The sequence below is a fragment of the Lonchura striata genome, chromosome 11 (assembly GCF_050655825.1).
Source record: "Lonchura striata isolate lonStrDom1 chromosome 11, ASM5065582v1, whole genome shotgun sequence".
NCBI classification, from domain to species: domain Eukaryota; kingdom Metazoa; phylum Chordata; class Aves; order Passeriformes; family Estrildidae; genus Lonchura; species Lonchura striata.
In genome coordinates this window covers 21968160-22090055 of record NC_140713.1, presented here as the reverse complement: position 1 = coordinate 22090055, position 121896 = coordinate 21968160, and the positions used below count along the sequence as shown (strand labels likewise).

General features: G+C 43.2%; 2 protein-coding genes and 1 long non-coding RNA gene across 3 annotated transcripts; 2 read left to right on the top strand and 1 right to left on the bottom strand.

Annotated features, from left to right (window-relative positions):
* Positions 1 to 1208: 1208 nt before the first annotated feature.
* On the bottom strand, positions 1209 to 26550 carry LOC146766444 (uncharacterized). Its single transcript, XR_014957986.1, has 3 exons — positions 8265 to 26550; positions 6266 to 6500; positions 1209 to 1745 (listed from the first exon to the last, which is right to left on the bottom strand). It is a non-coding gene; the product is annotated as an uncharacterized LOC146766444 (long non-coding RNA).
* A 6459-nt stretch (positions 26551 to 33009) lies between these two features.
* Positions 33010 to 49450, top strand: KCNG4 (potassium voltage-gated channel modifier subfamily G member 4). The gene is made up of 4 exons (XM_021541074.4): positions 33010 to 33344; positions 34193 to 34992; positions 47046 to 48102; positions 48263 to 49450. The coding sequence occupies exons 2-3, from the start codon at positions 34243 to 34245 to the stop codon at positions 47829 to 47831; spliced, it is 1536 nt and encodes a 511-aa protein (XP_021396749.1). The 5' UTR covers positions 33010 to 33344; positions 34193 to 34242; the 3' UTR covers positions 47832 to 48102; positions 48263 to 49450.
* A 25485-nt stretch (positions 49451 to 74935) lies between these two features.
* HSBP1 (heat shock factor binding protein 1) lies at positions 74936 to 79904 on the top strand. The gene is made up of 4 exons (XM_021541239.4): positions 74936 to 75050; positions 76242 to 76308; positions 77560 to 77679; positions 78548 to 79904. Exons 1-3 carry the CDS (start codon positions 75006 to 75008, stop codon positions 77676 to 77678), a joined length of 231 nt encoding a protein of 76 aa, XP_021396914.1. The 5' UTR covers positions 74936 to 75005; the 3' UTR covers position 77679; positions 78548 to 79904.
* Positions 79905 to 121896: the final 41992 nt, after the last annotated feature.

Sequence of the window (121896 nt, the reverse complement as noted above, 5' to 3'; positions counted from 1 at the left end):
TGTCCTCCTTCTCCCCTCCCAAATCCTCCCTCTGCCCTCCCAAGTTCTGCATCTCCCATCCCAAATCCTCCCTCTCCCATCCCAAATCCTCCCTCTCCCATCCCAAATCCTCCCTCTCCCATCCCAAATCCTTCTCCCCCACCAAATCCTCCCTCTGCCCTCCCAAGTTCTGCATCTCCATCCCAAATCCTCCCTCTCCCATCTCAGATTATCCTTCTCCCCTCCCCAAATCCTCCCTCTACCCTCCCAAGCTCTGCATCTCCCATCCAAAATCCTCCCTCTCCCATCCCAAATTATCCTTCTCCCATCCCAAATCCTCCCTCTGCCCTTTCAAATCATCCCTCTCTGATCTAAAATTCTCCTTCTCCCATCCCAAGTCCTCCCTCTCCCATCTCAAATTCTCTATCTCCCATCCCAAATCCTCCCTCTGCCCTCCCAAATCCTCCCTCTCCCCTGCCCAGCCACAAGCCCCTGTTTGCAGCAGCCCTGGAGGAGGTTTTTGTGCGCTCAAGTGAAGAAATATGCTGACAGACTGCTGCCCGTGTCTAATCCTGCAAATCAGCCCCAATAATCACCTTAGCTCTGCAGCAGATCTATTTTTAATGAGTGCCACCCCCGGCTGCCTCTGGCTCCCAGTTCCAGCTGTGGAGCCATTGGCTGCTGGCTAATACTGGACTTTCAGTGGGAGCTGTAATCCCTCGGGATTACTCCCCGAGATGCTTCCCTCTTCTTTTTACATAACCAAGGGGACCTTTCTTCTTTATCATCAGGATGGAGTGCTTGCTAAATTCAGGCCATGAAAGCTGTGCTCTCCACTGACCCTCTGTACACTGATATTTATCCATTTATAAATACAATTTACTGAACTCGGATAAATGGGCTCCTAATTCTAGGGCTTCCAGCTTTTCAGTTATTGTTACAATGAACAAAATATACTGTAATTAATATAATATAATAAAATAAATATGCTATACTATACTATAATATACTATACTATAATATACTATAATATTCTATACTATAATATACTACACTATAATATACTACACTATACTATACTATACTATACTATAATATAATATAATATAATGTAATATAATATAATATAATATAATATAATATAATATAATATAATATAATCACCTCAAAATATATATTTATAATAGATATTATATAATATTATATTAAATAATATAATTATATTTTATAATATTATTTATAATGTTTATAATATCATTTCTATTTCATAATATATTTTCCCCCACTAGATTCAAATTTTTTCACTAGATTCAAATTTTCCCCGGGGGAAAATAAACCCCAGCTTTTACTCATAGCCCAAACCTTACGTAAGTCTTCAGGATATGATTCATACTACAACTGCATTGGGTGACAACTTCATTTTGAAAGACACACACACAGACATTGATGTTGTCTGCCAGCATCTCAATTTTCCTTGAAACACATAAACTCTCACTGCTTTCCTTTGGCTGCAGGAAGAAATCTGTCAGTGTTTTTAAAGTTCAGCGTGAAATACCTCCGTTGCCACAGGAACTGAGTGGGAAGATTTTTCCTGTTCCCTGAAGAGCTGTAAGATTTTGGAAGTGTTTCATGTTGTGCATCAGGACAATCCATCAACACTTTGACACTCCTCGAGGAAGAGAAATTCAGATTTCTTGTCATCGGTTCTGGGTGGCCAAAAACATTTTGTTCCTGTGTGAAGCATCTCATTTTGGAGATGGAGATACCTGGAATATTGAAATGAAAAAATGACCACTTTCTAAAAACCCACCAATTTGATTATTTTGATAGTTGTTTTAAATACAATTTTAAAATGAATTTAAAAAATTTCATTTATTAAAGGCAAAATTAGATTAATTTCAGGCAAGAATTTCTCAGGGAGACTGTTTCTTTAGGAATCAGTAGGTTTGTGGACTCAGTGAGCTGGATTAGAGTGTCCAAATTAAAATGGACCTTGGAGCAGGAGCCAGAGAGAACTCCTGGACCGTGGTGTGGTGTCACCAGGGCAGGAGCTGGGGGAGGGCAGGGAGCAGTGGAGAGCAGCTGGCTGATATCTGGGAAATGAAAAACACACATTTCTGCCCAGAAACCTTAAAAATATTAAATATTTCTCATGGTTTAATTAAAGAAAATGCTGCTACATTATTTTATTTTAAGGAATTTGGAAGTTTACAGAGACAAAAGTTGTCTTAATTTTGACTGCAATGTTTTTGGCTCATCCTAATACACTTTAAAATCCCAATCCAAATAAAATGGGATCTTTGCTTTCCATTCTAGAAGAAAACATGTTCTTAAAACACTCACTGAGTGGATGGTCAGAGGTGCAAACATAGGGATTGGAAACCAGAGCATTAATGAAATATCAGTGTTTTTGACTCCTGGAATTACATTTCTGTGATTTCCTGACTACACCTGTACTACACCTTCCCATCACACGTTCCTGCCCATCCCAAATTCCTTACCATCCCAAATTCCTGCCCATCCTGCCTGCCCAGTGACTCTCACGTTGTTGCTGCCAGCCCCAGGGAAGAGCCTGACCCTGCCCTGCCCCTCCAGAGCTGCTGTGAAAGCTTCAGAGCTCAACTCACAGCAGCTGGAGCACATGGACAGGCAGGGACTGCAAAAATGGGTTTCCAAGGAAACCAGAAAATCAAAAAAACATCATATTGGTTGACGGAAATATCTAATTAAGAGATTTAACAACTTTCCCTAGATTTAATTTGGTCTCAACGACAATTTAAAAAAAAAAAAGTTGACTCTGAGTAGAAAAAACCCTTTTATCCACATTTTAAAACTATATCACAGATTGTTCATAGGACTTGGGCAAAAATACAGCAAAGGTTCTGGAGATGGACCTTTGATGTCTTGACCTTTCAGACCAAGACTGCATCTCTTTAGGTAATAAATTTAAATGTGTTTTTTATATATAAATTCTGTGGTTCAGTTTAAAGGTTCATGTTTTGCCATTAACATGTTTTAAAGACTGCAGGGCTGTCATTAAAATATGTTAATATCAGACTTATGGCCTGGATGCACCAAGTACCACAAGGCTAAATACAGTTTAACTGCTCTGTGGCTTTGTCCTTCATCATCTCCTCCTGACAGAGCTGGGGTTTTTAAGTGTTTTGTTTTTTGTTTCTTTTTTTTTTAAAGAAAATCCATGTGGTTAATTTTGAAAAGCCAAGTAAAGCATTTCCCCATGATTTGCATTCTATGTTATTTGACCGAAGGCTGGAATAAACATTTAGGAGATGCAGCAAGGGGCGATGGTGTGCAGGGGAAGGCTGGAACCACGCAGAACCTGTGAGGAGCTGTCTGAGCCAGCCAGCACACACAGCATCCTTTGCTGCTTCAGCACAATCCCCAGTGGATGATTTGCTACATTCACAGGATCACAGAATTCATGGAATCACTGGGTTGGAAGAGACCTTCAAGACCATCGAGTCCAACCCAGCCCCAACACCTGAACTCAACCCTGGCAGCCAGTGCCACATCCAGGCTTTGTTAAACACACCCAGGGATGGGGACTGCACCACCTCCCTGGGCAGCCATTCCAGAACTTTATCACCTTTCTGTAAAAAACTTTTTCCTGATATCCAACCTATATTTCCCTTGATACAGCTCGAAGCTGTGTGCTCTGGTTCTGTCAGTTCCTGGAGAAAGTTCCCAACCCCACCTGAGCACAGCCACCTTTCAGGAGTTGTAGAGAGTGATAAGATCACCCCTGAGTGTCTTTTTCTCCAGGCTGAGCACCCCCAGCTCCCTCAGCCATTCCTCATTCCATACATTGCTGTAATGTGATTTAAAATGAGAAATAGCCATAAACATCTGCTCCATCACCACCCAGCTTGGCTTTGCTGAACTCCTGGGTGTGTAGCAATGAAGGAGCCACCATCTGCTGCTGAGCTCTTGCCTTTCCCACCTTCTGTGCTCCTGCCAAAACCCAAGAAAGTCCATGGAATGGCTGGAAGGTGGAGCAGGACCCAGCAGAGCTCAGTGGAAGCTGTCCCATGGTGATACCCAGGAGTGCCTCACAGCCACCCACCTAAATAAATGAATGTGCTTGGAGAGGACATCTCTACATCTGTGCCCTTGGCCACATTTCCCCCTCCAAAGGTGGGATTTGGCCAGACTGAGAGAGAGCTGATGGACTCACTGGGCTGAAAGGGGATGAGAGAACTCTCACTGGGAACAGCAAACAGGAAGAAACACAGCCCCAGTTGTTGGAGCTATTGGTGTGTTTATGTCAACAGGCTGATCTTTAAATCACAAGAGATAAACTGTAAGAGATCGATCAGCTTCTTCTGGCTGCTTCTGGCAATGCTTTTATATTTATAATGGCTATGGAGAATGTATAATATTTCCTGGCCTTCCCAGTCAGCCTCCAACCCTGAAACTCATGGGTGAGAGCAGCAAAGAGCAACACAAACCAATTTGGGAGCTGTGGAATACCTTTGTACTGGCCAAAGATTTATCCTAGTGTTTTGGTTCAGCCTCCAATATTCCTTCTGGATCCTGGTATTTTCTTTTACCATCAACTTTTGTCAATAATAGACCACAGAATGTAATCAGGGACATTCTATTGTAAGAAGAGAAAATCAACCAAGGGGGAATCCTTGGCTAATGGCCTTTTAAAAGCCCCCTGTGTACCTATATGCCGAATTAAAAATGAAACATTTGCATGATGGAAATAGAAAGGAATTCTTTGCTTGTCTTTGCTCTTTGGCTTCCGTATATTGGCTGGGTTGTGCAGAATATTATTGCTATTCAGTCCTCCCCTCCCAATACTTCACTCTCACAGACCCAAGGGCCTCAGGATTTCAGCAGCCAATTCTCATACACTCATTTCAGCCTTAAAATCTTGCTGCTAAGTCAATGTACATAATCCAGTGACAGATTGGGCTCTTACTGTGGAGACAGAAGAAATAATCAAGTGCAGGGCAGAAAATCCCAGACACCCATTTGACTTTACTGCCAGGGAAAGCAGACGGCTCCTTAAATGACAGAGAGCATGTCAACAAACAGCAATAATGCACTGAACTATGGCCCAGAATGGCCTGAGCCAGCACAGGGCTTGGCTTGCCCTACTCTGCTCTAATCTTTCAGCTTTGTGGTCAGAGTGAGGAAATGCAAAGCTGGCACAAGGCTTGCAGGAAGGTTTGTGAGGCAGCAGAGATGTGTTTCATCTCCATTTCCTCTCCAGCTGTGCATTTCTGTGGTGGTTAAGTGGGATCAGTTGTGGAAGGAAGATTTTTTTTCTCTTCTTGTTTTTCAGAGGTTGGTTCTTTTTCAATCAGCCTGGTTCCATCTCCCTGAGCTGGGGCACATCCAGGCCAGCAGCTCCGTGCTGGGAAGGGCTGCAGTGCCCTGGCACCCAACTCTTCCTCCCCACTGAGGAAGTCATGGAGATGCTACCTGCTACAAACTTTTAATTCCAGTGAAACCCACAGGACAGTGTTTGCATGTTCCAAACGCCACCTTTCAGAAGTCCTTCCTGTGGGAAGCATAGTAAAGGTAAGAAGATTTTCAGGAAGTTGTGAATGCAGAAACAAAAAGAGCAGAAAACTTACAGCTAGCTGCAGCTGCAAAGTTTCAAAGTAGATAAAATTATATTAGTACAGCAAACAAGGACATGAAACAATAGCTTGAGTTTTAGGCTTGGCTAAGACAGACCTTAAGACTGCAGAAAAATATGCTTAGCAAGATAGTAGAAGGTTTTAAGCTTAATAATAATGGAGTATTGTGTGTTGTTAATAGAAGGCAGACAAGCAAGCATTGTGTGAAGCAGGTGTGTGTGTGTGCTTTTAGTAACTAGCTAGAATAATTGTCTGTAAGCTTTAGCAATGTGCTATTGGCTAGAAAATTTTTAAAATGCTCTGTCACAAAGAAATCTTTGGCTGCTGCTGGTTGCATGTGAGTTTTGCCATCTTCCAATTGTCTCAACCATGTAATGAGGCTGATGCTGCAATAAAAGCTCAAGGAACTTCTCCCAGCATTCCTGAACTGTTGATGAAACAAACTCCAAACACAGGAATTGATCTCAGCTGACCTGAGAGGAGCATTCCAACCCAAAGCTGAAGCTTTATAATTGCTGAAAGAGGTAACAAAGCTCTCAAGAGCTTGGTGAAGTTAAACTCCTCCCAGCTCACTGTTTCTCTGGCTGTTCCATTTGTCCCTGGAAAATGGAAACAGGAAGAGTTTCCCCAGACAGAACATTCAGCCCTCAGAGCCAACAAACTGGACTTACCCAGGGAATTTCCTTCTCTTCCAGGCCATCAAGTGAAGGAACAGATGAGCAGATCCCTCTGCTCTTCCCATTCCCAAACAAATTGGCATTTGTCACTTTGTCCACTTTAAATCACTTTTCTGACTGATAAATCATCTGTCCAGAGTGTCCAGCGTGTTTGGATGGAAGGAAGGTAAAACCACAACAAACTTGCAGTGCCAAGGTACATATGCAGATACAGGTGTGATCATTGTACCTGGAGAGAAATCAGAGGCACAGTATTGTAAATATAGTACACACAATTTTGAGTCTATAATGTAAACTCCACCTAAGGCGAGAGGCAGATTGCTGTGGCTTCTTTCTAGATGGACCTCAGCAGGTCAGAGAAAGAATGTTATAGCTAAGGAAAAATAAACAACCTTGAGAACCTGATCCTACACATTTCAGACTCCTCCTTTTTCTGCATGGGCTGGGAATCTTTCACACTCCTGGGGTCCCAACAGGCTGACCCTGAGAAAGTTAAACCTGGTGATCCTCAGACAGGCATCGTTCCCTGTGGCCATTAAGCATCCTGCTCTCTCTCCTCCTGAAGATACACCAGACCCTCTCTGTTTATTCCAAACTCACACACCAGATGGACACACAGCTCCCAAAGAGCTGCACTCCAACACTCAGCCTCCAGGCTGTTTTTTTTTTCCTATTTTTATTTTATTTTTTTTTTTTAGGCAACCCCAGTAATGAAAATAAATGCCTGGGGCCTGACAGAAAACAGGCATTTGATTGCTTTAACAGCCAGTTTTCCAGCGAAAAGTGACAACAAATTAAATAGCCATCTGAGATGGGCAGTAATAAACCCAGGAATGCTGGCACAAGTTGCCATCTGTGTGTTGTTCGCTGAGGATTCAGTCTCCAAAGGAACCTGGATGCAGCAAAGCGTGTGACTGAGTGAGGGGCTGCTTCCAAACCCATGGAGCAGCAGCAAAACCCAAAAAAACACCCATAAAATGAGCACTAAGCTTTGTACTTAACTGCTTTGCTACAATAAAGGCAGAAAACACAGTTCAACTTTTAAAATATATATGAATATTTAATATATATGTGAACATATAATTATAAATTATATATATTATATATTAATTATATGCTATATTATAATTAATACATATATATTGATTATAATACATCACATCTATCATCTAATTAATTAATATATAAATTTCTAGTTATAATATAATTTTATTTTACATATGAATAAAGTAGAACATATTATATTAATATATTATATAAAAATATTATGTTAATAGATATAATAGAATATAGTATATTGATATATTAATATATAGTAAATATAATTAATAATACCATTAGTTATAATTAATATTAACTAGTATACATATAAATATAAGCAATACAATTAATATTATATTATTAATAAATATAATTGACATATTAATATATGTGAACACACACATCCTTAATTAAAGCAGGTGATGAGTCACTTCCAATTTGCTCTGTTAGGAATAATGTCCTGCAGCAGACACAGACAGCCTGTATTACTTCACAACACTTCATAATTAATTCTGAAGCGATCAAGTGACGGTAAATCACAGAAAAGATTGGACATACATTTCTGACACGATGGTTTTAGCAGCCCTCACAAGCAACGTTTCCCCTAAAAGGTGAATTTGTGTCTCTGGAATTCACAAGCTCCTGTGTAAAATTTGCCCTGCACAGTAAAGCAGGTGTAGAAATACCAGTTCTGACACATAAAATCTCACTTTTTGAGGTCTCACAGCTCGCTGTCCAGTTGTTCAAGATCTTTGCACTAGAGGTAGATTTGTGTGAAAATATTTCACCTTGCTGCTACATAAAGGAAAAAGCCAGAACTTGCCAGGTCCACAGGTGCAGAACACCTGCCCAGGCTGTGAGCAGCATCTTCCTTGTAGGGAATATTTACTTTTGGGTTTCACAGCATAACACACAATTTAAGATTGGTAGCCAATATTTTCAATTTCATTACCCACTCTTTGGTGCTTTCCTCTCTTCCTTTAAATTGCAGGTCCAGCAGCGTTGTGGCTCCAAGAGTTTTAGCCCATAGGAAATACAAACAAATAATAAAAAATAAATTCAACATTAAGACTTCATCATTGCCGTGAAAAGATTAAAAATCTAATCTAAACATACCTTTCAGAGCCAAGCAGGAGGTATAAATGGGATAACATCTTTGGCTTTTTATAAACAAAACTTGCAAAGATTAATTTGTGATTTAGCTGCAGGTGTTGGCAGTACTGTTGTTAAGCACCTGCTCCATCCGTATGAAATCCTGTTGGTGTGTTTGACTCAAATTTAAGTACATGAAAAAACTGTGTTCCTAAACAAAAGCTGCTGGGAGGAAACTTCACAGCAAGGCTGAATTTTAAATTAATTGATCTCCAAACTTCTCCATCAAAACTCCCTGCTCTGACACAAACACCGTGTCAGAAAAATACTGACACAAATTCTGCATCAGAGAGAAAAGCAAGTCGAGAAGACTTTGGTCATTTCAGGCACTAAAGAAAGAATTGCAAAAATCTTCTGATGGTTTCACTACTGAAAAAAAAATAAATTATATTGTTAGAATGTTGATTTTACTTTTTAAACAGAGCTGTTTTTCAGGGAAATACCTCAGGAGAGCACAAAGGTGAGGTGGCATTCTACTCCTCCCGACTCCTCCTTTGGCTGCACGGGCTGGGAGAACAAGGACTTTTGCACTCTCAGGGTCATCCCAACACCCAGACCCCGAGAGGTGGATATTTCCATATTTTCCTACACATAGGTGTGTTCCAGCCAAGGGACAGCTGATCCAAGGGCTGGCAGCTGAATTATCCCTTCTCACAGCACAGGAAATGTTCCTTTGGCTCCTGGTGTGATCCAAAGTACCCTTGGATCTAAAAATCCACATGCAATCCAGGGCTGGCTTGTGCACCTTTGGGATTCCTTTGTACCAGTTAACACTGCAATGTAAAATATAATTACAGTACTTTCATTCTAAAGGCTTAGACAATATGCCCTATTTGCCTGTACATAACTGAGTTCATCCAGCTTGATTTTTCCACCTTTTTGCACTCCTGTCTTCTTCTATTTCCCCATGCGCTTTGTGGTGTCATTTAGGAAACAAACCAGTAAAACTTACTAATGATGTAATTCCCTCTGGCTTTATTACATTTTTCTGAGTAGACTTAGATGAGATATCAGGGAGAAAATCTTCACTTGTGAGAGTGGGGAGGCCTGGCACAGGTGCCCAGAGAGCTGTGGCTGCTCCTGGATCCCTGGAAATATCCAAAGCCAGGCTGGAGAGGGCTTGGAGTACCCTGGGATGGTGGAAGGTGTCCTTGCCCATGGCTGGAGTGGGATTGGATGAGCTTTAAAGTTCCTTTCCAACCCAAACCATGTGTTGAAATTGTTCTGAAATGTCTCATGATCCCATGGAGAAGGCGCTGAGGCCAATTTAATTTTTTCTGTGCTGCTGTATTTTATTTATTTTTTTTTGTTTGTTTGTGAATAGCTGGCCACCAGTTCCAGATGTCTCTAAAAATGAGAGCATCTGAGTAATTCAGCACTCCCAAGTATCAGCAGTGTGCAGGCAGAACAGATGGCCATTCCCACAGCTTTGGACTTACATTCTCCTGACGTGTGAGATGGCAACTGCAGGGCAGCAAAAAATAAGGTATTGGACTTTTTTATTAACTTTATGGGGTGAGTGACATTTTGCTGGAAGCCAGGCTATTTCTGGTTGCCACGTGTGCTGCTGGTCGTCCCTAAATTGGAGATGAAGTTGTGGAAAGATGTGGAAACTGTCATGATGCAGCAGACAGCAGGAGGATGAAGGTCTCTGGTCTAGACAGATGATGATAGAATCACATATTTTTAATTTAGTATTGAAGGACACTTCTACCAGCACCAGCTATCAGTGGACACATTCTGCTCTGTGAGAAAATAACCAATTATTACAGCAATTCTATACAAAGAAGTGGGATTATACAAGTAGAAATGAATGATAATAAATATATAAAGAGATAATATGGACTTCTTGCATTTAAATGTGGAGATGAAAAGTTGCAGATAGATTTACATAAAACGAAAAAATATCTAGATAGACAATCAGTTGTCAAGGTTTTAGTGCCTTGGTTCCTCTCATTAAATACAGCCACATTTTCTCTTAATTTTCATATTGAAATTAATCATTATTTCATTGAAGTAAAAATAACAGGAAAATAAATTCAGCCCTTCCTTAACTTTGTGATTTAGCACCTTTGAGCATCTTGAAAAGCCATAGCAGGCTTTTCACAAAACCTTTCAGCATCTCTGCAGAAAGAAAACCTGAAATCGTGTCTGCACTGGTTTGTTCCATGGCCAAGAAAAAATATCTCTGTTTCCAGCAGAGTTCTCCATTCTGTCCATTACTCAATTGGATAATTTACACATTCTAAACATTCCTCTCTGGCATGTTTTCCCAATTTCCTTTAACAATCTAGAAGAACAAAAACCTGCTAATTCACCTTGATGCTGAGTGATGTCTACACGAGTTCTTTGCACGAACTCTGGCTCCTGATTTCTGAAGCCTCCTCCTGATTTTAATTCATTCACCCTAAAAATTGGACATTTTACATGGAAAGCTTGAGAAGCTAAGTTCCTGTGCTGAAATTCCAGGCAGGAGGACCCTAAATCTTGCTGCAGGGCTCACACTGAGGTGCTACTGACACATGAACAAGTGGAAATATTCACGGATGATGTCTCCCATACATAACTTGGCAGCAATGTGCAGGGCCATGTCTTTGAGGCTGGGAGAGTGAGAGCTAAGAGCACCCCTGGGAGTGCTTCCAGATACAGCCACAATGCACATTCTCAGTTAATTTGATAAAGATCATTTTCATTTTCCTGCCAGCCATTCTGTGTTTGAGCATTATTACCTCCAATGCCAACCACAGGAGCACATTGTGCCAGGCAGCCCCTGCTCTGCAGGCTCAGCAGAATTCTGGGGTGCCTGTACTGTTCCAAATTCCTGGAGGGACTGATTCTTCCCCCAAATGACACAAAAATTTCCATTAGCCCTGACAGAGCAGGATAAGGCTCTGTTTTTTTGGCCCCAATCTGCAAGGGTCCTGCACAACCCTATGGGTTCCCATCTTTGCCATCTGAATTACTTTGGTACCTGCAGCCCAAGGGTGTAAAGAAATTATGGAGAGCCTCTTGAAACATGCAGAGAGTAAAAAAGGTGGTGGGAGAGCTGGAAAACATCACTTAGAAGGCATTCTAGACACTAAAAGCAGTTATTAAGATGTAACCACATGGGGTGATTTTCCTGACTGCTCTGCTCCTTGCAGCTCTCCACAAACACTGGACAAGGCTAGGAACAGCAGAAGGGAGTTGAAAAACTGGAAAAAAACCTGACAACTTCTTGTTGCTGTCTTGCTAGGGAGAGTTGAGCACTGGCAGCACAGGAATGGATCCATTTGTGGGCACGGGATATTCTCAATTATCCCTTGCGGCAGGAGAGAGGGGATGGGCAGCAAGGGGAGAACTTAGACAAGTCCCTGTCAGGAATGGGATAAAAGTGGTTTCATACTGCTTTGGGGGTAGGTGTGTGTGGCCTCTGGGAATTATTTCCATCCCTGTTTTTTACTGCTCTGTGTTGAATGCAGCTGGAAGGTTTCTGCAATCCCCTGGGGCTGCTCCAAGGCAGCAGAGGTCCTGCCAAAGAGAGCCTCTGCAGCCACAGGGCAGAGAGGGCTTGTGCCAGCTATTCCCATCTTCCCCAGGCAGGTCATTAATGCAAAGTCAAGCTTTAAGTACCTCCTCCCTCAGTTTCATAAAAATATTGGTGATAAATTCTCAGATACCCAGAGGTCTGTGAGAATTCTCAGATACCCAGAGGTCTGTGAGACAGTCTAAACCAAAATGCTTTGCAATTAGAATTTTCTCCTGCTTACTCCAACCCACAAATAATTTTCAGTCCCTCTGCTGTTTATAAACCCCCACAGTCACGCTGTGCTCCATCCTCATGAAAACAACCACAGCACATGCACATGGTTCCCAGCACATGCATTTTTTTGCCAGTGTGTGGCTTATGATGTGGCTATTTGCCAGGCTGCTGGCATTTCAAAATTCATCCCATTCCCCTTGTTCTGTCCCTCTGAGTGCTCACATCAGGATGAAATTAAAATCTAGGTATTTTGGTTCTGCTCCTTTATGCCATTTATTTTATAAGGATATCTAAAGAAGGAGGGAAAAAAAAATATATTTTTTTATTTGAATCACATCACCTGGGCAAACAATACACTCCTGATCTAACTGCTTTTTATTTTTTTTTTCTATTTTACAATTCCATTACTTAATATGGATAGACACAACAAAATCCAGTGGGAGCTGTAGAACAGTGAGAAAATTCATCACTGAGCAAACTCGCAGTGAGAGGGGCCATAAGACTGCTGAAATCAGGTCTGTAACCCCCTTACACAGATCAGAACAGGTGCTGTGAATCCCTTGGCTTATAAAAGGTTCTGATATTTATTTGTATTTATACACACACTGAGGACTAGAGAAGGTAATAGAACAAGGTGAAGTTTCTCAGCTGGTCTTTCAGAACTGAGAGTTTTTAAGGACAGAGCAGCACAGCTGGATAAAATATTCCTAAAACAGGGATACACCCCAGAGCCTGTACCCTAAGTGCCTAAATCCAGTTTGCTGTAAGAACACCATGTGTTGGAGAGGAAATTGCTCCTCTGGGAAGCCTGATGAGAGGGGAGAGAGTGGCATAACCAGGTACCAGGTGTAATTTTACTTCTTAGAGCAGCTGCAGTCACACAGCTCCCTTCAAAACCCACAGCAAGCATTGCCTGGGGATAAACTGAGCTGCAAAGGGGCACCTTCATCATGCCTTGGCACAGGAGCAAATGCTCTGCCATTGAATTGTGGCAGGGAGCTGGCACTGGACGTGTCAGACAAGGATCAGTTTCCTTTGGCTCAGTGAAGGAATTTCCTTTTGCTCTGTTCCAGTGTCAGGTGTGCTGGAGAGCAGCCCCACACAGCTGGGGCAGTCAGAGGTAACCTGAGAGCTCTCCCTGCCCTGCAAGCCCCTCAAATGGGCAGCCTCAGTCCTCAGCAGTGCATTTCTTGTTCCCTGTTTCCATTGCTGGAGTTTTATTTTAGAAGGACTTCTTTATTTTACAAGGAATTCTTTATTTTAGAAGGATATTTTATAGAAGAAAATCTGCTTTTCCCTGCTCCTTTACAGATGTTTCATAAGTGCACAGGAGTGGTTTCAAACATAAGCCCTTCCCCTGGTTTCAAGCAAAAGCTAGCAGTAAGAAATAAAATGTGTTTTAAAGGTACTGCACAGGCTGGGTGTAATAGGTACCATATAAATGTATTGCAGGACTGCTCAGAGCTCTCAGTTCAGCCCAGAAAATGGATTTGATTCTGGCACTTTTTGTAAAAGGGAGATGACAGTGGTACCAGCTTGCTGAACTTGTCAAAGAAATGATTTTGATGAATTTACTTCTGCCTTGCTCACTCTTCTCCCAAGGGCTGGAGGAAATGGCCTCAGGTTAAGCCAGAGGAGGTTTAGATTTGAAAAAAATTTGCAAAAAAATTATTCTTCCTAGAAAGATTTATCAAACATTGCAACAGGCTGCCCAGAGCAGTGGTGGAGTCACCATTCCTGAAAATGTTCCAAAACCCTGTGGAGGTGGCACCTGAGGACAGGGCTCAGTGGTGAGCATGGTCACAGCTTGTCAGAACTCAAAATGTCCCTCAGACATTTTTGGATGTTCCGGGTCCAGGTCAGAAGCATTTGAGACCCTGGCAGGCAGCTGCAAACAGCTGTGATTTTGGGTTTGAGCCATGGGATGAGTTACCAACCTTGCAGAAAGAACAAGAAGTCACAAAAGTTTAGATATTATAGTAGAAGTAGTCACAAAGTAGAGGGAAGAATTTTTGAGTGCTGTACAGGGGGGTTTTGGTTTTGTACATGGGGGTCAGAGATTTTAAGATGGATTTGGGATTTGGGCCAGTCCTGTCCTCCCTCTTTCTCCTTCCTCACCTCCATGTTCTTGGTGATGTTGGCACTCACAGATTGGTTTAGAGTAGAAAATCACCATTTAATATAGGTAATAGGCATTGGGGAAAAACTGTAACCATGTAACACGTAATGTACCATATAAAAGATAGAAAAGCACCATTTTATATAGGTAATAGGCATTGGGGAAAAACTGTGAACATGTCACACGTAATGTACCATATAAAAGATAGAAAAGCAGCATTTAATATAGGTAACAGGCATTGGGGAAAACTGTAACCATGTCACACGTAATGTCCCATATAAAAGAGAGCAGCAGCCCTGGGTGGGAGAGAAGAAGCAGTCGGGGTCAGAGAGGATGTCAGGGTGTGTGTGTGCCTCTGCCTGAGCTGTGAGCAAACCACAGCAGCTCAAGGAGGAAATCTTTTAGATAACTTGCAATAAACTGCCTTGAGACCGAACAACAGAAGATTTTTGAGCCTTTCTTTGAAAGCTCGGGTTGGAGGAGAGATTTTTCCACCACATGGAGCCACCCCTGACCTAGGGGTGAGCTCTGGCAACAGCTGGACTTGATGAACTTGGAGTTCTTTCCCAACCTCACCAATCTTAGGATTCTGCAATTCTACTGCTCCTGGGACTGCCAGCAGCATTAGAAAGCTCTGATTTCTGTAAGGATTTATTCTGTAAATCAGAATAAATGCACCAAGAAAGTTTCCTTCTTCTCTGGACCCTTGGAAAAGCCCACTTCAGAGGGTGGCAGCTTGACTTATATCTGTGTTTGGAATAACAGCCTGTCCCTCAGGTGTCTCATTTATTGCAGTCCTGCCAGGATTGGGCAAAATCTTCAGCTGAACAGAGGTTTTTTAAAGGACTACACAGCAATTAACTTGATTCTTGCTTTTCCAAATATCCAGGTGACCTTTTAAAAATGTTATGGTTAAATAAAGAAGTTGCTGGATTCATTATAAATTTAAAACCTGTGAACAATTTGCCCTGAGTCTTAAAGAGAGACAGCTACAAAAGCTACACAATAAAAAAATTAAAAAAACCCCAAAACACTGAGAATGTTTAAAAGTGCCTCAAAACCAAATGTTTTACTTTGTTCAGTGCTGGATCAAGCACAAGGAGCTCAGAGCTCTCCAGAGAGGTCCCTGGCAGAGGTGGAGCAGGAGGAACACACCAAAAACCTTTCTTCAACCTGGGGATGTGGCTGCTGCCAGTTGTGCTGGAAGTGGGTGGTTTTCCCAAATATTTGGAGCAAAAACACAAATGCAGAGTGAGGCTGAGCCCTGGCCAAGAAAATCTATCCAAGCAGCACCGCAAAGTCACCTCCTGCTCCTCAGTGGGTCTGAAATCAATAAAGTTTCCCATTGGTTTTAGTGGGTGTGCACATTAAAAAATACAAATACACCTTCAAAAATTGGACACAAACTTTGTCACATTGTCTTGAAAACTCCTGCCACTTACACAAACACCACCCAACAGTATAATCTCAAAATGTGATTATTTTGCTCAGGCAGTCTGTGGCTGCTGGGCCCAGGCTGCAGGCAACCTGAGAGATGGACAGAAGTACATGTTCCTTTTTCTCTCTTTTTAGGTGCAAATATAATCCTGAAGGTAATCAAATATTCATGATACTAAATATTTAAATTCTTCTACACTGCTGGCCTGGATACTTCTACATTCACAAAAAAAGAAAGAAAAAAAAAGTTAAAAAAAGAGAGGTCTAATAAAATGAAAACAGAAACACAGTGAAACAGGAAAATGTGTGTTCATCCAACACAGCTGAGTGCTTAGGAAATTGCAGCTTTATTCAAAGCATTACCACTGAAACAGTGATGAATTTATTGCAAAGAAATGACAATAAGAAATCGCAAATAACTCACAGGGTCTCAGCTGAGGGAACACTTGCTTAAGAAGGGAACTGCACCTCTGTCAAACAAAAAAAATTCTCAAATCTTTTTGGGCTGGCCTTTTAACAGGAAACACTTTATGAAATGTGTTTTAAGAACCACTAGATTGAGTTGAAAATCACTTCTACAGATATTTATTTACTGAGACATCCATATCTCCTCTCACACTTGATTTTTACCAGTTGGCACTCATGTTTTCCAGACAGAGCCAGAATTATTCACAAATCCGTGAAAAATCCATGAAAAAATGTTGATGTTGATATATGAATATAGAAAACACATGAGCAAACATCTCCCAGATACGCTATTAAAGTGATAAAGTTTATCCAACTCTGCAAACATAAAAGCAGGAAAAACCCAACAAATAACACGCCTGTAGAGCCTTGGCAATTTTACTTTTAAATGCAAACCCAAAGCATTCAGAACAAATGGAGCATTTCTTTCATTTCCAGCCACATGAGTGATGCTGAATGAATATATGGGGCACATTTGAGGGACTTTGCTCCAGTGTTAGGTCTTTAAATAAAAGGTTTTCTCCCTTATTTCTTTCTCCCATTCTCTTTTTCAAAATCCTGGGTATGTGAGGGATTTTAACTCTTTAGCTCTTCAAGATTTTATTCCTCTTGATCCAGCTGCAACCACAGCAGCAGGTCACTTCACTGCAATCCCCAAAATTGCTGTGGTTACTCACTGTACTGTGATCAGCAACAAGAATTCCGAACTCAGAGGGAAGAATCAATCATGAGTAAATTATTCTCCAGAATGGCCGAAAAATACAATTCTTGGGATCTGAAGCCACCAGCAGCAAGTCACCCCAAGCTGTGGAATTCCTGAAACGATTTCCTGCTTCAGGATTTTCTAGGAAGGTGATCTGTGGACAGCCAAAGGGGTGAGGAGCTGTGTTACACAACTCTCCTTGCTCACGTTTCAAAAATGCTTCATCTGAGCCCAATCTGCCAGTGTCACCCACACGCCAGAGCTCTGCATCTGCCTGCCCATCTGAGGGCTTAATCTGCCTGTTTCATAAGATAATTGCTGCAGGAGTCACTAATAGTGCCCAAAATCACTAGGCTTTTGTTAACACCTCTAAACCAGCCCAGTGCACACATCAGTTTGCACGGAACCTGGAATTCTGCCTTGAGGGAAGGATAAAAATTAGGACTGAGCCTGAAATTTGCTGCCTGTGAGCTCCAAGCCCACATCCAGAGCAACCCTTTGGGTTCTGTGCTGTGAATAATCCCCCAGTGAAATTGCTGCCCCCGGATTTCTCTTGTTAATAAAAGGGCATGAATTCTCTCAAAATAACTGTCTCGAAACAGAAAATAATGTGGAGCATGGGACATCCTTTTAAAGGACATTCTAACACTGAGATGTGATGCAGAAAATTATTTCTGCAGTTTGCAAATCAATGTCAAAGAGAAAACTCCCCGTTCCTGCCTAGTGAGAGCCCAAAAAATTCTTAAAGGCACCATAGCAATGATGTTTTCCCCCTCACATTTCTCAAATTCATTCCTCATTCACCATTTGTGACACATCTATATCCTAGAGTAGGTGTGCACAAGGGTATTTATTTACAAACAGTGTATTTATTTATGCACACAAAGATGTCCAACACAAGCCATAATAATTAAGAAAATGAAGTTCTGTGGTGTTACATAGTGAAGGCAAAGAAAACTTCTTATCAAACATGCATGGAAGTGATCCATACATAAATGGCAGTGAGGAAATGTTCTTTATATATCACCCTCTGCATACACACTGCACAAAAATGAAAAGCTTTTGAAATGACATAAATACGAGTATTTATCAAATTCCTCGCTCAGTATAAAAATGATCTTTGCCAGTGCAGGAAAAACACTTGAGATGTTTCCAAATAAACAAGATGTTTATTTGGGTGTGGTTTTGGGCTGTTTTTTGGCTCTGAAGCCCCAGTGCTGCTCTCCTGCAGGTGCTGGGGCTGTGATCCGACACCTGAGGAAGGGAGCCCCGTGCTGGGCTCGGGTTTCAGCTTTGCCAGGGGCACAGAGCCGGGCAGGAGGGATGCCAGGGGTGGGAGGGAGGAAAACAACACCAGCCAGGTGACTCCAAACACGACACCAGCGAGGAGATGAGCTCCTTGATGACAGACCCTGGAGCTCCTCTCCTGCCATGTCTCTTTCCACGACTCAACTTCTGGTTTTAATGATGCTCTCTCGCTGCTCGTGAGCCAGGAGAAGACATCAATCAAAGCACTGCTGCTTGATTAAAGCATTAATAATATATTTTACAGCAGCAGGGTTGTATGTTAGGGGAAGGCTAAACTGTCTTTGGGAGGAGAGGTGTTTTTCCTTCATTAAATGTCAGAGGAGAAAAGTTCCCAAAACTGAGCAAAACCAAGATTTGGCAACGAGTAGATCCATTCTTGTCATGATAATTCTGCTGCCTCCAAAGAAAAATGGGAAATGCACTAAATAGAAGGGGATTTAACAGGGATTTGTGGTGACCTCACATTTCTGACCCCTATTTTTTGGTTTTCCAAAGAGAGGAGGGGTGTCTCCTGCCAGAGAAGGTGCCAGCCATGGGTGACCAAAGTGGGGATAAGTGATTGCTCCTCCATTCCTCTGGAAACATTCCCACTTGGTTCCTGTGGGATAACTCCCTGGATTAGGATATTTGAGGAGCCCAGCGTTCCTCCTCTGACAGAGTGGGTATCTGTCATGGGTTAAAATTGCCTAGAATCAACTTGAATAACAGATAAATAAAAGCAACTTTTTCTTAAAAGTAACAAAATTAACAACAGTGGGACAAGACTGAAAAAGAATGAAGCAGTGACGAATATTAAGATTGACAGCAATGTCCTCTTCCATTCATAAATGTGATGGTTCCACTTGTTTTGCAATAATGATATTTTGCACAAGTGAATGGTTTAAAAAAAGAACATTAAATCAAAATGTGTCAATGCAATAAAAATGTTTCCAAATCCCTGGCCTGGTTTTCTACTCACTTCAATCTCTTTTTGCTGGTGTAGTCTCATGGAATATAATAGCTTTGTTCTTCAGGGGATAAAATCAGATGCAGAAATGAAGTTACAAATGGAAATGATGCCAAAAAGTCACAACTTAGTTGGACACTGCCAGAAATAATATTTTAGTCTGGGTAAAAAGAAAAATGAATAGACAAAAATTAAAGGTCAATTGTTAATGAGTATTAAACAACATCATCTGAAATAGTCCCAGACAATATGACCAAGAAATTAACATCTAAAAACCAGAAAAAAAAACCAAACAAACTCATAGAAAGCTGAGTATCCTTTAATATGTGCCTTCATTTTACCTCCAGCATGGACCAGACATTCCAGACTCTGGAATTTCAAACACTCAACTGGATTTATTTCTTACTGATGATGGTACTAAAGCACTTCTGTCCCTTAAAAAACTGAATTCTAAATATCAGAAATACAGGAATAATAAACAGCACAGCATGGGACTGCTTTAAGAAAATGGAACTATGGGAATAGTCTCATGTATTTTCAAAGCTAATCTATCCACAAATTAATTCGGATTTTTTTCTCTTGTCTTTATCTGAAACAGATGTTACAAGGAATGCTGATAAAATCACTTTGCTGTCAATTATGAACTGAGGCAGATAACAGAGCTGGTTATGGCTTCTGCATAAAAATGATTAAACAATTAAAAAATGCTAATCACAAACCAACTGGAACTTTTTAGGGCTTTCTTATGGTTTCTGCATCTTTAGTGGGTCACTCATGAGACTGTGCCTTTGAAGAATCCATGCTCATTCTAAAAAAATAACCCTTAGGAAATTCAAAGGGATGGGCAAGGTCTATTTTTGTCTTTAAGTCAGCCTAAACAAACTGAACCATAGCCAAATATATCTGGAGAAAAGAAAATTTGCTGCTATGGTGACACATCCCCCTCATCCTAAGCAGGTGATGAAGGACAAACTTGGGTTCAGGGACACGGGTGGGGCTGGCTGAGCTGCTCACAAACACTTTGCTGTGCCAATAATCACAAAAGGACCAGTAGAAAATCAGCATCCTGCATGCCTGTTTAAAACTGATATTAAAAAACCCATTGAATTTAATGGAAATAAAAGGATATGGAAGTGCTTGTAGCTCCAGATTGCATCTCCAGCTAGAGGAGCTCACCCCTCATAACAAATTCACTCCAGGTTCTGTTGACTGGCACAGAAAATCAGAACACTTATTGGACAAACAGTAAGTGTTGCACCCAGCTTTTTATTAGAGCTGTAAGTGTAATGAAATTAAAATCTTTTTTAAAACAAGGTATTTTGAATCTTTTATAAAGGCGTGTGGCTTCGGACTGCAAATCAGCAGCCTGCTCTTGCTCTGAAGGCATCCCAGGAGAGGTCCACGGTGTGAATCTGGCAGAACAAAGCCTCAGGAAAGCCAGGAATTAGCAGTGGAATTTATTATGAAAGGATGAAGTTCAAACACATAACCATTAGCCAGCTAAGTCCATTGCAAATAGCTTCTGGAAGGAATTACAATTCAAGGGACTCATTAGCTTAAGATGTGTTAATATCACTTTTAGTGCCTGGAGTGAATTCAGAGTTGAGGATGTGACTGATGCTGACACCTCCTCTTGCAGAACTTTTCTGCAGGTGATGTGCAGCTCAGCTCTGCTTCCCTGGAGCCTGGACCACCCTCCTTGGTGCCCTGAGAGCACAGGTGTCACCCTGATTCTTAAGATTTTTCTAAAGCCTTCTGAGTTTACATTCTGATAGAGAATTTTCTCACACAACTTTCTGTAAAAAACCTATTGTTGTACATTCCGTCATAGAGGTAGAGAAACTTGGTTTGTCCAATGTCTTTGGAGGGGTGGCACATTCACCCTCCAATCCACTGTCACCTTTGGAAAAGTATAAATGCTAAAGTCAGAAAATAAACGCTCTCTTTTTTCACTTTGCAATTTTCACGTGTCCTATAATGACACACGGGCCCTTCCTCTCCTCCAGCCAGTGCTGGCAGGTTCTGCTGGCCCTGCTCATCTCACCATCTTTGCTCACTCTTACAGAGCACCACCCAGGCTGCTGGAACCCAAAATGCAGGGAATACTCAGAGCTTTGGGCCTGTAAGCCAAACCTTAGAATTAAACACAGGATTTTATTGCTTGGTTCCATCCCCGTGGCCCAATACACTGAGATGATTCCTGGTGGGGAAACATGCTGGGGAACGTTCCTCTGGGAAGGACAATTGCTGCAGAAACAGTGCAAAACTATTCCAGAAAAGCCCAGCAGCAACCAGAGTGTGGAGGGTTAAGGAGACTCATCCAGGACATGGTTAGAAATCAGAGTTGTCTTGAAGGACTCCACCAAGAATGGTGTCAGGGAAAGCTCACTGCTACTTCTGCTGCCTGTATTACTTTAGGAGCTTAGGGCAATTTGGGTGATTTCATTCTAATCAAAATCTTTTCCTATTTCTAATCCCTTCAGCAGATTAAATATTACTAGAAGGAAAATCGACACCCACACACAAAGCCTGGGCTGGGCCACTGAGTGCAGTTATTTATTGGAGGTCATTAGGCATGAAAGACTGGCCCTTTTGGCCAGCTAAATACCCAGAAGGGAAGGACAAGCAACAGGAGAGATCTCTATCACCCTCTAAGAAGTTTCTTGTTCTCTGCTATCGAAATAAATAGTCTGGAAGGAATAAAATTCAAATTAGTCTCTGTTCAGTGGGATGGAGCTGCGCCAAGTGCTGCCATTTACTGAAGTCCTTCCACATCCCTGCTAAAAAGGAAAGTTCTAAACAGTGACATCTTGGAGACAGAATTTGTTCTGGGCACAGACTGCTAAAAAAATGTATGCACTAATGTAAAATTCCCAGGGACTTGGAGTCTCTGCAGCCCGTGTCTAAACACTGCTGTGGGTAAAAACAAATAACATTATCATTTCTGCTTGCTTCAAGGAAAGGGTTTCCTGGACACATTTATTGTGTTTTTCCATATGAAATGGTTAAAAGGAACTGTGAAAATTCTGGTTTGAAAGCATAAAGAAATACTGCAGACACAAGGAGTCCTTTTCTCCCTCTCTTGCTGCCACACATTTCTACGTCAGGCACTGCCTGGATATTTCCCAGGCAAGCAATAAGAGCCTGAGTGTTAATGAAGTTATTTCCCTGCAACACCAGGAGTGTTTGGAGCCATGGTCATATCTCAGCATCTCCTGTACCTTTCATGTCTTGTTATTTATCAAAGGAGCAATGAAAAGGAGCCCAGGCATGAGGTGTAGATGAATATAAATTATTGAAAGGGGCCAGGAAGAAAGCGTTGCAGAAACAGGAGGATCTGTCATTTAAGCTCCAGGTGAGAGGTTTTAAAGGCCAAATGAGAGAAGTGAATGTGAAAATGCTCTGCTGCTGTTTGTGCTGTTTAAAAGGGAGTAGGGGTGTTGCTTTTAGTTTGCAGCAGTGTGTCTTGTCCTCACTCGAGCCAAGGGGAAAAACCATCCTCTCAAACCCCATCCTCTCCTGCTTACACTCATCCAAACCAGCACTGGATGAGGACAAAACTTTTGGGGAGAAGAGCAGCTTCACTGGAAAAACTCCTTTTCCTTCAGGAGCCTACATGGCATTTTATTTAAGACATTTTCTGTTTCTAGTTCAGGCATTCAGCATGACATTTGAGGACTTTCTTGAAACATTGAGAGAAGGATTTCCTTTCCCCTCATGCTAACAGCCACTCAACAGCTGTAGATGGGTGGTGCCACTCATAATCTTCTAAGTTCTTTTACCTTTTTTTCACTAGGCAAAACTTCCATGTCTTTAAATGACTTTGTCAACCCCATTTGTTTCAAATTCTGCAAATCTCTTTCAAACAGTGAAACCCAAAGCCACAGGAGGTGAGAATTTAGCAGTACTCCCATGTAATCCATGATCCATTGCATCTTCTTTGCAAAAATCTCTACAAACATCTTTTGATTTGTTTGGTGGATAAGCTGAACAAATGGAGTCATTTTATGTTTTGCTGTATGCTAGCCTAACATGTTGTAAAACCAAACAGCATTTCTGCTTTCCTGACTCTTGCTTTTCATTGCATTCATCTCTCTTCCTACTTCATGCCTGGTTTGCTTTAGATTAATCCCCCACAGTGGACACACAATCATTTCCTCAGGTTCAGCCTGAGTTTACAAGTGCCTTCCATCTTCTCTAATCTCTCTGTCTCTGTCTCTATCCTGCCAGGCATTTCCCTTGATTTTATCGTTAATTAATGCATCTCTGTAGTGTTTACAACAAAAGCTGGTTATAAACATGACTCACAGATCCATTCCTTGCCCAGTCCCACCTTTGCTGACTCAGTGCCATCACCATTTTTAGATTATGGTGAATGAAACATTTGCTGATTATTTTTCCTCCCTGCCCTTTTAGCAGTTGCAGCTGATAAGGCCTCATGACTTTGCAGGGTAAGAGGAGGTGGGGAACACAGATGGAGAGAGCAGAATGATCACTTTGCAGGATGCAATGCCAGCTTTGGGCAGGGAAGCTCACAAGGAGCTCTTAGACCTTCCTAAAGTTCTTAATCCTTGTGCCAAGCTCTAGAGTGCCTTCAATCAGTCCAAAAGCTCCTCTGCATGAAGAGCTGATGAAGCAGCCAGGGATCAGGGAAAAGTGGGATTATTGACAGCAGGAACTTGAGCCACCCTTGGGGTCTGCAGTGCTGCAGGTTTTGCTGTTGGCAGCCCTGGGTGCTGGGAGGGATCTGTCCCCAGATGGAGAATGGGAATTCCAAACAAACACGGAAAGACTTTGGAAGGAGGAACGAGCAAAGCAGCTCTGAATTCACTTTCGAAACACAAAACTTGCAAAGCACTAGGGCTGTCAGACAGGCTGGGGTCTGACAAGGGGGATGAGGGTAGGGCTTGATTGCTCCCCTGGTGATGGGATTTTAAAAGATGTTTGGTGTCAGCATCATAAATTCATCCCCAGAGCAGATGCAGGGACTCACACGAGGAGGAAAATCTCTCTCCTTCCCTCTGCAAGGGAAAAGTGCAGCACCCTTCAGCTGGGCACCTCTCCCAGCTCTGCAGGGACTGCCCTGCAAGCACAGCTCCACACTGACATGATCACATAACATCTTTATATTTCAGCCTCTACAAGGCTAACATCTCATGGACTAAAATACAGATCCCAAGGAGAACCAGCCAAGTTATTAAGAAGAGCTCAAGAGTACTTTTTAACAACAGTGCAGTACTAAATACACAACAATGAGTTTTATGCATATTGCTTTCAACACAAGGTCTCTAGGCTTGGGAAGAAACATAATTGGAATAATTTTTTTTTTTACATTTAATGCATCATAAATGGAGAACTGGATTTGTATGGTAATTTTAAAAGTATGGTATTAAGAAAAACAAGAGGAAGAAATCAATCTCACTAGTGAAAACTGAAAAAAGAAAAAAATATTCTCAGACCTTCCTTCACTAGTTTTAAATGATTTGAGAAATAAATTAAAACAGGAGTGGGGAAAAAAATCAACAGCATTCAGTATTCAAACCCACCTCACCTGCTTAGCAATTCATGTTTTAATCTGGCAGTTTGTCACAGTAGCTAATGGAATTTTAACACTATTTCTCTTTCTGTTTGAAAGCTGAAAGCACTTCTTTGTTTTATTCTTGAGCTACATAACTTTAAATAATCGGTCTTTCTGGTAACTTACCCACCTGTTAAAAAGCTGTCTTCTCCAGCAGAATTAGATGAAGACCAACTTTTTAATACCTCCTGTCTTTCTCCCTGAATGGGAGTCTGCTGTCATATTTCAGTATTATACGAGCACAGTTCTTAGAAGACCACAGTAATTATATTTATTTGGTTTTTGACTAGGAAAGCGAGGCACAGAGATACTCAGTGATATGGCTGGGATGACAAAGAGAGAATTTTACAATGGCAGCTGGATTGTGACCACAATATTACCTTTTCCCTTTTAATTCTGCACCAGCCAATGGCAGATACTTCAGTGTGCACTATAAGTCAGGTGTGTGTCTGTGTGTACAGGGAGAGCTCAGAAAATAGCAGTACTGGTAAATAGAGATATCCATAACAGAGCACTTGCAACATCTGGTTAGAATCTCTTCAGATTTTCTTCCTAGAAAATGAAAACTTTTTTTCTGTCCATTTGCCTCTTCAAATCCTGAAATGGGTGTAATTTTCTCTAACTCATGGTGGCACAGGGACAATCTCTGTGTCACCTGGCCCTGTGCAGACACCTTTCATACAGCTTCTCTTTGAACCAAACCTTTTTCTGTCTTAATCATGTCTGCTGCTCCTGGCTGTAGAAATGCATGGAAATGGTAAAAACACCAACCTTGACCCTCAGAACAGTCAAGTATCAGGCTGTAGAGGGTCATCAGAAAGAGAAATTATTATCTATGTGGCTGTATCCTGTACTCTGTATTGGATATTTGTGGAATTTCAGTGATCCTGAGCTGCACCACTGAAATGATTGCCTTGATATCAGTCATGAAAATGGTGTGATTCAGAAATGCTCTGGAACTGAAATAAAAAGCACTTGGTAAGAAAAGCATTTATGTAATTTTTACCTCACAGTTAGTGTCGTCAAGATGTTTTCAGCTCTGAGAGAAACATCAAAATGCACAGTCCAAATGAGCCTGCAGAGTCGGAGAGAAAATGGAGGGAAAACTTCATTTATCAGCAACAGCTTCCTGCTGATTATCACCAGGCCTCTCTTTCAAACCTCTCTGTTGCTAAGCTCTCAGGGAGGTCAAAAATGCCGACCAAATTTATTTCCTGATGTGCATGTGCTCAGACAAAGCATGCCCTTTAGTTTGGACCTCCAGATGCTCAGAGAGGGCAGAAAACCTTCCTCAAACAGAATCCACAGAATCACCAGTCTGGAAGAGACCTTCAAAATCATCGAGTCCAACCCAGCCCCAACACCTGAACTCAACCCTGGCAGCCAGTGCCACATCCAGGCTTTGTTAAACACACCCAGGGATGGGGACTGCACCACCTCCCCGGGCAGCCATTCCAGAACTTTATCACCTTTCTGTGAAAAACTTTTTCCTGATATCCAACCTGCATTTCCCTTGGTGCAGCTCGAGGCTGTGTGCTCTGGTTCTGTCAGTTCCTGGAGAAAGAGCCCAACCCCAGCTGAGCACAGCCACCTTTCAGGAGTTGTAGAGTGATAAAAGCACCCCTGAGTCTCTTTTCCCCCAGGCTGAACAGCCAGCTTGTGTGTGGTGCTCAGGGTGAGAGCTGGAATCAGGAGATTTCCAATTTTCTGGATCCTGTTCTCCAGCCAGGACAGAGCTGGGACTGCCTCGTCTAAATCCTGATCCCACAGTGTGGGAGTCCAGAGCTTCCCTCTGGCTGCCCTGGCAGGTCTGGGACCCTGGCAGGGGTCAGGAACCCCCCTGTTCAGAGCCCCCAGAGACACTGGCTGTGATCTCTGTCCATGGAAAAGAGTTTTCAATCTTACAGGATCAATTACCAGCTCTGAGTGGTTGATTTAAGTGATTATTAAGTGTGGCACGGGCGCAAAAGTAAAATGTTAGGATTCTAGATGAGGGGTCCAAAGGGGACAAGCTGGAGGAAATTGGGTGTGCCTTGTCCTTTTTCTCCTTCTTCATGCCCTCCATGTCTCACTGTGGTGTTGGCATTTTTCTGTTGGTTCAGGCTGGGGACACACTGTCCAACGTAGGTGACAGATATTGGCACGTTCTTGTAAATGCAGCCCAGGGAGTTTCTGGTATTTAATGTTTGTCACATCCCACTGAGGGCAGAGCCCCACACGCTGCCCTGCAGGACAGAGCTGGGCAGGGCAGCAGAACATGTGAGAGATAAACAGAATAAACAACCTGGAAACCAGCACAGACCAATTATGGCTTCTGCTTTGGCAGTGGGGCTGACAGAGACTTTCTGCATCTCAGAATCATCAATACCTCAGATTCTGACACCACAGCACCTGGGCATTCCCCCCTGATCCATCTCCCACTGAGTGGAGAGGAAACAGCACTCAGCCCCAAGCCATGGCATTCAGCCCATGCCACTCAACATTTTAATTCCTTAAACCCTTTTAAACCTAAGTGATTCATCCCTTATGCAAAATTCATCGGGGTCCATGTAGGAATGATTATCCCTTTAGGATTCCTTTCCTCAGCTACTGTTTCTTAACAGGCATAATTTTCTTGATAGCCCAGAGGAAAAGAGCACAGAAAACTTCAGGAAACTTCAGCAAAGTCCTGTGAACACAGGTTCGTGCATGGAGAGGAGAGAAACAACACAGAAATGCCTGTGTAACATGTCATGACCATTATTTTACATTTACGTAGCAAAGAAACACCCCAAATTAATTTGCTACAGTGGTGGTTCAGATGTGACCCTTTCCAGCTTTCATCAGAGTTTTCAGAGAAAAAGATAAACTTTTACAAAAGGCAAGGAAGGAAATAAAGAATAAAACACTGCCAGTGATATGTGACCCAGTCTTCCAAGACAATTTGTGGCACCGTGGATCATGGCTGGGGTTTCCAAGGACAGGGATGAACAAGCAATATTTTATAAAATGTTTAACAAATCCTGGGTACCCACAGCCTGATTTACCACATGTTCCTGGGCCCTTGCAGCATCATTCTGCTGGAATCAATAATGCTGAAACTTGGGAAGACTTGAATAATGAAGAGGTGGATCGAGTGCTTTACTGTCAATTTAATTATTCATACAAACGAGGCATTTGGCAAGAGAGGGGATTTCTATTGCTTCATAAAAACAAATTATGAGGGAATAAACAGGAACATGAAGCAAACATTGCTGGACTGAATAAAATGTTGGCATCAATCCTTAAAGTTTACCTTGCAATTTGTAATGTCATAATTAAATGGAGAAAAGGAGGCCAAGCTATTCTTTATGGCCAGTGAGTAACAGAGGGATCTGAAAAGAGGCTGAATTTCCATGTAACAAGGCTATCTAAATCCAATTAATTCCAGTGGTGCTAACCACCAGTGAACACAATGGAAGCATTTAAATGAATTTTTGGGTGTTTAAATGCTCTTTTCAATCACATGTAATTTGTTTTTTTGTTTTTCTTTTTTTTTTCAATAACCAAAAAATTGTTTTATTTATCACCAGCATTCACATGGCACAAACATAAAGAACCTGAGAAAGGCCAGGCCTATATATTGGCTGAGGCCTAAAGGAGAATGAGAGCTCACAGACAACAGGCTGTGTACTCAACCAGTAAAAGAAACAGCATCAAAAAATTTTGTGATGAAATTGCACCCACTGAAGATGCAGCACCGGGCTGATTTCTAAGCCAATGAATGAGGAGAGTGCAGGCTTTGAAAATTAATTTCTTTTCCTCATTTTTTCACTCCTCTTTTCCAGTGAATTCATATTTCCTTAAATAATTATTTTGATTTACACTTTTGTTTTCCCCCTGACTTTAAAAGCCTGAAATGCATCTTGTGTTAGAGATGCCAGGCAAAGCAATTATCTTGGTATTATATTTAAGCATCACAAAAAGCCTGTTTGGGGAGGGAGGAGGATTGACAACAGTGCTTTTATTAAATTACAAGCTGCTCCCTGCAGAATGGTTGGGAGGCTGGAAGCACAGAGCATTTCAGAGTGAGAGTGCCCATTATAAACAGACAGCATTGGTCTGGAGTATCTATACATGCACATATGGATATAACCAGATAATTCAGATCTTTTTGGCTCTTCTGACAGAGAAATATTGTCGGGTGAATATTGCATGATCAACTCCAAGGTGCAAAACACCAACCTCAGAGAGCCCAGGCTGCCCTCAGGTGTCTCAGCACGAACACAAAGTCACATCAGCAGACCCCTGTACATCATCTACCAATAATTTTGGGGGAAAAAGGACAGAAAAAGCATCCAGGTTGTGCTAAAACACCTCCTTGGTGCCCAGGGATAGGTGAGTTGCTGACTTTCTGTGCCAGACATTGGATCTGCCTGGGGAACCTTCACTGCATAAATTTCTCAGTTCTTTTCTAAATACTTTACACTTTTGGCCACTGCAGCAGCATGTGCCCATAAATTCTACACTTTTATTATGTTCTCTGTGGAAAAAAGAAAACCATCTCAGTTTTCTGTCTGTATCTGCTCTTTATGCAGGATGCTGGCACAGCTGCAGGGAGCAGAACAGGAGAGGTGAAGCCACAGGTGAGCAAGTGACAGTGAACACCTCCAGCTTTGCCATCTCCTACAGCATCAGCTCTTACCAATCCCTGAACCCAGGTCTGGGAGGGCTTTCACTGCTGAAACCTGGGGGGAAATATGCTGCCTTCCAAGGACAGCTCTGCCAGGTTCTCCTGTGCGTGCCACAGGGTTTGAATTTGAGCTGTCAGGTTCCAACCTCGTGCCTGGGGAACCTTCATTGCATAAATTTCTCAGTTTATAAGAAATAAACCTCATAAATTTCTCAGTTTATGAGGTGCTTGCTCAGGGCAAGCACCTCCTTCTGCTCCTTCCTCAGCAGCAGCACCTTGTCCCAGCTGTACAGCAGGGGTGAGAGAGGCACTGCCAGCTCCTGGCTTCTTTTTCTACCTCTGTCAAGGCTGGGACTGAAGCTCTCCAGATGATAATTCACATTCAGACTCAGGTCTGAATCTATATTACAAGTCCTGAGTTCTACAGCATTCTACTAACAAGCTACAAAATGGCCAACTATCTTCCCATACAAGGTCTTTTAAAGCTAAACTGTCCAGTTAAGAAATGACACATGAATTATTTTTAATTTTAACCCAATAACCAATCACTCAAAGTCTGCACTGTGGACTTTTCTGCCCAATTACACAAACCCACCCAAACCCATGGAGAAGAAGGTGCAGAAGAACAACCAGCCACCACCCTAAAACCTCCATCTTGCCCCATATATATTGCTATATTCTAAAACCCCAAACTCTAAGTTTCCCACCCTGTGATATTACACACTTCTAATCAAACTCCACACCCATAATCCCAGTGCTACTAATCAATTTTGGAACTCTTCTCCTTCTCAAATATAGTATTTTCTTGTAGGTCTGTGCCCTTCAGCACAGAAAGTTTAAAATTCTCAGCATTCAGGATTCCAACAAAGGACTAAACCAAACCACAGGAGAATGACAAAGCTACCAAAGGAGGGAAACAAGGAGGAGAGAGGAATGTCATCCATGCCCACAAATCAGCCAAGCATATGGAAACTGCATTTAAGGCATAAAGGGTGTGTAAGGAGCTGATATAACCAGATGGCTAAAGAGCAAGGAGGGAGCAGTTCCAGAAATTGTGAGGGAAACAGGGAACAGAGAAAGAAATTAAGGATTATGAACTTCGTATTGAAAAGGGCATGGAGAATTTAAAAGGAAAACTACAGCAGTAGTGATGAAAATTTTTTAAAAAGTGAAAAAAGAACATAGCAGATGTTATACCTGAGCCAGGGATTTTTCTTTCTCACCTGCAGGGAGATATCAGTGCTGAGGAGGATCTCCTGCAGATGGGGCAGAAGGGTCCAGGAGGGCACAAACAGAGGCTGGCCAGGACAGGACAGCTCTGGGGTGAGGTGCATGTGTAAATCCTTCAGAGCTGGGTTCAGGGCCTGGCTTCCTCAGACACAGATATTTTTATTTTGTGTGCATTCATCTGCCATTAATCAAATCCAGAAAGAAATATTTCTATCCATTCTCTGTCTCTGATAGATATTTGTATGATTCTAGCCAGCAATGAGGTCCTGATCTAGCTACAGACACAGCTGCATGTCCCAATAAAACAAGTATTAGAGTACCCAGTCTTAGAAAAGAAAACTTAAAGTACATGTATTTCTTGATAAATAAATGTAGCACTTAAATCACTCAATTGCACACAGTATTTGCTCGTTGCTTTGGATTTATTCACCTTCTTGTCAGCTGGTTTCAGAAAAATAACCTTTAACAACACCACGTAAGGGCTTTCACAAGGTGGGAAGGAAATGCTAATTGGTTTTATCCTTTTGTGAAACAATCCATCCAAAGTTAATTAGAATAGGTTTACTTTTTCTTCGCAGAAATAATCCATGAGAAAGACTGATGGGCAGAGCAAGCTGAGTCCTGCACAAAGGGGTAGGATTTGAGTGATTCCGAGCTGTGCTCCCAGAACTCCGTAGCCTTCAGGCATCTGGCTGGTCTTTCTCTGTGGATGGCATAATTAGGGCTGGAGTGAAAACCCCAGTGGTGAAGCCTGATAAGAAGTTAATCTTGTGGACACCTTGTGGGCCCAGAGAGATGTGCCCCAAAAGCACAATTAGCAAAGGTTTCCTGTCCTAGGCTGTGCCACAGCTTGCTCAGCGCTGATAAAAGCTGAGGAGCAGCAGCTCAGGGCTTCAGCAGCTCCTCACACCTCACAGGGCTGAGGAGCACTGCACTTTGTCCCCATCTCACTTCTCCTGGTGACCTTCACACTCCCAGTGTGGCATTTTCTTGGGGGGCTGGTGGTCGAGGTGACCCCAAGATTGTAAAAAGCCTTTTTCTCCCAGTCCGTGCGGCCAAATAAGTCAGAATGTGCAGGGTCGGCTTCTCAAGGTTGTTTATTTTCTCTTGTCTATAAGATGCTTTCCCAAGAAGCTGCAGTCTATCCAGCAGGTCAGTCTGTGACACACTCCCACCCCTTGGGGTGGTGCTACCATTTTATATGTACTATTTTTACAATAACATGTCAATATCTATCATTTATGTTGGACAGTATCTCTACCTTAAACCAATAGAAAAGTGTCACCACCACACCCAGACATGGAGGGCAAGAAGATGGAGAAGAATGCCAGGACACACCCAAATCCCTTCATCTTGTCCCTTTGAACCCCTTCCTTTAAAACCCTAAAATTCTACTTTTTCACCCTGTGTTAATTCAACTACCACACTACTCAAACCCCTGTGGCTTGTAATTCCTCATACAAAGTTTTTTTCCATGGGCTAAAATGGAAGCCACGGTTGTTTTTGACTTTGTACCAAGGTCTCTGAGCCCCCTGCCAGGGTCTGGAGACAGCCAGGGCAGCCAGAGGGATGTCCTGGACTCCCACAGCATTTAAATCCCACAAATTTCACATCTCTCTGGAGACAGGATTCACCTCAGAGAATTTAGCTCAGCCACACTGGCTACAGCCACGAGTCAAGGTTTTTTGGGGAGCCCCACAGGGGATACCTGTCCACAGAACCTGAGTCCAGGTTTCTTGGACCCTCTGCCCGAGGCCAAGCAGACAGAATTTGTGTGAAAGCAAACAGAATTTGTGTGAAATCTGTGCCATCCCAACTGCAGCACCAAAAAGCATTACAGCAATCCCAGCCCCCTACAGCCATGCATGAGCAGTGAGATAATGGTAAGGTTTGATTTCCCATCATCTGTAAAGAGCAAAGGAAAAAGTTCTTGGCTGTTGGGAAAGCACTGCAGATCTGGAAAAGGACCAGGCAGTGGTAATTTAAGCATTTCCCTCATGGTTAAAGGAATGCTGGACCCTACAAATTCCCCTTGCCATCTAGGGATATTAGAGAGCAAATCCCAGTTTCAAGAGGGATGCAGGTGATGGAAACTGCTGCTGACAAACTGAAGTGGTTTCCCCAGACCAAGCGACCGTAGCATGACTATGATGGAAGGAGTTAATAGACACTGAAATTGTTTTATCAAGTAGATTTGCCAGAATTTACTGATTATCAAACCTCATTAGCCGGGGACTTGTACTCCATGTTCTTACCCAGTTGCTGCCTGCTGCCTGCTGGATACACGGAGGGATGCTGGAGAGATTATTTCTAAGCCCTTCCCCCTTCCCTCTCCCCTCCTCTTCCAGGACCACATCGACAGTCCCGGGGGAAAGAGAGGAGGGACAGGGAGAGGGCAGGATCCACCAGCTCTCCCTCAGCATCCTCCAGCAGGAAACCCAGGAGAGGAGCTGCCGCTCAGGACACCTTTGGGAGGATCCCTTAGCACAACATATGCTACATCAACACACCCGGCTGCTTTCCCCTTCCAGGAAAGAGGAGAAGGAGGGAGAGGAAAGAGCTCCAGAGTGCTCCAGGGATTTTCCATGTAACCAGAAGCGGACGATGCCCCCGGGAGCTGCTGCCGGCCCCTGCTCCGTGCGCGGCAGGTGAGCATCACCTGCGGGGCAGCCCCGCTCCGCCAGCTGCCCCTGCTCCGCTGGTAAGTCACTTCGGGAAACTTTCCTTTGCACTTTGCACTTCTCTAACTTGGGGTGAAAAAAAAAAAAAGTGCTTTTTAATCTCTAGGGACTGCGGGCAAAACTAGGGGTTTGCCCCTGAAAGGAGAATTTAAATTTCAGTTCTCCGAGATGGAAAAACACTTTCTGCGTGCTTATAACAAAGTTTTCTCCGCGGTGGGCAAAGGTCCCCCTCTAACTCCTCAGGAATTTGCAGTGGCACGAGGTCGGGTTGATGAGAACAGACATCATTTAGACAGAATTTAAGGCATTTTTAAACCTCTCCCAGTTAATCCTTGCAATCCCCCCGAGAGGCAGGGCAGAACGGGCGTGCAGCGAGAGGCAGAGGAATCACGATCTGAGCAGTCCCGTTAAAGCAATTAGAACGCGGCAGGTAATTGACCACTCTCTCTCTAATAACTATTAAGCAGCTTAGTTAAGTTAGAGTGTGGTTAGGGGTTTACAGAAATAAGAAAGCGATGCGACAACGACCGGAAAATAAGGATCTAAAATAGGATGTAAGGGTGGCCAGAGGTGCTCGGAGAAGAGCCCGAGGTGCTCCCGTTGGGATTTGCGGGCACCCCAGCCTCGGTGATAATTATGAATGAGGCTGTGGCTCTGCTCCGTGCCTGGGTTGCCAGACAACCAATGAGGCAGCAAAGCAAAGCTCATTCACGGGCTGCAGGTTCCAGGGAGAAGCACAGAGGTGACTTTTACTTACAAAACAGGCGCTCATTGATTTCCCGATTGAGGAAAGTGGCTGGAAACACCTTTTCCCTCGCAGTAACCTCTGCTATGTTTTCTCCTGCTGCCTGTACCTTCTGGCTGACAGATCCCCCTGCTCTGATGCTGCTCTGGATGTCCCGGTGAGAACTCTTAGAGATGCCTATTCTCTCCAGAGGCAGCGACCAAGACTATAGCAACATTAGCTACAACTCCTGCAATTCCTTGAGCCACTTCCTTCCCATCTGTGTGGAAACCCCTTCTGTCAAGGGGGTCCATTACCAGAGAGCCAGGAGGATTTACCACCCCGAGCAAGTGTCTGCAGCCGACCTGAAGACAGAGATCATGATCAATGTTGGAGGCATCAAGTACCTGCTGCCCTGGAGTACTTTAGACGAGTTTCCCCTGACCAGACTGAGCAAGCTAAAGCTTTGCAGCAGCTATGAAGAAATCATCCAGCTGTGCGACGATTACGATGAGGACACCCACGAGTTCTTCTTCGACAGGAACCCCAACGCTTTCGGGATGATTGTCAGCTTCCTAGCAGCGGGGAAGCTGATGCTCCTGAGAGACATGTGTGCCTTGTCTTTCCAGGAGGAGCTGAGGTACTGGGGCATTGAGGAATCCAACCTGGAGAACTGCTGCTTTCGGAAACTGTTCCAGAAGCTGCAGGAGCTGGCCGAGATCCGCAAAGAAGAGGAGCTCCGGAGGAGCAAGGAGGCTTCGTGTGTCTTGGATGAGAAAACCAGATTCGGGCAGTTCATGAACAGACTCAGAGATATGGTGGAAAATCCCCAGTCAGGACTGCCAGGCAAAGTTTTTGCTTGTCTCTCCATCCTCTTTGTGGCCACCACAGCTGTCAGCCTTTGTGTGAGCACAATGCCAGACTTAAGAGCTGAAGAAGACAGGGTAAGTCAGTCCTTCTTAACTGGTCTAACCACAGAGCTGAAGGCACAGTCTGGGACAGAAAACGCAGCTATGGCTCAAATAAATTCTATCATTTTCAAGTGATATCATGTTAAGGATAATGGGAACAAATATTATACTGATTTTTAGCTAGAATACAAGAAAGCTTTTGGACAGAGCAGATATTTCAGCTCTTCAGTATAGGATGATTTTTCCTTCTTGAGAGGCAGCTGCCAGTGTAAGATTAACTTGTTAGCACTGACTCTCAAACTGACATTGTGGAGTTTTCAAGATGCTTCACTCTCTAGTTACAGGCAAGCTCTCCTTTGGACACATCAGCTACAGAAATATTTTCCTCTGACATCTTTACTTTTAAAACAGCTGGATATCTTCCCTTGTGATAAAACTTTCAGATGCTTAAAGAGGGAGAAATATTCATTAATTTTTATATGTTACATTTCAGTAGTTGCATAAAGATTGAAGGATGAGAGGCAGATGAAGTATTTTTGCACATACTGATACATAAAAGCTGTGCCTCCAAAACATCATAATTCCATGCTAAGAGAATTCTGTATTTTCCCCATATATATGTACATATTGTAGGAGCAATACCAAGCACTATCTGAATTGCTAACTGCATTTAAACTCTTCTCAAAGATCTCATCCACATTAATTCAGGGCAAATAAAGCAAGCTTGTATCACTCACGAAGGATCTTCTCCATAACATGACCGCAAATATTTCAGCATTTAAAAGATTTATTTTTGTAATAATAGACCAGAAGAAAAGTAAAAACCCAAAGTTATTTCGGATGTGGTAACGTCCAATTTCATCAAATAACCTTGACTAATCTCTGTAATGAATCCTGCACTTCATTTGCAAATTGCCCTTCCAAAAGTGCTGAGGAAATCTGTGTCAAATAAACCCCCTGCCCCAACCCCTGCTGTAAGACAAGACACTCCTCAGAGTGTCATATATTGATGAATAAAGTAATTTTTACATTTATAGCACAGCCTGGTGTACACAAGATAAAAATCTGTATCTACCTTCCTGGTCAAAGCAGCCTTGTCATGATTAAAGTATGTCCTGATATTTGATGTCTGAGTAAAGCTGAGACCTGCACAGGAGGCTGAAATCTAAGATCATTCCCTTTTCCATTTTAACCCCTTGGATACTGACTTCAGCTTGCCCAGGAAGGCTCCAACCTGTCAGGAATAAGCCTGGTGCTCTTGCAGCCTTCCTCAGCTATTCTACTACTTTTTAGCTGAAAAAAGGAAAAACTGTGATCACAGGAAAAGCTGTTCCAATGCTTCTTCCAAGGAAGTATTTTAAATATAGAATATCTTTCTTCCAGCTCAATGTACAAACATTACAAACTCTGCTCCAGCAAGTTCTTCCTACTAACTTTGTTAATGGAAGTGGCTCGATGCTTTTTATCTTCATTTCCCAACCACTGCAGGAAAAGCTTTGATAAATAAGTCCCATGTAAAAGAACCAGCACATGAGCAGAGCTCTGCTGGATGTAAGGGGTTGTGTGTTTAAAAAATAAATTACTAAGTTAGAAAGAAAAGCATGCTGAGGGTTATAAGTGTGTCTGGGAGCTGCAGTTCCTGGATTTCTTATAAAACAAGGATGACATTACTTCTTAGAGATTTGCATATATATCAGTACTTTAAAAACAAGCAAACTGCATTGAAACAAGCTCAAAAGATGGATTGTTGAAAGTGCAGGGGAGAGGATGAAGGATGAACTTGAGGAAAGGACCACATTTGTCCAAATATTTGGAAACATTGCATAATTTACACTTACAGCACCAGCCTCATGCACTTTGTCATTGTGCCCCAGAATACAGAGTATTAAAAGTCCTGTTCCTTGAATTATGTGATGTTCTGCCACAGGGAATGTAGGGGAATATATGAGACAAAATACTCATGCCTTGTGGAAAAGCAGAGACTGAACTATCAATAAGCAGTTTTGCATCCCTAAATTTCCATCCCTAAATTCTTAGCCTGCAACAACTAAGATTTCCTTACTGAGATCTCAAAAGAACATTTTACCTAGAGCTGGACAAATAACTCCATGAAGTTAATTTATTAAAATTAGGATTTCTTGGCTACAGCTGAGTCATACTTAGCAAAATCAACTCTTCGTTGATTTGTAACTCAGAACTGACCTCGGAGAATGAATCCAAGATGGGGTCACCTTTACCAGCAACCTGAAAAAGGTGTGCAGGACCTGAAATTTTTGCTTTTAGGCTGAGCACAAAGTTGATTTGATATCTGTTTGCTCAGTGACAGAAAACAGTTGAATTCTTTCACAAAGTTTCTGAACAATCTGAAATTCCACACCTGAATTCAAAGATGCCCTATCGTGAGGTTCAGTCAATTCTGAGTTAAACCCTGGCAAAAGCTCTGAGGTAAATGTCCTCAAAAGTACTGCAAGTATCCCTTTTCCAATGTCACTAACCCTGGAAATTGAATTTATCCATACTACCCATTCTGAAAAACAGACAAAAAAGGCTTTACCTCTGCTGCATATGTACCACTCTAGGGTCCTGTTCCTCCTCCTCACCACAGCCACACTGAGAGAGTGAAAACTGGCTGGACTCCAGCTCGAGAAGGATCAGAGTCAAAAAAAAAAAAAAAAAAAAAAAAAAAAAGAGGAAAAATAAAGCAAGGTGACTTCCACTTCACTCACTTGGCTCAGAGGCTGCTGATCCCACCCTGCAGGCACAGCAGATCCCTGGTCCTGGCAGCAGCTGCTGAGCCAGGTGTGCTCAGGAAGGAGGAGAGCAGCAGAGGAGCAGCCAGGAGTCCTCAGCATGCGAGGGAAAGTGGAAACTCGGCTCTGTCTCCGGGAGAGGGGTGGCAGGGAGCCAGCAGGGAGCATCTGCATCAGGGAAACCCAGTCACCCTGGCAACCAGGGGGGAAGGCAGAGCCATCGCCAGGGCCAGCAGAGGGGATGCGAGGGGGAGCTTGGAGTCAGGGATGCAGCTGACTGCGAAATAAAACCTCCTTTATTTAGTTGTTATAACTGACACACTCCAGAATGTGCAAAATGCCATTTAGGAACCTCCCCATGAAAAAAAAAAAGAAAAAAACCCACCCGGATTTGGCCGAACATTTCTGTAAGTTTATATTATATATGGACATGATGTGAATCCCAGCCCAGAGAGAGCAGTCCCAGGTGAAGGGTGAGCAAAAAGTTCAGGAGAAATGTGGAGGAGCAAAGGAACTGCTCTGGTGAGCTCAAGTTTGAGTCTGACCGTGAAGTAAATATACAAAAGGTTTTATTATTTATGAGGCTAAGGAAAGAGGAGTCATCAGTAACAAGGTTATGTTAGTTAGGAGTAAGGCAACAGAATTATCCCATTTTCCAGTGGAAATATATCCTTGTCCATGGTATTTGCATCAGTTCTTTATGGAGTTCAAACTGTCTGGTAAAAAGGCAGATTTAATATCATCAACATGCAGTAATCAAGGCATGTAGGGATAGAAAAAAAGGCATATTTAGAGGTGAGGAAATCTGTTATTGATCTGAACAGGCAGCCTGAGAGAACTGCAAATCTGAGCTGGAGACCAAGCATACAGGATAGTAAAGCTGAAGTGACAAAATTCACCAATATTACACTCAAATGAAGAAATTCAGATCATCCCTCTAGAGACAGGACAAAAGTTCCATCAAAGCCCCCCAAAAGTCCCAGCCAGGATCTAAGAGGGGTCACTAAAACAGCCACTGCTCAGCACATCCAACCCAAAGGAAAGAAAAACATCATTACACCAGACAACTGTGGGATAAAACCACTGCAGAAGGGCCTGGAGAGGGAGAGCACTTTGAAGTACTCTTGGGACTTCCCTTGGGATGAGATATTTCATTTAATGAGTCCCTAAAATTGGCATCCTCTAGGGAAATGACTCAGCAGGATGGCTACAGCAAGGTCTGTCCTTAAGGGAGGCAGCAAATTAAGGTCAGGGAGAAGAAAACCCCCAGATATTTCCATTCCCCACCCTTGTTACTACTAATTCTTGTGTTTGCTCTTAACCGACCTTGAGAAGCTCAGAATTACTTTAGGTATTTTATAGGACCTAATGAAACAAAATCATCATAAGCTGCGACCAGTGTTGTTTCATGTGAAGGTTTTATCCCGAAACACAGAATACCCATTTTTAAAAATCTTTTCCTGAGATAATTTGATTATGTGAAAGCCAAGTTCCTTTTAAAAGAGTAAGTTTCTAGTCTCTGGTTGCACTTAGAATCCAGAAAACATGAACAGATGAGGAGAACACAGTACTTAACATATAGAACCACTTTTAAATTATTTTTTATATTCTACGCCATTATTCTGGAGGCCCCGATTAGTTTCTTAATGCTTGATGTTGCTGAAATTTTCTGTATGATGCTAAAGAATATTTGGCTTGCACACCAGGGGAAGGTGCCAAGAAACAGGCTTCCTTTAAAACTGGAATAATTTTACTTTATGGGGGAAAAACCTAATTTATTTGCCTCACAGTGAAGAGAAAGAAAATGTAATGCTCATTTAAAGTGTAATACTATAAAGGCATATGTGTAATACATGCCCATCTATAAATATACTGCAATATATGACTTGAAAATACTTGGAACAAAATAAAGCTGGATGTGCTTTGGCTTTATTGCATCTGCTCAAGCACTTTATTCTGGGTTCGTATCAGGTCACTTTCTGCAGACAATCCCTCTCTTAAATTGTCCAAGCATCCAGTGCAATTCTGATTTTTTCTGGCCATTTTCATCAGCAAGGAAAGTAGGAAAATGTGCTTCACTGGAGCACCAAAAACCTCCTGGTCTGGGTGTACCCAGGACAGTGAAACCCAGCTATTTATGTGCTTCATGGACTGAATTAGTTAAATGAATAATGCTTGAAGAAAGGTTAAATAAGAAGCCATTAAACAACAGAAAGCAGAATAGTCAGGCCTGGGACTTTGATATATATTTATGAATTATTGCTTTAAGGGTTCTGCCTTTTTTTGAGGCCAGAAACACCGGGAGCTTTGAACTTGAAATTGCACCATCACACTAAGACCCTGATTTCAGAGTTGCACAGGATCAGTGACCATTTCCCAGGCACCCACCCCCAGAACTGCACAATTCAGCACTGACTCTGTCCTGTACAGCTCTGATGAAGTTCCTGTCACTGAAGCCCTGCTCTGCACAGCCAAAAGGGCACTGCAGGGGTGGGCACTGCTGAGCATCAGCTCACCCCCCTGCCACACAAAACCAGCGTCTGCACAAACCCTGGATCCTGCCTGGCTTTCCAAAGCCAGTGCCCAGTGTTCAGAAAGCACAGATAGACATTATTTGTTTGCTTTATGTCCATCCCCTCTTGGCTGTGTCCCAGCAGTGCTGAGGCTCTGAGCTTTGCACGCCACCCTGGGGGGGACCCCCAGCTGTTCCAGCTGTTCCAGCTGTTCTGCACTGGGCACTGCACCAACAGCTGTGCAGTGTGCCAGCACGTGGCCCTCGCTGGGAATCAGGATTTCTTCCCCTCCTGCTGCTTTCAGGGCTGTAATAGTTACAAAAGCCTGTTCACTCCCCTCACCTGGCTCTCCTCGAGGGCCTCAGCACAGGTGAGTCTTTCATGACAATAATTTAATAAATGCCCGTTTTGGGAAGATGGGTGTTGCCTTTCACAGAGGCACTTCATCTCTGGGAAACTCTGTTTGAAACTAATTTCTCCTCCAAGTTCCTTCCCACAGTGGCAGCACCTCTCATTAGCGCCAGTATCTTCCCTTAAAACAGATTTGGGACCCCCTGTACTCCAGAGTTACAATATAAGTAATATAATATTTTATAATATAAAATAAAGAGGAATTTCTGCTCTGAACAATTTAAAATCCACTGAAAAAAAAAGAAACAAAGAAACAGTAACAGGCAAAATGCTTGGACCAGCAGCAAAACTGTCAGTTGAAGGTTATCCTCCCTAGTCCAGATAAATTCCTTGTCATTTTGGCTAGACTGCTCTTTACAGTTACAAACTTGTCTGTTAGATTCCTTACTAGAAAAAACAAGAAAAAGTTTGTTCTTTCACATCTTTCTGCTGACACCAACACTTTGGAGTCACCAACTGGTTTAAATCAAAATCAGATTCTTCAGGCTGACTGTCACAGTGTTTGCAGACTAAAGTTTAAAAGTTAATTGTAACATTTTATTTTAGGTACACTTCTGCCCCAGAGGGGATAGTTATTTGTTGGACACAGAGCATTGATTTCTTTCTCTGTTCTTTCCAATGTCCATATTAATACAATACCAGTATCACTATCAGTTTAGTTTAGTTGTAGTAATTCTTTTCCTAAGTCCAGGCTTCTTTTCCATCAGGTAGAACAAGTGGAAACTCACTGTGTTCTCAGAATACACAGCACTGCTTTAACAAGCTCATCATTCCCTAAATCAGGTTAGAGTCTCTTTCTCAGCAGGCTGTAACCTTCTGATTTTATTGCATCGGGCTGAAACCATAAATCCAAGTGCTGATGTGATCCATAACACAGGGTTTTCAAGCTCTCCCTCCCCATCATTTGATTCAGCAGAGCGTGGTTTAATTATTCAAATAGCAGCGTCAATGCGGCCGCAGTGATTCAGCACTACCTGCAGCACTGCAGCTGGATCCCGGAGCTCAGGTATGCAGGGAACACAGACTGGCACCACATTTCCTAACCAAGCCATCACTTCACAGCCAAAAGGGATTTATGCCCTGTATCTGCTCATTTCCTGCTGCCAACGGCATAAAAACAGCTTGGAGCCAGCTGGGTGGCTCAGTTCCCTACACCCAGGTCTTGCTCTGCCTCTGCTCCTTCCTAACCCTTCTCTAGACTTGCAGACTCCCCTGTATTCCCACTCCTTGGGTCTGTGGGAAGAACCAGAGCTTGTTTTTTCACCATCCCATTAGTTAGTATTTTTCACACAGAGGGAATTGCTCAGGGAGCAGCTCTAGACCAGGATGCATTGCCCAGGTGTCACTGAGAAATGCAAAATGCTGGAAAACAGCCCCCCACACAGGAAATGACAACCTTGGGCTTAGAGAGGGAAATTCCTGCTGGTTTTACTTCCAAATCCTGCACCTAGAGGGTGATTTGGCTGCTTTTGGCCAAAGGGCCAGGCTGCAGGAAGAGCAGTCCTGCTGGGACATGTGCTGGACAGCACAGGCTGGCAGAAGGCAGCTCGGGAGCTGCAGGACAGGCTGATCCCATCTGCTGCCACTCTGGTGGACACTGGCCTCTGTCCACAGAGCAATGTGTGCATCACAGGAAGGATCCGGGCAGCAGCTTGACTGTGCCAAACAAAACCTGCCCCTGCCAGGATAAATTTAGCAGATGTGAACCGTGACCTTGCATCAGCCACGGAGCCAAGCACGCTCCTGGTGTGAACAGTGACATTCTGGCACTCTGTCCTTCCACTGCAGAGGGATGAGAAGGTGCAGGTCCTGTTTTTGGGGAAGCTCCTCTAGGACTCCAAGAGGATGGAGCACATGCTCTCTGAGCTCCTTCCCTGCCCGGCTCTGGCTCCATTAGGTGTGGCTGGCTGAGCACAGGGCAGCCTTTCCTCGGGAGCAATCACTGCTGCAGCTCGGGCAGAGCTGGCTGGGAGCAGGGCTGGGATCCTTCAGCCCATTGCTCATCTGCCTTATGAAGATGAGCCAGCTGGTTCCCATAAACATGCTCTGGAAATAGCAGTGTTTGCATACAGGGGCTCAGTCATGACTTCTAGCTGGGTTCAAGGACTTTTATCAGCTTGGCTTCATAAATAACAGGAGATTCCTTTCTCACAAGTGTGCTGTGTAAGCAGCACATATACCTTGTGCTGAGGTACGTATTGATTTCCATGCCAAAGCTCTGGAAATATGATATGATTCTGAAATAATCCAGATACTGATCAAGCTGGGCTTATTAGCAAAGTGTTCTAGAAGCATATGAGGAACTTCTGCTATTTAATTTGGGAATAGATCATTTGACACAATAGATCATATGCTATTTAACTTGGGAATAGATCATTTGAACTTTGGCTATTTAACTTGGGAAGAGATCATCAAGGAACACTTGGAATCACTGACACCATCCTGAGCAGAGATCCCTGGCAAACACATGAAGGAGATCACAGGAAATGCTGTAGTTTTGCTTGTTTTACCTCCTAGATTCATTTTTATGCATTGTGGGAAACCCTAAATTACACACCACAGAAAACAGGCTCAGACTGCTGCCAATAAACTTCCACTTAGAGTCAATCCCACCCAGGGCAGAAGGTTGGTACCTCTCCAATTTTATCCTCACACAGCTGCAGCACTGCCCTCCCAACATGAGGGAAATAACAGGATTTCTTCCCTCACTGTACTTCAGATTAAGGGTAAATACCCACTGCAAAAGGATTTGGGGTAAATCTCTGGCAGTAGGAAACTCACTGGTGGATCAGGTAATGATTCAAAGTTTTCCACAGCATATTTTAATTGTCAGTTGTCTTGGTGGGCAGACAGGTGGGACAAAAAGGATCAGCACAGAGCAGACCCTGAAGGAGCAAGAGGAGTTCCTTGGTGGTGTCATACAGTTATTCAATAATAATAAAATTTTCCCTTGTCTACATAAAAAAAGGGAGCAGCATCTGGAAACCAGCATGGATGGATGAGAGATATAGTCTGCAGGGGAAATTCTGATTCAGTGTTTCTGGGCATAACTAAAATTATTGATGCATGTAAAGATATTATTTTCACTAGATGAGATTTATACCTGTTGTAAGTTAGGCTAGTGCTGCATAACCCTGGAATCTGATTATTTTTGTTATCCTAGATGCCATTACACTTTAATTAATGTTTCCTGGCAAACTAAGAGGCTGGGAAATTTATCTCTTTTTATCTTGTGAGTGGCACATATCTCAAGCACGTTTATCTGGAATTCACAATTAATGAATAAATTGCTTTTTTGTTGCTCCATCCCTGAAAGTATCCAAGGCCAGGTTGTACAGGGTTTGGAGCAAGCTGGTTTAAGGGTTTAAGATGGATTTAAGGTCCCTGCTACCCAAACCATTCTGGGATTCTGTGAATGGAAAACTGAAGCCAGGAGAGTTGCCTTGGGCACTTGTTTCCTCTGGCTGTTGAGGGAACTGGGTTAACTGGGCTCAGTATTGCTCTTCTATTTTATTATGAACCTTCAGGTTTTTTCCTATTTAAAGACAATTTAACAGAAATATCCTAAAATGAGCAATCTCACTGTAACATCATCAACTCCAGCACATAAGAGACCATGGAAAATAAGCCACTCTCTTACACATCAGAGGGGAATAATCAAAAGGCAGCTTGAATTTTTGACTATCTCTGGTGGTAGAGGAGTTTGAAACAATTCCTTTGCTTCTTTGAGCTAGTTTATAAATCTAAGAAACCACTCAATATTTCAGATACCAGGCTCAGTATATATATTTTTACACACAAAATATTGTTTCATTCATTGCTGAGCCAAATGCTCATTTCATACAGAAGATCAATACCAGGCACTCATTTTATTACATTTATATCATAGGGTGTAGAATTTCTGCTGGAGGCAAGTTCCATAAATCCTGACAAATTCTTGCATTGTTGAAAAGTAAATCTGCAGGATGAATAAAGTATAAAGAGTTACATACTCACTGCTGGGCCCTGTCACAGTTGTTCTCCCATCAAAGTCAGTGACAGGTTGAGTACAGATTGAAGGCAGATGGTTTGGTTGAAAAAGACCTCCCAAAATATGTTGTGGTCAGTTATGAATAAAACCTCATCTTCCCCTCTTGCTCACAGTCAGCACCACCCCAGCTTGGAGCTTTTAGAGCTCCCACTCCACCGTGAGCAGAACTGCAGCAGGAGGAGAAGGAGCTCAGTGAAAACTTGACTCAAAAATCTGGAAATAAAACCCAGAATTCTTCTCTAGTTAATGGTGAGGTCAAGGGAGGGAGTTTGTTGTGGTTTGTGTTGGCAGGTGCTGAACATAGGATTTCCAAATGTGCCTGGTTTGCTTAGAAAGAGGAATTGTACAGAAGGTGCTGTGGCACAGGGATTTCTTTATCTGATGTTTAGGCAAAAAAAAGGCTTGCATGGATCAGGGTATTTGAGCAGTACTGAAAGTAAATTAATGGGAATGTGGTGGCAAAAATAAAATTGAACTCTCCCACCGACACAGGGGCTTCAGTGTTTTGGTGAGAACAAATCTTTGAAGTCGGTGTGCTCTGCCTGTTCTTTGGACAGCAGTTCTGAAAGCAACATAAAACACTGAGATGTAAAAATGCTCAGAACTACTGGGAGAAACAGAAATTGGATTTGGTCCCTGATATTTCCTTCCCTACCCTCTCTTATTTCAATATTTGTTGCTTTTGAACAAGGTATTCAAAAGGATGAAGAATGTTTGAAGAGACTGACATTAGAGAGGGATATTCTATATAAATCAAGTCAGGTGCATTCTGTAATATATACAAATGTTCTTAATATATAAAACATTCACATGCAAACTCTTGGGATGAAATCCATCTCCCAATGTGAAGGCAATGAGCATGTTCTCATTATGCTGACAGCATAAATTGCCTTCACTAAGTAAATATAGATTTCCATAGGGAATACTGGGGTCACTGAGGGTGGCAAGAATTAAAAATCTCCCAAACAGTCTCTACATTGCTACACCTTGAAATTTCAGGCTCAGTTCAAAAGACAGCCTAGATCTTCATGGTTAAACCTTCCAGCAAACAAAATTTCTTTTCTTCTATTTTCTAAGGAAGGAATAGGGAAAACCCCATGATGATCTGAGAGAAATGCCACCTGCAAATGTCTAAAGGCAAATAAATAACAGATGTACTGGAAATTCAGCCCAGCTAACAAAAAATGAAATAAATCTTGATGGGAGCAATGAATAATTCAGAGGCCCCATCACTGGAGTGACCAGAGGCAGGTTTGTGCAGAGTCTAGGCTGCACTGTACAAATAATTCAGGGCTCAGAAGGAGTGAGCACTGCACAGCACAGCACAACTGCTGATTGCAGGCAATCTCAGCGAGCCCAGTCAGCAGCTCTGCAAACACCAATGTGCTCCAGCCCTGACTGCAAATGGAGCCACAGCCTGACCCTGCATGCAGAGCCAGGCCTTCAGCAGCTTCTGTGCTGTTTCTTTTTAGGGGTGAAATATGGACTTGGCAGCTTACTCTGCAGAAAGGAAAAATCCCCATATGGTGCTACAGAGCTAAATTGTTCTGAGGGTTGGGCAGGGTAAAACTCACTCCTGAGGGGGAACCTCTACTGGCCAATTCTATAACACAAAAAGACTTGTTACTCCCAAGTAGAAACTCTGAGTTATTCAGTGTTGTAAAAAGTCTGCCATGACTCCATTTTCTTCATGTGGGAAAAGTAAATTTTTTATTCACACAGCTCATTTAATACAGTTTTTACAGGCCTCGTGGGCAACTTTAATTTGTTGATAACTTTCTTGTCAATTACTGTATTGATTAGTAAAAGGTATTTTACTTGTCCATCAAATCTCTCTATTCTTGAATTGTTTACGTATTTTCTTCACTGATTCTCATGGGACAGATCTTATTGTTTATACAGGTACACTTGTTTTTCACCCTAGAAATAGATTGCTGTGTTAATGAACTCTCATTTTCAAGATGTTTTCACATGAGAACTTGCAAAGTACTTAGCTGCATTTAGAAGAAACAGGCCAGCCATTAATTTAATAGGGCAGGCTTGATTTTATGAGGCTTTTCATTTATAATTTTTCTACCTGTCTGCAGCATTCAGGACTTACAGCCTGCATGCCAGGACTTCATACATAGATGAGTTTCATTCTAGTAGGTTGCAAGAAGCAACACAGTGAAATGAGGGAGGAAGTTAAATCTGTTTGTTCAGCTATTTTGTGCGCTCAGTATTCTCTGTGGAACTGAAGGACAGCTGCCACACTACCTGTGAGCTGGGGTTTGTTTATTTTTGCTACCAGTGACTCAGGCAGATCCATATTGCTTCTCCCTCAGTGTTTTTGGATGCTGGTTCACAGGCTGTTCCTTTGTTTCCCTCTCTGTTTTGTGGCAGGGCGAGTGTTCCCAGAAGTGCTATTACATCTTCGTCATCGAGACCATCTGCGTGGCTTGGTTCTCCCTGGAGTTCTGCCTCCGCTTCATCCAGGCCAGGAGCAAGTGTCAGTTCTTCAAAGGACCCCTGAACATCATTGACTTCTTGGCCATTTCCCCTTACTACGCCTCCCTCATCTTCTCCGAGGACGACTCCAGCGAGGAGGAGGACAGGCCGAGCAGCAACACGTACCTGGAGAAGGTGGGCTTGGTGCTACGGGTTTTACGTGCCTTGAGGATCCTCTACGTCATGCGCCTTGCCCGGCACTCCCTGGGCCTGCAGACCCTGGGCCTCACCGTGCGCAAGTGCACGCGGGAATTCGGGCTGCTGCTGCTCTTCCTCTGCGTGGCCGTCACCCTCTTCTCCCCGCTGGTGTACCTGGCTGAGAACGAGTCGGGCAGGGTGCTGGAATTCACCAGCATCCCCGCCTCGTACTGGTGGGCCATCATCTCCATGACCACCGTGGGTTACGGGGACATGGTGCCGCGGAGCGTGCCGGGACAGATGGTGGCTCTCAGCAGCATCCTCAGCGGGATCCTCATCATGTCCTTCCCCGCAACCTCGATATTCCACACCTTCTCCCACTCCTACTCCGAGCTGCGCAAGGAGCACGAGCGGCTGCAGTCGCGGGTGAGCCGGGCGAAGAGCGCCAATCGCGCCGGGGAAAGCGACACCTTCAATGAGACCGACAGCCTGACCCTGGAGGGACAGGCCTCCCCCATCAAATACATCTACACAGGGAACTGAGAGCCTGGAAACTCCATAAACACATCTACAGGGGGAACTGAGCCTGGAGACCCTATCGAACTGATCTAGACAGGGACCTGAGCCTGGAGACCCCATCAGACACATCTACAGGGGAAACTGAGCCTGGAGACCCCCTCAAACATGTCTACAGGTGGAACTGAGCCTGGAGACCTCATCAAACACATCTACAGGGGGAACTGAGTCTGGAGACCCCATCAAACACATCTACAGGGGAAACTGAGCCTGGAGACCCCCTCAAACATGTCTATAGGTGGAACTGAGCCTGGAGACCTCATCAAACACATCTACAGGGGGAACTGAGTCTGGAGACCCCATCAAACACATCTACAGGGGAAACTGAGCCTGGAGACCCCCTCAAACATGTCTACAGGTGGAACTGAGCCTGGAGACCTCATCAAACACATCTACAGGGGGAACTGAGTCTGGAGACCACATCAGACACATCTGCAGGGGGAACTGAGTCTGGAGACCCCATCAGACACATCTACAGGGGGAAATGAGCCTGGAAACCCCACCAAATACATCTAGACAGGTAACTTAGCCTGTAGATCCCATCAAACACATCTACACAGGAAACGGAGCCTGTAGACCCCATCAAACACATCATAATAGGGACCTGAGCCTGGAGACAACATCAAACACATCTACACAGGGACCTGGACCTGGAAACCCCCATCAAATACATCTACATGGGGAACAGAGCCTGGACACCCCATCAAATACATCTATATGGGGAACAGAGCCTGGAGACTCCATCAAATACATCTACATGGGGAACAGAGCCTGGAGACCCCATCAAACACATCTACACAGGGACCTGGACCTGGCCTGGGCTGTTCCCAAAACCACTGACAGAAACATGGACATGTGTGCATCAGCAAAATACACGAAGCAAAGCAACAGCATAGGTTCCAGTGCTATCCTCTCTCCTGGCATAGGTATAAGCAGCAGCCAACACAACAGAGCCAGCTCCAAAAAATCCCCATGGAGCTGGAGGTTGGGAGAATGTAAAAAAGTCAGAGTTTATTCACTGATAAATGCTCATTCTTCTCTATGACTACTAGGAATAAACTTTGTCTCTACCACTCATGCATTTTGCTGAATACCTAACACTGAATGAGTAACAGACAAACCAGCTTCTGCTGGCGCAAACACACTTGGTATTTTATTTGCCTTTGAGTTTCCAGTGTTCTTGCAATGAATATCCTGAGCCAGGCATTAGGATGCATTCTTTCAGGGCTACACACCAGTGTGGTGTGGTACACACCACAGCTCACCCACCAGGCATGCAGACACAAATCCAAATTCTGTATTTAAAGCCAGTAACAAGCTTAAAATAAAACCGCTGTATGTGACAGCTTTCAAAGTTTGCCTGCAGCCAGATGATCAATCTGTACCTGACAAATTGCACTGCTTTGTATAAAACACATACTGTTTGCAAGAGCATTTGCTTGAAATGCAGTTGTGGTCTGCAGACTGTAAACATATCATACTAGGCAGCAAAAGTCTTCAAACTTCTTTTTCATATAATTATTTAAAATAAAAATGAGGAATAAAAAAAAAAAAAAACAAAACCCAAGCTTACTGATCATATCAAACAGCCTTGGTGTTATATTTTGTGTTGAATGGTGATGGTTTCTCTGGAAAAAAGAGAAAAAATTGAGTTCTTGAAAGTGTGACAATAGCTCAGAAGTATCCAAAGGTATAAACAGTAAAGAATGAGGGGAATGATTGCCAGAGAGGCAGTGGGAGTTATTTTCTGGTGGAAATGGGAGATGTCCCTTTTGGGATACCCATGAAGGATCATGGAGGAATCAACAAGGCTTTGCAGAGGTCACAATCTCCTTTAAGGACAGACTGGATGGTTTTGTACAACGTGACCCTTTGGATGGTGTGAAGGTGCTCAGTGAATTCCATGCCCCAGGTGTGCACAGGCACCTGTGTGTTCATGGCCCATGCCAGCCCCAGCGAGAGCGCCCTGGATCCCCACAGGGCTCTGACACGCTGAATTTCGGGAATGTATTTAAACACTGAGATTAATCAAGGCCTAAATTAGTTTTTAATCAGATTTCCAGCTTTCATTACTCCACTTCTTAAATCTGGCCAAGGTCCCCATGTCCTTGTGGTGGGGCAAAGCTCAGTGAATGAGCACTCACCAGCTTTTGGCAGGCACGCCTCCTGCCCAGCCTGGTGCCATGGGGAGCCTGGGGACACGGGTGGGCACTGCCCCATCTCCCACCTGCACATCCAGACCCAGCCACCCGCAGAGTTCTGCAGCCATTTGGGAGCTGAGCTGCTCCCCTCCCTCCTGCACAGCTGAAGTGGAGAAAAGCACAGCTGCTGGCACCACTGGGATGGCGTGACTGGAATTAATCTCTTGGGTTTATCTTGCTATTGACCTTATGATTCAAATCAGAGAATCTGCAGTGGATTATTCATGGGAATATTCCAACAAGAGGAACAAGTTGACTTTAGATGACAGGCATTTATATTTGCCCCATTAAAAGTGCAATTTCTGCTGGTTTATGCGCAGGCTCATCTGATTTTTTATTTTTCACTTTTTTTTTTTTTTTTTTTTTTTCTGGTAATTCTCTACAGTAGGCCCAGTGAGATGATAAATCAGACAAAATCTTGGTCTAGACTATGAAGCAAACCTCTCCAGAGTCCTGTGCATGGTGATGCCACCTGCATTTGTCTGGAGATTCTGCCCCTCTGGCCTGGCAGTGCTGAATTCAGTGCTTGCTTCTGATCACTGGTGGCTTCTGGGACACAAATACTGACACAGAACTGCTGCAGCTTTTAAAAAACCACTTCTCCCACTGACACACACTTTGGACATACCAACAATCAGGTAGGGCAACTGATTTGTCTTTTCCAAATAACAATTTCCCTATTAGATCAGGAGTTAGTTCAACATAGTTGCACATAAAATTAGCCAGTACATGGCTCTAAGACTGTAGATATCTGGTGAAACATTGGGGGTTTTACTGCTCAAGTGCTTGTAACAGCTCCATGTCCAACAGGTTCTGTGATATAGCTGGGACAGTGACAGAAATCCAAACCCTGACTCAATCTAGTGTTTAACCCCGTGTAAATTCCAAAACACAGCCCAAGAATGTGCTGAGTCACAGGGTTTAAACAAACAAACAAACAAACAAACAAACCACCCACCAGTGCTTAATAGGGAAATGAGTGTTTGCATGTCCAGCTGAATTTGGACCATCACTCATATTTCTGATTTCCACTTAAATCTCCTCTCCTAGCTGGGCCTGGGCTGCACCAGCTCGCACAGAAAATAAGTCCTGCATGATTCATCGTGCTACCGGGGAGGGAAAAACATGTTAGGAGGAACATTTAGTGCCAGTGTAACTCAACTGAGTAACAAATTCAGAACAAGCAGTTACAATTAGCAGATACTGTTGTTGCCAAGATCGTATCATTTCCTAAACCAGATTTAATTAAAAGAGCAGTTCAGCTGCCTGGCACCCAGCTTCTGTGACTTCAAAGCCTTTTCCCTGGATCTCCATGCTAGGAACAGGAGAGGAACATCACCCAGTGTCCATCACCCAGAGGAACCACCTTGTGCAGCCCTCACCAATGCATTGCATCTCTTTTGAAGCTTCTAATTGCTGCTCTGTCACAGCAACACCTCCTGGTCTTGTAGGAACCTGAAAGAAACCCACAGTGCTGCTTTTGGGGGGAAATCAGGAATATATCCTGCCCTGCTACCCAGCCTCTGGGAGTCCTGTGAGAACAAAACACAGGATCCTCCCACCTGGTCTGAGCTGGACCCAAAACACAGAGTGGTTTTTGATCAAGGGCAAAATGTAAATTTTCTGTGATGTTGAAATCCCACCGAGGTGTTCAGACCTTTGCTGTGGCCCAATCCATTTCCTCAGGGGTTCTGCAGACACCTCCAGGTTTCTCTGCAGCCCTGGTACCTCCCAGCTCTCCTCCAGCTCTTTCTCCTCTCTGACTCTCACCAGTTCCTCTGGTATAGAAGCACTACAAAAGATGGACATGTTATCTCAGTAATCAACTTCCTTTAATTTCACAGGTTCTCTATTTTATTATTTCAGCCTACTATTAGAACTCCTGAAATTTGCTTTTCACCTGTCTTTTCATCCAGCCACTAGCATTCATAACATAAAGTTACCAGGTTGATTAAGACACAAATTCATGGAAGAGTATTTTATTTTAGCAGCAAATTGCAAAAGAATTCAGGGAGTAGACTGCATATGCCATGCATTAATTATAGCAGAACTATTTAAAACTTGCAGTGGTCAACAATTTTATTTCAAACACACCCAAACACTGTTGTGCAGTTATTTTGATCAATTAAGCACATCTGCTGACAGAAATTACACTCAGCATGTCCCTTCTGGTTTTTTTTTTCACTATGAAAGGTTTTCTCCTTCTTTTTTTGGTTCAGAAAATTATTTTAACACATTGCAGTAACCTATAAATAATGATGAAAACCTAAAAGGTCAAAGAGAGGAAAAAGTACAGCACATTCCCAGTTTTTACTTCTACAAGTAATAAATTATTAGCCACATGTTGAAGTTAAAACTGATAAAGGGCTGATATAAAAGTCACATTTCCTAAATGCAATCCATTTTCTGCATGGTAAAATGAAGATATTCCAGCATATTTTACTGAAAGTGTTGAATTCCTTCCGGTGAACTTTTTGTTTTGGTAGCAATGGGGCTTTCCTCCCTTCCCTGAGTCCCAACCATGGCACAACATCCAGAAAAGCCCTGAGGAACAGGCTGCAGATCTGCTGGGCAGGCTCCAGTTCTTAATTTGCAACATTAGGATGAAACTTAATGTTCAGGGCTACTCTGGTTTGTTCCTGGATGATTAAAATGATGCTCACAAGAAAAAGATGAAGAGAAAGAACCAAGGTGTTTCCCCTCCTCCTGTGTTCATATCTTTATCATTTCCCTTGTGATAGAAGGCAGCTCTCAAAAACTTATTTTCCCCAAAGTTTTCTGTTTCTGCAGTTCCCTTATGCCAGGGAAATGCTCACAGAGAGAAGAGCCTAACCCAAAGCTCCTGCACTGTAATAACTGCAATCAGAAGAGCATCCCAGGAACTCACACAAAAACCCAAGCCTGGATTATCAGCACTAAAGATCATTTTAGCAGATTATTCCAGCAGAATCAGCAAGAGGGATAAAAATACAACTTGGATTTCATTATTTTCATACTCAATTCCTGCCATAAATACAGCAGCTGTAAAAATCTAGCACATATCTAAAAGGGAAGGGCTGTAGAAGACCTTTCAGGTATTTCTCCTCTGAAAGTTACAGCCTGTTATACCATTAATAATAAAATGTAATCATCCTGAAACAACACTTCAGATTTTAATGAAAAGCTCTACTGGTTCATACCTGGCAAATTTTGTTTTAAAAAGTCATTTAAGGCTTAATATACTAGCATAGAACTCCAGACATGCATATAATTAAGCCATAATGTCTTCCAAAATTTCTTTCTTTCCAGTTCTAATGTTCTGCCAGTCAGATGAGCCAACAGGTTTTGTTTCAACTTCTTCAAAGTAATTCCATCAGCTTTCAAGAGGCTGTTCTTAGGAAGAACAAATGGACCAATACAGAATTCTCCTGCTGCCTGAAGGTCGAGCAGATGAGGAACAATGAATGTTGAACTTGAGGGCAGTGAAGCCCCTGTGAGAATCCAAGGATGTTTCACTTTATTTCAGACAAATTGCAGGAGCATTTGCTGATGTTCCACCATTTGGTTTAATTCTGCATCCAGGCCCACACCCCTCCCCAGACAGACAGGACAGAATAAATTCTTCCCTGGTGCCTCTTCCCATGGCTTCTCTTGTTTTCACCTGCCCACAGCAGGAATTGTTCTTTTGCTCTACAAAATTAAAGAAATTTCTCATTAAAATTCATCACCTTAAAGGTACAGTGTGAGAAATGCTAAAGATGATTGGGTTGTACTAATGAATAATGAATATTAATAAAACAAAGAAAGTGCTTTAATGTTCTTCAACCAACAGCTCTTGTACTGCCCTTTAAGTGTGTTGCACCCTCATTTAAGAAAATAGACACTAAAATTTTCTAATTAAAATTTCATTTGCAAATCCCTGGTTTTGAACTATCTTCACCAGAGCAACAAAGCAGGGAACAACCCTAAATTTATGTCTCGAGGATCCGATTTTCCAAATAATTTCTGTTCTTATTAGTCTGATGTTTTACTTTCACCTGACTGCCACGAAGTTTTCTGAGCTCTCTTTTTCCACACCAAATTAAGTCAGAGCTCTTCTACCTCTGAGACACTCTTGTACGAGGATTTCACAGAAATCAGCTCAGCTCAAAGACAACAAACTCCAGGAAATGTCAAAGTTTCTGAGAGACAAAAAGCTATGAGCTCATGATTAAAGAAAAAAAAAAAAACCTATTACACACTTCATCAAAGAATCATGAACACATTCCTCCAGAACAATTACTATGATTTTTAGAGGATATTTTTAGGAAAGAGAGGGTGAAACCAGACATTTCATCTGTAATTCTAAGCTAGGTCCAAGGGTTCATACCTTGAATGAAGCTGGCAGGATTTGGAACAGTCATTTCCAGAACTGATCAAGATAGCACTATCAGCTCATTAGGGTGTGAGCATGCATGCTTAAACAAATTAAATTCATTTCATGCTGATAAAAAGATATCTGAGGAAAACTGAAGGTCGAAGAGATTTATCCCATAAGGGATTCAGAGTTTGAGAAATGTTCCAACAGAATTTAAAACTGCAGAAATAATGCATTTCTGAATAAAACTGTAACAAGGGTCCATTTCTCTGTGTTATTACACAAGTGGGATTAAAAAAACCCCAACCCAAAACATCAATGAAAATACACAGAAATTAATCTTTAGGGCAAGGATATTGAGGAGGACACTATGTAGAAGAAAAATAAGTTTCAAATTATCTCCCAAAAGAGCAATAATATGTCAGTAGATAAATTTGCTGGGCTTTAATCCTATTTATTGAAGTAACAGCAAATTAAAGGCCCAATTTTGCAGGTTCTGGGATAATTCCTGTGCTAAGAGCTTCCAGCTTTTTTGAAACTCTACAGAGCTTCAATCACCCGGAGCACTGCAATCTCTAAAAAGTGCAACTAAATATTATGATAAGGTAGTTAAATTTTATGTTTGACTACATTTTACCGAAGTAGCAGAGATTCCAACAGATGCTTCTCCCTGCCTGCCTCTGTCTCAGTGTGGGGCAGCAGGGACAGGGAGAAAAGCAGCCCAGATGTGGTGCAAATCTGTGTCCTCCTGAAATGCAGGGGCTCAGGCTGTGTGCTCTGCTGGCCTCAGCTGCTGCAGTGAGGTAAAAAAATCATCAGGGAAAGCTTCAGAAAATCAGAATTGCTCTGGCTGCCCTGTCATTTCATTGAAGGCAAGCTGGCACTTTGCAAGCTCCCCTGTGAAAGCAATCCTGGTGTGAGCAGTTTGTTAACATCACAATCTATTCCTGGGTAAAAATCAGCCAGCACCTGTATAAACTGGTTTTACACCATTAGATAGAAAAATGAAAACTATCTCTCAGAAACTGAGAGTTTGAGTGACCAATCAATAGAGAATAAAAATTTGTTACTGACCAATAAAGTAATTGGCAAGAAAGCTCCTGACCAACTGGAGTCCCACACCAGGTCTGTAAAACTGTATAAAAAGGAGTTGTGTGAATAAAGAATGGGCTTTTTCCACCATGAAGAAAATGGAGTCTGTGGGATTTAGTCCCATACTCATCCTCCCCTGAGGAATTCTGAAATGTAAAAAACATCAATCAGGAAGCTGAATCAAGATCAACCTTTCTTTTACCACCAAGGTCAACTCTCCAGGCTCACAAATTTTGTTGGACTGTGAGTCCTGCAAGCTGTTCACAAGATTTGCAACCTCAAGCCTTTGCATTTCATTTTTATCTTTATTTCTCCCACTGCACGGTGTAGTTTTACAAACCATACTGACTGCATATATCTAATGATGACACAGAACACTCTCAAACACTTGCATGTCCAAAAGGGAGGGAATTTCACGAGGTCTTCAGATATTTCCAGGATGGCTGATTCTGGTGGGAAAGAGGAATAAAAACCCCATGGAATTCTTGATTTGTTTTGTTTCCAACAAAAAGGGTCCACCAGCAGCAAAGAATATCTCAACCTGTAAACTATTAGGCAATAGTTGTGTCCCTGTGTATGACACAATATATTCCATTTCTAACTACAAGGAGGTGCTGAACCTGCTCCTCAAGGGCACGTTCAGCTTGAGAGAGAAATTGGCACAAACAGAGCTGTTTGCTGCCTCAGCTCTGGCTAAAAAGCACCACCAAGGACTGCCAATATTTATGTGACCCTCCTGTTTTATTCAGAGAGCAAGAAAACACAGCCAAAAAGTCCTGGACCAGCACACTGAACAAGGCAAGTACAGCACTCATTTCTCACAACTGATTTTCTGCTGAATAATCAAGCTTGTAATAGTTTGGAAAGTTTTCTTCTGTAAAATGTGGTGGGTAAATCAAGTAGCTTCTAAGCCAAACACTCTGCACAGGGCTTAACTCTGCCAAAATCTATCCAAGGAAATTGTCTCAGGGTCCTGTGCATGCATGCAGGGAAGCTGCTCTAGAGGGATGTGTACTAATGGGGGATTTTCCTCCTGAAACCTGTGAGTTTGCTTATAAGAAATGCAACAATTTCTAGCTCATGGGTTTCCACAGATACCACTTCCTTTCTTCCTTCCTCCTTCCTTTTTTTTCTTTCCTTTTTTTTTTTCCTTCCTTTTTTTTTTTCCTTTTTTTCCTTCCTTATTTTTCTTTCCTTTTTCCCCTTCCTTTTCCCCCCTCCTTTTTCTTCTCTTCGTTTTTTCCCTTCCTTTTCCCCCCCATCCTTTATTTTCCCTTCCTTTTTTTTCCCTTCCTTTTTTTCTTCCTTTTTTTTCCTTCCTTTCTTCCCTTCCATTTTTTTCCCCTTTTTTTTTTTTCTTCTTTTTTTTTTTCCCTTTCTTTATTTTTTTCCCTTCCCAGGCTGTAGGAGGATCACAATTCCAGACTCCCAGAGCTGCCACATCCCCAGCTGTGCCCTGCACTTGCACTTCTGGAAGCCTCCATAGCCTGGCCTTGGCCGCGCTCCAGCCCAGCCCCTGGTGACTTTTGCAGGGAATGACTGAGGAAACGTCTCATCACCAGATGCTCCAAATGTCCCCGTGAGCTCAGGGAATCTGCAGGAACAGTGCTCTGGGGCTGAGCCAGCAGGGACTCATCAGTGCTGAGGATTTTCTCCCACTCCCCCAACCTCTCAAGGAAGTGATGCTCACATGGATGGATGATGTGCTCCCTCCTCAGGGGTTGTGTCCCAGCTCTCTTACAGAGAGATCTGAGCCCAAAACTGTGGCCAAAAAGGACCAGTGATGGTCCCCTTCTTATTTCATATATTTCCTATTTTGTTCACATTTGAACTACCAAATCAGAGCTCACTTATGTCAGAATCTGAGGTATTGATGATTCTGAGATTGCAAAAAGTCTCTGTCTTTCTGCCCCGCTGCCAAAGCAGAAGCCAGAATTGGTTTGTGCTGGTTTCCAGGTTGTTTATTCTGTTTATCTCTCACATGTTCTGCTGCCCTGCCCAGCTCTGTCCTGCAGGGCAGCGTGTGGGGCTCTGCCCTCAGTGGGATGTGACAAACATTAAATACCAGAAACTCCCTGGGCTGGATTTACAAGAACGTGCCAATATCTGTCACCTACGTTGGACAGTGTGTCCCCAGCCTGAACCAACAGAAAAATGCCAACACCACAGTGAGACATGGAGGGCATGAAGGAGGAGAAAAAGGACAAGGCACACCCAATTTCCTCCATCTTGTCCCCTTTGGACCCCTAATCTAGAAACCTAAAATTTTACTTTTGCACCCGTGCCACACCTAATTATTACTGATATCAACCACTCAGAGCTGGTAATTGATCCTGTAAGATTGAAAACTCTTCTCCATGGCCAGAGATCACAGCCAGTGTCTCTGGGGCTCTGTCCAGGGGGTTCCTGACCCCTGCCAGGGTCCCAGACCTGCCAGGGCAGCCAGAGGGAAGATCTGGATTCTCACACAACCTGACAAAAAGATGGCTCTGGCCTGTGAAACCCCACAGCAGCTGTGAGCACCCTGCTTCTGAATCAGACTGGTTTGGCTTGGAAGGGATCTTAAAAATCATCCAGCCCACCCCAGCCCTGGCAGGGTCACCTTCTGCTGCCCCTGGGCGCTCCAAGCCCGGCCTGGCCCGGGCACTGCCGGGATCCAGGGCCTGTCCACCCCCACAGGGAAGATTTTATTCCTTAAATCAAATCTCAATCTCCTCTCTTTAAAGCCATTCCTCCTTGTCCTGTGCTGCTTTCCAACAACATTTCCAAGAAACGGAACTTGAGCTTTTCTGCTTTCCTCCTTAGGCACCAGCTGGAATCCTCTGCTAATCCAAATGCTCAGGTTTACACCAGAATCATCTCGAGACATTTGCCGTGCCTTTATCTTCAGTTCTCCCCTCCTGTAATCTCCTTTCACCTGAGCTTTGCTCTGCATGGTCCCCAGCAGAAGCCAGAAGAAATCTCTGAGCTCCTTTGCATGACAAATTGGCAGGAGCCACGGAAACCTGAGCACATTTCCAAACTCAGCAGAGCATTGCAATCATTCCTAACTAGAGACATCGTTCACCAGCCTCGAGATTTTGCAGGTGCTGAGGCTCTGAGAGCTGTGAAATGAACAATAAAAGACTTTGGGCAGCTTAGCATGAAGGCAAGATTGCAAATTAATGCTAAGTTTTATTCAGGTTTACCCAGAGGGCAGGATCCTGCTGTAAAGGGAAGACAGAAAAAATGTTTAAAATTTGTATCACAAGGAGTCCAGCTCTGAAGTGAACGGGGATCAAACTCACACCCTTGGCATTTTTAGCACCACTTTAGCTCAAAAAAACTGAGCTAATTTCAGAGCCAGGTGTGTTTATTCCATATATCACCCACGGAACACCAACTGCCTGCAGTGTTGGAGGGGTTAATTCCCAGATGAATGCTAGAGCTGGTGAAAAACTAAACCCCCAAAGCATGATTTGCCCCAACACATCACCTACTGCAGCTCCCACCCAGGTGCCATCAGGCACATGAATTAGCCCAAGGCTCCTGTTGGAAACAAAAGTTGTAAATAGGATGGGAAGGAACAGGAATCCAAGATAAGGATATTGGGCATCTCTCAGCACACTGGACCTAAGGTTTGCTTTTCCCTTCCATTCAGATCATTCAAGCCTAAATTAATTAAAGCCCTCCATGTCTCAGGGCAGGGATAACTTGTATGCAATGTTTTCTTGCAGCACTCAGAAGGAATGAAACCCTCAGCCAACAAATAGTGAGAAACTGGTTCTAACTTTAAACACTGGGAGAGAAAACCCAGCTCATTTCCTCCAGCCTGGATTCTCTATAGAAAATATTATTTTTTGCCCTCCTGCCAGCCAGCACAGCAACCCCTCACCCCCAGGTGTCTGACTTCCCCATGGAGGCCAAATTGCCCCTAATAATTTATAATAATTCTGTCTGTCCCTCACCCCGAACCTGATTAATTAACACAGAGATGTCTCTTCTCTGCTTGGGGATCTCTGTAAAGGGAACCAAAAGGCAGAAGGAAAAGGGAAAAGCTTTAGCTGGCACTCATCCAAACCTCTATCTTTATGTGAAGATTATCTCCTCAGGGAGGAAAAATGGTCCAGCAAATTTCCCAGGACACAGTGCAGCAGCAGAATGCTGGGTTAGGCACACTTGGGGCTTTTTTCACCCCTATTTAGAAGAGTCAGGGGTTGTCACACACTTTATCCTGTCTCCTTTCACGCTTCAGAGGCATCACTTGCAGAGAAAGCTCTGGCCCAGCCCTCCTCCACAATGAATTCACTCTGAAAGCAGCAAATAGACTTGGTTATTGATGTGTGCCTTTCCAGAGTGGAAGCTCCAGCTAAGAGCTGAAAAGCTTCCTGGCAGCTCCTGGTGAAACAAATTACCTCTCTTTTCATGGAAGGGAACAAGTGGACCAAATTACAGCAGTATTAAAAATCAGTCGAGTATTTCATCATCTACAAATGCAAATACAATGTGTGCAAACTGAGAGAAAGGCAAACAAATTACTCCTGAAAATGTGAGCAGGGAGAAGGAACAAAACGAATTGATCTTTAGACCTCAGCTTTTCCTCTGTAGATAAATCTCTGTTGAAATTAAACCAGATTTAAAATCTAACCACAAAACCAAAGGAGAATTCAAGTCAGTCATATGAGGGCAAACCCCAGCTTGGCCTGTAGATTTTATTTCACATGAGGTTGCTGAAATGACAAAGTCTGGCTGGGTTTATTTTATTCAGATTTTCCTGAGTGTGTCACCAGTGGAGAGGATGGGGTCAGCTCACAGGAGCTCACAGGCCATGTAGAAGGTGAAGAAGGCAGAGTGATTTATTATGAACTTTCTTTTCTCTAAACACATTTCCTCATATCACCAGAAAATATTAATGACATTCTGCAGACCTTTTTCTACATTTTTTTTTTATTTTATTTTTACAAAACAGCCATTTTCTTCCAAGGACAACAAATGTGGATTTATGTGAAGTGAGATCAAAACTTTATATATAAAGACCTCCAAAATTTAACAGGTTTTCTTTTCTTACTTGTTTGATGATGAAGTGGAAGGGTGGACCTTTGGTCTGCTCTTAAGAGAATATAAAATAAAACACAGTAAGAGCTGGCCATGTATGATAAAGATGCCTGAGATAACTATACTGGAAAAAAAAAACCTGGAATATATAATTAGAGAATTTACTGGAAAAAAAAAAAGGGAAAAAAACCTTTCAAATTTCCTTTTTTTTGTGTGTGTGTAAAAGCAGCAAGTTTAGCTTAAGCTTTTAGCTGGCAGCTAAAAGTAAAGCACCAATTGTTTCTTAGGCTGAATTATCATTACATGTTTCATCAGGATTAAGTAGTATGTTGTTATTAGAGTAGTCAGTGATTCAGGATGCCAGAAGATTGGAAGATTAAACAAAAGCTAATCTCTAGGAAAGTAGGACGAGATGCTTTGTTTCTTTTTCAGGAAAAATGATTCCCAGGTTCTCAAAGCTGGCTTGGTAAGGTGACATTTTTTTTTTTATTTTTCAAAAGCAATTTCCCATCTACCTCTTCCAGAATAATTAATTTTCTAAAAATTGTGTTTACAGAAGAGTAGGGATCAAGAAGCATTGGTTTTGTTAATTTTTTAACAAAAACAGCAACATAATAATTACAATAATTACAATAACAACAACAATAATAATAATAATTAATATTATCATTATTATTAATATTATTATTGATTTTATTTTTTTCTATAAACCAGGAAACTCTCTGGTTGCACCAGTGATCAGGCACAACTGGAAAAGGCTTTGTTTGAAGGGGTTTGCAGAGTTTGAAGAGGTGTCAGCAAACCACTGACAAAATGCTGTGAGAAGTGATAATTTAGCAAGATTTTAAGAAAATGTTAAGGGTTTTTTTTTTAATATGAGAAAGATGGTGAGTGCAGAGCCAACCTCCCAGCACAATCCTGCATTAGGTTTGCCTTTTATTTTTGGTACATTTTCAGCAGCATATCCCACAAAGTTCTCTATTGCAATATCAGTGGCATTCAGGATTGATAAACAGGTAAAAGTGACAATGACAAATGCAGTTCTTAGAAACATAAAACACAGAGAAACTCCTACAAAAGGTTTAAGGTTTTGGAAGGTGGCTTAGGTTTTGGACCTTGTGAAGAGAATTTAGTGCTGAAAGGACTTTTGACAGCTCTCAGCAAAAAGAATCCCACTCAACTCATGCAAAAAAAAACCTGAAAATGGTCTAAAACAGCCTTTGAATGTACAAATATCCATAGCAGAGAACAAGAAATGCTGGTTATCCTGCTGTACAGCAAAGAGATGGCACATATTAAGTAGATCTCTTGCACACATCCATTAAATGTTCTCTGCACAGGAAGAAGCTTCCTCCCCAAGTGCAGGAGACCAGCCTGGAATGGGAGCAGCACAAACACCACAGCCCTTGGAAAGTTTCACCCAGGAGAGAGGGAAGCTTTCAAACCTTTGCAATTCCTCTCTGAGCATGTCTGCCTTGCCCCAGGCTCCCTGTTCTGCTGAGAGTCCCAGCTGAACAGATGCAGCTGCTAAAATTAGGGATCCTAATGGCTCTTAACCCTTTCTTAGGATCAAAGTCCCTGCAGAGGGAGGGACTGGGCAGCTGGGAAGGTCACTGGGCAGCTCAGACCTTCCCCAGGGCAGGGTCTGGCCCCAGCAGCTGGCACTGGGTGCTCTGTGCCCCAGGGAAGCTCTGGCAGGGATGCAGTGAGGAAGGGGATGATGCTGCAGGGATGGGGGTTTGGGGCTCCCCTTCAGCTTCAGAACCAGCTTTGGCTTCCTGAATTAATTCATTTCAATGCTCCCTGTCAGCTGGGCAGCACAAAGCTCTCTGTCCCTGGAGCCTGGGACGCAGCTCAGACTGGCAAATTATGTTGTGGTAACCCGAGGGGATCTTTTCTTCTTTGCTAGGGTCAGGATGAAACGTGTGAGATGGTATTTCTTGTTGGGATTCAGATATTTATATTATTATATTATATTATATAACATCATATCATATCATATCATATCATATCATATTATATCATATCATCAATCATATCATATCATGTCATATTTATCATATCATATCACATTACATTACATTACATTATTATATTATATTATATTATATTATATTATATTATATTATATATTGCATTATATTGCATTATATTTTATATTACATTTTATTATATTACATTATATTACATTACATTATATTACATTATCTCTACAGATCTATACATTATATGACAGCACTTTAACAAACTAAAAATGGAGCTGTACCTCTCTCTCTTCAAGGCCTTTTAAGGATAAACTAATTAAGAAATGACACCTAAATTATTTTTACTTTTAACTTAATAACTATCTGTGGCCCTCACGGTGGATTTTTTTATCCAATTACACAAAACCACCCAAACCCATGGAGAAGAAGGTGAAGAAGGACCAGCCTCCAACATAAAACCTCCATCTTGTTTTATATATATTGCTATATTCTAAACCCTTAAACTCTAAGTTTCCCACCCTGTGATATCACACACGTCTATTCAAACTCCACACCCACAATCCCAACTCTATCATTCCATTTTGGAATTTTCTTTATGGCCTCAGGTCAATGCAGTGTTCTCCCAGGGGTCAGTGCCTGTCAGCACAGAAAGTCTGAAATTCTCAGTGACCAGGACTCCAACTGTAACCTGCAGGAGAAAAATGTTAATATTGCTTGTTTGAAATAAAGCACATGAAACATTTCTCTCAACGGGATCAGGCAAATTCCAACCTGCTTAAAAGTCCTTGTTCCTTTTCTGTTTTTGTCTTTGCTCTCCATCTCCTGCATATCCCCCTGGTGGTGCCTAACTTGTACCTTTTCTTGAGAAACACGACCCAAATCAGAGCTCAGGGAGCTCAGGGGAGGCCTCTTGGATTTGTGTTTTCAGGCTGGTGTTGAAGCATCACTGCATAAACAACTGAGAGTCTGAGCTGGCTCTAAATTCAGCATACTCCAGGCTAAGGGCTGGTGAGGAATTGCTATTAATCAGCTCATATATTCACTTGCTAACTTATCTCCTCAATTCCTCTAGCCAGCCCCTGAAAATGAGAGTAACCATTCCTCTCTAATGAACGAGGTTTCCAGCATTTCGGATCTCAAAGTACAAAACTATCAGTGCTGCAATATTTAACATCTGCTGCAAGTCCCTCACAGCTAATTATCAGCTCTTCTATGGCTCCCTAATGAATTTCTTAGGGAAAGAGAGGCAAGGACAGACTATATTCGACCTGCAGTGAGATGACAGAGCTCATGCTGGAAGGGAAATTTGGAAATGTTTCTCTGGAGTGAGGAAAAAAAAAAAAATAAAAGCTGTGAGGCAGAACTTACAACTATTCCTGTTTGCAAACAGCCAGTTTGGAAGGTTAGTACCTCCTGCAGTCGGAATAAAATGGCAGAATTGGGGTTTATTTCTATTGGAAAATAACTTTCCTAACAGACCTCAAATCAGGAGGTAGATCTATTGAGTTCTACTGCAACATTCTAATTTCAGTGCATGCTCCATTTCAAAACCAAAGATATCAACAGCACCCTTTCCAGGGTGTTTTGGCCGAAATGCACCTGCATATATTTGGTGGATGGGGCTGAGAGTCCATCCACCCACAGCACATCTCAAAACCCACAGAGTCAGAAAGTTCTGTTCATATTCACTACTGGATTTGCAGGAATTGGTGGAGAATCCAAGGAAATGGCTATTAGATCCCCAGCTGATGTAAACCAGCCTACCCCACTGACATAAATAAAACCAACCTTAGATTTGGTGAATTACTTCTGAAATCAACTTTGTGTGAGGTTGCTGTGTGCAGCTCCTTTTGAGGGGACAAGAACTGTGACAAAACCACATCTCATTTTTAAGAGGCTACAGAAAAGACCCCAAGAACCCACTGGAATGATGAAATTATGAAATTATTCCATCCCAGCAGCTGACCTCATTCTGTGATTCAGCTCTGGTCATCTGCCTGCTCAGTTATTTGAATTTTCATTAAATAATCAATTAGTTTGACACCGATTCCACTGTATTTTATAATTTTATAATTTTGAGCTCACAATTCACTTGAATAAAGAAGTGAAGAATTGACTATTAATGTCAAGGCTTCTGGAGTGATGTAACAAAGTGTTTTGATAACTAAACACACATCAAGAGTTTGAGTTATGGCGGCAATCCTTAGTCTTCCTGAGACAGCTGGAAATTGGAAGAAGCAGAATCTGGAGAATTTTATGGTCCTTTTACTGAACATAAATTAGATACGAAAAATAATTTTCTGCATACTGATCTACAGTTACTTGAAAATTCAGGCTTGAAAATAGGGATAATTCTTTCAGAGGCAGACTGATTGTTCTTTCAGGAATCAGCTTGGTTCCCATCCATTACAGCTCCCTGATGGGGCACTTTTTTACCCTGAAAGCATTGAGGATTTGTAATGCACTTTTTGTCTCCCCACACAGTTAAATGCCATAAGAAGTTTTGGCACCCAAAGATGCAGCGACTGGTTGGGATCTGAAAACACTCCCAGGAGGACAGAAATCCATCAGGAGTGCCCAGCAGGGCCTGGAGAAGGAAATAGCACAGGCAAAAATCAGTGGCGCATCCCTCCACCAAAATCCAAACTCAATCCTACACAAATGGAAACTTTTCGAGTAGATCTGGCTATTTAAAAAAAAATAAAACAAAAACCAATAACATGCCATATAACTCAGTCATTTGAACCCCAAATTGTTACAATTCTCATTAATCCCTTGTGTGTTTGGGATTAAAAAGCCTGGACTACTGTTTGTGACTGTTACTCAGGATGAGGTGCATTAATAGGGCTCAGCCTGAAAGGGCATTAGAAATCAAAAAGCCTGAATTTTATTCTTTGCCTCTGTCAGAGGTCCCAATAAAGGGTTATTCTGTACTCACTCTACCAAATGGACACAGAAGGAATTTCAGCTCTCCAGTTGTGAATGATTGATTACTCTCTGTGGTTTCTAATTTTTTCCTGAGTAAATATTTCAAGTCCTGGTCTTGATGTTGTAAAATAAATCATGATATAATTATACCTTGCCAGTGTTTCAGAAGAAAACAGTGCATGGATTTATTATTTCTGATAAGCAGCCTTATTACAAGACAAACCTGAGACAGACAAACAAATTTACAGTTTTTGTGCATGCATTCATTCCAGATTAAAATGGCTAAACCCAGAATTTAAATCTGATCTACCTGATTCTGGAAGATTAGCAGGCTTATCTGAAACAGGATCATGGAGCAGGACTTGTTCCTTTGGAAGGCAGCAACATCCAGCTCACCACTGAAACATCATATCCACTGCCAATATATTGCATTAAAAATTGCATAAAAATATAAAAATAAATTGCTTTATTTTACATAGTGGAAGTGCAATTTGTAAAAGCAGCACTTGGAGCTCAAGACACTGGATTTGTGTTGTGGTTTCTGGCTGCCAAGCTGGAAACGTCCCTGCAGAGGATGGAGCTCAGAGGCTGAGGCTGACTCCAACTCCAGAGCAAGATTGCCATGGCAGGTTGGACACAAAGTGTGCAACAGAAGGGAAAAGCAGTCAGTGGTTTGTGGTAATTCTGTATGTTTGGAGTGGGGAGTGTAATTTCCCTGTTACCTCATCACTGTAGCTGCAGCTTTCCCTCCTCTCCTTGGGCACAAATAGGAGCTGGCCTCAGGTGCAGAAGCAAAAAATTGCAATTTTGAATGGCTGACAGAGCTCAGACAATTTTGATTTATCCAGACAGGAGGATGAAAACTTGATCCTGAATTCATCCTCAGATTCAAGAGGCAGACAACACTGTTCATGGATACTTTCCTGTCCACCCAGCTCCTGGAAAATCTGGGCCTTATTCACTTATTCTGGGTCTTACCTTGAGAGAGAACAAGAAGAAGAAGAAGCAACAACAACGACAATAGTAATAATTATTATGATGATTATAATAACAACAAGAATAAGAATAAGAGAATAAGAATAAGAATAAGAATGAGAATGAGAATGAAAATGAGAATAAGAATAAGAATAAGAATAAGAATAAGAATAAGAATAAGAATAAGAATAAGAATAAGAATAAGAATAAGAATAAGAATAAGAATAAGAATAAGAATAAGAATAATCCAGCTCTTTGCCCCCTCACCCAGCCAGAACACAGCTGTGCCTGGCAGCAGCCATGACCCAAACCCATAACAGCACTAAATGTCACCAGCCATCTGAATTTACTGTGATAAATGGGACATTTCAGTGGATCCCTAAGGATTTCTGTCAGGAGAGTGTAAAAGGCAGAAACCTGGAGAACTGAAATCCCAAATTTCTTATTTCAGTGCTGATGCTGTGCTGTCTGTTTGCCTGGGTGAGCTGCACAGAGCACAACTTCCAAGCTCTCACTGCATTTCTGCTCCCCAGCACATTTTTAACCAGCTGCATTTGATCTGGGAGAATCCATGGGGAATATCCTCAGAAAGCAAAGGGAACTGCAGCTTGCAGGAGCTGGATCATGCTCTGGACAGCAGGCAGGCTCTCAAGGTGTTTCTATTTCAGCCTTCCAGTCTTTTAAATTATTTTCTCTTTTGGGAAGTTCTGACTTATACTGCAGTATCTTTTTTAGCAGTAGAAAAACTCCTTTTTACCACTCTGCTGCCTAATCTCATTGCAAGTGTAGCATTCAAGAATGAAAGGGTCTCAAATTATTTAAACTCATCGGGAGACACTCTGGGCAAAGCTGTTTTAAACATCAGATACCAACCTGAGCCATAGACTCTGAACAATAGACTGTGCTAAGTAGATATGAAAAAGAGACTTAATTTCAAATTACCTCATTTAAAAAGACACTTCCCATAATCACCAGACTAATTCTTCAGGGACTCGGCTCAGTTAAATCATGTCATCCACCTAGTGTGGTTCCTGCTGTAATTTATTCCCTGCTCATTTTGAAGGGATCATTAGCCCAGCTCTGTGAGATTTTTACTCACTGCTGTTGATGCTTCAAGAGGGGAAGGGATGGTCAAAATCAGGGGTATGCAGATAGGTAATAAAGTGTTTGACCACATCCATATTTCTGGAGTAAACACTCCAGAGTTTTGGCTCAGGTTGCATCCAAATAACCTTTTAAAAAAATAGAGGAAAAAGAAGAAAATCCCCAACCACTCTAATTTTTCATGCAACTAATTATAAAGGTCCATGCAGTTGTGTGCTGGGGGACTGAAATCTTTTCACAGTGGGTTGAAAACACAACCCAAGGAGGACTGTGATGGTGAAAAGCTTCATGAGATGCCCTTGCTCAGAGAGCTCCTCTCTGAATGCCTAATTTCTGAAAAATTCCTGCTCATTCCAGGCTTTTAAAACTCTGATGCTCTCTGAAACTGGTGGCTGGCTTCCAGATTCAAATGATTCCCCAAATATCAATTCAATTCTCTTCTGTTTGCCTCAAATCTTCCTGTTTTGACCAAACCTGCCAATTTCAGAGCACCAAAGCAGCGACTGGCATCCCCTAAAGCACAAACAGAATTACTCTGGTGATGGTCAGACTGCTGCAGTTCTGAATTACGAGGCTGTTATGACTCACTGTGGGTACATAATTAGTTAATTAAACTTTTTATGCAACTTGTCTACACAAATGTAAAGCCAAAATGCTGATTGCCCTGTGAATGGCTTAAAAACTCAGCTTAGCATTAAATGGAAAACAAAGTGACACAGCATCTGAATGGCCAGTAATGCAAAGAAATAAAAGTTTACTATGTGGAAAAGGAATTTTAGAAGAAGATCTTGTCTTAGAAAGATACTGACTCTTCAAAAATGTTATAAAAAGATTTGGTACAAGCCACTGCTAAGCAATTTAGTTTGGTAGAAAAACCACAGTGAATTGCAAGGGTTCATGTAATGGTCAATGGAAGATTAAAATAATGAAATTCTGACCCCATAAGATATTTTAAACCATATGATTGGGATAAGGCAATCCCATTATCTGGTTCAAAATCTGATTTTACTGTGGCTAAAAGCATGTCAGAGGGTGGATCAGATGCTGTCAATAAAGACTTCCCTGGCTGTGATAAAAAGTCCAGAGGGCAGAAATCCATCCCTTGGGCTTTGCAACAAGTCAAAATAAAATCGGGGGACACTGAGACTCTTCCATGCATGGAAGGGTGGGAAATAGATGGAGATCCCTAATGAAACCCATAATGATTTCCTGAGAACCTGATATCCTACAAAAGCACTGGAACCCACGAGGATGAGGATGTTTAGCAACAACCAGCAACAAAAGCATGCAGGATAAATAATAAATGCCACATCCTACAAGCAATCAGACATTCAGAAGTCTCTTTTTCCCTTGTGGGAACCATTAACATCATCAAAAATTCCCAATGGCATTGCCCAAAGAGAATTTTGCAGCCATGTCAGGCACAGAGACCAGTCCTACTGACTGTGGAGGATTCCCAAGGTGGGGCACAGAGGTTTTCCTGCCCAGATCAGCTTTCAGGAGCACTTATGACCAAAAAGCTTCATGGTAGATGCCTCTGAGGCCCATAATACTCAGCACAGCTTCTCCTATTAAATGAAGACTCCTTCTACAGAGAGTCCCATAAAAAAAGAAAATCCTTGTCCCAAACTGATGACTTTTTTTCCGTGGAAATCAGACTTTTAATAACAAAAAAGAGTTTTTGTGATGACAGGTTTCTGGTTCATAACCCAGGCTACTCAAATGTTAGAGGAAAAGGACTTTTCCACAAATCCCATCTTTACACTCAATGTTTGTGAGAGAAAACAGAGCTGTGGTTACTGAGGAAAGGGAATTTCATGACAAACCCCAGAACTATTTATCCTCTCCTGAAAGAGACAGTCTGGGACATCACCTCATCCTTCTTGTTTTCCCTGCTCTGCTAGCAAAGCCCCAGAGTTAACCCTGCCCCACTAATGACTTCCACTTAGCTCTGCATTTCAGACAAGACTTATCCCTCACTTACACACTGATCAGAATATCTTCCTTTTCAGTGCACACACCAAGTCTGCAGCGAGCAGCATTGATCATTCCATTATCACTCTGTTATACTTAATTTCCTCTTCATCTTTCAAGTCAAACTCCATCCCAGACCACATCAATAGTGGTGTTGATGGATTGCCCTGGCTCTGGCGTGCTGCAGGCATGGTGCAAAATTGCTTTTGTGTTGCCCCAGCACCACTGAGCTCTCCTAAACTATTCAGAGCAGAAAATTAACAAGAGCACTGTGATTTTTTAAGCGCTCTGATGCGACTTTGCAACAAGCATTTAGCTGGTGCACCAGCCAGTTTGGCAAAGCACCAGAACTCTGCCAGTTTGGGGACTCTGGCATGAGCAAAGAGCAGCTTTAGCACCCAGCTGGGCAGCTCCTGCCTCAGTTTTGCCACGGGCAGTGCCCAGGGGATCCTGCCCAGTGCCAGCCAGCCCAGGAGGCAGCACCCCAGGGATTGCCAGGGCTTCCCACTGGGAATAAATGCAGGCAGGGCAGAAAATGAACCTCGAGAAGCTTTGTGAGATAGAACAACTCTGTCATCCTCTGAGAGCAAAGGAGCTTTTGGGGAGGAATGTCCCTAGAGTTCCTCCCTGTGGGAGCAGTGATTTCCTGCTGAAATCAGTGGCTGCCAATGGCTTTGGTTTAAAGGATGAAAAAAACTTTTCCTTCTCCTTTCCAGATCCAGCCAAACCAGCAGCACTTGACTCATCCACAGCCCAACCAAGGGTCCCACTGGCCCCCGAAATTACAATACTGAACACTGGATATTTGGGATTACAAGAAATGCCAATTAAAAAACAAAGTAAGTCTCATCTACCCATTTGTTCTGACACCCAGAGATTCTTTGAGCCAGGCTGTTCACAGCCAGGATGTTCTTTCTCAGTAACTTGATTTCAGAGTTTATTAAAATGCAAACTGCATTAAGGGCAGCCCACGGCAGTGCAGCTCTGCAGGCAGAGCAGAGGCTGAACAGGGGTATGCAGATATGAAATAAAGCACAACCTGGTGACCCTTCCTTCTCTTCCTTCTCTTCCTTCTCTTCTGCCTGAGGTTTTGTCCCCTCACATTCAGCTGTGCTGGATCAATTACTCAAAGTGGGTTGAAAACACAATCCAAGAAGGCCAGTGATGGTGAAGAGCTTTGGGAGATGCCCTTGCTCGAGGCTGAGCTCCTCTCTGCAAGCCTAATTTCTGACAAATTTTTATAACAACAGGAATTACCTGCAGATGCTGATTTCAAACCTGCATTGCAATCTGCAACAGTGGCAAATGAGTTCCCAGAATATTCCACAAGTCCCCTGCCACCAGAGCAGAACTTTTGTGCCAGGCATGTTCTTCTCTCTGTCAGGATTTTTCACAGAGGAGCACAGAGGGAAGAAAGAGAAAACAATTTCTATTCCTGCTCCTTGTTTTCCCATGTGGAATGTGCTTGGAGAATTGTTTCCCTGGGGTGAGTGCTTGGTTGGATTCTGGTGAGGATTGTTTGAGCTGGTGGCCAATCCAACCCACGTGGGGCTGGACTCTCAGAGAGGGTCACGAGTTGTGAGGAGTTAGATTTGGTAGTTAGAAAAAGTAGGTTTGTCATTTTAGTATCTCTTTAAATAGTATATTAATGTATTATAGCATAGTTATAATAAAGAAATCATTCAGCCTTCTGAACTGGAGTCAGACATCAGCATTCCTTCCCACCAAGTTCAACCGCATTTACAATAAACTTTCACTTGCAAACTGTAATGGTGAAACCAACCCTTTGTATTGCCACTATTTTAACCCTTTTAATAATATTTTAACTAATTTTCTTAAGATGCTGGCACTCAGTAATTGTGGTATTACTCAAATTGATAGGTGTAAAAATGCAGAGGTCAAATTGCTGAGAGAACTTCATCCCCCATGTAACACCCCAATGCCCCTTTTTGGTGCCTGCCTTTTCTTCAGCTGGCCTATCCCCACTCCAGAAAATGAACTAACAAAAATATTTTTATTGATTTTTTTTTTTCTGGCAAGGTCAATTTAGTTATTTTCAGCAACAATTCCAGGTGCTCTGAGTCTCCTCCTGTGTGAGCTCCCCAGCCCCTGCTGGTGCAGGTCTGAAGGGATAATTAAAGCAGCAGAATCTGTCATTATCCTGCACGAGGTTCATGTCAGTGTGATCACGAGTGTGGAAAGAGCAGGGGAAGCTTGAGGTGGAGTTTACTCATGGCTGAATGACAGAATCACAAATAACACCATGACAAGTGTTGATTCACAAGCATTTATCTAGGATTGTTGTTTCTAGGATTGTTTTCCACCTCCAATTTATTTTCCAAATGGGATTCCTCTCAGTTGCCATCACTCTCTTACTTGTGTGCCTGTGTTACTGACCCTGCTCAAGTTGTGTGTTTTGACATCTGGAAGCAGGAAAATGATAATTTATTAACCTTAACCCTTCCCTTGGCACTCATACATGCACATACAACTTTTGAAACAATACATAGCCTGAAATTTTCCAGCCTGTGCAGCCTCAGAGCAGGGAAATGAAAGATGACCTCCACAGCCCTTCCAGGATTTCATTCATTCATTCTACAGCTCAAGGGACACTAAAAACCTTTCTAAACTAGAGTAGACAGAATTATAAGTGTTAAATCTTCCTGCCACGCAATTAGGGTTATAGTTTAATTTAATTTCTTCTTAAACCTGCTGGGTGTTTCATCCCAGTGGGCTGTGGCTGTGTGATTCTTTCAATTTGCACAGAACTAGACAGAACTACAGTCATGCAAGGAGAGGATAGCAGCAGTCCTGCCCACACTTTGGTGGCTTAATATTGTATATTTTTGTGCATTTTACTGTGCAGATAAACACTGCCAAAGTATGGCAGGATCCCAGGACTGGAAATAATCATGTATTAGCAATGCAGCCTAAAACCAGGCAGTGTTTTAAGGCCCAAGGACAGTTATGTTCTCTCCTAATTGTAGCTCTCATTCATCACATGCTCCAAACATCTTTTTACAATTCATACCACAAAGAAAGAACCAGTTCTTTTCAGGATTAGCCACTCACTGATATAAGGGGAAAAGAGATCAGGGAGATAAAACCAGCTCTTCATATCTGGCAAGGGAACAGCCCTACAGCATTTTCCTAACACTTTGTCAGGAAACTATTATTTGTTTTATTTTGTTTTTTTTTTTTTTTTTTATTTTTTTTTTTTTCCATCATGGAAATCTCTTTAAGCACATGGAGAAGGACAGGAAACTGCCAGCATCACTTTTGAGGTTGCTAAATTCAAAGGAACCTGAGCTGAAGCATTTGTCAGGAAACTATTATTTGTTTTATTTTGGGGGGTTTTTGTTGGGTTTGCGTGTTTTGTTGGTTGTGTTGTTTTTTTTTGTTTTTTTTTTTTTTGTGTTTGGTTTTTTTTTCCAATCATGGAAACCTCTTTAAGCACATGGAGAAGGACAGGAAACTGCTAGCATCATTTTGATATTGCTAAATTCAAAGGAGCCTGGGCTGAAGCACTGTGTCAGGAAACTATTATTTGTTTTATTTTTGTTGGGTTTTTTTGTTGGGTTTTTTGGGGTTATTTTTTTTCTTTTTGTTTGTTTTTTTGTGGTATTTTTGGGGTTTTTTTGTTTGTTTGTTTGTTTGTTTTTTGTTAATTTTTTTTTCCCATCATGGAAACCTCTTTAAGCACATAGAGAAGGACAGGAGACTGCCAGCATCACTTTTGAGGCTGCCAAATTCAAAGCAGCCGGGGCTGAGGCAGGTGTGGCATCCGTGCTGCAAGCAGGGCAACATCACAACCTCTCCACACAGCAACTGCAGATTTGCGTGTGCTGAGAGTCTGGGCAGGAATTGAAGAAGTCGTTCTAAGGAGCAATTTGGGGAGGCAAATGCAGACCCTGCTCAGGCTGGGATCTGCAGTTGGAAACCCTCTCCTCTGCCATCATGACCCTGAACAAACAAGTGCTGGTACAAATGCTGGTTTTATTCTCTCCTCTGCTTGCAGAAGAGCTCAGCATCGATCTGCTGGCGCTCAGGGGAGATAAACTCCAAATTCAGCTGGAGCAGGAAGGGGCTGGCACTGCTCCAGGGTCACAGATTTCCACTTTTTGCAAGGCTTTGGGATTGCCCTTCATTCAGAGTGGAACTGCCCCCTTTTCCTGGCCAGGTTTCCCTGCTGGCATCCACAGGTGTCCATTTGTGTTCCAGATGGTTCCTCTGGCCATCTCCAAACGGTGCCTTCCTCCTGCTTGCAGAGAGCTGGAATGGAAGGAAACATTCCAAATTTTCACGAGGAAAAGAATTTCAACCACCCTTCATCCGTAGCTGTAAATTCCTGATTGATTTGCCAAACTTCTTTTAACTCACTAACAGAGGGGGAAAAATCTGAATGGAGCTCTGAGAATAATTAGCTATTCTTCTCCACACATGAAGTATTTATAAGCAAATCATCCAACCTTGTCTATTCAAAGCAGCAGAAATGCCAGTGGATTTTATAAGAGATATTCCTGAAATGTCATCCTTTAAATTTTCATCTAATTCAGGGTGGATTGTTAACATTCAAGAGATAAGACCTACCCAAGCTCAACTGCTCATCCAGGAGAAAGCAAGAAATAAATTAAAGGAACATTTCAATATCGTGCATTTAAAAAAAAATAATAATAATAAAAGTGGGAAATAAATAATTTTTTTTCTTCGTGTAAAGAAATGAGGATTTCAGGAACCAAACTGTAAATGGAGATATATTAAACAGGGACAACAGCTGTCCTTCAAACAAAAACGTGTAGTCCTTAGAGAGCAGAGAAGCTCTTTACATAGAATACATACATTTAACACCATGCTCATGCACCAATAAGCAATGAGACAGAAGGCTGATTAATAAGAGAATAGTAGAAGAAAGAAAGCTGATTAATAAGAGAATATACAAGTAATCAGTGGAAGACAGAAAGATAATTGATAAGAGAATATATCAATAACCATCAGAAGACAGAAAGCGAATTAATAAGAGAATATATCAATAAGCAGTAGAAGACAGAAAGATAATTGATAAGAAAATATACCAATAATTGGTAGGAGACAGAAGGCTAATTAATAAGAAAATATACCAAGAACCAGTAGAAGACAGAAGGCTGATTAATAAGAAAGTATACCAATAATCAGTAGAAGAAAGAAGGCTAATTAATGAGAATAAACCAATAACCAGTAGAAGACAGAAAGATAACTAATAAGAGAATATATCAATAACCAGTAGAAGAAAGAAGGCTGATTAATAAGGAATATACCAATAACCAGTAGAAGACAGAAAGCTAATTGATAAGAGAACTACGCAACTTGAGCCGAAATGCAGAAACACCGAAAATCTTTGAGAGACGCGCGGGCTCTGCGGACTACCGGGCGCTGTGCCTAGGACTACATTTCCCAGCAGGCCGCGCGGCGGGCCCGGGCGACTTCCGGCGGAAGCGGCGGGCGCGGCCCGGAAGTGGAGCCGCCGCCGAGCACCATGGCCGAGACCGACCCCAAGAGCGTCCAGGACCTGACGGCCGTGGTGAGCTCGGGGGAGCGGGGAGAGGGGAGAAAACCCTTCCTGGATGGGGCCTGGGGCTCCTGCTCCGCGGGAGGTGTGGCTGCCGGGGCGCGGGGGGGAAGGGGAGATTGCCTTCATCCCGAACCTGATTTATTAAAAAAAACCTGGATACTGATCTAGTAGCGATATCCAGCTGTGACAGACAAAAACTCTGTAACAGTTTAAAGTTAGAAAGTGTGTGTTTATTGTGTGTGGGATCGCTCTCAAATCCACACCGCAGCTTCCAGGTGATTACAGAGTCTTTTTATCCATCCAAGTATTGAATACCAAAAATACAAATCCATATTCATAATTTTTGTACATCCTATTCCCCGCTTCATATGCTAATCACTCCAAAAGCCATTCAGCATGAAGTTTGTTCATTGAAACGGGTTGGTGTCCCTTTCATGGTGAGGGGTCCCAAAATGAGGAAGTAAATGAAGTTTTTTCCTCATTCTACCTTTTCAATGACAATATGACAGATGAACTCTTGGTAGAACTCCCATTCCTTGTCTTCAACTGGTTTCAGAACAAAGGGGGCCAACATTGTCTTATGTTCCTAAAAGCAATTTGTCAGTTTGTGTATTCTTCATTATAAACCCAGCTAACTAAACATGGTGCTGACAAGCAATCAATTATTAGTTAACTCCTAACTTCATCAAGGCCTACTTGTTTCTTTTAATTAACTCTAGTAAGGCTTATCTTTAACTAAAATCTTAGCTCCTCTAAAATCTCTAAATTCCTTAAAATCTAGGTTTCAAACCATTCCAAACAAAAAAATAAACCCAAACCCAAACAAAAGTCCTGGCACCCCAGAATTTTCTCAGGGATTGACGGGACCATGGAGGCTGCTGGGTTTCTAGATCTGACAAATATTTCCTGTAAGGGTCAGCTCACCTGTTTATTCATATATTTAATAGATCTTACAAGTGTTTCCTGTAAGGGTCATTTCACCTGTTTATTCATATATTTAATAGATCTTAAAAGTGTTTCCTGTAAGGGTCAGCTCACCTGTTTATTCATATATTTAAGTAGCATTTTTACCTATAGATACAGCTGTGCTGGCAGGTTTTATTTTATGCTCAAAAAACCCACGGTGTAGTTATTTACATGGGGTTGGGTAGCAGCCTCTGGAGGAAACAAAACATTTCTTTTTTTATCCCTTTCCTTTAGGTGCAGACATTGCTCCAGCAAATGCAGGACAAGTTTCAAACCATGTCTGACCAAATAATTGGAAGAAATATCCTTTTCTGAGCTCAGATGGGGGCAGGACTGCAAGCCCCATGTGGATTACAAGTGTCACAAAGTCTGTTTGGGGTTTGTAGGATAAGTTTGAAGTGGCCATAAGTGTTTGCTGAAAGGTGTAAGGATAAAAACAAAAACCAAGGCAGCGTTACTCACTGTTAGAGGAACATTGTCACTTCAGAGCTGGGGCTGGGACAGGAAGGACCTGGAGAGAGCCCAGAGGCGGCTCCAGGGTGGTCAGAGGGATGGAGGAAAGGCTGGGAGGGAAAGCTGGGAGTGTTCACCTGGAAACAAGATTCAGGGGAGTTTCATTGCGGCTGAAGGGAGCCCAGAGGAAAGGTGGAAGGGGAGTGTTCACAGCAGCCTGGGGTGACAGGACAGGGAGATGGGTTCAGGCTGGAGGAGAGCAGGGTGAGGTGGGTTTGGGGAAGGAATGGTCGGTGTGAGGGCACTGAGAACCCGGCAGTGCCCAGGGCTGGGCTGGGAGAGGGTGGGCTGGGACAGGCTGGGCTGGGAGAGGCTGGGCTGGGACAGGGTGGGATGGGAGGGGCTGGGATGGGACAGGCTGGGATGGGACAGGCTGGGATGGGACAGGCTGGGATGGGACAGGCTGGGCTGGGACAGGCTGGGATGGGACAGGCTGGGATGGGACAGGCTGGGATGGGACAGTCTGGGATGGGACAGACTGGGATGGGAGAGGCTGGGATGGGACAGGCTGGGATGGGACAGGCTGGGATGGGACAGGCTGGGATGGGACAGGCTGGGCTGGGAGAGGCTGGGATGGGAGAGGCTGGGCTGGGACAGGCTGGGCTGGGAGAGGCTGGGATGGGAGAGGCTGGGCTGGGACAGGCTGGGCTGGGACAGGCTGGGATGGGACAGGCTGGGCTGGGAGAGGCTGGGATGGGACAGGGTGGGCTGGGACAGGCTGGGCTGGGACAGGCTGGGATGGGACAGGCTGGGATGGGACAGGCTGGGCTGGGACAGGCTGGGATGGGACAGGCTGGGCTGGGAGAGGCTGGGATGGGACAGGGTGGGCTGGGACAGGCTGGGCTGGGGCAGGCTGGGATGGGACAGGCTGGGATGGGACAGGCTGGGCTGGGAGAGGCTGGGCTGGGAGAGGCTGGGATGGGAGAGGCTGGGCTGGGACAGGCTGGGATGGGAGAGGCTGGGCTGGGACAGGCTGGGCTGGGACAGGCTGGGCTGGGAGGGGCTCTGCTCCCCGCTGCTGCCCTTGACCCCCCCGCAGTCGATGACATGAGCTGCCGCATCGACGACCTGGAGCGCAACATCGCCGACCTCATGATGCAGGCGGGCGTGGAGGAGGTGGAGGGGGAGAACAAGACCCCAGCCTCCAACAAGGGCTAAAGTAAACTGCCTTCCTGGCCTTGGAGAAAATCCCTGGGTGTTTGGATTGCTGCCTGTAGCACAGAGGGAGCTGCTCCTTGCTATGGGGGGCTGCTTCTTGCTTTGCTTGGGGAGCTGCTCCTTGCTTTGGGAGCTGCTCTGGGAGTGGTGCAGGGGGGAATTGTGCTGGAGAGGGAGAGAGCAAGGCCAGGGAAGGGAATGGAGCACCAGGAGCTGCTGAGGGAGCTCAGCCTGGAGCAAAGGAGGTTCAGGGGACCCTCCTGGCTCTGCACAGCTCCTGACAGAGGGAACAGCCAGGTGTCAGGCTCTGCTCCCAGGGACAGCAGGAGGAGAGGGAACAACCTCAGGCTGGGCCAGGGTGAACGTAGGAGGGATTTCCCTGTGGAAAGGGGGCTCAGGGATTGGAACTGCCCAGGGAAGTGGTGGAGCCCCAGGGGCTGCTGAGGAGTAGCTGTCCCTCAGCTGTAAATTCCTCCTGTGTGTCATCTGGGAGCTTGCAGGGAGCAGTGACTCCCTCACAGCTGCCAGGCTGCAGGTCCTGGCTGTGTGGGAGGGCATGAGGCAATCCATGTCCCAGGCAGTGCTCCCTGGAGGAACACAATTCACCTTGCAGTAAATCTCTATTATATTATATATTCTTACAGCTTTTCTGATTGCCCCTATATTGCAGTAGGACTGTGTTTGGAACAGATATGTTCTTGCTTGTTAAGGTGTCTATTTTTGTGTTACTTTGTTAATAACACAAATTATTACTGGCTTCATTGCCCTCAGTGTCATTTCCATTAGCCTGAACCCCACAAATGAAAATCTCTGATGAGCATGATTCTCTTAATTCTCAGTAATCTCCTTTCTTATTTTTCCCCCAACAGGTTGCCCACAACTGAAGTCAAATAATGGAAGATTACTTTTTCTTTTTTTCTACAAATCGTTGGAATTAAAGAATGGCTTTTTGCAACTCCAGTGTGTGAAAGCAATTTTATATTGTTACAGAGCTTGCATTCTTAATGTACATTGTATAGTTGGGGTAGGGTAGTTTCTATTTTGGTCTGTGTACTGTAATTTCACTTTTTGAATTCTTGTAACAAGGATCACATGGTTGTGTTATTAAAACACAGATCTTATGGATCTCAACTTCTGGGTGTAGTTTTTTGTGGAGTCACTTTTTTCTCTTTCCTGTACTTTTCTAGATGTTTCATGTTTGATAGCTCAGCATTTAGTGACTCCCTCCAAACGGGAATCTTGCCTTGTCCTACGTGAGTTTGTGGAGTGAAGCACAAGATTGAAACTTAATTAATTGCATTCATTATAGCTCTGAGCATCAGGCACTCACTAGTTGAGGATTGTGTTGTCTTTCATACATGTAATAACGATGATTTTTGGAAATGAGACACTGAACATCAAAACCATCTCTCCTGCTGCTGGTGTTACCTGAGCTGTGTGTTCCTGGAGCATCAAGGAAATGCAAATTTACCATGGGAGACATCTGAGCAACCACTGCCACCCCAAGCTGTGACACCTGGGCAGACGAGGAACTTTAACAGAGCAACCTCACGTGGGACTGAAGGTTTCTAACTCTCTGGCATTATTGTGGTCAGTAACTGGGATTGATGCTGGACAGAGCAGGGATGGCATTGTGGGAATCTCTGTGGGGTTTTCAGTGGGAATCACTGCCTTGTTGGACACAACATTTGCTAGCAAAGCAGTGATGCATGAGGAACAAAAAAGGAGAGAAGCCAGGTGGATTTTTACAGCCTTGCTTCTCTCAGAATAACAAGTTCAAAATAATTGATTTTTTTAATTTGCTTTTCTAGTCATACCCACATCTTTGGGCCTGGAGTATGTATTACATTTTAGCCATGGAAAGTGTGGGAGAGCGTGTACTGTGTCACTTGTGAAGAAAAATGACCAATGTCAGCTATTCCTGACAATCACTGCAATGCTCCTCCAGCTTCAAATGCAAATTTCAGCAAGCACTAGTGGCAGGCAGCAGTTGCAGGTGGACCACACTTCAGCTGCTCCTTAAATGCCACCAAATTAAGCATTTGAGTGCTGTGAAGGCAATATGACAGGTCATTTTTCCAAACTCACTGTAATAAAAGCTCATAATAACGGGGGGAATTTTGTGAACATGAGAAATGTATCAATATACACTTGTAATACCAGCCTTAGGTCCTTTGTAATGTCATTTCAAAAAAAAAATCTAATAAATGGTTATGTGGTAACAAATATGTCGTGTGTTACAGCACAATCTAGCAGGAGTATATAATTATGTGGGAGATTGCGTTTAGTTGTAAGTTATAGAAAGACTTTAGCACAGCTGCTGCTCACAGGATAGTCTAAAAATCCAGGTGTGCTCTGTATAATAAAAGGTGATGATACATGCCCTGTCAGAGCTGGACTTCAGCAGCTAATTAGAATAGAGGGAAAAAATAATTTAAATAATTATTTACAATAATTATAGAATATATATAATAATTATATAATTGTAATATAATTACAGAAAATATTAATTAGAATATAGGAAAGCAGATTAAAGTTGGATAATTATTTTGTATGATGTTTATACAAGTACATTCTCATTATATACGATATATAATGTTATCTGCTGTGTTCCTCCCAGGGCACACATGGTCAGTGCTGAATTTGCCTGCACCCTCCCCTGTGCAGCAGCAGCCCTACTTTCCTCAAGTTTATTCTGGAAGAATAACTTCCAGGAAAATTATTTCAACTTTAAGAAGCAGCTATATTTTTCCAGTCACTGGAAAGATTCCAGTTGTCGTTCAGTAGGGGTATTTTTCCCTCATAAATGTAACACTTCACTGATTTTAGCTGCTCTTCCCTGCACCTCCTCTGCATTTCCATTACCATCCTCTTCCAGCCCAGCTTCTCTCCCCTCTGACCCTCCAGAGCCCCACTTCAGCTGTAGATGCTGGTCTTGGTTTGAACAGCCAGGTGTCTGCTGGGGAAGGCAGGAGCCTCCCCTGATATGGAAAATGCAAACCCCCTCCCTCTGAATTGTTATAATTTTGAAATGAAGGGGCTCTCAGGAAAAGATATGGGAATGGGAATAACAATTCTTTATTAGGAAAAATTAAAATAAAAATGCAGTAATAATGAACAACACTGCCAGAGTCAAGCAGGCCCTGACCCCCTGTGGGTCAGGGAGGTGGCTCAGCCCCATCCCAGGGGGGCTCAGCCCTCCTGCAGTGCCAGCTGTGCTTCTGCTGGAGCAGGATCCTGCACAAGGGGGGAGTTTTCCTCTGGAGCTCCAGGGCTGGGGGAGATGGGCCTGGGCTCCTCTGGGAATGCAGTGGGATAAAGCTGCTCCTCTGGGAATGCAGGGGGAAGAAAGCTGCTCCTCTGGGAATGCAGGGGGAAGAAAGCTGCTCCTCTGGGAATGCAGGGGGAAGGAAGCTGCTCCTCTGGGAATGCAGGGGGAGAAAGCTGCTCCCCTGGGAATGCAGGGGGCAAGGGCTGCTGTGCTGTTCCCAGGTCAGATTGTATCCAGGTAGGAATTTTTGGTTCCTCCCCTGGGCAGAGCATCTCCCCATGGGATGATGGAATTTTCTCAGCTGTGCAGGGACACTCAGTGGCCATGAACAGAAGATAATTAATAATTAATGGCCCATGAACAGAAGAAATCTTCTGGAGGGAGGATTGGGTGTGAGAGAGATAAATAAGACTGCCCAAGGACCAGAAATAACTGCCCCAGCTCTGACAGATGGCAACAGAACTCACACCCCCAGCCACACCTTGCACTCCCAACCTAAGACAATGCTCTTTCACACAAGGTCTGCATTAGGGACAACAGCAGAATAAGTGCTTTTCTGTGACAGAAATTAGGAGTGACCTAATGCAAGTCTTCAGCCACAGATTGTGCAGGCAATCCTTAACAGTAGGGCTGGTTTTGAATTAAGACCTGACAACTGAGAAATAAGTCAAATATCACAGGAGCTGTGTGGCCTGTGTGTTTTGCACTGGCCACACAAATAAATTTGACATTGCTGTTTTCATCTCTTGTGGTTTCCTAATTCCTGTCTTTATAGCAGGAATGTTACGCTGGACAGAGGAGCAGCGTTCTAATAAATGAATGTTTTGAAACATTTCGGCCTACTGATGAATGATCCAGAACTGTGATATCCTTAAGAGGATTTTTCATTTAATCTCTGCCCTAAAGACAACGTACAGTAAATAAGACTGCAGCTTTCAGCCAACAGCATCTGGTGCAGGCACTAAATGAGGCTGGAGAGAGCGAGTGACACAGTGACCTGTGACCCTCACCCAGGGCAAGAGGCAGCTTTGGAGCCTCCCTTCCCACAGGGTGAGCCCAGCTCCCTCAGGGCCAGGCAAGTGTCACTGCCTGCTATGGGACTGAGGAATTGTTGGGCTCCATCCTGCCACTCTGGCACTCTGGTTTTGGCAGGGAGCCTTTGTGCCAGCTGGTTTCCTGTCCTCCTCTAGATTTGCTCTCGCAGTACCCCCAAGAGAGCCCTTGGTTCCCTTCCTTGATGCCTTGGGAAGGCTGACCTAGAGCAGAGGCTGGGCAGAGTTACAGAATAAAGCAGGGATTTATTAAAGGATCTCCTCCATGGATCCACCTTGGGCAGCACCAGAGCCCAGCCAGGGATGCACCCAAGATGAACAAAATGGTCCCAAAATGAACCCAAGGTGAACCAAAGTGGTCCCAAAATGAACCCAAGATGAACCAAAGTGGTCCCAAAATGAACCCAAGATGAACCAAAACGCTCCCAAAATGCACGAGCGCTCCCGGGGCTCTCCCTGGGATCAGTTCTGCTCCATTGGCACCTTGGAGTTCATTGTCCCATTCCAGCTCCAGCCCATCAGTCCCACCCTGCTTGTTTTTCTCTCTCCAGCCCACGGTGTTTGTGCTCCTGGGCTGAGGTTTGGATCATTTGTCCTTGGTGCCCAGCTGGAGCAGGAATTGTTTTGTCTCCCTGCTCTGTGCACAGAGCTCACCACCCCCTGATGTGCCCAGACCCTCACACTGAAGCAGCACAGAATGTGAAAAATAGAAAAGCTAAACCTGAGGCATCATCCTCAGGTGGCTGAGACACAGAGAATTGGTTTGCCAGAGGTTCCTGTGGAAATCAGATGTCACCTGCCTGTCCTCCAAACCCCGGGCAAGTGCTGGAGTCACTCCCTGGCCCTTCCTCCAGACCTCAAAGCTCGTGGAATTCAGTCCTTCACGCTGTAAATACATTTGGCTCTGCCCTCCAAAGGGAAATGGTGTAGATTCTGTAATTTGGCTGGCAAACAGCTATAACCACAGCCAGAGCTTCTGCTCAGCATTTCCCTGATGTTACACCTGAGCTTGCATTTTTCCTGGAGGTGTCCACATGGAATTATTTAATAAAAAGCTTCTCTTTTCCCGACTCTCTAGCTGAGAGTGCCTTCTAGTGGCACAGTCACTGCGAGGAGCAGCACTGCTCAGATTAATTACTGAGTTACCTTTAATGTGGGGTCAGATGCTGGGGCTGTAACGAGCCACATGCTGCTGAACCAGGGGGATTGCACAGGGCACTGAGGATGATTTACAATTCAGAAAATACAGAGGATGCATCAATCACTTTCTGGGCTTTAAGCTTCAGTGTTTTGAAAAGACCTAATGCTCACTGAGATATTTTTTTCTCACTCTGATGTAGAGTTAATGAAATTAAATTAGGAAAATAAAGAATGAGAATAGATACTTTACCTCTTATAAACATTCTGAAATCAGAAAGGTTAACCAGGAATTGTATCTCTGAAAAATATGCATGTGATAATAGAATGTGCTCTTTTACATTGTTTTCTGACAGACCTAACATTTTGTTTATGAAATTCTTGTAGTTATATACAGATATAGAAGTGGCTTCAGTTTACAGAGCTGTGCAATGTGCAATCCTTGCTCGAGAGATTCAATCCTGTAGGGACTAACAGCTGGAGAAGTGAATTTCTCCAGAACTGCAGGGGAGTATGTGACGAGTGTGGCTGACTTGCGACCCTCCTGTGTCCAAAGGAAGGATCTCACCCTGCCCTGTGAATTGCCCTGGATCCCGGCTCAGACAGCCCCAGTGCTGCTCACAGGGAGTCCCTCTGGGTGCAGCACAGCTCTCAGGTGTCACACGTGCTGTCAGGGGGAAGGTGCTGGCCCAAACGCTGTCCGGTGGCACGGGAATATCCTCATCCCAGCTGGATTGAGCACAGCTCCTGTCTGCTGTCCTGCCAGCTGCCATCTCCAGCTCCAAGTGCTTCCCCTGCAGAGCTCCTCCAATTTTATTTTTTCCTCCTCAGACCAAATCCTTCATCTCTGAGAATATGAATTTCCCAGTAAATGAAACTTCCTGATTTCACTTGTTTCTCTCACAGAAGTGTTTTCTTTTGAGGAGCAGCTCCTTGGTTCCTGGAGGGGAGGATGAGGTCAGTGGCTGAAGGAGTGGAGAAGACAGACCTGTCACCTTTTCCTGTTTATCCACAGTCCCTTTGTGTCCCAGAGCTCTTCCCTCTTGTGGGAACCCAGCACATCCCTCTGGCTGCCCTGGCTGTCTCCAGACCCTGGCACGAAGTCAAAAACACCTCTGGCTTTGATTTTAGCCCATGGAAAAAACTGCCAACTCTGTATGAGGAATTACAAGCCACAAATGATTGAGCAGTGTGGTAGTTGAATTAACACAGTGTAAAAAAGTAGAATTTTGGGGTTTTAAGATAAGGGGTTCAAGGGGAAAAGATGGAGGGATTTGGGTGTGTCCTGACCTTCTTCTGCTATTGGTTTAAGGTAGAGACACTGTCCAACATAAATTGTAGATATTGGCACAGTATTGTAAACATAGTACAGGTAGTTTTTGGTATAAAATGAAACATCGCCCTAGAGTGTGGACAGAATGACATGGACAACTTGCTAGACAGAGCTCAGCAGGTCAGAGAAAGAATGTTCTAGATAAGGGAAAATAAACAACCTTGAGAAGCCAACCCTGCACATTCAGAATTCTTCTTTGGCTGCATGAGCTGGAAAATGAGGACTTTTACGCTCTTGAGGTCACTTTGATGCCCAGACCCCCAAGACCTCTGAGGCCCAGGGCAGCAGAAGAGTCACAGTCACAGAATCCCAGGATGGTTTGGGTTGAAGGGACCTTAAAGCTCATCCCAACCCAACACCTTCCACTATGCCAGGGTGCTCCAAGCCCTGTCCAACCTGGCCTTGAAGATTCTTGTTCTTCCAAACATGAAATTTATGGAGCCCTGTGTTCTTCCAGAGTAACAAAAGAACAAACTGCCTGGAAACTTCTGTCTTTACACATTTGTAGCCTCGTCAATCTAGAGTGTTTAAGAAAATCCTGCTCTACCCCCTTGAAAGCACTGTACAAAGTCATTGCTTCACACATCACACAAAATTAAAAACAAATTTATTGAACCCAAGGCGTATTTTAAAACCAGGAGGCATTTCATGCCATAAGTTATTTTAAAACATCTTTGAAACTCCTCCACAGGCTGAAGTGAAACAATTAAAATGCATAATTACATTTAAAAAGCAGCACCAAAAGTGTAAGTCATTTTGTCACAGAGGCTGCTCCAGCGTGGTTTGATTATTTAATGTTATGCTCCAAAACCAATTTATACCCTATACCCTTGATCTCTGTTTCAATTTCAGGATGTTAATGCATGCACCATTGCTGTATTAGCTGATAGGGCAGAACAAATACTTCAGAAAAAAGTCATGATTAGAATTTGAAACCTCTCTCAGCCATGTTTCATCCCCAAATGTTCTCACCTCGCTGGCTTTTCCTGCTGCTTTTGCCCACTGGAACCCCATGTTTTATACCTGGAAAAAAATGATTATTTAACATCAGCTGCAGATGAATGCAGAGCTCTACAGGGAGGATGGAGGTGCCATGACTGTTAAAAGTTGTCAGGCATCAATTAAATCTCTTCAAGCTGATCTGTCACCAGCAGCCTGTGTGGTGACAGAAACCCTGGGATCAGACAGCTGAGGCTGCCAGGGATTTCTGCTCATTCTCCTTTTTCCTCTTTGTCTGGGATGAGCAGGAGTCAGGGATGGGGTCACTGGTGCAGGGTTTGCAGCCCTGCCACAGCCCTGGGCTCTGTTCTTTCCCTGGATAAACACGGAGCACTCAGGCAGGGTAGATGATTCTGTATTCCCAGCACTGGCAGAGGAAGGAGGGGGATTCATGGATTTGTAGGGATTTAGCTGGCAGGCAGTGCTAGCACAGGGCTGCCATGCCTGTGTCATTAATGCTTTATTAATTACTCGTGTAAAGCCCATGAAGGGACTCATCACCTTTTCCTGTCCCAGGAATTTTGTGTATGAACACAGTCTAACCCTGAAATCTGCATTCCCAAGCATCCCAGCCCTTGCCCAGCAGAGGGATGGAGCACACACCAGGGAACTGGCCCTGCCTTCCCAAATTCCCTCCCAGGGAAATTTCCAGGAGGCCCAGGGAGATGGGGGCAGTGAATCCCTGCTCACATCCCAGCTGGGTTAGACACAAATCTTTCCTCCTTTAAACAAAGATGTAGGTGGAGTTCAGTGCCAGCCACCCACGGGGCAGTGCCCATTTCAGGGACTGGCACTGAACTGGGATTTGCAGGAGAAGGCAGAAGTGGTGTGAGCTCCACAGTGGCACAACAACAACCTTTTCTGTGTCTGCAGCAGGGCTGCCTCAAAAACCCTGCTCAATAAGGCTGATTCCTATGAAAAGCAGCAGATAATTTGGAGGCAGCTTTGCCAGGAACTAAGTGAGCAGTTATTTTCACTGCGAACTCCAAATTCGCTCTTAAAGACTTCCTGGGGTTTATATAATGAATCTTCACTCTTAGGGCAGAAAGCTTTCATTTTTGGTATCAGTTAGTCTTTTTCTTACTGATTTACAGCTTGTCTCAGAAAAGGATGGAAATTTATCCCTACAGCAACCTCTCAAAACCCATAGAAACAAGTGGCTCAGTCTCGAGAACAAAATCCATGTTATTTTCCAAGAAAGCTTTGCTGAGCAAAGGGACTGTGGCATTTTGCAAAAGTTCTGCAGTTTCTTGTGCACAAGATGGGGAGGGGATGGCAAAAGTAGAGAGCTGTCCTTCAAGTGGCCTTGCCCAAGCAAAACGAACAGCTGGAGTGCCTATCATTAGCAGGCAGAACACCTCTGCAGGATTCTGCATCATTACAGCTGAGCAACTCCTCAAAAATCAAGCAGAATTTTTTCCTGAGGGAGTTTATCTAGGAAAAAAAAATGTTTACACTAAGGTTAGCATGCATTAAGTGAGCCTGAGTAGAAAAATTGTTGTTTGGAGATAAACAGAGAGTTTCAGCTCTCGGAGGGAGGAAGGGTTGAGGGCACACGGCCTCGCTGCAAGGACTGGGATGATAAATGCTGCACCCCAGGGTACTGCAAACTGTATCTGCAGCTCCAAGGTGATGGGTGAACAAGCACTCAAAGCACAGCAGAAATGTATAATGACTGGGGATTTTCTTTAAAGATGGGAAAAGTTGTAGCTACACAACGCCAGACGACTCAAAAACCGATCGTTTTTGTTGTGGGGCAATTGGTAGCCACAAACTCACAATAGCAGGGAGTTTTCCGGCTTTGTTTTATCTAATTCTATCTTTAAAATAATACAAAAAAACCCCTAGAAAGTACCTGGAGAAGTCAGCTGCCCTCAGTGTGCCCCAAGGAATAACCCTGCCATGAGGTCTGACAGGTTTAGTTTAACTCTTACAGATGCTCAGTCACAGAAAGGCCAGTGGGTTTGTGATGCTGGAGCACTGCAGCCTGACCACCCTCAAGGATGATGCTTGTCCTGTGATTCTTTGGGCTTTGGATGCTGCATAACAAGGTCAAAGACCAGGAACACTGAGAAGAGGTCAAGCAGGTCAACTTTTTTTTATTATAAAAATGGTTCTTGTACTTTGCAGGAGATCCTGCACGTTAAACTTTATCACAGACTAAATCACTAAACAGTGTAATTCCCCAGAATTGTCACTAGAAATTTTATTTAACCAAGGAATTTGGACCCATGACTAAAAATCCTTTAATCTTCACCCAAATATCTCTTGCTATTTAAACATCAGTCCACCTTACTCATTACCATGTCAAATCCTCCTCCTATGGTGATGTGATCTGATTTGATTACTACTGTGCTCCACTGCCTAGAGCTGAATTGTCAACTGAGTGGCAAAAACCTTGCTAACACAGGAGATATTTCTATAGGTTTAGGGGCAGAAATACAGTATTTTTTCTGAGCAGACTGGTGCTACATTTCTATTACAGGAACTTACTAGAGCTGAAGATTCAGAATGAAATTAGTCCAGATTTTTGGGAATAAACTTAAATCACACAAATCTTCTCCTTTAGCCATTGCTTTGATTTTGCCACTTTTCAGGTGTAGCTGCTGGAATTGATTCTCTTCTGAAGGGATCACATGGGCCAGACCCGACCTAACACTGAATTTTGGAACAAAACACAGCCAAACTTCCTCTCCTCTACAGCCTTTAGCAAGACACTTCCACAACCCACAAATGTGCAGTTGTTCCACTGGAATCAGAGCCTCCAATCCTTTGGTTTTTCCCGTTCCAAAGAGCAGGCACAGATTTATTGCCTGAAGGGAAGGAGCTGAGCAGCACTAAAGCATTTAGAACCATCAGTGCCAGAGCCTGTGGGACAGAAACCTCCCAGGTTACACGAGCAGAGCAAATCTCACCCATTTCTCCTTTGGATGACAGGTGTGTGCAGCATTTAAAAACACCCAGGACAGCACTATTCCATTAATTAGCTATAGAAAGCCTCAGTGTTTGTTTGAGTTTAGAATCAATCTGCACTTGCTGTGGGATTTTGGCCCACCAAGAAGTAGATCCTGTGTTCCCTTCCTCTCTCAGAACAGCTGTGATCTGCGTGTGTTTGTACCTGGGAAGTTTTACAGCCACAATATCTGCAATAATCACTCACAAATCGCTCAGAGTTGGGCAGAACAGCCCAAAACATAATGGAAATAGATGTGATTTGGATAAAGATTTGGCGTTTTCTATGAACCCTGTCAAACAGTCTTCAAAATGACACAAAACCATGGAGGGGAGTGGATGGGATAATGTGATTCCTAAATTGCTTGTGTGGCTATTGTTCTGTTGTCCATGATTTACTGTCAGTGTGCTCAGCATCAGGCAGAGCCCACAGCAGGGCTCAGAAAGTGCTGTCTTTGTTGGAATCTGTGGTATTGGTGATTCTGAGATTGTAGAAAGTCTCTGTCTGTCAGCCCCCTGCCAAAGAATCAGCCAGAATTGGTCTGTGCTGGTTTCCAGGTTGTTTATTCTGTTTATCTCTCACATGTTCTGCTGCCCTGCCCAGCTCTGTCCTGCAGGGCAGCGTGTGGGGCTCTGCCCTCAGTGGGATGTGACAAACATTAAATACCAGAAACTCCCTGGGCTGGATTGACAATAACGTGCCAATATCTGTCACCTACGTTGGACAGTGTGTCCCCAGCCTGAACCAACAGGAAAATGCCAACACCACAGTGAGGCATGGAGGGCAAGAAGGAGAAAAAGGACAAGATGCACCCAATTTCCTCCACCTTGTCCCCTTTGGACCCCTCATCTAGAATCCTAAAATTTTACTTTTGCACCCGTGCCACACTTAATTATTCCTTATATCAAACACTCAGAGCTGGTAATTGATCCTGTAAGATTGAAAAATCTTTTCCATGGGCAGAGATCACAGCCAGTGTCTCTGGGAGCTCTGTCCAGGGGGTTCCTGACCCCTGCCAGGGTCCCAGACCTGCCAGGGCAGCCAGAGGGAAGTTCTGGATTCCCACATGTCTTAACCAGGCAGCACGGGGGTAGATCGATAAATGCACCAGATCCTCTCCCATTGCCGGCAGTCGCACAGCCAGGCTGGGTCGGGGCTGTAGATGGCACTGTCCCCTCTGCAATGAAGGCAGCTCGGTGCTCAGGGAGCTCCGGAACTGAAAACAGCCGAGATCCCTGTCCTGGTGCTCGTGAGATGCTCAGATCCCTGCTCCTGGTGCTCAGATCTGCTCCTGGTGGCCAAATCCTTGTCCTGGTGCTCAGATCTGCTCCTGGTGCTCGTGAGATGCTCAGATCCCTGTCCTGGTACTCAGATTCTTGTCCTGGTGCTCCTGAGGTGATCTGTTCCCTGTCCTCGTTGCCAGATCTGCTCCTGGTGCTCAGATCTGCTCCTGGTGCTCAGATCCCTGTCCTGGTGCTCATGAGATGCTCAAATCCCTGTCCTGGTGCTCAGATCCCTGTCCTGATGCCCAGATCCCTGCTCCTGGTGCTCACATCTGCTCCTGGCGCTCATCAAGTACTCAGATCCCTGCTCCTGGTGCTCAGATCTGCTCCTGGTGCTCATCAGTTGCTCAGTTCCCTGTCCTGGTGCTCATGAGATGCTCAGCAATGAGATTGTGTTGGTGACCAAACATCAAGCAGCATTTCTGCCCCACCGTGTCCTACAAAAATAGACAGAGAATGTTTTGAGCGACTTTCCAAGCAAATCAAGAATCTGTGTCATCTTTTTGTTCCTCTGGGGAAAAAAAAATTAAAAAGCCTCTTGTATTTTATTATCCCAGCACAAATCAAAACCAACTCAATTCCACAAGACAGAATCAGAATGGTGTGAGGGGATAAATCCTTTATTCTGGAGGGCTGGCACCATGAGTGAGGTGGGATGGATGGGTGTGTGGCTGATCTCCTCCTCCTCCTCCCAGCTCAGGTGACAGTTTGGAATATTAAAGACCCATAACTCCAGGGGTGGTGAGACAGGGAATGCATAGAAGAAAGCCACAGATCACACTGTGATCTCACTTTTGGATGATAACAGCCTTCTGCCTCCCTATATGCACTAGAATTTCAAACTTTTGTCTTGACAAACAGGGGATGAGTACAATTTCTGATTACAGTGAAAGACAAATGTATGCTGTACTTTTATACCTGCACTGTCTCCTGACAGAATAAGTGATCAAGAGGGATGATCTCCCACCCATCATGCTGCTCCTATTTTTCCAAGGAAAGCCAGGAAAGAATGGCTGAGTCAATGCACTTCTGCTGAGAATTCACCCCTGTCCCTCAGAGCTTTGGGGTTTCATGCAAAAAAAACCAAAACAAATAAAACAAAACACAAAAAAACCCCCCAAAAATAAAACAAAACAAAACAAGCCTCCACTTCAGTTTTAAATAGGGATTTTTCAAAGTGAGCTCAGTCTGCCATGATTCTTCTGATGACACTTTCCCTCTTTTTTTTTTCCACATCAGCAACTTTCTAATAGCAACAGGGAAGAAAAGAAGAACTCCATAAAACAGTATTAAAGAAGGAGTCTCATTGGTAATTAGAGTGGGAATGGAGATAAAGGAACACTGGGTAAAGCCTGCTGCAATGCCTCTTTGGGACATTTCAAACAGTTTTTTGAAATAACTTTCTGCCTTTCTGGAGCTAATTACACACGTGCCACACACTGAGCAGAAGGCTAAATTAATTGGGAGAACAAAGGTGATTTGTTGTGGGTTGGAATGAGGCCATGGATGATTTTCTCCCTAGTGGGAGAGGACTAGGGAAACCTCTCCTGGGTTTGCCATGAGCAAAAGATGGGATGCAGGAGCTGAATGTGCATCTCCACCTGTGGCAAGCACATTTCTCTCCCTCTCGGGATTTTTCATAGAGGAGCACAGAGAGAAATGGAAAACAATTTCTATTTCTGCTCCTTGTTTTTCCCATGTGGAATGTGTTTGGAGAATTGTTTCCCTGGGGTGAGTGCTTGGTTGGATTCTGGTGAGAATTGTTTGAGTCTGATGGCCAATCCAATCCAATCCAATCCAATCCAATCCAATCCAATCCAACCCAATCCAATCCAATCCAATCCAATCCAATTCAATCCAATCCAATCCAACCCACCTGGGGCTGGACTCTCAGAGAGGGTCATGAGTTGTGTTAGAGAAAGTAGTATGTAGTTTTAGTATCCTCCTTTTTTATAGTATATTAATGTATTTTAGCATAGTTATAATAAAGAAATCATTCAGCCTTCTGCACTGGAGTCAGACATTGTCATTTCTTCCCATTGGTTTCGCCTTCATTTACAATATCCACCCTCCCTGTGCCAGCCTGGGTGCCACTGAGGGTGGATTTGCAGGTGGAGAATCCCTCTGCCTTCCCTCCCAGTCCCTCTCCATTCTTCCACCATCTGGCAGTAGATTGCTTCCATCAGAGCTGCCAAACCCAGCGTGTCCACATTAATCCCCAAAGCCACAATGGGGCATTTGTGAGGCCCACACTCACGTTGTGCCTGTCAGATTGATCATCTCCTCCGAGCTGCTTCTTCAGAAACAGCTGGAGGTTTTTAAACACCTTATTAAAATAGAATGGAGCAGCAGCAGCTGCAGCATTTCAGAGATGAGTGGGCTTTATGCCAGTAAATGTAGGACTTGCCAAAAAGCAGGTGGTGACTATAACTGCAACTCTCTACAAGAGTGCTGCCCTTCCTGTTGTATTTATTGATCTGGACAGGCAATACCGTGTGGGACAGGTATTGAATATTTATTTCTTTTTTCCCAGCTTATCAGAAGTTGCAAATATAAACCATGTGTTCTCTGACTTCCAGAATGTCTGCTGAAATATCAAGCAAATCAGTAATTCCTTCTTCTGATCAGGTGGGGGGAAAGTATAATAAAAAAATTCTGCTGAACAGTTGTAGGAAATCAATTTCTCTCAGGAACAAGAGAGCCTACACTAGCAAACCTGAAAGCCTTTAAAAAAAAAAAAAATACATTTCAGTTTGAGGTGTTAATGCTTTCCTGTCAGAATACACACATGCAGTTGTTGTCTTTAAACTCAGTTTTATTCCCTCATGAGAAAGATTTAATTGGCCTTAAATAAGAAAGCACTGTTTTACACAGCACCAGCTACCACTTGATACCCACGAATCCGTGTCAGCAGTTTAAATTACAGGTAAAACACTTGCTAATGAGCTGATGTTTTGCAAGAAATGTTAGAACTTCACCACTTTCCTGCCCAGCAGGACATGGTGTAGAGGGAAGGCAGCTTTCTTGGGCAGCCACAGTGCTGGTGAGAGAGCAGGGATATTAGAATTGTGGTCCTTCACTTCAGTCTCAGCATTTCCCTCTAATTCACTGTTTAACTTCGGGGAAGACACTTAACCTCTACTCGCCTCAGCTCACACGTCTGTAAAACAGTAGATAAGTCACCTAATTCACAGGGATGTTATGGAGATTAATTAACCAACCTCTGGAAAATGTCTCCAGATCCTTCTTGTGAAAGGCATTATAAGGGCAAACGATAGCAGTGTAAGCATATGCAAAAGGTTTTATCACTTGGCACAGGACGGGTTGGTTTTATTCTCTTCCCTCTGCAGCATCACCGAGGGTTTTTACAGGGACCATTGCCTGGAGCAGCCCCGGGCAGCTCCGCAGAGCTCCATTATCTCCAGTCAAAGGACATGTTGTATCAGCCTGGCTAAAACTGTGTTTAGTTACTCCCTGAGCGTGCCTGCAGATCCCCAGCGAGATCAGAGCCCTGGCAGGCAGGATGCTGAACGCACAGTCCTTGAAAACAGCCCTGGAATACGTAAGAAAGCTGCATCTGTTTAACATCAGTGATCTCTCCCAGCTAATTTAATTGAGCTGACGGATGTGCTCTGCAGGGCTGCCTTCCCAGGGCCAGCCCAGGTGGAGGCAAAGCCAGGCTTGCCCTGGGCTGGGCTGCTGTGAGCCCTGGCTATTGCTGCCTCCTGCCAGGAGAAGGGCTGGCATGGGCTGGGCTGGTGTCAGCGATGCCCCCACCCCAAAAATCACACTGCCAGCCTGTTAAAGTGAGCTCATGGGCACTCTATTTCCCCTTTCCCAGGACCCTGTGACTCTGATCAGATAACCCTGGACCCTCCTTCCTGCCCCAACGGGGTTTGGGGAGAGCCAGGGAAGCCCACCCTGTCCAAAATCTGTACAGACCCCTGACAATTCCTGTTCGTCCTCTTTTGCCCCGCTCTCCACATGGACATAACAGAATAAAGAGAGCTGAACCAAAATATCTTGGGGTAAGAGCCTCTTTTGGGAATCTTTGCCATCTCCTGATATTCCTCCCCTCACAGCCTCGGACCTCTGGGCTAGCCTGATATTCAGGGAGCTGTGCGAGGGGGGAACGTCACCAGCCCTGCCCTTGTTTTCAGGTCCCACTGCAGTTCTCTGAGCCAAGTCAGACCTTACACTGATCCCATTCTGCAGCACCCACGGCTGCTGCTCCGTGGCCATTACCACATTGAATGGGAAAGGGAAAAAGTTGGGGCAGAGCAAGCGGGGAAATGATCTGCCCTTCAACAGCACAATCAGAAACAATTCCCAGAGCCCCTCGTGCCTGGTGTCCTAATTCCCAAATCCAGCTGCTGCCTACCACGTTTCACTGATCTGTCTTGGTCTACCTGCTTTTCCATCAACATCTCTTGTGTTATCTGATGGAGCTTTGACCCAGGAAACTGAATTCCACAATGTTCCCCTCTCCCCTGAGCTCTGCATGCAGCTTGCCATGCTCCACTCCCCTCCACCTGCTACCTGCCTTAAAAGCCAATTTCAAGTAGAAAAGTATCTGTCACAAACATCTTGCTTTCAGCTGCAGCATGGCATGTTGCAGTAAATTTTTCTGTTAGGTAGAGATCTGGATAACTTTGTTTTAAAGCAGGTGTTTGTCTTCCTGAGTTCTTCTGATTCAGTTTCCTCTTTGAGCAGGAGACCTGGAAGGGCAAGGGAATGGGGAGAAAGAAAGATTTGGTCACAATTTAGAGTCATTTGTTCCTGTCAGAATTTATATGAGCTAAATCTCAAACCTGGACAAGCCTTAATAACTATCATATTTAAAGTTCAACTTTACAGGGGAAGACTGCACTGCCCAAGGGGATAAGTAATAGAATACAGAATAGTTCACCTTTCCTGTGCCCATTCATACCCAATCCAGCAAGGACAGGCTGGGGCTGGCCTTTCAGAGGATACATGGCAGGAATTTAACAGCCTGGAGCTAATCCCCTTGGACTGAAGTGCTGCTAATTGGGGTCCCTGCAGGATAAAGTCACTCAGGAAGTCACTGCCAAAGTCAGGAGAGCTGGCTGCACTGCCAGCACTGTGCCACAGCCATGGCAAAGCTTTGCTTTGCCCTGACCCACCCAAACAAAAGCTGCTGTTCCTGCCTGCTTTATCTTTGCATAGTTTGTTTCAGGAAAATGAACACCATTACGACAAGGAGGTGAAAGGGAGAAAAAGCAGAAAGTGTGGGCAGGCAGGTTTGCTGTGGAGTGAGGGGGTAGTGAAGACAAAAAACAGAGCCAAAGGTCCTCTCCTGAGGTGTCAGAAATGGAAACATCCTCACCAGAAAGTCAGGAATGGCTTTAGCATATTCTCAGCACTGCAGACTGCTAAGAAATGAATGGTGCCAGAGCAAGGCAATAATTGACAATCAACTCTTCAGAAATCGGCCATAAACAAAGAAGTGTCTCCCTTTACCAGCTTCTCTTAAGTTCAGAGCTTCCCTGCTGTTCTGGTTTGAAAGCAAAACCAGTGAGAGACTCCAAGTCAGAAATACAATTTATTGGGAAAAGGGAAAAGAAACAAAATCCATGCAATAATACAAAAGGAAAACCACAGACAGAGTCAGAATACAACCTGAACCTGACACCCCTTTGGCCAGCATGTTGGTATCCATTCAAATTGGAGTGTCTGCATCCTCCTGGAGTGGCAGATGTGGTTCTGCTGGAGCAGTGGTCCTGTAGAAAGGGTGTTGTCTTCTTCTGAAGGTCCAGTGGAAAAACCCCAGCTGCTTCCTCTTGGGAATCTGTGGGAAGGCTGGCTCTGATGTCCCCAAAACCCAGATTATATCCAGGTAGGAATGCTTGGCTCCTCCCTCTGGGCAGAGCATCTCCCAGTGGGATTTTCTAGCTCTTATCAGTGACATTCAGTAGCCATTATCAGCAGGTTGCCCCCCTGAGAGAGGATTGGGAAAGAGAAAACTTGTTGTGAAAGAGAAAACTTTCTGGTTTGTGAAGGTTGTGAAGGGAAAAATGCTCACTTATCAGAAAACAGCAGCTACACAGATGGCAATAGAAAACATCTTGCTTCTCAATCTGGGACACCTGCTGGAGATGACAAGATGTTCCTGTCCCACAGCAGAGCGGGGCTAACACAGGCAGAAGGCCTTGAGCAGAAAGTTTTGTTTTATGGCCAGTGCTCCCTGAGCTGGTCCCGCCGTCCTGCTGCTGTGAGTTTACAATGCAGAGGCATGAACAGCACTGCTGAGAAATCCCCCTTGCCAAAATCACTTCTGCCCTTCAAGCAGGACTCAGGGCTGGCCTGATGAGCAATAAGCTGTTTTTTGTTGCTGGCTCAGTCACACAAGATCCCTCCCCACAGCAGCAGCCAGCATTCCCTATGGAGCCCGATGGAAGCTGGTGCAGAACGTGCTCCTTTTCAGTAAGAGGGGGAGGTAGAATGAAAAAGAGAAACAGACAGGGAAAAAAAGGTAGTTAGGAAGGAATAAGTAGTTAAAAGGATAGGAGTAAGTTCGTTTGGGCAAGGGCCTCAGTGGGAGGTGGATGAATGCTAATGGGCTTGAATTATTCATGCATTCTTCTGGAGTGGAGAGGTTCAGACCAATGGCCTTCTGTGGTAGCTCTCTGGAGCAAGAAACCTCATTAAAAACAAGATGTGAGAGAGGCTGGTGAGAAAAACAAGGGGAAGAGGAATCTCCCAGAGCACTTGTACTACAGAAGACACATTTCTCCAGCACTAGGAGCTGAGAGCTTTCCCCAGCACGAAATGTTTTGGCAAGAGGACAAACACAGAGCACAGGTCTGACATTCTGCAGCGAGCCCTTAACCTCTGTGCTGAATCCCCAGCTCCTGCAGGTGAATCCTGGCAGCAGCAGCTCCCACACCAAGTTCCCTCCCTGCTCCACATGGACACAGCCCAGAGCTGCATTTTTTGTTGGCTTTTGTTGGTGGCCAGAGCTCCCCAGTGCCAGCCCAACCCCAGTGCAGGCTCTCAATCACACCAACATTTCCCCATTTTATTAATCTGCTGGTTGGAACTGAGAGGGATGAGGGATTTGTCTTTCCAAACAAGCTGTGGGTCTGCTAGTAGATAAAACTGGCACTGAGAGATAAAAGAAACCATGGGAAGGATTCCACTGATTGATGATTATAAAAAAAGATATTTGTCTTTACAAACAAACTGTAGGTTTGCTGATAAATGAAATTGGATACTGAAAGATGGGAGAAACAATGGGGAAAAAACCATAAATTTCATAAGAATTAAAAATGAAAAGGGAGGGTTGTACATTAGAGGGAAATCTGATATCTGAAATCTTTGATATCAGGCATTCTGGGAAGTCTGAACCTCTCAAGTACCTCAGACACTGGGGAAAGAGAGAGGGAATTTGGGAAATTGGGATAAAAAGGAGGCTGAGTCCCCCCAAAATTGGAGACATCCCAGGGGAATGCCCCATGGCCTCTCCCTTTATTCAGATAAAGTTACAGGACTCCTCTGTCTCCTTTTTGGACATAAACCTCTGGTGTTTGTGGATTGATTTTCCTGACAAAACCATTCTTTCATGAGACCCCTTTTGTGTTTTCCCTAATTTCCTTCAGGTGGAAGCTGGGACCTTATGAGGAGCTTTAATCTACGATACTCTTACTGCCCACAGTGCAGAGTATGTCTGCATGAAAGGCAACATAGAGGAAAAGAATAATTCCTTATTTTAAAAAAACAGTTTCATACTGTTTTAAATCATCTGGGTTGAAGCTGGAGCCAATTTACAATTGCTAACACCAGGTTTGCATGGAAGAGAGAAGGGAAGAGCTCTAAAATGAGAAGACAAAAGTAATCTAATAATTTGGGTTTAAAAGCATCCCAAATGCTGCTGCTGTAAACACTCTCATCAAGAGGAACACACTTTTGCCATACAATTGCACAGCTGGAAATAACTGAGAGAAGCAGCAGCTCTGCAAGGACAGAGGTCACCCATGGTCCTTCATCCTGCCTCCAGGGACAGCTCCTAAAGACAGACAAACTACTCCCTGTCATAATTTCATTTCCTGAGGCCTCCAGGCTGTGTGACACCCAGACAAAATCCTTGTTTTACCTCTCTTTTACCACTAACTCCATATCTCTCCAAATCCTTGGCATCCTGAAGAAAAATGAACAGGGAGAGGTATTTCAAGATGGTGAAACAAAATAACCTCAATATTCACACACTTCAGGGGTCTGGTGTAGGTTGAATCTATTTCCAAGTATTTCTAGGGCTTCTGGCATGTTCAGGAGCCAAATGTGAATTTAAGTAACAGTCACTTCTGTCTCTTTAAGCTGAAATACATTTCCACCATGATGAAACTGAGGTGCTGCTATTCCAATGGTCTCAGCCCAGATCCTGCTGGTGGATGCTCAGCCTTCAGACCCAGATGTTGCCAGCTGGGATTATAATGCTTTTCCTCTTTTCAGAGATAAGCATTATACCCTTGATAGCTTAGCTACCTCAGGTGGCATAAAATGAGCAGGATGGATCCTGTAACAGTGTTGGAAACTAAAAGTTTTAATAAAAGGTAAAAATAAATAAGAAAGATCTTTACAGAGAAAAGCTGAGTCAGGGCAAGAGGTTATTGCTCCTGCTAAAAAACTTCACAAAAGCAATTTACTTCTTTTGTTCTCTTCTTTTCTAGGCAATTGCTTAGGCAAGACTTTTTGGCTTTTGTCTAATTAGCTATTTTTAAGTTTGAGGTGAAGTCCCCAAGGTGCTATGAGGTGTCTTTTAATGAAATTGAGGAGAGAAACTTCTGGGCTTTTTCCTTTTTAAGGGGACAAAGGGTAACTTGTTTAGTCCGTCAACAGGGGCCACATTCCTACAGAATTATCTTCTTTTTTTCACAGTTAACATGTAATGTTGAGTAGGGGATGAGTGAACAGAGGCATATTAGGAGGTTTTGCTGGAAAACTTGTCCTGCAGCTTCAACGTCTCAAAGGGATATTTGCTAAAATAAACCAAAACATCACCATTTTAAACTTCTGCTCGTGGCTCTCTCACAGAGCTGCCAGATGGAGTCAAGTGAGCTGCAATGCTGGAACCAGGCTGGATTGGCTTAAAAAGCAATGAAGAAAAACCCTGTGTCTGCTGTAAATAATAGATTTGCAACTCGTGCAGCACATCCACACACGGACAGGTTCTCCCAGTCAAATCCCAACCTCGGCTATAATCAAAGGATATCGAGTAGCACATTATGCAGCTTAAAAATAGCCCCAGGAGCTGGTTGTAGCAGTTTCTGTAACTTTAATCTGCAAGGAACTTTTTTTTACAGAGGCATAAATACTGCCTGTTGAGAGCACAATACAAATCCTATCTCGGGAACCTCAGCACTTAGATCCCTTTTGAATACCTGACCTCATTTACAGCGTGTAAGACCCAAAGTGAGTCCTGCTGAACAGTGTTTTCCATGTTCAACCTGAGCACTATTCTTCCAGGCTTGTGGTAGTGAAATATTGGTTTATCAAGGGAAAATACAAAAAGAAAATAAAAAAGGAAAAAAGGATGGATGCATTACAATATCACTGACTTTACTCAGAAACATGGTGGAAGCATTTTTAGGAAGAGGGAGATGGAAGCTTAAAAAAAAAATCTCTTTGAAAAGCCTTCAATGTGCATTTTCTAACGAGATTCATGTGATAAAATCTTGTAATTCTGTCTCTGCAGCTGTGTCAGTCAGAGAGATAGGGAGTGATAACTGCAGCACTGGAGGTCTCCAGGTGTTTCCAAAAGGAATTCTCCATTTTATCTCTTCCCATGAGATGATATGTGCTCATAACACTGCCCAAAGTCTTCCAAAAAGCCACCCCAAGGGCCTGGCTTGCTAAATTCTACTTTTTCACCCTGTGTTACATTAACTCAAACTCTTGTGACCTGTAAATCTTCGTACAAAGTTGGCAGCTTTATCCATGGGCTAAAATTAAAGCCACAGGTGTTTTTGACTTTGTGCCAGGGTGTCAAAACAGCCAGGGCAGCCAGAGGCTGGTTCTGGGGTTCCACACAGGACCACGCAGAGAGAAGTGTCCAAAATCAAGAATTTCCAGACTCTGAACAGCCTCCCCAGCTCTCTGAACACATCAGGAGGCCATGCCAAAGCAAGTGAAGATGGTTCAGAGAGAGCTTTGGCATTTTTAAATAGGAAATGGCAGCCAAAACCCCACCAGGCACAGCTTGAGCAGCTTTAACTTCCCCTCAGCACCTTGTCCTTGCAGCAGAATTTAGCTCAGCTCCCAGAAAAGGAGAGCCAGAAGATGGTGCTCTTGGGCAAAGAACCACGTCTGGACCAAAATAAAATAAAATAAAATAAAATAATAAAATAAAATAAAGATTGCCTTGGCTTTCACGTGTAGCACAGTTTGTTCTTAACCTGCAGAGGCTCCTGTGATGATCACCAGCAGCAGAGAGGGAGGCACAAGAAATGGAAATGGGGCTCTGCCACTGAGAAGTGCCCCTCACCCCTTTGGGTTCATGCACACAAACCACAAACTGGCCAAAATAATAAATAGCTTTGCTGGCAGCTCCATCAAGATAAATAATAAACAAAGATAATAAATAGCTTTGTTTTTTTTAGCTACATCAAGATAAATAATAAGCAAAAATAATAAATAGCTTTGCTGGCATCTCCACCAAGATCTGTTTAGAATCAAAGGATGACTTGGAGTTCTCTAAAACCCAGAGCAGAAAATGTGGCAGAGATTTTGTGGGGAGGGGAAGTGGACAAACGTGAAGAGCACATCCAGAAATTCCCTGTCACCACAACATTTTCCTGGGATGCTCTGGTGTCATCATAATGCAAAAAAACCCAGTGGTTTTTTAAAATGCATCTCTTAAATAAACAATATTTTCTCTCGAGGATCTCCAAGTATTTTACATAAGAAAATAAATATAATTATCCACATACCAGAGACTGAATTGAAATTATTTTCCCTGCCAAGGAAATCTGTTTTCATTCCCTTTTAAAAGAGCAGAACTGCTATTGTGCTGTGGAGATGAAGCCTTGGTGTGACAGTGCCTTGTTCCTAGATTTCAATACAACATATGCACGCTCCAGAAAGGAAATGAAAGAAAAGAAATGTTTCTGTAGATAAAATATAAAATCCTGATTCACAGGAGACCTGGCTGTGCTTGCATCCAAGGCATGGTGAAATTAAAAGCAGACAGAAGATTTAATGGATATTAAGATAAGTTTCCAGTGCTTTCCAAGGCCATAGACTGAGCCTGTGGTAAGGCATCTCTCCATTCAGCACCTTTTTTATTTTTTATTAAAATTATAACCTTGTAGCTGAGGCCCAGACTGGAAGAAAAAGACTTCAACAAAAATAAATTAAGATCAGGCTCAGAAACCTCAATTCCCTGAAGCGAGAGTCAATTAGTTATAATCAATTAAATAAAATTAAGGAAAACAAAGTCACATGGGCTTGGGAAAGGGAAAAAATGATAAATGAACCACCGTTGGAGCCACTTGGGGAAGAAATGTCACCATCAAGGAGAAAAAAAATGGAAGCAATTAAAAAAGTTAAAGACTTTCCTTATTGCAGGGAGACGAGGGAGAGTGCCAGCCCCACAAGGTTCTCAAAAAGACTTTGGAGTTAATTTATTTAATTGCATTTAATTTCCTGCCTTTGCTGGCAGGCTGTGGGCAGCAGAGCAGCCAGAGCCCTGCCCTCCTTTGCAGGGCGGGCAGTGCCAGCCCTGGTGCTGCAGCTGACCCCAGCCCAAAGGCTCTGTCCCCGTTTCCTTCTGGGAACGAGCCTGGAGCCCTCCCAGGTGTGAGCTGGGGAAATGGGAGTCCAGAAAAGGGTGGTGGTGTTGGATTTCTCAGGGTCTGGGTGGTGAGGTGACTCCAAGAGTGTAAAAGTCCTCGTTTCACAGCCCGTTTGGCCAAGTAAATCAGATTGTGCAGGGTTGGCTTCTCAAAGTTGTTTATTTTCCCTTATCTATAAGATGCTTTCCCAAGGAGCTGCAGTCTGTCCAGCAGGTCAGTCTGTGACACACTCCCACCCCCTTGGGGTGGTGCTTCCATTTTATACCCAAAACTCCCTGTACTGTGTTTACAATAACGTGCCAATATCTATCATTTATGTTGGATAGTGTCTCTACCTTGAACCAATAGAAAAGTGTCACCACCACAGCAAGACATGGAGGACAAGAAGGAGAAGAAGAAGGTCAGGACACGCCCAAATCCCTCCGTCTTTTACATCCTGAACCCCATTCTAAAAACCCCAAAATTCTACTTTTTCACCCTGTGTTAATTCAGCTACCAAACTACTCAAACTGTTGTGGCTTGTAATTCCTCATACAAAATCAACAGCTTTTTCCATGGGCTAAAATCAAAGCCACAGGTGTTTTTGACTCTGAGCCCCCTGCCAGGGTCTGGAGGCAGCCAGGGCAGCCAGAGGGATGTGCTGGACTCCCACAGGAATTGAGATGGTCACAACACAAAGCAACACACTCCATTTTCAGAAGGCTTCAAACCTGTTTTTATTCTAGCATTCATGCTTTTTATACATTCTTACAAAACTCCTAAGTGTACGCTTTACTCATTGGTCAGGAAAAACAAAGTGATTATTGGAACAGGCAGCTGCAGGTTTCTCTTATTCATCCTTCTCTCTTTCTTGGCTTCTGTGTCAACGCCTTTGGTAGAAAATTCTTTCAGGGGTAAATATGGATCCTGTTATCAAACATGGATCTTGTTATCAAACGCGGATCCTCTTATCAAACATGGATCCTGTTATCAAACATGGATCCTGTTATCACACATGGATCCTGTTATCAAACATGGATCCTGTTATCAAACAGAGATCCTCTTATCAAACATGGATCCTCTTATCAAACATGTATCCTGTTATCAAACATGGATCCTGCTATCAAACACGGATCCTCTTATCAAACAGGGATCCTCTTATCAAACAGGGATCCTGTTATCAAACACGGATCCTCTTATCAAACAGGGATCCTCTTATCAAACAGGGATCCTGTTATCAAACACGGATCCTCTTACCAAACTTCTCCCTGGCTCGCAGAAATCACTGTTAACACCTCTTCCACAAGGTGGGATGCTGTGACTGCTCTTCCAGGTAAGAAAGAAAACATTTGGGATGATTCTGTGCAGATTACAGAGAAAACCAACTCAGGGAAAGCCCCGAATGCCCAGGACACAGGGCAGTGGTGATCCCGCTGGAGCCCGCGGAGTCTGGGCGGGAGTGCAGACACATCTGACAAGCCTGCTGCTAATTCATCTCACTTTGACCATGGATGGAGCTTCCATGACATGCTGCCAACAAGGATGTCGATGAGCAGCAGCCCTGGCGGGAGCTTTCAAATCAATGCAATCAGCAGCGAGTTCTATTCACAGCTGAGAAATCGCTGTCACCGCTTCCAGAGCCCTGTTCAGCCTCCCTGGGAGCTTTGCTGGGCTTGGTCAGGGGGAATTCCAGCTGCAGGACACACTCCTGAGCTCCCTGCTTGGATGCAGACAGGGAGGGACAGAAACCACGCTGACAACGTGCCAAAGGTGAGGCAGAGCCAGAAGCGGTGTGTGGGGAAACATTGGTTGTTCCCCCTGCTCCCCCCTCCCAAGGAGGCATTTTTAGATTTAGGACTCCTGGGCCAAAGCAAAAGGTAGAAAAAGGCAGCAGATGTTGTATATTCAATTTTTCACCACAGCACAATTCTACACCAGCCTCAGGGCAGGCATCTTTTCAACTCAAATTCCTGTTGGTACCAAGCAAGCTCAGGTTTTCACCCCTCAGGTAATTAGGTGAAGATTCCCCCTCCACTCCCAGTCAGGTGAAATATCATTTCAGGAGTGCTGTGCTGTGCGCCTTGGATTTGATTTTCACAATATTTCCTTATCTCTCAGTCACCACTCCACAAGTATCTCATTTTTTAAACAATTTGAATAAATCAGTTCTTGGGAGAGCTCCCTTGATTTCAGTTAAGTTGCACCTTTCAGTCTCAAACTTGTCAACAAGTTCTGAGGAATAAAGAACAGCTCTTCCACCAGAAATCCCCTGAGGCCATAACATTTCCTCGTGGCTCTTATTGGTGAAGTGACATTAATTAAAATAAGTTTTCTATCTTGATCCTTTACACTGCTCCTGTTAAGATCTCCAGAAATCAAACCACCACCACACTAAGGTGGAAAAGCACTCCTGCAAATCTGCAGAGGGGAAACCAGACAGACATTAAGTGATTTGCCTGAGACAGCTGGACAAAACTGTCTCAGGGCTGGGAAATGAAGTGATGCCCCTTGGCTCACCATACAGGGCTTTATTTTTGGCACCAGTCTTATCTTTCTCAGCTTCAATAGCCTGGAAAGACAACATTTAAGTGCCTCGGGTGGTATCATCTTCCTTCACTCAGCCCTGCAGCTCCTACAGCACTGACAAGCTCAGAAAACAGGAGTCCCTTCCACAGACAAAGCAAGTTTTTGCTCTCAACAAGGACACTTGCCTCATTAATAAATTTTAGTTTCACTAACTTTGAATTCTTTGAATTATTCTTTGAATTTTGTCTTTTATCGATGGTGTTGTGCAACAAAATAAATCTGCTACCAAACTCATGATGCCGAAACACCAAACTGCCACATCTTTTTTGGGTAATTTGGTATTTATCCTGAAAGACGACCCAGCATGAAAGTCCCATCTATATTGAAATATCAATATAGTTTCGACACAAGGTGTGAATTTTGAACTGAACTGGTCTTTCCTCCACTTATTTACCCAGAGACCCTTGGAGAAGTTGTTCAGAAGTACAAGATGGACTTGCTGGGAAGAGGGATCACAGGTCACTATCACCTGCCTGTCATCTTTGCTTCCCTAAAGGGCTGCAAACACACACAGCCTGTGCTGGTGATATCCCACTCTAAATGCAGGAACACATCCTCTCTTCCTTTCCCCTCACTGATTTGTTTACAGGCATCTCTCACCTGCAAGAGATGGACAAACACTTCTATCTAAGTGGAAAGAGAGTGGAAAGATCCAACCCGACCAGAAGCTGAAACCCAGAGCTCCCATTTCCCCCTCTTTCCCCTGCGCTGTCTCCTCTGAGCCATCACATATCTGCTGTGAATTTGCTTCTATACACCTGCCTGAGCTTTCTCATATTTCTTTTTCTGGAATATTTTGCTGCTTTCACAATGGGAGGCGCAGGGCTGTGCTTTGATCAGATCTCTCTGCTTCTGTTATCTCGTCGTGAACATTAAGGACAGATGCAATGCAAATGCTTTCAAACATCAGCTGCCGCTGTTGAGAATACCAAATCAGGTGAAAAAAACAGCTCTTGCTAGATTTTCACCCCTTTTCTATACCATCCCCTCACTTACTCACAGATCTGTATCAAGAGACTTCAATTTAAAGATAAATCTCCTCCATTTCTGCTATGATTATCCCCCCTCTTCCCCCAGATACCAATTTTCATTACGTCCTGCTGTATTTGTGCTCGTTTTCAGCATGCTGAAGTCTCTGCAGTTGAGGACTTTCAGCCAGGCACAGGAAGATGCCCCCATTTCAGCTTCCATCCCACCTGCCAAGGCTTCTCCAATAGAAGGAACAGATCCAGGAGCAGATCCTCCTCCTCTGAGGAGGCTTCTGAGCATTCCCAGCACGTGTAATGAAACTGAGTTATTTGGAAGCTCAGGGGAGCTGAATTCTGCCTGAAATGCTGGCTTGATTAATTTACTGGGAGCTCTTTCTCACCACTGACTTTGCAAAGAGCTGGCTTGTGACTGCAGGGTGAGAGTGAATTTTTCTGCTCTGCTGAGCTGGGTTGGGCGTGGGGCTGAACCAACCATCCCCACTGCTCCCAGGGGTGGCTTCCAGGGAGCATCCCTGGGCATGGAATCATCACCTTCTGGGCTCCCTTCCATTTCTCACACCCAGCTTAAAGAAGAGACCTGAGGACAAGTGAAGTGAGTTGAAGGAAACCACCCTCCCCTTTTAGAGGGTTCACGCCTTCCTGCAGTGCTGAATGTGATCCTGGACGTGGATGTTGCAGCAAGGTAGAAAAATCATAGAGAAAGGATTTATAAAATCAGGCCTGCTCTCCTAGAATCAGTGATTGGCCTTGTCAAAGCTGGCACTTTGCAAGCTCCCCTGTGAAAGCAATCCTGGTGTGAGCAGTTTGTTAACATCACAATCTATTCCTGGGTAAAAATCTGCCAGCACCTGTATAAACTGGTTTTACACCATTAGATAGTTTTCATTTTTCTATCTCTCAGAAACTGAGAGTTTGAGTGACCAATCAATAGAGAATAACAATTTGTTACTGACCAATAAAGTAATTGGCAAGAAAGCTCCTGACCAACTGGAGTCCCACACCAGGTCTGTAAAACTGTATAAAAAGGAGTTGTGTGAATAAAGAATGGGCTTTTTCCACCATGAAGAAAATGGAGTCCTGTGTGATTTATTCCCATACATAGGATAAAGACCTATTTTTCCAAAGGAGTAATTGAGGTAAAATAAAAATCCATGCTCCTTGCCTGAGTTTGTCACTGCCTGTGCATGTCACCCCGGGCAAGGCCCTTCATTTCCCTCAGCTGGGTGAGTACCTCAAGTGCTTCCCAGAAGTGAAAGCAATAAGAGGAAATAGCAGTGCCCAGTGTAAAATTAATGTCTGCAGCCAACAGTGAATCCCAGGAAAGAGGCAGGATCAACACCAGGCATCACTTACAGGTGTGGTTTTTAGGAGGCAAAGGCTATAATGCATCTTATTCCACCTGACAGGTATCACAGAGCCCCATGAAGTTACCCTGGGTTCCAGCACTGCACTCTTCTATAATTATGCAAATTACCCTGGTTCCAACCACTGGATGTGTTTGCACAAATGACCCCGATTTTTCAGGAACACTCCTCTTTTTCAAGTGTAATTTCTCATGCACAATAAACTGTGGATTTCGGAGCAGCACTTTAAGCATCTAAATATCAGCCTGCACCTACAAATTGTTTAGACAGACGTTTTAATACTGTAATTTGTTAGAGCAATTACTTAAGTGGGGAAGGCTGTGTGCAAGGAGGCAGTAAATAATTAAGACCACCAAAGTGGAGCCTAGGGCACCATTTAAAAATCTTTTATCTAATACCTAAATTTGGCAAGCAGAGGGAAAAAGATGCTTGAGGAGAACGCACAGAGCCAATCAGCACGCAAGCCTCCCATCGCACCACACAATCTAGTTTCACTTATTGCTGGAGATTATTTCTGAATGCTCTGATTCTAAAGTTATCAAAATTGGGCTATTGTAAGCAGTTGATGCTGCTTGGCTTTTCAGAGCCTCATCAAGGCTTTAAAAACACAGATGGCTGTTCTACAATAAAAAATAGAATCTACCTGCAGTGGTGCATTTACACCAGAATAATCAGGCTGTAACAAGAGCAGGAACAAGCCATATATTCAATATGGGAATATGACACCCGTGGACTCCAGTGCTGGCAGGATAAACAGGTGCTATGCTGGAAATATAAAGCCTCATTAATGCATCATTTAATAAAATGCCTCATTTTCTTATATTCCAGGTCTCGCTACACCTTCCATAAAGATGGAAATTTCTCATCTCAGCTCTGCCATGTGATCCATCTCCAGTCTCAGAAATGGGTCTGACTACAGTGGTTGACACATAGAATACCACACAAAAGAAACACTAAAAACCTTTATGTATGTGATTAAGGCTACTCAGATTGCTCCATCTATAGCCCTGAAAATAAAAATCTTCTCTCTGATTGAAAATGTTGCTCCAGCAGCATTTGAACTCCGCGATGTTTTAGGAAAACCAAAAGACAGAAAGCCTTCAACAACTCCCTCTTGCAGAAAACCCATTAAAAACAACAAATTTCATGATGTCAAATCAGTGGCTTGCAGATCTTGTTTTTTTTGCAGGTTCAGTATTTGGAGTGGGGAAAGTGTCCAAACCAGCAGAGCATGGCAGGAAAAACCTCCCAGAATCAATGCAGGAGAAATCCTGGAGCCAAAGGAGACGAGAGGCAGTGGGGTGGAGATAAACCCACTGCTTGCAAAGTCATTTCTTTGTGGCCAGCAGAGAAATCCCTTCAGAAGCAGCGAGACAACAAAGCTCTGTGTGCTCTACCAAGAGGATAAAAACATAAACCCAGGCAGTGTGGTCTGTGCCTGTGGATTGTACTGGAACACACTTCCAGCCCTGGACATGAAGGGAAAATGATGGCTGGCTTGCTCTGAGGTTGTTTTTGGGAAGCAGCTGATCTACCTCACAAAAGTGCATGGCAGCTGGAAAATCTTATTTTTCCCTCCCTTCCTCAGATTGAAATAAGCTGAATTGCTTCTGGATTTCTCACCCTGTGAAGCTGAAGGACTCAGGGTTTTGAGATGCCAACATCCCCAAGGATTTCAGATCTTTAAACAGGAATTTTCCCAGGAAGTCTACACCTACTGCAGTTTCCACAAAAACTTTGTATCAGGATGATCAGTAACGTTCTGTAAGTACATTTAGATTTCACAAGGTCTGGTAGAACATTCAGACTTAAATCCTGCTTCCTATGGAGCTGCAATACCTGAACAGGATTTGCTTTTCAGTCATCTCTTTCTACATTCCCTTGGTGGGCTGGGCTCCACACAGCCCTGGTGCATGACAAAATTGGAATTCTATAAATTCTCACTGTCCTCAGGTCTTTTGTCTCACCAAAAACAGAAGCAAATTTCCCTACCTTCACGTAGGAGTTCCACAAAGGACAGTTTCAAATTCAGGGAAAGGCAGGAATGACCAAAGTCAGGAAATTGGAATATTCCAGAGGTAAGTTCCAAACACAGAGCAATAGCAGACACCAATTTGGCAAGATAGAGTAGGATTCCTCTATAGAGGTAACAACAGCAGAAATATGTCATATCTGCTTAAAAATGCACTTTTCCTTGTTATCCACAGGAACTGTTCCTTCATGATCCTCCATGAATCTGTCACCTCCACTGCCTTGTGCAGATTGGCTGGTGCCTGATAACAAAAGACAGCACAGAATCAACCCCAGCATGGTTTGGGTGGGAAGGGACCTTAAAAATCATCTCACTCCAATCCCCTGCCACGGGCAGGGACATCTCCCACCAGACCAGGCTGGTTTTCTTCTCTCTGCCCAGCTGCCTCCTTTTGCAGGAGTGTTAACATAAGATCTCTTTGATGCCACTATATCTTTATTAAGTTTCACTGAAAATAGCTAATAAATCCAAAGTCCTTAGAGGAACAAAGAGACAGTGAATTCATAAACCTTGTTTCCTTGCTAAACCAAAAGGAAAGAGATAACATGTTGTATTAGATATAAAAATGACACCAGAACATGAGAATTTCACCTGTTGATGATGATGATTGATGATAACATGTATTTTAAGGAGTGCCTTTCAGTCAATTTCCTTGAGGGAGTTTGTTATCATTGCTCAAAGTTATAATGTTAAGCTGTGGTGTCCCAATAATTTCTTAGAGAGCAGCTTCTAATTAAATGAGCTGAAAATCCTTCTTTGAAAGGAGGATAAATAGAGGGATCAAAAAGAAGAAATCTTTTGTTTAAACAGAGATCACAATCATCCAGCAGGTACAGTAGAAATATTCAGGCACTTGTTACAGCTGGGCACAGATTTGTTTGAAGTCATGTTCACAGCTCCCTCTAGGAAATGAAAATTTTCCTTCTATTAACTCCTTGTGTGCTGCACCCTTATAAACAAACAGGGATTGATGTTTTAAACCCTATTCTTATTACAAAAATTCTGCAGGCTTCTAGAGACAAGCATGCTATTAATATACAACATACTCATACCCTAACACTTAATTAAGAGTCAGTGAAATCCCTCTGTATTAATAGGAGTGGGAAAAGCCAGAGTGTTGCCATTTGCAAAATATTCGGAGATCTTCAGATGAGATCTAAATTGGTTCTACATTCCTACAAATTTTGCCAGACAAAAACACACCCAGCCTGTGATGAATGGAGCTCCCAGGAGCATCAGCAGTGCTGCTGCTCTGTCAGACTCCCTACAAGTTGTCAGGTTTTGTACACTGTGCCTGTCATGTTTCCCCGTTTCAATGCTCCATTCCCTTTTATCCTCTCATCTCGAGGTAAAAATAGACATGTACCACTCACATCATCTTTTCTTAGAGCAGGTATCCTTGAAATGCCAGCACCTACTTGCAGTAGCTAATGAAAATATCTTCAGGCAGTTTGTTGGGGACTTTTTCCCCCCTCCCTGTTTTTGTGTGGGGTCTCTTTTAGTTCCATTTTTAGTATCATTTTTTTTTTTTCAGGGTTATCCCCTTGCCCTCAAAATAAGACAGGAATTCTGTACAGTGAAGTTAAAAAATTTTAATGATAATGAACCAGGACAGATCCTTGCACAGCTTTGCCACTTGATCCCTTCATTTCCTTAAGGGAAAAACAAAAAATAAAAAAGAAAAGTGGGGGCATATTTAAGTCAGCCCAAGCCCTTCCATGGGCTCTGATGTGTCTGAAAACTCAGGATCACATCACGAGAGAACCCTGAGGAGCCTGGGCCATGTCAGAGGGAGAACAGGAGCAGGAGGGGAAGTGCACACACCAGAACATGCTGGGAGGAGGAGGAAACCAGACCATGCAGCAGTTTCAGGGTCCCTGTGAGTATTTCTGGGGAATTCTTTGTCACCAGACAGCCCATGGATATTCCAGCTGGTGAGGATTGCTTCTGGAAGCCCCAGAAAAGCTCCACACTGAGAGCTGCAGGGACTTAGTGTGCTGGCACTGCTGGCTGGAAAGGAAAACAGAGGCAAGGACGTGCTGTGCAAAACTTTATGTAAAGCTGCAGCTCCCCTTGAGTGGGAAACATTCAAAGTTTTCAACTACAACAAAGGATTTCCTCAAAAACAAGGCAAGCTGACACAGGCTTTGAGTCAGTGCGTGACATTTCTTGTCAAATTCCAGAATGGAGATAATTTGTACATTTTAACTGAAGTATTTGGAGATGAGGGGAAGGCAATGAAGAGTCATTAACTGATAAACTTTTCACGTGGCAGTGGCACGAGCAGAGCTGCAGACAGACTTCAGCACAGAGATGGGACCCACAATCAATTCTTGCTGAAATACAGACTTTGATAATGGACATTAACAGCAAATAAAGCAAAACCAACAGGGAACAATGCCCCCATTGCTTGCATTTCCCTGAAGGTTATTCTTTTGTGCAAAAGATTTAAAATCATGCTGAATGCTGGTTTTACTTTAAATATAATCAGGGAGAATGAGAAACTAATATTCTAAACTTGCAATTATGAAAGAAAATATGTAACATTTGAGGTGCTTCATTTAGAGAACACTCCAGGTTAATGATATGATTTTTCTAATGAAGATATTTTCACGAATACTTAGGATTGTAGCATTTGTCTCATTTGATAATGAATAGATTGATATGCAGATGATTTCAGCATCTCATTAAAAGAGCTGAAGAATAAATGCTGAAACTCATTCAAGTGAATTGAGAATGCTAGTTCCCATTATGCTGCTTCCCAAGTTTAATTAATAAGTTGTATTGTTACAATTAATCATAGTCAGATGGTTATGAAAAGTGAGCTTTTATGATCCCAATGCTTTCTAAATGCACACTGTGGTACATCTGCATTGCTCAGGTCCATGTGCAGAAAACCCAGCAATATTTACAATAATATCTCAGTACTGCCATGATTGTGGAGCTCTTTATGCTGAATTAATGCTGATCTGCTTTATTTAGAAGCACACTTTAATTATGTCATTAAAGTGGGAAGTAAATCAGGCAGGACAGGGGGCTCAGGCTCATCTCCTGCCAGAGCAGGATCAGGGACAGCAAAAAATTGGAGGATTCAGGTGTGACACTCACATTCCCTGGACAGAGAGACATCATTCTGTCTCTCAGGAGAAGCACAGAGAGAAGAAGAGGAAACAATCTTTATCTCTGCTCCTTTGTTTTGCCCATGTGGAATGTGGTGTGGGGATTGTTCACCTGCAGTGATGGCTGGGTTGGGTTCTGGTGAAGTTCTTTGGGGTCAGTGACCAGTGGGATCCAGCTATGGCTCAGGCTCTCAGCAGAGTCACAGTTTGAGTTAGAAAGGTGAGTGAGAAGTGAGTATGTAGACTAGTATAGTATATCGTTAAATATTAATGTAATATGGTATAGTTTTAATAAAGCAATCCTTCAGCCTTCTGACATGGAGCCAGACATCATCATCTCTTCCCCCATCTGGGATTCACTGCATTTTTACAATATTCAGGGGTAGAATAATGGGATGATGTTTGTGCTGCTGCTGGGTTGGCCCACATGGGCAGAGGAACAGAAGAACTCCCTCAGCTGAGGTGCTGCTCAAGGGGACGTGGAGAGGGGGAAAACACTCAGCAGCACCTCTGAGCCTACATCGGGCAATTCCAACACCAGAAATTTCAATTAACTCAGCTCAAAGTGTTCCCAGGGAGCAGGAAAGTTGTGTGCCAGGAGCTGTCCCCACCTGGGGACTCTTCCCTGCTTTTCTCTCCAGGAGAAGCAGGAACTTGCAGCCTCCCCCCAGCACCCACCAAAAATCCTGGCCAGCCCACCCTGGGCACGCCAGGCACATCCACCACTGCTGCTGAGGACTTCTGCCTCCTAAAACCCAGCTCTTCTCAGTGTTTCTCACCTCTCCAGCCTTTCCCCTCACTTAAATTTATGTCCCAGCCCTGAGAGTGGTGAAAGCCCTTTGGAAAGCAGTTTACCCTGACAGCCATCACCTTCCGTGGGCTGCAGGAGTAAAAGTCTTGCTGTCACTCTCAACTGAGGGCTTATTTCTTAACTGTAAAACAAGTGACCTTCCTCTGACCTGCTAAAAAAGCATTTGATTTCTACTTTACCTGGTCATTCTGCAGCTTTCTAATCCTCCGTGCTTTATGGGGTTTAAAAGGAAACCTGCTTTTGACACTGCATTTGAAATTTTAAGATCTTTTTTGCTGGTAATAAATCAAGGGCCTGATCTAAAAGCCAGTGATGTCAATAGGAAGAATCCCATTTTTCCATTTCAGTGGGCTTTAGATCATAATTTTGGTTTCCCAGCAGGTTTTCAATCCTTTCCATGTGCACTTTTGTCACAGTTCTGCATCACCGAGGGACTTGCATTCAGAGGAAAGAACATTATCACAATCAGAAGTAAAAGTCTGTTGTTTTCTTTCTTCCAAGAGTTGACACTCCCTGGGAAATACAATTGAGAGGGATTATTTCAGATTCCCTTCCTCCTTTATTCCAAATTACAGTTAAGATATTAAGTAACACCAAACTGCAGGCTCTTCTCAGAAGATCAAAGATAATTTACTTTCATTGGATTCCCATTGGTTGAATTCAAAGTGTTTTAATTTTGCACAAACCTTTACTTGCAAAAGAAACGCACCAAAGTTTCAGTTCTTCAGGATGATGCCAGGTTTTCTAATAATGTTCCTTGAACTGATGTAGTTTGTTCCTCATTTCAAAAGTGCCACAGTTTGGGAGCTTCTGGTCCTGTAATTCCTTGAAGGCTGAGCTGCTAACAACGTGTTGTTTTGACAGGCTATTTATTTTAGACTGGACTTGGAATTGCAGAGATGACTTGAATAACTAAGCTGAAGTTATTATCGGATCATGATTTCTGTTTGAAGTTTAGGCCAAATTAAATTTAACACCACTGTGATTTATTTCTGGATGCTTTTGTGCCAGATGTGCTTATATTATTTCTACTAAATTATTTGGTAATTAAAAATATATCTACATTTAATAAATCAAAATATTATGGGCAACTTTTCATTGTGGTCATAAATTATTTGATAAATATATATAAATATGATCCATTTTTGCCTCAAAACTGACTAACGAAAAAGAAATGCGATCTAGAGTTGTTGATTTCATAATTGTCAAATATAAAAGTTACATAGGAAAAAATGTTGATTCTTTTAGGCAAAACTTTAAAGAGGAGGAAGAGAAGAAAAAAATCCCTCCCACTCCTTTCCTTGCATTGCTGTTGCAGACTTTTAAAAACAAATGTTTCCTTTAAATCTGTTAGCTTATCCATGATCAGATTTGCTCCTTGAACACACCTGGGTGTGCCTGGTCAAGCAAGAATATTTTAGATAACTTTAATATGCCCCAAAGATCTGACTGTAGGAGAAATCCTTGGCTCAAGTATCCCAACCAGGATTTTTAGTTTCAGTGTTCATTCACAGGAGATTTTGGATGGAACATTAAGTGGGGGTTGAGGAGACAGAAGACAACACTTCAATATGACCTTGGTTCAAACAATTAAAAATAAAAAAATCCTAAAAACACAAGGCAGGATCAACCATCTCTAGTGAGAGGTGCCTTTTAGGACACAAATGCTCTGCAGAAAACACAAGAAACACATTTGCTTAGGCACGCTTTCAGATGCACAAATTACAAATACTTTGGCAACATCACAAGCCTGCTTTAAATATTTTTCACCCACAGGAAGGGAACTTGACCCTTGACATCTTGATGGTGTTTCCTCATGATAGAAATATTGTTTTTTCTCCCTAATAAGCAAAGGCAGCACAGCAAACCCAGCTCTGACTGGTCCTTAACAACCACTTCTCTATTTCATGGAGGTCTCGGTGACCTGGGCTGCACAGAGGAATTCCAGAAACTCCATCAAGGGCAGAAAGCAGCACCTTGGTCCTCCCCAGAAGATAAAAATTGAGGATTTACTTTCTACAGCAGCTCCTGCAGGTCATTAATGCTGAAGTGCATTCCAAACCATTAGTCCACGAGAGGAGACCTCCATTTCTGGGAAGCTCCATTAAAAAAAATAATAAAAAGTGATAGTTTTGTGATGGCTCTCCACGTTAATTGGCTGATGTGGAAAAGGATGTGCCATCAAAGCACATCACAGCACGATGATTTCTTAATTAAACAATAAATTAACAGTGTGGGGATCAATACTCAATTCCATTTGAAAATGCCAGATGGGTCCAAATTTGGAAAAGGTCACCCATGTTGTAGATTAGCTCTCCTGAAATAACCAGCAAGAGAAGATGCAGTGTAGCCTCTTAATTTGGATCACATTTTGAAAAATGTGAGTAATTACTTATTTTCAGCATGAGGAAATTAATATAAAGATTATTGAAAGGCTGCAAATTTCACAACAGCTTGAAAAATGGGAACTGAGTGGTGCAAGACCAATGCTAAATTTTAAGGGAAAATTTAAAGCTGGCTGGGCAGAAGTGGGAGAGGAGTGAGGTGTGTGCATTTTTGTTCTCATCCTCTTCAGAACCATCCGTGCGGTTTCAAGCTCTGCAGAATTTCTTCCTTCCAGAATGAACAGCCAAAACCCAAGCTTGTCTAAGCAAAGGAATAACTGTGTAGGAAAATGGCAGGGAGGAGGCTGAGTGAAATGCTAAATAAACATCACCCACAGGCTCACAAGTGATCAGGCTGCCTGATTTTTATAAATATCGAGATGGAGAATGCAATTCTCTGTCTGATACATTGAATTTCACCACATACATCAAATTGCAAGGGAAACCCAAAACATCTACTCCAAGTTCCTAAGGCTGGATTCCAGTTCCTTGGAAGAGAGGGAGGTTCCTGTATCAGGTATTTCTGAGCTTAACTCAGGGTTCTTCTCCCTGTTTATCACATTAAAATATTAATTTCTCTAAGCTTCTACTATATATCACTAAAATTAGGCAGCACTAATCTCTCTGCCTTTCCCCATGCTCCCAGCTTTTCCCTGCCAAGGTCTCATATTCCACAAGCCTTGTGGATTACAGGGAAGAAAGAGGCTCTCATGCCTCTGAAAAATTCCTGAGCAGAACTGACAGAAGAAGAGATCCCTAATTATTTTAAGCAGATGTATTAATTAATGGAACCCCTCTCTGGGATGCTGGCAGACTTCAGAAGCTCAGGCTAACTGGGGAGGGCTTTAATTTCCTCCAATGGAGGACCTAGCTCAGAATTACTTGAGGTTCCTTCTGCTATTGATAAAGAAGACATTGTATTATTGAACAGAGATGAATAAAGGGAATAATTGAAAATGGAGACCTTGTAAAGGATTTCTTGTGTTCCATCAAGGCAGAAGCACAGCTTCCACCTCTCAGCTGTTCTCTCAAAATGAGTATGAAAATACAGCAATCAATAACCAGTCCCTGCAGACAATCAGGGAAGCTTCAGGCTGGAATCATTCCTCAGAATGAACGACTGACTTAACATCATTAATACCCTGGCAGCTGCATGTCCTAATTAATCTAATATTTTGTAGCTTATTAAGTATCTGATGCAGTGTTGAAAGAGGAGTGCCAAGAAGGACCCTGGGCAAACCCAGAAATGGAGCATCTCTTAGGAGAGGCTTTTCCCTCTTCTTTACAAGCCTTGTCCTAGGACAGATAGGAAACTTGATTTCACACAGCAGCTGATGCCCTTGGTTTGTTTCTTTTTTCCTTTTCTTTACAAACAGAAAGTGCTGTTTGACCAGGAGGTAGGTGCCAGTCTGTCTGACCTCTGGCAGAGTGAGCACTCCTGCTCTCTCCTGTTCTCCTTTAATGGACTGAAAGGGAACACAACTCTCAGCTAGGAGAAAGCTTAAGGAAGATCCATGCACTCAACTATGGGTGATTCGGCCTAAAAATCTATGTGTTCTAATTCCAGTTCTTTCATTTGTACTGATATAACTAGAGCTTGGAAGAAAACAACTTTTTCTGCAGCGTGTCTAATCACAAGGAGCAGAAAACTTCCTTAAATAAAGTAGTTCTTAGAGCAAAACAGAAAAATCCTTTCATTCAGTTCCTAACAAACAGAACCAGATATTCCTCTGTGAATTCCACACGGGGAGGTGACATCCCCCAGCTCCTGCTGCTGCTCCCCCACCGCCCTCGGGGCTTTAGAGATGTCTTGGTTTGAAAGGACAGGAGTCTGTGAAGGAAGGCAAGAGCCTCCTGTGCAATGGAAAAGGTAAACCCCCTCCCTCTGAATTACCACCATTTCAAAATTAAAAGGCCCTCAGATATGGGAATGGGAATAACAGTTCTTTACTAAATAAAAATTTTTTAAAATGTAATTATTACAAACAAAACCAGTGATAGAACCTGACATCCTGAGGAGTCAGGGTGTTGGTAACAGCCCAGTGAAATGGTGGCTGCTCCTCCTGGAGTGGCGGATGGAATGCTGCTGGAGCGGGGATTTGTAGCAGGGTGGAGTTTTCTCTGAAGCTCTGGGGATGGAGGAGTTGGGTCTGGTCTTCCTCTGGGGATCCAGTGGGAAAGAAGCTGCTCCTCTGGGAATCCAGCAAAGGGGCTGCCCTGGTGTCCCAAAAATGCTGATTTTATGCAGGTAGGAGTGCTTGGCTCCTCCCTCTGGGCGGAGCATCTCACCATGGGCTGATGGAACTTTACCAGCCATGCATTAATGGCCATTAACAGAAGATCTCTCCCTGGAGGGAGACATTGTTCTTGGGAGAGATAAGAAACTGCCCAACCTCCAAGAGATGGCAAATAGAATCCATGCTGATCTTACAAGCCAGGACAAGAGACCACCCCGAGCCCAGCAGTGGCCTCATGCCAGGGGCAACACTGCTCCAGGAGATGTCCATGGGGCACTCCAGATCAGCCCAGCACAGAGGAGAGCAGCAGCTGAGAAACCTCCCTTAAAAACCCCAAACAGCACCACGAGTTGAAATCCCACTGGGAATAATGTCCTTTGGATGGGAACAGGGAGATTTACACAGATATATCTACTTGTAAGAAGTTACAGCATGCTACTTTCCTACTATTACTTTTTTTTCTGCTATTGCTGACACCTTTTTAGCTTAAAATGAAAATAGCCAACACAAAGAGCTACAATTCAGCCAGGAGGCGTCACAGCTTTTGATTGCTTTCATTTAAGCACCCTCAGAAAGCTCTATAATTGTTCAAGACAAGGCAGTTTCTCTGCTGCTCCAATTTGCTGCTTGGAAGATGGGTTCTAGGTGATATCAGCAGCATTTGGTTTTTTTAAATCCTAAAACTGCGTGTATATATGTCTATATAATAATCAGTATGTTAAATTAGGGAGTACTTTCTGCTGAAAATGTGGAGTTTTTGCCCTGGCTTCCCTGGCTCAGCCATACTCTGACTGCTATTACAGTGATGCCATTATGTCTATTGGCCTTTCATCCCTTTTTTTCTTAAACTGGATCCATTTTAAACCCATTTTACAACACACTGCTCTAATGTGTCATTTCTACCCTTCCCACTTGAGTTTCAGGCTTTGTCCAAGACTCCAAAACTCCACCACAATCTGTTCAACTTTCGAGCAAAGCAAAATAATCCCATTTCCCTTACACAGGAGCAACCCATTTAACTATAAAACGTAAATAATTCTGAGTGTTGGAGAAATAGGAGAGAAATTTCCTCACACAAATTTTCCTGTTTAACAGCTTGCAAAAGAGACTTGTCCCCAGCTCACTAAAAATTCTGCAGCTCTGCAGGAGGGACAACACACACCTAAATCCTGCTGATCAATAAAGGGACTTATGTGCTTTGTCACATCAAGATCTATGCAAATATAGATAAGTTATTGGTACCATGCTTCACATAAAGGAAAATGCAATTTTCTTTTTTTTTTTTTTGTTTTGGGTTTTTTTTTTTTTTTTTTTTTTTTTGAAAAAAAAACAACCTACAGACAAGCACAAAGGTAAGAACCACACAGACAGCCCTGGAAGAGGTATGAAATCATTCGTATGAGACAGTATTTTGTGGGTTGTGTGGGTTTATTTTGTGCTGTGGCAACTGCAGGGCGTCACAGAGCAACAAATATTCTTAGAGTTTTGTCTGCTTTATCCCTGGGGAGCAGTGGAGGCCCCAAATGATCTCAATTAAACCAGCACCAGCTCAGGAGAGCCCAAATTCATCCAAGCTGTCAGTGGAGATGACATTTAGTCATTTGGACACAAGTAATGTATTAATAAAATTTGAAACATTCTTTCCTCAGGTCATAATTAATAAAATTTCAGAACAATTTTCACCAAAAAATTCTGCCATATTAATTCTTAAGCCACAGTTTTAATTGCAGGCAGACAATCAAAAAACCAAGAAAATCAGTTCAAGATGTGTCCAACCTGGCCTGAGAAGCCACTCAAGTGCCAAGGTGTTGATAAAACCAATGCTGCTGTTATTCTGTATTCTGCAAACCCCACAAAGCAGTTTGGGGAGCATTTGTTTACCCACAATCTATTTTTGCTTTCAGTCCCAATCCTTTTTCCCTGTCACAGGCACTGAGCTGTGGAAATCCAAGCCTGGCAGAGATTATTGTACAGAAATATCAGAAATATCAGATCAGGCCCCACGTGATTTATCCAGGCTGGTCCCCAGCTCCGTGTAATGTTCATAATACAGACAGAAAATGCCTTTGCTATAAAGCAACTTGAATTTTCTTTCAAATCTTTAAAATCGAGTCAGACTATGGGCTGGAAAGGTTTCATTATTGCTCCTCCACAGAATATACTGCAATGCTTTTATTGCTTTTCCAACAGCTGCAGAAGATCCTGCTCCTTCTGCACTTCCTGGTGTGTGTCTTTTCAGATTTTATGAGGTATTTCATGATGTGAATTATGGGGTGTAGGTCTGACCTTGTTGCAATTTAAATTGACCAGTCAGGGGTCAACATTTGCAAAAAATGCTGAGCATCTGAACCTTATATAAATTTTTGAAGCGAGTTATAAAATAATAAAATTAGTCAAGAACAACTTCATTTTTTAATTCCAGTTGAAAGAAAGATGAAGTGGGAAATATATCAGGATTGATGCAGCTGAAACTAATAAAATTTTAATTTTTTCTCTCTACCTGCACCAGCTCTTGCTTAACTTTGAATCAGTTACTGAGTTCATGCAAAATACCTGCTCTCAAAGTGCTCAAAGATTATTATCTTTGAAATAATAGGGATTAATAATATAGGTGGGAATAATAATAATAATAATAATAATAATAATAATAATAATAAAAGTGGGGGAAATCAACAAATTTGGAACTGTTCTGTACAAGACCCCCCCAACCAATGTCAATTTATATTTCACATATCAAAAGTCAAGTATGGTCCAGAACTTGTTTGGACTGACCTCTGATGTTTTTTATTACATCCCATGAATTTATTTATTTCTCCACGTGTATGAGAGGATGTATCTGCCACACCTTTAAAAGTGGGGGTTGCTCCAATAAAAGGTTCCAAGAACCTTTCAAATCATGAATTTTCCTTCTACTGATCCACTCACAGCTCTTTTGTCAGTTATTACTCTGGAGCAGAAAACACCTTCCGTAGCAGAATTAAGGAATTAATTTATTTTCTTTTTTAATACACTATCACTAATTGATTCAGCAGGATCTGTTGGACAGTATCAATTATATAAATTGCTAAACCTGGATCAGTGGCCACCCTGACACCCACTAAAACCCTGTCTGAAGCAATTAGAGCTCCCAAACTCATTAGAGAATCCAGAGCAGAGCAGGTAAACTCTCCACAGACACCTCCTGGAGCCATCAGCCAGACAAGTACATCCCCGGGGACAAAAAAAAAAAGACTTTTCCCTCCTTATTACCTCTGGCAGGGACGGGATATGATCCTGACTCCCAGAAAGACAAATCCTCAGGACAGGAAAAGCCAAATGCCACCCTGAGTGTGCTTAGATTTACACCTTAGATGAGTAAAAAAGCTGCAGAGGCGTTTATCACATTGAACTATCACCCAGGCCAACTTCAATAGCAAAGGAAATTATTCTTACAACACATGACATAATTATTTCTCCTGGATTTTATGCATGTGAAAAGGAAGCACAAGGTCAGGGCAGGTTTTGTCTCTGATTTCAGCGCTGCCCAATTCCTCCCCCAGACAAACCCAGTCCTGCCTGGCTCACTCCACTCTCTACTGTCCCCCTGTCAAATTCAGCCTTCAAAGGTTTTTATGGAACATCAAATCACAAAACATGATAAACCTTTCATTTCTAAAAGCCCCACATATTTGTTCTCAGTACAGCAAGTATTGAAGAAAGATCTTCATTTCACAGGAGAGAGAATATTTATAAAGCACTGCAAGAATACAGAAAAGCAACTTTCCAGAATGCTGTTGACAGTGATATTTCCAGTATTGCAGAAATCCACAACTTCCAGGATTATGCTCATATCACCAAACAATATCTTTGCATGAAAAGTGAAATTATTCAGAATTAATGTAATCTCCTTCACTGCTATGTATTAACATGTCTATGATTGGCACTGAGGTGATTTTTTTGCAGTGTTGTTTTTACCAGGAAAATTATTCAATACTCCTCAGAAAAGTGTCCCACAAGAGGCAAACCTTGTAAATAAATACTGCTCCTCCAGGTAATGAAGCAAATTAATGCTCAAAGCACAGTGATGCCACCATCACTAAAGAAGTTTTTCTCTGAAGTTCATTTTAATGTGCCTAGCAGAAGGTTAACTACAGAAAAATGCCTGCTTAAAATATAAAGCAATTATTAGGACAACAGCACAGATCTGTAGGTTGTTTCTACTTTTCTTAAATAAAACGGTGAGGATTTTTTTTATTAAAGTGTAAAAGCCCTGGAAAACCCTGGGGAGCCGAATGCAGGAAATGTTTGATCATTTCTCAATCCAGAACATGTTTAATCTGATTATTACACTAAATCCCAGTGGGTGGGCAAGCATTGAGCAACCTTGAGCAAGCTTGTGAAATTACATCTGAACTTTCTAATCACACAAACAGGAGAGAAAAATGCAGCAGGCACAGGTCACCCTATTAGCATGGAGGGTTTTCCTCGGGAAGGATTTCTCTGGTTTCAGCAGAGCAGCCACAGCCTGACTCTGCCACTGACTTGGGAGCTGAGCTGCCTCTCACAAACTCATTTTTCTGGCTCCCCAAGCAGTGAGGGAGGAAGGTTTTTATCCTGGACTCATCCAGGATCAAACACCCTACAGGAGGATGGGCTGGACTGCTCTGCCTTGAGCCACCATGGATTTATTGATCCCCACCTCTGGGTTTTGCTTCTTCTCAGGGCAGGTTAGCTCTTACCCCTGCCCACTGCCAGGCCTGCAGCACCCAGCAGAGAGCTTTAGGGGCAGATAAAAGTGAGTAAATGGGCACTTCCAGCCTCTACGAGTCTGTAGGGGTGATCTAGTGCATCACATTTCCGAGTTTTGCCCAATAAATACAAAGGGGTTAAGCACAACGGG

What these genes read in the sequence shown, in the direction of transcription:
- KCNG4 (XM_021541074.4), top strand. Translation starts at nt 34,243, where the DNA reads ATGCCTATTCTCTCCAGAGGCAGCGACCAAGACTATAGCAACATTAGC. An exon ending in TAAGAGCTGAAGAAGACAGG is followed by an intron (nt 34,993 to 47,045) that starts GTAAGTCAGTCC and finishes GTTTTGTGGCAG; the next exon opens with GGCGAGTGTTCCCAGAAGTG.
- HSBP1 (XM_021541239.4), top strand. Translation starts at nt 75,006, where the DNA reads ATGGCCGAGACCGACCCCAAGAGCGTCCAGGACCTGACGGCCGTG. An exon ending in TCCAGGACCTGACGGCCGTG is followed by an intron (nt 75,051 to 76,241) that starts GTGAGCTCGGGG and finishes CCTTTCCTTTAG; the next exon opens with GTGCAGACATTGCTCCAGCA. An exon ending in TGACCAAATAATTGGAAGAA is followed by an intron (nt 76,309 to 77,559) that starts ATATCCTTTTCT and finishes ACCCCCCCGCAG; the next exon opens with TCGATGACATGAGCTGCCGC.